The sequence below is a fragment of the Engystomops pustulosus genome, chromosome 11 (genome assembly GCF_040894005.1).
Source record: "Engystomops pustulosus chromosome 11, aEngPut4.maternal, whole genome shotgun sequence".
NCBI lineage: Eukaryota > Metazoa > Chordata > Amphibia > Anura > Leptodactylidae > Engystomops > Engystomops pustulosus.
The window spans coordinates 68067698-68211876 of NC_092421.1; positions in this window are offsets into that span (position 1 = coordinate 68067698).

Here is a 144179-nt window from a genome sequence, read left to right on the forward strand (position 1 = left end):
ACATGACAGTGTATAATCCCTTGACTGAGATAAATAAGGGTAAGAGTCTCAGGACAGTTTCTGGCTCTATAGGAATATGGAGATAAATATACACAATATGTACAAAGGACATAGTACCTGGAGAGGGCTACAGCCCTTCAGGGATTAGTCAGTATCGCTGGGTTCAGCAAAGACAGGATCCAGCTCCTGCAGGGAATCCTGTGCATCCTCAGCGGGAGTAGGTGCCGGCTGGGGACACCCGGTGGCAGCAGTGGGTACTGCAGGTGCAGCAACATCCTCCGAACCTTCAGGGGGAGGAGCGCTGTCGCCCGGGGTGTCGGCTGTTCCAGCCGGGGGCTCAACTGAGCCAGGGACCACGGAGGGGTCCAGAAAGAAATAAACAGGGCCCTGCGGCAGCGCCGCAGCCCCTTCCAGCTCCGGTTCTTCCGGGGCCGGGTCATCACCCCATTGGTAACCGGCAAGGGGGGATGTGGGCCTAGACGGAACCTCCGGACAAGGTTCGCTAGCCGGGATGTCTTCTCCCACCGAAGAGCCGCGGGACCTGGCAATGCTCCCGGCAGGGGAGCCGGTGGGGGTGGCGCCCTGTATCATGCCCGGCCCATGGATGGCAATGGGACCCGTACTCACAATTACTGTGGATGGGGCATTCACGTGGGTCACCGCCCGGGGACTTGCAGCCGAGGAGGAAGAGGTGTTCGGAGATTCCGGCCACTCGTCGTCCTCATACCAGTCGTCCTGCGGGAAGTAACGGTCCTCATCGGAGTCAGGGATCCGGATCACACCAGCCGCCCAGGGTCCTCGAGGTCCTTCCTGCAGGGAGAACTCGATGCACTCTCCCGGCTTCAGGTTGTGCAGGCTCTCTGGCAGATCAGGCCTCTTGACGGACCGGCGGGGTATAAATACTTCCCGTCCGGTATAGTCCTGGGTGGTGAAGCCATAGCCCTTCCGCTTGTCGAAGAACCGGACCATGCCGGTGGTGCGATTCTTCTCGACCCAAGCTCCCGCTGTGGATCTGCCGGCCATATACCGCTGGGCCTCCTTCTCTCGGCGTCGCTGGTCCGAGACAGCGTCTCGGAGTCGCCGGCGGGCGGCCTCACCTCGGCCTTGAGGCTGCGGAGGTTTCGGTGCCGGGGCTCGTGGCTCCGGTTCAGGCTCGGATCTCCTTGGACGACAGGTAGGTGCCGGAACAGGAGCAGGAACCACCGGAGGGTCAGGAACCACCACATCGGGGCTAGCAGGCCGCGCAGCCGGAGTAGTAGGCCTCGGAGCAGGTGGAGCGGCAACCCTAGGCCCAGGCGTTGGCTCGACAGGAGTCGGGGCCTCCCCACGTGGCACCTCCACGTGGGCCCGCGGCACCGGGATGGTAGCCGGGATAGGGACGAGGAACCGCCCGGTGTGGGATTTGGTACTGCGTCACCATCTGGTAACATGTCCTGGTGACGAAGGCCCGAGTCAATCCTCGGTGCAGCCGATGTCCAGCGGAGGGTCTTCGGACGGGCTGCGCAGAGACCACCACCATAGTCTCTAGGACCTCATAAAACTCCGGACGCTCCACAGGAGGGAAAGGCGGAGGACCCCACATGGCGTTGTCCTCTCTGTCCAAAGTCCACTCCAGTTCTGGCGCTTCTCTGAGGCAGGGCAGGAAGTCCGCCTCGAGCCAGTGGGAGGAGTCCAAGTCCTTCCCGCCAAGAGCTGTGGCGGGCTCTAATTTTTCCTGCGTCACAGGAGGCGGGGTTTGCGCCATTCGCGCGTGGGTGGAGCTTGATGCGTCATCTGGGTTTCCCGCCAGTGAAGGTTTTGGCGGGCTTGAATTATTTGCTGCGCCACAGTTTCTGAGGTAAAAATCTTCAGGCCCGGCAGCGCCGGATGTAGCAGAGCTGGTACAGTTCTTGCCAGGATTAACCTCTGGAGTGCGGGAGCGGCGCTCGACAGCACGTGGCAGCAGTATAACACAGTTCATTCCAGAAACACACAAGTCCTTGGGCCTAAACCCGGATGGCAGCAGGGTTAGGCAGCACAGTCTTTTTCCAGTAAAGGAAAGTCTTTAATGCCGTAATAAGGCACAGAAGTATCAATCCTGTTCGTGACGCCACTTGCAACATCCCCCACCGGGGCCTAGCCCTTGAGGTGAGGCCTAGAGACAGTCGGGGCCCGCGGTACCGGAGTGGCTGGCGGTTGCGGCCTAAGCACGCTATTGTCACGGTGCTTGGTACGGGGGAACCGGAGGGCTGTCCTACAGCCTGGCAGGTCTCCAGCAGGGTGGTGTTGGCAAGAAAAGATGAGGGAGAGGCTGCTATAGCGGATCTCCCTGGGGCAACCCCTTAATGTCCCGAGTGTGAGTCTCTGGGTGATGGACAGGGTGCCCGGTGATGCAGGCAGGGGTAGTAGCAGGGACCAGACGGAGGCAGAAGTTGAAGGAAACAACTTACAGTTCGTTTATTGCAACCGGCAGGAACTGCAGAAAACGTGCCTTTAACAGGTGGAGTACTGGAGAGGTATTTGGAGGGAGCCACAGGATGTAGATCACCAGCCTGGATGTAAGAGCAGGCTGGGAGGCAGCTGTGTCCTAGAGGATGCTTCAGCTTGGTCCTGGATCTCTTCAGGTATCACCCTTGAAGGTAGGATGATACCCCTTTCCTCGCTACACTCACTCTAGTCTTATTGCTCCACTTCAGGCAGGGGCTAGGCTCTTCCTGCACTGGTCTGGTATGATAGAGCTTCTAAGCTACTGCTCAGCGAACTACTCACTGCTTGTGTCCTGCAGACCCAGAGGGCCTGACTAGGACCGGTCTCTCTCCTGAGAGAGATTTCTCTCTAAGAACTCCAGAACATTCCTGGCCAGAGGTTTTATTACCTCCCTTTGGTCAGGTGGTGGCTGCTCCTCCAATTACCTCTCAGTGCACAAAGACAGGATGTAACACAGACATTGGTTGACATAATTACATCACCAATTAACATCTGCCTTGCCAGGCAGAATTAACCACTGCAATTTCCCCTTGATCCTATAAGGACCATGTAGTGTAATGTGGTGTTACCTACAGGTGGGACGTATTCGCAAGCACTACCTCGCCATTGCATCGGCGAGGGTGTTGCACATGTCATAAATCTTTCAGAGGTCATTATAACCTCATTTTATGAGACTTGGAGGAGGACCTCTCTTTAAGGTACTCAAAGGGTCACCTTGCCAAAATAATTTCATAGAAAGTTGAGGGGATCTCCATCAATAGTTCTCAGGGGGTTATGTGGTCAATGTAATCTCATCTTATAAGAGGTTTACCAGGATCTCCAGCGATTGTTCCCCCGAGGGTTCCCTGGTTTATATAACCTCATCTTGAGGCTGTGGTTGTTCTTTCTTTTTATACTTTGGGCTACAGGGCTAACCTTGACATCTTAAGCTCCATACCTTGTGCTAAAGCTGTTATAGTGATAATAAAGCCCTTGCCAGGACCCAAGGAATGATCCTGTGATACCCTGGTGGTCCAACCCAACTCTTCCTCAATCCTTGGCAGAATCCTTGACTGCTTAGAGCAGATTTGCTTCAGAAATGAGAGTCCTTTACTTAGGGTTAACAGAGCCTCAGAGGCTGTTGCATTAGATTAGGGACCATAGAAGAGTGCAAAGCAAAGAAAAAATGCATCGCTCTCCATGGTGCTGAAACCTTTCCATAGACATTCAGTAAATTCCTAATCGAAGAGCAAAGTGAGATTTATGCTTCCCTATGGGGTTATGTAATGGTCCCATCCCTTACACCCATCATACAGTATCTGTCAAGTCAAAGGAGAATAAGTTTTACTAAGATAAAATGGATTTTTACTATAGAAAAGATACTTCTCAATGCTTTAGATTGTTGGTTAAAGCTTGATGTATCTACAGACCCCAACCGCAGACATATTGGGGCAAATTTACTCACCCGGTCCACAGAGTTTCACTGAAAGTGCATTGTCTGATGATCATGCACTGTGTCGCGATTCATTAAGATCGTGCACCTGATATCCAGCATGTGTCGCTTCCCCGCTCAGGTCCGACGGAGTTCACCTTCTTCTTCCTGGTGCATGTAAGTGCATTGTCTTGTGACACAATTTGAATGCTAAATCCCGTGCTCACATGAAAGCCGGCGCCGCAGCGCCAAAATCCGATCGCGGGCAACACAATCCCTAAATACCTGTCACAGCCGTGCAATCCCCGAAAACGTCGAAATATCCAATGAAAGTGTGGCCGCGGACCCTTAGTAAAAAAGCTCCATTATATTGTAATAGTGAACATTAGACATAAAACACAAGGAGAGAGTCTAGTGACAAGACAATTATTGTGATCTTATCCGACTATACCAAGAACAACAAGGCAACCAAATTTGAAGGGGGTCCAAAAGATCTTAGACCACTTTTGATTCCCTCCTCTGTAGGACTGTAGAAAAAGCTTTGGACTTAAATTTTGGGAACCAGTCACCACCATCGGGGGGATAAATCTTGACCAAAAATAGAAGAATTGGAGGATAATGGGACGAGCATTAGTGGGTCAGTGACATATCGTTGCTTTGACCCTCTAAATGCCAAGTCCACCCTCTTTGGGGTCTGATGTATTCTGATAAGTAATGAGAGGACCAAAACTCAATAAAACTCAGCAAGAAGTTCAGGTTTAGCAGTCGTCTCTAACCAAACCTACCTGCCGTAAACACCTGTGATTGGTGTGGCACGGACCTTACCGGGTCTACTAATTCCTAATTCTGAATTGGTGGGGCTTTATCTGGATGTTAGACTTTACAATGTGCTGCATATCCTTGTAGAAGCACAACAGTCCCACATTCTCTTACATGGCTAACTTAGGCATTTTTTGATTAAAGGTAAAGATATTAAAGGGGTTGTATAGTATATGTGTCAGATAAATTAACAGCGCCACACCTGACTATGGGTGGTTTGTGGTATTACAGCTCAGCTCCACTCATTTCTATTCAGCAGAGCTGCAATACCGGCGTAGACCATGGTCAGGTGTGGCACTGCTCATGGAGGACAGAGGACATGATTGTCAAATGCAGGACAATCCCTTTAAGTGAAAAAAGGTTAATAGCACATTCATCTCTGCTCTATCAGCAGTGAATGTGAATGTAGTTGGTTGTGACCTGTGATGGGAGTAGATATATCATTTTTCTTCAGCACGGAGCACGGAGCAATCTAACAGGGCCAGGCAGGGCGCCCTACCAGGTGCTGAAATCTTCCCTCGAGCTTTCAGTAATTGCCCGGACGACTTTTTCATAAAAAAGAGCAATTGAAGAACTTCAGAAAGAAACCTCCCCGGATCCTGCATTGTGCTCCGGAATAATGAGCTCCAGAAATCCCCTACTGAAAAGATTTGGAGACCCCCATTTCCAGGCAGTAATTGCTTTTAGGCAGAGCCCCCCCTCCCACATAGCATCATGGGAAATAAAAAGTGGATTGGATGCGGAGCGCGTGTCAGCACAAATGCGGCTAAACTGCTAAAAGGATTTTCCTGGCTACTTAGCATCTGGGTTTTGCTGAGTCTGAGGTGATACATAGACCCGGCTTCCCTGACATGAAACAGAACAATCTAGATCAATGGGAAGATGATCTGACAAAACGTGGGGGGCTCCATGACTAACCCTTCATGTGCCATTACTGGCCCTGGAGACAATGGACTTCCTACAGGACATGATGTATAAGGTTCTGGTGCTAGAAGGACACAAGTATAATACATATATGTAAGAGCTGCTCAGCTGCTTCTGCAGAACCTCTTAGGTCCATCTCATTGCAGTGAGGTGGAGATACTGTATCCCACACTAATTACCCTAATTACAGAATCAAACAATCAGGGCTGATTCTAGCCCTTTTGCTGCCTGAGGTGAAAATTAAAAAAGCCCACCTCCCCCGATGCTGCCTCACACAGTAGTGGTACATCAATAACACAGACATTAGTGACATCTAATATCTAGTACCTTACAGGTGATGATCAGCTCAATCAGGAAGAGGACTTCTTTATGATTTGTCTTGGCTATGGTTGATCTGCTGCATTCACAGCAGATCTTCAACTCCACACTGTGCCCCTTAAAAAACCACAGTCACTTACAGTATAACGGTTCATGTTAATATAATAATATACATTATTTTCACAACATGACTGAACACACTATTTCCCACATAAAACATCCTTTATATAGTCCCCCGAATAAATTATAGTACATTATAGTAGAGTACAGCACCCACAATTTATAATATATACCCCCTGTTTGGCCACCAATCCGGCAATATATCCAGGTCAGGCATCCAGGTCAGGTCTGATAATCTCTAAATACAAAGCTCCTGCAGAACCTCTTTATACAATGAAATGTGAAACTTTCGGACCACTGTAGAACATCTTTGCACTATAGAATGAAACACATGAAGTACTTGTATTGCATAGAAGAGGATACAATGGGGCACATTTACATACCCTGTCACCGGAGTTCACCAAAAGTGGATTGTCTGACTCCAATGCACTGTGCCGCGATTCACTAAGATCGTGCGCCCGAGATCCTGCATGTGTCACTTCCCTGCTCAGGCCCGACAGAGTTCACATTCCTCTTCCAGGTGCATGTACATGTGCATTGTCTTGCGACACAATTTGAAAGTTAAATCCCGCGCTCAGTCCGAATCAGTCCGACGGCCTGCCCCCTAATTTGTGCCGCATGGAAGTCAGTGCAGCTGTGTCAAAAAAAGGGTTGTGTGCAACACAATCCCAGCGCACCCAGTACTTAAATACCTGTGCAAGCCATTTTCCCATTAAAAGATAGGCCACAGTCTGAAAAAAGTGCATCACAAAGCAGCACAAAGCCTAAGTAAATGTGCCCCAATGTTTCTTTGGATTAGATTAGATACTTAAGATTAGATACAGTAGAAAATAGCCTTTGATGAAAACTGGACTAGAGAGCGGGTTGGTCTGGACTCCATAACAATTTGGTGTCCCATATACTCTGAGCAGCAAGAATGGAAATAGCTCAACAATAGAAAGAAGTCAAAGGTCTCTCTTTAAAAGCTACAATAGCAAGAATAAATAAATTTTATCAATACGAACGATGGATAGCTATAGAGAAACGAAAATTTCCAATCTTTACAGAAAGATGGGAACCATGGAGTTCTAACCCAGATTTATTTAGGGGTCATGGCATATAGGGAAAATTCAGACATGAAATAATGCTTTTTCTTTTCTTTTCTTTTCTCTTTTCTTCTTTTTTTCCTTTATTTTTCTTTCTCTTCTTACCTATCCCTTTGAGGGAATACTCCTTTTTTGGCTTTTAGAGGTAGACATTGATAGTGAAATGCTACCATGGACACTGTATTAATGACGTACATGTATTTTCGGAAATAGGATATAGAAATATTTTATGTTTATTTATGTTGTATTTTTGACATGGTACTTTTCTATTTGACATGTACAAGGCTACTGCTGCTTTGTTTTTGTTTTTTTTTTCTTGTCATTCTTTGCAAGTTATTTAATTAAAAAAAAAAAAAGATTACATACAGTAGAAAAATTGCCTTTGATGAAAACTGGACCACAGTACACATGACAAAGCTCCTTCAGAACCTCTTTGCACACTAGAGAGCGGGTTGGTCTGGACTCCATAACAACAAGGGGCATTGGGGGGCATTTACTTTCTGCGTTTCTGCCAGTTTTGTGGAGCTCTCGCCGCATGTTCTTCTCTCCGACCTATTCATTAGCTGGCGGCACCAGTAAAAATTACTTTTTCCGTCTGCTCCGATTCTTCTCCGAAAAGGGGCGTGGCTTTGGCGAAGTGGAAACTCAGGCACAATTAATATGTGTTGCAGCCATTTTTGGGCGCTGTAAACTGGCGGAAAGTAGACCAAAAGAAATCTGGTCTAGCAGGGACACAAAAGGACAGAAAATGGTTTCGGCGCCAGAAATGTATCTGCACAGCTCCATAATATTAAATGTGTATCTTCTTTCCGAGAGCAGGCCGGTAACAAAGCCAATGCAGACACCGACACTTAATGTATTAGAGTAGCCATAAAGAATTACTTTATTCAATTTTCCAAGTATCACACAAAGAAGACATAAAATCCTATATCCACATATTCATGTTATACATTAGATCAAGATCAGAGATCAACTCCCAGCACTAATTTGCAAGCAGCAGCACATTATAGAATATTGGTGCACAATCTTCATTGATCTGGCACCGCTTTAACATAGAGCGTGTGACACAATTCTGTTGAGTCGCTGTAATAAATGTGGTCGTTGGCCCAAATTGCCGCTGCAAACCTCTTTAGAATTTTGCGGTGCACACAGAGCAGCAGCGACACTTAATGAATGTGGCGCAATGTTTCACATGATCATCAGCTCATTTATACTGGAGAAATATAATCTGGCTAAAACAGAACCATGAAATACAGGGCAAAGCTCCCGCAGAACCTCTTTGTCTAATAGAATGTGGTAATTTAAGTTCTCATTGCATCTAGAGAAGACACTTGACCTCATAATGCCGGGATCTTTCATTTTTTGGGCGCAGAATTGTTTCCGGATCATTTATAATGAGTTTGCGCCACAAAGAACAGATGCTTCCGACTATCCCGACTCCTCCGTCTTTTTTTGGTGCAAGTGGGCGTGGCCTAACTTTTCCACATTTATGTGTATTTTGTCTACATTTTTAGGCACAATTTTTGTCACACAATAGACCAGTAAAAAAATGGTCAGAGAGCAAAATTAAGGCGCAGTCCATGTAAGATTTTGGCGCACATCTCATTGATGTCGGCATTTTTATGGCGCCCGACTGATTATTACCGTCTGCCCATTATTTACTTACAGCCGTGCGCCACTTTAAAACATCTGTACTGAAAGCTGTAATTTCCGGAGACTGATCTCTGTTGCCAACAGTCGTGCTTGCGCCAGAATTAGTAAGTCCCAACCATAGTGAGAGGTGACCCCTTTATTAGCACAATGGTCCCCCCAGCACAGGGGGGTATCCAGACCTGCTTATGAAAACTCTTATATTCCAGCAAATAGATACTAAGTACAGAAAGTTTATAACACAAAGCAGATCCATGGAGCGAGGACCATGGGGGATCCATTAATATGGAAGAAGTTAAAATCTACAGAAAAAGCTCATTTCTTTCCTCTGTTTGAGGTCGTTTCTATAACAAGATGATAAAACATAAAGTGTCGGTATAAGACGAGTCCTGATTTTCCACATTCAGGCAATTTTCTTCTTATTGATTGGCGCTCGGCATGTCGTATCCACAGCGCGAGCCGTAATCCTTGGCGTGCAATGGTTGACTGGTGGCACTAACTAGACTTTTGTTCTGGATATCTCTCCAGCCGTCACATCTGCTTCCCTATGGCTCCTATTATCAAATGTAAAAACCCGGAGTCATATCTGCACGTTGCTGATTAACCCCTAAATGATCAATGGACATCCTATGACACTGGATGAATAATGAAAGGCTCATGAATTCCAAAAACTAAGAGCAAGTTAAGGATTTCCCTGATGTTTTCAGAATAAATTATGTATATATGTCTATTTCAACAAGGCAATGGGGCACATTTACTAAGGGACGTGCGCCAGTTCTCTGTCGGATTTTGCACGTTCTGTCAAGTGCAAACTGCAGGTATTTAAGAAGTGTCTGCACCACCTTTGTGTTGCACGTGACCCTTTTGTGGCACGCTAATACTAAACATTACAAATTAGGGAGTGCTCATTTGGACCATGTGCTAGAGTTATCATGCAAAGTCCGACAGAATTGTGTCCTGCATCACATGTTAAAGATGCATCCAAAAAAAAAGTTGGTGAACTCTGTCGGAGCAGTGCAGGGGGCGCCAGATTCATGAAGAATGGTCACCAGAAATCCTGAATCTGGCGCCCCCTGCACTATACACAGGCAACTGCACATAGTACCTGCACATAGTACAGACTGCACTGTTCTTAGTAAATGTGCCCCAATATCTTCAAAGATGTCCTACAAATGTGGCTTAAACCTGCAGAATCTTTGTGCCAATGGATGGCCCTCTTATTCTGTGGACTGTTTGTATGTCGTCGGACAATCTCCAGGTCGTTGAACGATCTCAAAGGCACAGATTTAACAAGCTGTCTAAGAGTAAGAATGTGCTTAGTTGCCCATGGCAACCAAACACAGCCCCCCTTTAAAATATTCATGAGCACTAGTAAAATAAAAAAGCTGAGCTGTGATTGGCTGCCATGGGCATTCTTACTCTTAGGCAGTTTGATAAATCTGCCCCATTAAAGTCTTTTGACTTTCTCTGTGTCTTTGATCTATTCCTTTATATTGTCTTTAGGCTATCTCAAAGTCTTAGGACAATCTCAAAGTTTTAGGATAATTTCAAAGTTTTTGGATGATCTCCAGGTCTTTGGATGATCTCCAGATTTTTGGATGATCTCTAGGTCTTTGGACGATGTCCAGGTCTATGGACGATCTCCAGGTCTTTGGACAACCTCCAGGTCTTTGCATGATTTCCCGGTCTTTGGATGATCACCAGGTCTCTGGATAATCTCAAAATCTTTGGATAATCTCAAGATTTTTGGATGATCTTTAGGTCTTTGGATGATCTCCAGATCTTTGGATGATCTTTAGGTCTTTGGACGATCTCCAGATCTTTGCACAATCTCTGGGTCTTTGGATGATGTCAAGGTCTATGGACCACCTCCAGGTCTTTGGACAACCTCCAGGTCTTTGGACAACCTCCAGGTCTTTGGACAACCTCCAGGTCTTTGCATGATCTCCCGGTCTTTGGATGATCACCAGGTATCTGGATAATCTCAAAATCTTTGGATAATCTCAAGATTTTTGGATGATCTTTAGGTCTTTGGATGATCTCCAGATCTTTGGATGATCTCTAGGCCTATGGACGATCTCTAAGTCTTTGGACGATCTCTACTTCTTAGGTTTATCTCTAAATCTTTGGAAAATATCTAGATTTTTGGATTTAGTTTCCTTTCTCCCTGCTGACCTTATAAAAAAAAACCAAATGTCCCACCTTGGAGCAGGGTAAACTGAAGAACATTTGATCCACCAGAGAGGAAACATCAAAATGTTACATATACTGTAATGGTGGCCATAAATTTATTGTAATGGGGCTTATTGTTTTAGCTGGCCCAGGATATAGTGATCTTACATATTTTTGAGTCTAAACTTGATCCCAAAGCGCTTACTTTTGAGTTGAGCCACAGAACATCTAGGTTTATCATACTTACAGTAAAAGGACCCTCTGGGTTTTGTAATTGCTTCATACAAATGAGCGCCACCTTAAACTGATGGAGCTCTTACAACGATCACCATATAATGCGTCACTCCTGAATCAATTATATAACACATACAATACAAAGATGTACAATTAGAGAAGGACCCGGTGATCTGATGAAATGCACAAACCCTCTCACCTCAACGTCTCAGTCTGGATGAGAAATACATTAATATCCCTTGTTCATCTGGATAGAGGGGGGAGGGGATGGCGCTCGGCAGCGGCTGAATATTCAGATATATGAGCAGTTAATAAATAAAACATCCTCATGGATTGCTGAGGCGGCTTTTACTAGAGAGCCTCGCCGAGGACTGGGATGTCATTAGCAACGCTGAGCTCTGTGTATGTCCCAGCGATGACCTGCAATCACTTTCCTGTTTGCTGGAGACTACGCAGAGTCCAACGAGGATAGTAAAGTCTGTTTCTCGTTCATCAAGACACATTTGGGCACATTTACTTACCCGGTCCCGTCGCGATCCCCGCTGTGTGTTGTCTGATGAGGATCCAGGTCTGCCAGGATTCACTAAGGTCATGCGCCCGATATCCAGCAGGTGTCGCTGCTGCGCTGAGGTCCGCCGGAGTTCACCTTCTTCTTCCTGTTGCCTGTAAGTGCTGATCTTGCGACACAAATCGTTTTTAAATTCCGCGTTTTTTCTGAATCCGTCAGGTTGTCCGACAGCCACGCCCCCGATTTCTGTCTCGTGAAAGCTGGCGCCGATGCGCCACAATCCGACCGCATGCGCCAAAATCCCAGAGGAATTAGACGCAAAATGTGAATATTCGGGAAACCCGAAAAAAGTGCGTCATTCGGACCCTTAGTAAAGGAGCCCCATTGTCATCTGCTGAGCAGTGTTCACACTACTATGAGTTGTATTAAAGGATCGGCACATTAAAAGATATCAGTTTAGAGCAGTTGAGGGAACAATATTCCTTACATTGTGCAATAGTAATATAGCTGATCAGTATAACGTACTCAAGGCCACTGTACATAGCTCTGTAGACACTACCTAAGGACATCCCACTGCCGACGGACATGATAGATATTATTAATTATGGAGGGCCATTATAAATTACACAATCAGTCTGCGCTCCACGCAGCAGACAAGCTGTAAACAATCAGCACTCACAAAGCACAGACCATACACTTCATGCAACTGTTTCACTGCTGGTTTCTACTACTAATTACATGGCCCATGTTTCATAATGCGATGAAAACTGCCAGATAAGTCACTATACAGATCTTGTATGTACACTATGTAGTGATCACTGGGTTTACTTATAGGAATCTTACTTTATTTGCTACCCCACAAAGAATCAGGGGCCATGAGGGCAGCTTATAATTCATTTAGTATTTGGGGAAGGCACTTAGAGTTTCCACCCACTGCACTGCATCAAAGGGAGATTTTGGACATGTAGGTTATAATAGAAAATGCCATATGATTAGAAAGAAAAAGGTGAGCAGTAAAATTTGGGCATTGCTCTGTTTATTTTAAAAAGTGGAATTTCATATGGAAATTTGGTAAGAATGATTAGGAAATGTGTTTCAGACTCAATGAAGCTTTAATGAAACTAACTGAAACCAAATGATTGAACTTAGCAGTTGACTATTGCTCAGATGTAATCTACGTATATTTTTTTTTATCCATGACTGCCTTCTTTCTATAATCAACTTTACAAATTATCCTGAGTCTGTAGGGGTTGATACTAGAGCCACTTCTTGTTGCAGATTCACAGGCTGTCAAACTGTGCAGAAGTACTTCACCCCCTTCCTGGAGAGGGGAGACAGTGTAACATTCTGTGAAGCTGCAGAAAGGAAGAGCTCTGGTAACACCTCCATGATAACTTCTGAGTCATTAGCATAATTATAAAAGTTGATTTTACAAGGAAGGAGGCCATGGATAGCAAATATAAGAAAAATACCACAGTCTCGGTGCCTGGATCCATAAGTAAGTGCCCCTGGTTTATCATGATGGATTTTGAAGGTAGATTTCATTTCAAAATGTGGTTTAGATTTGGATTCTTTAAATAGTGTTACGGTATTATGGAAATCCTTCAGGAACTTATAGGACCTATAATTAGGAAGATGGGGAAGGTTGGGACATGGTATGAGCCTGAGAGGTTTTCATTAAGGCTCTGATGAGATGGTGGAGAGGATTGCTGAGTGTGCACTGCTACCGGCACATAATACAGATCATTCTACATAAGGTTACACTTATCCTACTGCACAACGGAACCATATAGACCGGGCCGTGTTCTTGTGCTGCCCAGTTTCTCTGTGTGTCCCTCAGGTACAGAACGTGATGGCAGAAGGATCGCTGTCATTTAATGTGTCAGGGTTATTTCAGACCTGCACTTCTTCTTCATTGCCCCCGATCTCTCCGCCGGGGGGGCTCTGCCCTTTTCATATTGCTGCAATGTTCCACTTGACATGAGTTAATAAAATAACAGTTCAAAGCCGGAGGTCGTCTACTCCAAGTCACTGCCGCATCCAGCTGGAGATGAGCAACATAGAGGAAGAAATCTCTACCTGCCATGATGGGAGCAGGAAAATCACCAGGAAAGACCAACCACAGCACATACCTGCAGATATATCATATAATAGGATGGGGTATATCATAGTAATAAACATAATAGAAGGTAGTTGGCGGTATTATGGTAGTTATATTCTTATATATAGAGGGCAGTATTATAGTAGTAATATTCCTGTACATAGGGGGCAGTATTATAGTAGTTATATTCTTGTACATAGGGGGCAGTATTATAGTAGTTATATTCTTGTACATAGGGGGCAGTAATATAGTAGCAATAGTCTTGTACATAGGAGCAGTATTATGGTAGTTATATTCTTATATATAAAGGGCAGTATTATAGTAGTTATATTCTTGTATATAGGAGGCAGTATTATAGTAGTTATATTCCTGTACATAGGGGGCAGTATTATAGTAGTTATATTCTTGTACATATGGGGCAGTATTATAGTAGTAATATTCTTGTACATAGGGAGCAGTATTATAGTAGTTATATTCTTGTACATAGGGAGCAGTATTATAGTAGTTATATTCTTGTACATAGGGGCAGTATTATAGTAGTTATATTCTTGTACATAGGGAGCAGTATTATAGTAGTTATATTCTTGTACATAGGGAGCAGTATTATAGTAGTTATATTCTTGTACATAGGGGCAGTATTATAGTAGTTATATTCTTGTACATAGGGAGCAGTATTATAGTAGTTATATTCTTGTACATAGGGGCAGTATTATAGTAGTTATATTCTTGTACATAGAGGGCAGTATTATAGTAGTTATATCCCTGTACATAGGGGGCAGTATTATAGTAGTTATATTCCTGTACATACGGGGCAGTATTATAGTAGTTATATTCCTGTACATAGTGGGCAGTATTATAGTAGTTATATTCTTGTACATAGGGGGCAGTATTATAGTAGTTATATTCTTGTACATAGGGGGCAGGATTATAGTAGTTATATTCTTGTACATAGGGGGTAGTATTATAGTAGTTATATTCTTGTACATAGGGGGCAGTATTATAGTAGTTATGCTCTTGAACATAGGGGGCAGTATTATAGTAGTTATATTCTTGTACATAGGGGGGCAGTATTATAATAGTTATATTCTTGTACATAGGGGGCAGTATTATAGTAGTTATATTCCTGTACATAGGGGGCAGTATTATAGTAGTTATATAATTGTACATAGGGGCGGTATTATAGTAGTTATAATCTTGTACATAGGGGCAGTATTATAGTAGTTATATTATTGTACATAGGAGGGCAGTATTATAGTAGTTATATTCTTATACATAGGGAGCAGTATTATAGTAGTTATATTCTTGTACATAGGGGGCAGTATTATAGTAGTTATATTCTCGTACATAGGGGGCTGTATTATAGTAGTTACCTTATATACTCGAGTATAAGGTGAGTTTTTTAGCACAACTTTTGTGCTAAAAATTCAACACTCGGCTTATACTCCGGTATACAAAAATAATAAAGTTACTACTCACCATTCCGACGGCCCGGACAGCTCCTCTTCATCTTCATGCCGCAGGTCCGCGGGAGCTCCGTGGCCGCGCCTCTTCTGTTTTCATGCCGGCTCAGGGCCGCGACAGATCCGTGCGCATGGCCCGTCCGGTACTCAACTGTGATGTCAGCCGCTGTTGACGTCACAGAGTGCGCCGTGCGGGCCGTTATTATTTTTTTTACCGGCAACAGGGGGCTGGCAGGCATTAAAAACAAAGGGGCTGGCAGGCTACAAAGACAAAGGGGCTGGCAGGCTATATACTGAAGGGGGCTGGCAGCTATATACTGGGAGGCTGTGACCAATGCATTTCCCACCCTCGGCTTATACTCGAGTCAATAGGTTTTTCCAGTTTTTGGTGGTAAAACTAGGTACCTCGGCTTATACTTGGGTCGGCTTATACTCGAGTATATTCTTGTACATAGGGGGCAGTATTATGGTAGTTATATTCTTGTACATAGGGGGCAGTATTATAGTAGTTATTTTCTTGTACATAGGGGGCAGTATTATAGTAGTTATATTCCTGTACATAGAGAGCAGTATTATAGTAGTTATATTCTTGAATATAGGGGGCAGTATTATAGTAGTTGTATTCTTGTACATAGGGGGCAGTATTATAGTAGTTATATTCTTGTATATAGGGGGAAGTATTATAGTAGTTATATTCTTGTACATAGGGGGCAGTATTATAGTAGTTATATTCTTGTACATAGGGGGCAGTATTATAGTAGTTATATTCTTGTACATAGAGAGCAGTATTATAGTAGTTATATTCCTGTACATAGGGGGCAGTATTATAGTAGGTATATTCTTGTACATAGGGGGCAGTATTATAGTAGTTATATTCTTGTACATAGAGAGCAGTATTATAGTAGGTATATTCTTGTACATAGGGGGTAGTATTATAGTAGGTATATTCTTGTACATAGGGGGCAGTACTATAGTAGTTATATTCTTGTACATAGGGGGCAGTATTATAGTAGTTATATTCCTGTAGATAGGGGGCAGTATTATAGTAGTTATATTCTTGTACATAGGGGCAGTATTATAGTAGTTATATTCTTGTACATAGAGAGCAGTATTATAGTAGGTATATTCTTGTACATAGGGGGCAGTATTATAGTAGTTATATTCTTGTACATAGGGGGCAGTATTATAGTAGTTATATTCCTGTAGATAGGGGGCAGTATTATAGTAGTTATATTCTTGTACATAGGGGGCAGTATTATAGTAGGTATATTCTTGTACATAGGGGGCAGTACTATAGTAGTTATATTCTTGTACATAGGGATCAGTATTATAGTAGTTATATTCTTGTACATAGGGGGCAGTATTATAGTAGTTATATTCTTGTACATAGGGGGCAGTATTATAGTAGTTATATTCCTGTACATAGGGGCAGTATTATAGTAGTTATATTCTTGTACATAGGGGGCAGTATTATGGTAGTTATATTCTTGTACATAGGGGGCAGTATTATAGTAGTTATATTATTGTACATAGGGGGCAGCATTATAGTAGTTATATTCTTGTACATAGGAGCAGTATTATAGTAGTTATATTATTGTACATAGGAGCAGTATTATAGTAGTTATATTATTGTACATAGGGGGCAGCATTATAGTAGTTATATTCTTGTACATAGAGGGCAGTATTATAGTAGTTATATTCTTGTACATAGAGGGCAGTATTATAGTAGTTATATTATTGTACATAGGGGGCAGCATTATAGTAGTTATATTCTTGTACATAGAGGGCAGTATTATAGTAGTTATATTCCTGTACATAGGGGGCAGTATTATAGTAGTTATATTCCTGTACATAGGGGGCAGTATTATAGTAGTTATATTCTTGTACATAGGGGGCAGTATTATAGTAGTTATATTCTTGTACATAGGGGGAAGTATTACAGTAGTTATATTCTTGTACATAGGGGCAGTATTATAGTAGTTATATTCCTGTACATAGGGGGCAGTATTATAGTAGTTATATTCCTGTACATAGGGGGTAGTATTATAATAGTTATATTCTTGTACATAGGGGGCAGTATTATAGTAGTTATATTCTTGTACATAGGGGGCAGTATTATAGTAGTTATATTCCTGTACATAGGGGGCAGTATTATAGTAGTTATATTCTTGTACATAGGGGGCAGTATTATAGTAGTTATATTCTTGTACATAGGGGGCAGTATTATAGTAGTTATACATTTTTGTAAGTGTTATGGCTGGAGACACATACATTTTCAGTGGAGCTCTGTACACAAAATCAAATCGGATTTTAATCAGGAATATTTTTTTTTCCAATACTTTGCAGAATTTCCATATTTTCCTGTTGTTTTTATACCCAGTTATATTTATTTTCTCTAACTCCATTTCAATTTGTAATCCATGGCATATGGGGGAGTCCAAAATTTCCTTCCAGATCTAGTTTCTCTCCATATGATTAATTAACCTGATCTGATGACTGTGATTTTATGTCATTATGACGGTGGTGTTACCTCTTCTATGTATACGATGTGTGAGTCAGCTTAGATTACCTGTTGCTGTGGACGTTGATTACGGGAAACCTCAGGAGCAGACCCTGACCTATGACCTCCACTCACTGCCAGCATCATAGTATCAATCACATTGTCCGCTCTCTTCCCATGGTACATTGATTGGTTCTTATTCATTGGGTTATATGCACCGCTCACATTATAATTACTGCTGATGTTTGCCGTTTAGATGAATTTACAATTCTGTGTGAAGGTATAGACCATAGTATCTCTATGTATTGTAGATTCAGATAGTACTGCCACCTTGCCTCCACAAGTAATTTATATGGGCGATACTGTTCTGGCTCCTTGCATCGTCCTGTACATACAGGAAGCACAAGTAGCACCTTTATCTATGTAAATGACATAAGCAGAGACACATCTGACTCCTTGGGGGACATTTACCATATTTTTTGTTTTTGAAATGGTGTATTGTATATAGACCTTAGGCCACATGTATCACTGGTTTTTGCACCTTTTCATATTTCACCTAAACACCAAACTATCTGCACAGCAAAAATAACCATGTTTTCTTCATTTATCCTACCAATCCAGATGTTTTGCTGTGCCTAATAATCAATCCTCATTAGCAACTTGTTCATTTAGGCACAAATTAAGCACAAAGACACTCAAGCCCAAAGGTGTCGAGAACTGAGAAGCAACTCTTGTCCAGCGCTGCTTATCCCCAGCAGCAGAGCTCAGCAGACACTACAAACACTACATGCAGCCTCTGTTTACAATTCATGACCTTCTATTTACAAACAATCTGCAAAAGCAGCAGCTCAGAGCAGGACAGAAAAGAAGTCAGTGGGAGCAGCAGACACGACAGAGAAGTGTCCCACGTAGCAGGATAGAAGAGAAGTGTGTGTGAGCTGCAGACAGGACAGAGAAGTGTCACATGTAGCAGGATACAAGAGAAGTGTGTGTGAGCTGCAGACAGGACAGAGAAGTGTCACATGTAGCAGGATACAAGAGAAGTGAGTGGGAGCTGTAGACAGTACAGCGAAGTGTCCCATGTAGCAGGATAGAAGAGAAGTGTGTGGGAGCTGCAGACAGTACAGAGAAGTGTCCTGTGTAGCAAGATAGAAGAGAAGTGTGTGGGAGCTACAGACGGTACAGAGAAGTGTCCCATGTAGCAGGAGAGAAGAGAAGTGAGTGGGAGCTGCAGACACGACAGAGAAGTGTCCCATGTAACTGGATAGAAGAGAAGTGAGTGGGAGCTGCAGACACGACAGAGAAGTGTCCCATGTAGCAGGATAGAAGAGAAGTGTATGGAAGCTGGAGACAAGACAGAGAAGTGTCCCTGTGTAGCAGGATAGAAGAGAAGTGTATGGAAGCTGCAGACACGACAGAGAAGTGTCCCATGTAGCAGGATAGAAGAGAAGTGTATGGAAGCTGGAGACAAGACAGAGAAGTGTCCCTGTGTAGCAGGATAGAAGAGAAGTGTATGGAAGCTGCAGACAGGACAGAGAAGTGTCCCCTGTGTAGCAGGATATAAGAAATGTGGGTTGCAGCTGCAGATAGAAAAGAGAAGTGTCCTCCATGTAGCAGGATAGAAGAGAAGTGTGTGGGAGCTGTAGACAGGACAGAGAAGTGTCTCCCATGTAGCAGGATGACTACACTGGTGTTTGAGGAGGATACTGGTCAGAATTACAGGGGTGGAGCAGGAGACCAGCACTGGGGGATCCACTCCCGGAGAAGCCACTGCTGAGGAGGTCACTGGGTGCTGGGTGTCACCTACCTGGGCCCTGCTTTGAGGGTTGTTCTCATGCTGGGATGCGGGAGAGAAGCAGAGAGGAGCTTGTTGGAGGATCACATGTGAGAGCCCAAATCTAGCATTGAACCTAAAGTAAAGTGCAATTGCAAGAGAGGCATAAACACCGCTAAACAGCATAGAACAGATTTGAAATGATAAATGTCCCCCGTGACTCCTCATGCAGACAGTACTGCCTTCCTCTACCTACATGATGCAGTATTGGTAATGATGTGGACACAGATTGTACTGTCTCCCTGTCTCCCAATTTTAGTAAAAAATGCTCACATATTATAATATAGCCCCCCCCCCCCCCAGCCGTTCTCTCTAATTGATGGGTCCTATATGTAGAGAATGCATGAATTTTAAGTCAATGAAAGTTTTGGAAGTGGCTGAGCTCCTGGACCCCTATCCACCAAGTTCTTGCTACCGATAGGAGTATCAGTAGATGTAGCATCACATAGTTATGCCGTATTGTGTGGAAACCGGATGAGACTTGAAACGTCCCATTTCCTGACATAGGTCCCTTCCTGTACTGCCTCCCCACCTCTCCATATTATATAGGCACAGATAGTGCTGACTTCTTGTCTCTGTGTATGATTATATGTGATCATTGATAAAGATCAATGTGCAATAAGCAGAATATCTCATATAACATACTGTATGACCAGTGCTAGGTGCTCCTGTGGGTGTCCTTACTGTCTTGTAGAATCTGCAGGATACCGATGATATCGGGGAAGAAGAACGTAAATTAAGACGGTAGAAGTAATGGACGTTCAATGCGATTCAATTATTACAATCCATGAAGCTTTATTGGTAAATCAATAGGTGTCCATCACATCCACTGATATAAGTGACCACCCTGGAGGCAGGAAACCGATAACATACAACCCCCTCCCCCATCCAATTAGGTAGAAGGACCATAATGGAGCATGGGTGTCCATGATGGATGATCTACCAAGGAACATGCTGCAGGATTATGCTGGTCGTGACTTTTAATTCCTTTTCTATGTTTTTATTCCGTATTTTCAGTAATGGAGGGGGACCTGTCTTCTTCACATAGATGATCGATGAATAATCTGTATATTTCTCTGTTTTGATCATTTGCTCCTCTTCCCTTGTGTATTAATATTATCGGCAATATTTATTATGCATCTCAGATAGTATTTGAACTAAGGACCACTGGTATCAGAGGCATCATCATGGTGCGATGCGTTACGTGCTTCCCATCTCATCTGCTGATAGGAGACACAGTAGAGGCAAGAAACAGACAAAATAGCCACTCAGGACCCTTGGTATCAGACACTGCACAGTTGTTGGTGAGCCATGAAACTTACCTGTTATTGGACTAAGGTTTTATCTTATTGACTTTTTAAATGGCAAGATTCCTCCCTTGTCTTGGATGGGATATGAATTCAGGATTCTGGGAATCAAAGGTTGTAGGGATATGAATTCAGGATTCTGGGAATCAAAGGTTGTAGGGATATGAATTCAGGATTCTGGGAATAAAAGGATGTAGGCATCCAGTGGTATAACTAGAAGCTGATGGGCCCCAGTGCAATGTCTGTTCCAGGCCACCGACTATAATGTATGGTATATAGTACTAGTCTTTCTCAAGTGACACCATAAGGGCCCCCTAAACCTTTTGGACCCTGGTGCGATTGCAACCTCGGCACCCCCTCAAGTTGCACCCCTGTAGGGATCTATCGTCTCCACTGATATTAACAACTACCCTTGAGCATTGTGGATATGTTGGTGGCTTTGCTGAAGTCAGTCAAAGGGTCAGACTGGGAGGTAGTAAACATTACCCATTTAACTCCACATTAAGGCACTTTAGTAAAGATACATAATCCTACCCGTAACATTAACCCCATAAACCATTAATAACTAAACATAACTAAGAAATGATGACACGAGGCTTCCTGTTGGGCAGAAAAGGTCACAGCTATTTATTGCTGATAAACACAATTATTATTATTTATATTCTCAAAATCAACCGCAATCTCTGTTCGTTTCTTTGGAAACCATCGCTGCCGAAGTGGTTTGTTCATCCGGACTCCCGAACCACCACTTCGACTTCCGAAAAAATCCACATCAATTCTCTTTTCCGCCAGCTGTGACTTGAGATGATCACCGAAAACCATTATTACTTTAATACTCAAAATTAACCACAATCTCCGTCCGTCTCTTTGTAAACCATAGCTGCCCGAAGCGGTTTGCTCAACCGGACTCCCGGATCAGCACTTCGACTTCCAGGCAAAGTCCACATCAATTCTCATTTTCCGTCAGCTGTGACTTGAGATGATCACTGAAAACCGAAAACATCAAAACACAAAAACCAAGTAACAGTAGGGAGGGAGGGAGATACAGCTTGAAGATGGCGCGGGCAAGAGGAAGTGCAGGCCCAGTGACTGCCTTATAAAGGCTCAGCTATGGGAGGGACTGAGCAGCAGCAGCAGGGAGGAGAAAGGAAGCAAATACCACCCCTATTTAAAGTGCAAACGTCTCATGTAATAAATTGCAACACTAGGACACCCCCAGTCAGTGGGCACCCTCTTATACAGAAGGGGGCATCCTTCAGACCCACAGTTGGTTCTGGCACTAGCAGGGGTGAGCATTTGGATTAGGCTGAAGTTGACAAACCCGAACAGGTCAGCTCAGGATCTTTGCTATCAGAGGCATCAAATTTGGTTGGTTTAATAATCCACCTAAACCATTCTGTAAGTAGGAAACAGACCAAATACTCTATGGGGCTCATTTACAAGGGTCATTTACAAGGGTCACAGATCGCATTTTCGTCGGACTGTTTACCCTTTTCGTGGATTGCATGGCTTGGACAGGTATTTAACAGGTGTCTGCGCTGGGATTGTGTCGCAAGTGGTAATTTTTTGGCGCAGCTGCGCTGCTTCCATGTGACACAAATCGGGTGCGGGACTTAACTTTTAAAATTGTGCCTCAGGACAATGCACTTACATGCACCACGAAGAAGAAGGTTAACTCTGTTGGACCTGAGCGGGGAAGCGACACATGCAGGATATCGGGCGTGTGATCTTAGTGAATCGCGGCACAGGGCATTATCGTCAGACAATGACTTTCGGTGAACTCCAGTGGCCGCTTGAGTAAATGAGCCCTTATGTATCTCACATGCAGTATGAACTCAGGACCCGGGTATCTGAGGCAGCAACAGAAAGTGATGAGCCATAAGCTCCGCTATTATAGGGGGTAGGATCGATCCCATTCACTGATAATATTAGTGATTATCCCTCTATCCAATAATGTAACATTGGTGCCCGTAATGGATGATCTACCAAGCAGCGTCCTGCAGATTTATGTTGTTTGTGGCTTTGTATAATTTTCCATTAGTTTTCTATGTAGAAATTCTCAATAACAGAGGGAGACCTGTCTCCTCCACACGGGTGATAGATGCTCCAGCCGCCGACTTCTATTCACTTATCTGTCCCCTTCATTTGTTACTATGTAATAAGTGCCCTATCCATGAGCAATTTGAAGGATGATGTTTTTCCTCAAAAAATTACTTACATTTCATCATCCCCTCGGCCTCATCCATTCGCCTTTGTGTTCTGCCGTCTTCATTATGAAATAAATGAAGGTTATTGTGTATTTTTTTCCCCGCGTAAGGCGAGTGATACGCCGAGATCTCTTCATTTCCTTCCACATACGACTGTATGGAGATGGAGTTAATGTTGCGGAATAATTGGACAGATTTGTCAGGAGAGTCGCACCATATAGTAATTTTCCATTTCTAAAGAGAAGTGTGGATTCTCGGATTGCAGGGAGAACGTTGGAGGATGGGCTCGTGCAGTAAGACGCAGCTTTAGGACTCGCTCCTCGTGTCGCTTTGTCCGCGCTTTATCAGGAATTGCAGATTTCAGCTTCTTACATCTTACACAATGCTCTGGGTAAAGAACATGCTGGGTGATTTATAAGGATCCTACACAAGTAAGCCTCAGGAAGGCTTCTGCAAATGATGTAATAGGAGTCACCTCTTAGTACTATGTAGTTGTAGGTATCTCTGCATCACCTAGTGATTATAATAGAGGGCGACCACATCCAAAATTTCTTTAAAAAGATGCTTTGTTAAGATGTTTTTGAACAACAAGGCAGGATATTGTGCGGCTTTTATGCTGTGAATGTGTGGATTGTTACATTGTAAAAAGTTTAAAGTAAACACGAACCCCATACAGCAAATTCTTCAGCAAAAAAGCCCAAAAGAGGAGAGGGGACGTCATTACCACATGGGGCCGTACAACAAGTGCTGTGGACCTATTATGCCATTGCAGGAGTTTATCTTAGTGACACTCCTGAAGGATTGTTCATGTAGTCGCCAGAATATCCGATCTTTGGATCACAGGAACCAGCAGATTCCTACCTCAGTAGGACAACAGTCCTGGTGCCCTAGAGACCGAACAGGAGCACAATATCTACAGCACCTGCTATGTATGACTCCTGTACATATAGGGCAGTGATGGTGAACCTTTTAGACGTAGAGTGCCCAAACTACAACCAAAACCCACATATTTTTACGAAGTGCCAATGCAACAATTTAAGCAGTAACTTATTACTCCCTGCTCTTTCACTTGTTTAAATTGTATAGGCACCTGAGGACAACAATACAGTAGAAAGAAGGAGAAGAAGTTTGGATTATCATTGTAGCTTCCTACTAGGATCCTGGGCTGCCTGGGAATGCAAAAGGCCTTGAGTCCTGTCTGGCAAACCCTGCCCTGGGTGCCCATAGAGAGGGCTCTGAGTGGCACCTCTGGCACCTGTGCCATAGGTTCGCCACCACTGATATAGGGGCTCATTTATTAAGGGCTCCGCGGCCGCACTTTCGTCCAGTTTCCCGAATTTTTCCATTTTGCGCTAAATTCCGGCAGGAATTCGGTGCATGCGATCGGATTTTGGTGCATCGGCACCGGCTTTCACGCAAAAGAAATCGGGGGCGTGGCCATCGGACAACCAAACAGATTTGGAAAAACCCTGGAATTTAAAAAACGAAATGTATCGCAAAATCAAGCACTCACATGCACCGGAAAGAAGAAGGTCAACTCCGGGCGCACGACCTTAGTGAATCCTGGCAGAACCCAAATCCACGTCGGACAACGTGCCGTGGGATTGCAACAGGACAGGGTAAGTAAATGAGCCCCATAATATTCACAGTTCAGACCCGGTTTAGGTCGATAGCAGTGTTGGTCAGGAAGATGGTCAGTGGATAAGATGAGGTCAGGACAGTATTTTGATAATGTTACTGTAAGCCAATAATAGAACAGGTTCAGAAGTGGTGAAGACCGTCACAGGATCCTAGAAACCTTTCACAGGCACCTGTCAGTATTGCTCAGTCACCTAACCTTAGAATACAAGGGATTGGCAAGGAACAATTACTGGTCATGCATCCTAAATTTTGAATCTGAGAGATGGGCAGAGGATAAGACGAGGTCGGGACAGTATTTTGTTAGTGTTATATTAAAATCATGGCAGATAGAACAGGTTCGGGTAAAGGTAAGTGAGAGATATTGAGAGAAGCAGTGGAGACCTTAAACCAGGGTTCCCCAAACTACGGCCCGCGGGCCACATGCGGCCCGCGGACCGTTTCGATCCAGCCCCCGACACTTGGCGCGCCAGCCCCGGGCCCTCGCGGCCTGCAACAGTCGGACAGGAGCCTCCGTCCGTCCGGACAGGAAGCTCCTGCCTGTCACTGTATAGTGCTAGGTGCTCGGCCGCTTCCGCACTATTACTGGAGCGATGTGGCCGGAATACAACCCCGGCGCACATTGCTCCATGAACTAGGCTGCGCGGCCGCGCGATGACGTCATCACGCGGCCGCGCACCCCTTCCTGCCCAGGACGCGGCAAGAAGATAGAAGACTTAGGTGAGTACAGGGTTTTTATTTTTTTATTAAAGGGCAGTAAAAAGATTGTAGCGACTGGGGGCCAATAGTTAGTTATGAGGAGCAGAATAAGAAATAATTAATTATGAGGGGCAGAATAGGAAATAATTAATTATAACGGTCTGAGGGGGACAGTGAACGGCCCCCTATGTAAAAAGTTTGGGGACCCCTGCCTTAAACCGTATTGCTCAGGCACCTTTCAATATTGCTCAGTTACCTAACCTTACAACGCAGGAGATTGACAAGGAAAAACTACTGGTCATGCATCCTAAATATGTCTTCTTGAAGACTATTACAGGAGAGGAGAGACTGGAGCTGCCATGAATCCTTTTCACCAGGGACAGGTGAAATGGCAGTGTTGGTCAGGGAGATGGTCAGTGGATAAGATGAGGCCAGGACAGTATTTTATTAATGTTACAATAGGCCAAAGTCACAGCAGATGTAAAAGTTTCCGATACAGCTAACTCAGAGCTGACCAAAGAAGCGGTGGAGACCTTTATGGCATCCTAGAAACATAATTGCTCAGGCACATTTCAGTATTGCTCAGGCACCTAACCTTACAATGTAAGGGATTTGCTAGGGACACAAACTGGTAATGCAGCCTAAATTTATGTTTATTGAAGGCTGTTACAAGAGAGGCTGTGGCTCCCATGAACCCTTTTCACCAGGAACAGGTCAAATAATACCCAGGGAGATGATCAGTAGATAAAATGAGATCAGGACAGATATTAATGTTACAATAGACCAAGTTTATTCCAGATGGACCAGGTTCAGATACAGGTAAATCATAGATGATCAGAGAAGTGGTGGAGACCTTCACAGGATCCCAGGAACCTTATTGCTCAGGCACCTTTCAATATTACCTCCGACACATTACCTTACAATGTAGGCTATTTGCTAGGGACAATCACTGGTCATGAATCCAATATTGTCATTTCTTGAAGACTATTACAGCGGAGGAGAATAGACTGGAGCTGTCATTAACCCTTCTCACCAAGGATATAATATTTATCTTATTGACATCCTTAGATCATTGGGATGTTATCATTATTCTATTAACTGGCCTAGACCGTAGTATGGGACTGACTCTAAGGACTCATCCACAACTCCACTGACTCGCAGAGATGGAAGAAGAGCTCAGTTCTCATACTTCGCCAGAATCGGCTGATATTTGGTGTCCCAAGTGTCAGATTTATACTAAAAATAGGTCATCAATATGAAGCTGACCTTTAAATGGCACCGGGTCCTGATAGTGGTTTCAGAACCACCTGTCCATGCTTCTTACACCCAGCACATTAGGTGACCCTCTTGCATTTTGCATGCCATAAATGTTTTCAAGGGCATCATCTTAGCACCAGACCCCGTAGGAGGACAATATCTTCAGCACCTGCTAAAAATGAGCTGATGACCACTTTGCAAAGCAATCCAAACGTTAAGTGCATGTCGATGGAGAGCTTCATAATGAGATGTCCTCCTAATGAGGGAGCGACCTCTGACCTCCCGGACACCTTGTCTTAATAAATAATCTGCTCCTGGAGAGATGTATAGGGAGAACACGCTGAGGGTGTAAATGAGTAATAAGCTGCTGTAAGTCAGGAACGTGAGGGAAAACAAGTCATTATCTCCGCGGTCAGAGCTGACTTTGTAGCAGAAGGCGTTGTATGCAAATCATCAGGAATTCATTAGTGCACCGCAGACTCATCCGCTGGATGCCCAGGCCCACACGCCTCACAAACTTCCAGGTACAGGAGCAACGGAGGCCTCAGAATATTCCTTTTTCTGCTCATTTAAAGACGTCCACACAAGCGTGCGGTTAAATCTGCCGGAAAGTGAATTGACTTAAGCCTGGAGAGATTGGATGCGGGAGGTGAACCCTCCTGGGGGGATGTAAGAGTTAATAATAAAGGCACAGTCTACCACGCAACAATGTATTTTTTGTATCAATCTTTTGCTGCAGTTCTAATTTTTTAGCAACAAAATGATTATTAAATAAACAAACAATGAGAAATAAAAATATTTACAATATTAATAAAATGGAGGGGGGGGGGTGTTACTAATTCTGGCACAAGGACGACTGTCGGCATCGGAGATCAGTCTCCGGAAAGCAAAGCTGTAAGTAATGGGTAGACGGTAACAATCAGTCGTGCGTCATAAAAATGCTGACATCAATGAGACGAGCGCCAAAATCTTACATGGACTGCGCCTTAATTTTGCTTTCTGACCATTTTTTTCCTAAAAATGTTGACAAAATACACATAAATGTCACGGATAATGTGGAAAGTTATGCCACGCCCACTTGCGTCGAAAAAGATGGAGGAGTCGGGATAGTCGGAAACATCTGTTCTTTCTGGTGCAAACTTATTATAAATGATCTGCAACACTTTTGCGCCCAAAACAAGTGAGTTCCCGACAATTTTTTTGCGCAGATACGATAATACATCTGCCCCAATGTGTCAAATTTGAAAATTTTTAGATTTACCTCCGGCGAATCCCAAACTTAATCCTAAATTACAAGCTAATGAAATGAGGAGATTTACAATAACTTGTGATCTCCCCCCCCCCCCCCAATCCAGCACCAGGATGAAGGATTGTAAACCAAGCACACAGGCATGCAGGTGTGTGCCCCCTCTGCCAGGAACTTCTCTTCATTTAGCTTTGTATGCCCTTGTTTTGATGAAAAAAGGGATTAAAAAATTATGCAAATTATCAGCTATGGAAGTCGGAACCCCTCAATCTCATTTGCATATGTTTAAAGCCTTTTTTTTTTTTTTAAACAAGGGCATAAGAAGCTAAAAGAAGAGCAAATCCTGCCAGATGGGGCACACTGTATGTCAGTGTGTTTGGTTTACAATCCTTCATCCTGGTGGTAGATGTCCTTTAAAACATGCAATAATTTAGAAATACAATATTATGGGTCTCGTGCAACCTGCATTGGCCAATGAGTGTCCTCCGAAAGATGACAAGGTAACTTATTGAAGACCGTGCGCCAGTATTCAATAATAGTGGAGGAGAATCTTCCTCATCCTCTTGCAATCCACCTGTCGGGTACCTGCCCGGCGTGGAAGAGGCCTGTTCCACCTGGACCAAGAGACCATGAACCAGTTCAGTCCTACTCAGGTACCAGGAGAATCCAGATGCCCCCAAGACCTAAAAGGTCAGGCCCCGGTGGGGGATGTTGCATATAAACACATCTGAAAAGTTCTGTGAGTTGGCTGGACATCCCACCACTAAGAAGTCACCAGGAGCAGATATTAGTTGTGATGCAGCAAGCAGCTGGAAGAGCAGGAGAGATTCCCCATCTAGTATAGGCAGGGGGGAGGGTTCATCAATGACACATCCCACACATGGGGCCCACAGATCAGGGTGACCCTACAAACATTTGCTGCAAGATCACTTTTTGGAGACAATGAGAAATGCGATGAAGACCACCATCCAACCTGTTTGCACCATGAAGCGCAGGCCCCTTCCTGGAGTCTTGCACCTTTCGGGGCATCGTCCGCGTTACTGTATGTATTTTGGCTGGTGCATCCACTTTGGAGTGTTTTGAGGCCTTAAAGGCAAGTAGTGTGGACTGTATTGTAGTGAATTGTTTCTCTACGACTTGGAGGGATATGACCATCATGTCTGGGTAAACCGTGCTGTGAACCGATTGCTGAATGGATTCTCATCCGGTTCTTTCTTCAACATTAAAGGCGACTACTTCATCATAAGACGGGTTCTCCCTACGGGCAGGGGCGTAACTCGAGGGGGTGCAGAGTTTGCGGTCGCATCAGGGCCCAAAAGGCTTAGGGGGCCCTTATGGTGTCACTTTCCCATATGAGAAGACTATTATTATAAACCATACATTATAGTCGGGGGCCTGGCACAGACTTTGCACTGGGGCCCATCAGCTTCTAGTTACGCCACTGCCTATGGGCTCACCTTTAAGGTAAGGGGCCCCCTTTAACCACTTTGTACCTTTTGCTGGATCTGTCTGTAGCCATCTACAAAGAAGTGCAAGGAGCATTTGCCCAGGAGATCTCCACTGAGGACCAAGTGGTGTATGACCCTCTACCCAGCACAACCTCAGGTTCCGGAATATCTCACACCCGTCACCTTATGTTACATTAATCTCCCATCCTGTCTGTAGGTGATTATTTTTTCATGATAAAACTATTGAAATAGTTAATATTGTTTTTTTGCTCTCTATCCGTCTTCCTTTGTTCTGAACCTTTTGTCTCCTCGGATGTTTGTCCTTGTATTTTCCCCCATCCGTTGTCTCGGTGGTGGTTACATTACACACCGCAGATTTATTCTCTTCCTATTTGCAGAACGAGTGGAGATTCTACAACCATTATACTCATTCTTAAACTGATCGATAACAATGTGATAACCCGGGCGTCCATATTTACGGATTTACTGAGAAATTAGATTTTACTTTAAATGATTTTGTATGATTGACTTCCTGCGAAGACTTGTATCTTCATTTTCCTTCTAAAAGAGAAGCTTTCCTACAGATATTATATCAGGACTCATGATGACTGAATGGATATTCTGATATTAGCAGTTTAGTCTGTTGTGAGCGGAGAGGATCAAGAGTTTCGGAAGGGTGGATATTAATGCAGCTGTGATGGGGGGCTATATTAACCCCTTCCCATTGAAATTTCAATTCATAGTCACTACATTTAATATTTCATGTCGTGTACTGGGAAGCTGGAAAAAATTCCAAATGCAGTGAGAGTGGTAAAAAAACACATTTGCACCATTGTCTTATGGATTTGGAATTTACGGGTTTCACTGTGCGCCCCAAATGACAGGTCTACTTTATTCTTTAGGTCGGTGCGATCCCGGGGATACCAAATTCATATAGGTTTTATAATGTTTTATACATGTACAAAAAATAAAATCTTCTGTACAAAGAAAACCTCTTCATTTTCCCTTATTCTGGCGCTAAAAGCTTTCTCATCTTTCTGCGTACGAAGCTGTGAGTGGTGTAATTTTTTGCGACTTGGGATGCCGTTTTCAATGCTACCAATATGAGGACTGTACGGCCTTTTGATAACTTTTTATTACATTTTTTATATTTTGCAAAATGGCGAAAAAGTGGAATTTTGGACTTTGGGCGCAATTTTCCGTTACGGAATCAAATGCTGGGAATAACCGTTATTATATTTTGTGCGGTGATCAGTTATATGGAAAGAGGGATGATTAGAGTTTTTAGGTTTTTTAATTTTTCTTTTTTAACTCTTTTTTTTAAATTAATTTTATTACTATTTTTCAGACCCCCCCAGGGTACTTTAACCCTAGGTTAGCACTGATTGCGGCTGTTACCAGTGGGTGTTTGCTCCAATATGCAGCAAACACTCACCAGGTTTGGAGAGGGCTCTTTCCGAATACCCGCAGTCGAAGAGTGACATAACTATACGTCACAGGTCGTTCAGGGTTTAAAAGACATTGGGGGACCTGTATTATCGTATCTGTGCCTAAAAAATGCCGGGATCTTCAGTGTTTTTGGGCGCAGAATTGTTGCGGATCATTTATAATGAGTTTGCGCCAGAAAGAACAGATGTTTCCGACTATCCCGATTCCTCCGTCTTTTTTTGGCACAAGTGGACGTGGCCTACGTTTTCCACATTATCCATCACATTTATGTGTATTTTGTCGGCATTTTTAGGCACAATTTTTGGCGCACAATAGACCAGGAAAACAATGGTCAAAGAGCAAAATTAAGGCACAATCCATATAAGATTTTGGCGCACATCTCATTGATGTCAGCATTTTTATGGCGCACAACTGATTATATTATTGTGCTTTCCGGAGACTGATCTCCGATGTCGACAGTCGAACTTGCGCCAGAATTAGTAAATCCCCCCCATTGTGGGACTGGGTTAAAATTGATGAGGATTGTGGGGAAATGTTTCAAAAAGTTACAGAATTTGAAAGAAATCTGCAAAGACTGAACTTATACAATGGGAATTCACCCAAACTGTATCATTTTGTAACTTTAGTTCTACGTTATCAGCCTCTTTCAGACTTCAGGAAAGTAACTGCAACATCCATCAAAGGGATTAGCCCTGTGTGCATGGAGATAGTCTCCACAACCATCGCGGCTTTATCTTCCACATCTTCTTCCCTTGGACTTGATGCATATCGATGCAGAATGTGATTAATAGCTCTTATATGAGGCAAGAGGACGAGATTTTGGGTTTCCGACTTTGAAGCGAGCCGCCCCGGAGTAAGGGGGAGTCACATTATTCTCCTTCTCATCCGGAGCATTCCTATCGTTCCATCCTCATCTCCTTTAATCATAGACTCTTTCTTCTTGCAAATGGAGGATACTGTACATAGAGATACAACCTTTTGATCTCTCTGCGGTCTACGTGCCCAGTCTAGGGAAGAAAGTGATATCTGAAATGCAAGACGACTAGGAAATATAGAGGAGTAAACACAAAGGGACATCCGCTTTCAGGTTGATAAGACGGAGGTTCCTTTAAAGCGGGACCCAAGGTATTAGTGGATGTTATGAATCTCTCCCGCTCCAGCAATAAGGCGGATACGGAAAGCCGCCTCTTGGCATGACTAGCAGTCAGGAATGTAGAAAGCGATTCATCCAGGATAATGTTTTGCTTCCTTCCACAGCGCTTCGATGAAAGTCAAACATCAAGGCGCGCCGTGGCGGTCCACCGGGGACGTTTACAGCCGGCATTGTGCGCTGACCTTTCAAATATCGGCCAAGTCTGCCAACGACTTACTGAATGGAAGTCATGGAAGCGTTCGACACATTAATTCGCAACCTTGGTCTCTAAAGAAGCTTCTGCTTCAAAGGCTAGACTCTGGCGAAAGGTTAGCGGCACAAGGCGCCCTGAAGTGTATTGGCCTTCACATCGCAGGAACAACGGGAGATGGAAGGAACCCGACGCTTCTTTCTTCAACCTTCTCATTGGCTTGAAAGCCTCGGATACACGCTCTGTCAGCAATCTTTCTTCTCTCTCTTCTCAGATCTTCCCTCTTTCTCGAGAAATCACTTTCCTTCCAATTTTATTTCTATCTGGAAAAGGAAACATAGATTTTTATGTAAAACATTGAGACTTGTTTCTCTGTGTTTTTCATATGTTTAATGCAAAGTCTGTAGGAAAAACGAAAGCGATTGAAGCTTTGTTTCCATAGACACAGTAGAGTCATTAGTTCCATGTATAGCTGTAGGGCAAAGTATAGAAAGCACCTGAGGGGCTCTCGATCTGGGATTGCCAGACTATGAATATTAAAAACTTTACCTCTGGGGCAAATTTTGTGAGTCTACTATATAGAAGAGGTAAAAGCTTGTGTTCTCTTTGTCGGGTAGTACTAAACATGTAGCGGTTCCACAAGAGGCTCCTTATTTTTACTTGTGGTGGATTTGATTTGCCCAAATTTCTGTAATCATCTTACAGAACAACGGGGACAGAGGGAGAAATGATCTTTAGGGCAACATTGACTTAATATAGTGATGCCGTAAGGCTGCATTTGCTACTTTTTGCAACTTTGTTTTTATACATCCCATAAATATGGCAATACACATCTGTCCAACTACTCAGTATTGTGCAAAAAAAATTGTAGCAAACATTAGCAATTAGTTTGGATTCAAATATCCTATACTTCAACTATAAATTAGCAGCCATCCTGCAAAGAAATGTACACAAGTTGTAGGAATGTTGCCAGAATCCCCTAGTGGAGCATCAATGGCCATAAGTCTCCACACTCCTGCAAAGTGGCCTTAATAGGCAAAGTCTCCGTAGGAAGAACTTTACTTCCTGACTCTACACATGTTGTGGAGAGGCAAAGGCAATGACTGCAGGGTCAGACAACACTAGAGTGTTTGTAGTCTGAACTCAATGGAGACTAAGAATTATGCATTGGAGTTATATAGATAGAATTGTAAGTAGTAAGGAGCTATTACTACAGCTAATGAGTGGAGGACACAGGAGCCATTACTACAGGTAATGAGGGGAAGACAGAGGAGAGATTACTACAGGTAATGAGAGGAGGACACAGGAGCCATTACTACAGGTAATGAGAGGAGGACACAGGAGCCATTACTACAGGTAATGAGAGGAGGACACAGGAGCCATTACTACAGGTAATGAGAGGAGGACACAGGAGCCATTACTACAGGTAATGAGGGGAGGACACAGGAGCCATTACTACAGGTAATGAGAGGAGGACAGAGGAGCCATTACTACAGGTAATGAGAGGAGGACAGAGGAGCCATTACTACAGGTAATGAGAGGAGGACAGAGGAGCCATTACTACAGGTAATGAGAGGAGGACAGAGGAGCCATTACTACAGGTAATGAGAGGAGGACACAGGAGCCATTACTACAGGTAATGAGAGGAGGACACAGGAGCCATTACTACAGGTAATGAGAGGAGGACACAGGAGCCATTACTACAGGTAATGAGAGGAGGACACAGGAGCCATTACTACAGGTAATGAGAGGAGGACACAGGAGCCATTACTACAGGTAATGAGAGGAGGACAGACGAACCATTACTACAGGTAATGAGAGGAGGACACAGGAGCCATTACTACAGGTAATGAGAGGAGGACAGACGAACCATTACTACAGGTAATGAGAGGAGGACACAGGAGCCATTACTACAGGTAATGAGAGGAGGACAGAGGAGCCATTACTACAGGTAATGAGAGGAGGACACAGGAGCCATTACTACAGGTAATGAGAGGAGGACAGAGGAGCCATTACTACAGGTAATGAGAGGAGGACAGAGGAGCCATTACTACAGGTAATGAGAGGAGGACAGAGGAGCCATTACTACAGGTAATGAGAGGAGGACACAGGAGCCATTACTACAGGTAATGAGAGGGAGGACAGAGGAGCCATTACTACAGGTAATGAGGGGAGGACACAGGAGCCATTACTACAGGTAATGAGAGGGAGGACAGAGGAGCCATTACTACAGGTAATGAGGGGAGGACACAGGAGCCATTACTACAGGTAATGAGGGGAGGACAGAGGAGCCATTACTACAGGTAATGAGGGGAGGACAGAGGAGCCATTACTACAGGTAATGAGAGGAGGACACAGGAGCCATTATTACAGGTAATGAGAGGAGGACAGAGGAGCCATTACTACAGGTAATGAGAGGAGGACAGAGGAGCCATTACTACAGGTAATGAGAGGAGGACAGAGGAGCCATTACTACAGGTAATGAGAGGAGGACAGAGGAGCCATTACTACAGGTAATGAGAGGAGGACACAGAAGCCATTACTACAGGTAATGAGAGGAGGACACAGGAGCCATTACTACAGGTAATGAGAGGAGGACAGAGGAGCCATTACTACAGGTAATGAGTGGAGGACACAGGAGCCATTACTACAGGTAATGAGAGGAGGACAGAGGAGCCATTACTACAGGTAATGAGGGGAGGACACAGGAACCATTACTACAGGTAATGAGGGGAGGACACAGGAGCCATTACTACAGGTAATGAGAGGAGGACAGAGGAGCCATTACTACAGGTAATGAGAGGAGGACAGAGGAGCCATTACTACAGGTAATGAGAGGAGGACAGAGGAGCCATTACTACAGGTAATGAGAGGAGGACAGAGGAGCCACTACTACAGGTAATGAGAGGAGGACAGAGGAGCCTTTACTACAGGTAATGAGAGGAGGACAGAGGAGCCATTACTACAGGTAATGAGAGGAGGACAGAGGAGCCATTACTACAGGTAATGAGAGGAGGACACAGGAGCCATTACTACAGGTAATGAGGGGAGGACACAGGAGCCGTTACTACAGGTAATGAGAGGAGGACAGAGGAGCCATTACTACAGGTAATGAGAGGAGGACACAGGAGCCATTACTACAGGTAATGAGAGGAGGACACAGGAGCCATTACTACAGGTAATGAGAGGAGGACACAGGAGCCATTACTACAGGTAATGAGAGGAGGACACAGGAGCCATTACTACAGGTAATGAGAGGAGGACACAGGAGCCATTACTACAGGTAATGAGAGGAGGACACAGGAGCCATTACTACAGGTAATGAGGGCAGGACACAGGAGCCATTACTACAGGTAATGAGGGCAGGACACAGGAGCCATTACTACAGGTAATGAGGGGAGGACAGAGGAGCCATTACTACAGGTAATGAGAGGAGGACAGAGGAGCCATTACTACAGGTAATGAGAGGAGGACAGAGGAGCCATTACTACAGGTAATGAGAGGAGGACAGAGGAGCCATTACTACAGGTAATGAGAGGAGACACAGGAGCCATTACTACAGGTAATGAGAGGAGGACAGAGGAGCCATTACTACAGGTAATGAGAGGAGGACAGAGGAGCCATTACTACAGGTAATGAGAGGAGGACAGAGGAGCCATTACTACAGGTAATGAGAGGAGGACAGAGGAGCCTTTACTACAGGTAATGAGAGGAGGACAGAGGAGCCATTACTACAGGTAATGAGAGGAGGACAGAGGAGCCATTACTACAGGTAATGAGAGGAGGACACAGGAGCCATTACTACAGGTAATGAGGGGAGGACACAGGAGCCGTTACTACAGGTAATGAGAGGAGGACAGAGGAGCCATTACTACAGGTAATGAGAGGAGGACACAGGAGCCATTACTACAGGTAATGAGAGGAGGACACAGGAGCCATTACTACAGGTAATGAGAGGAGGACACAGGAGCCATTACTACAGGTAATGAGAGGAGGACAGAGGAGCCATTACTACAGGTAATGAGGGGAGGACAGAGGAGCCATTACTACAGGTAATGAGAGGAGGACAGAGGAGCCATTACTACAGGTAATGAGAGGAGGACAGAGGAGCCATTACTACAGGTAATGAGAGAAGGACAGAGGAGCCATTACTACAGGTAATGAGAGGAGGACAGAGGAGCCATTACTACAGGTAATGAGAGGAGGACACAGGAGCCATTACTACAGGTAATGAGAGGAGGACAGAGGAGCCATTACTACAGGTAATGAGAGGAGGACAGAGGAGCCATTACTACAGGTAATGAGAGGAGGACACAGGAGCCATTACTACAGGTAATGAGAGGAGGACACAGGAGCCATTACTACAGGTAATGAGGGCAGGACACAGGAGCCATTACTACAGGTAATGAGGGGAGGACACAGGAGCCATTACTACAGGTAATGAGAGGAGGACAGAGGAGCCATTACTACAGGTAATGAGAGGAGGACAGAGGAGCCATTACTACAGGTAATGAGAGGAGGACAGAGGAGCCATTACTACAGGTAATGAGAGGAGGACAGAGGAGCCATTACTACAGGTAATGAGAGGAGACACAGGAGCCATTACTACAGGTAATGAGAGGAGGACAGAGGAGCCATTACTACAGGTAATGAGAGGAGGACAGAGGAGCCATTACTACAGGTAATGAGAGGAGGACAGAGGAGCCATTACTACAGGTAATGAGAGGAGGACACAGGAGCCATTACTACAGGTAATGAGAGGAGGACACAGGAGCCATTACTACAGGTAATGAGAGGGAGGACAGAGGAGCCATTACTACAGGTAATGAGAGGAGGACACAGGAGCCATTACTACAGGTAATGAGAGGAGGACAGAGGAGCCATTACTACAGGTAATGAGAGGAGGACAGAGGAGCCATTACTACAGGTAATGAGAGGAGGACAGAGGAGCCATTACTACAGGTAATGAGAGGAGGACAGAGGAGCCATTACTACAGGTAATGAGGGGAGGACACAGGAACCATTACTACAGGTAATGAGGGGAGGACACAGGAGCCATTACTACAGGTAATGAGAGGAGGACAGAGGAGCCATTACTACAGGTAATGAGAGGAGGACAGAGGAGCCATTACTACAGGTAATGAGAGGAGGACAGAGGAGCCATTACTACAGGTAATGAGAGGAGGACAGAGGAGCCATTACTACAGGTAATGAGAGGAGGACAGAGGAGCCATTACTACAGGTAATGAGAGGAGGACAGAGGAGCCATTACTACAGGTAATGAGAGGAGGACAGAGGAGCCATTACTACAGGTAATGAGAGGAGGACACAGGAGCCATTACTACAGGTAATGAGGGGAGGACACAGGAGCCGTTACTACAGGTAATGAGAGGAGGACAGAGGAGCCATTACTACAGGTAATGAGAGGAGGACACAGGAGCCATTACTACAGGTAATGAGAGGAGGACACAGGAGCCATTACTACAGGTAATGAGAGGAGGACACAGGAGCCATTACTACAGGTAATGAGAGGAGGACACAGGAGCCATTACTACAGGTAATGAGAGGAGGACACAGGAGCCATTACTACAGGTAATGAGGGGAGGACAGAGGAGCCATTACTACAGGTAATGAGAAGAGGACAGAGGAGCCATTACTACAGGTAATGAGGGGAGGACAGAGGAGCCATTACTACAGGTAATGAGAGGAGGACAGAGGAGCCATTACTACAGGTAATGAGAGGAGGACAGAGGAGCCATTACTACAGGTAATGAGGGGAGGACAGAGGAGCCATTACTACAGGTAATGAGAGGAGGACAGAGGAGCCATTACTACAGGTAATGAGGGGAGGACAGAGGAGCCATTACTACAGGTAATGAGAGGAGGACAGAGGAGCCATTACTACAGGTAATGAGAGGAGGACAGAGGAGCCATTACTACAGGTAATGAGAGAAGGACAGAGGAGCCATTACTACAGGTAATGAGAGGAGGACAGAGGAGCCATTACTACAGGTAATGAGAGGAGGACACAGGAGCCATTACTACAGGTAATGAGAGGAGGACAGAGGAGCCATTACTACAGGTAATGAGAGGAGGACAGAGGAGCCATTACTACAGGTAATGAGAGGAGGACACAGGAGCCATTACTACAGGTAATGAGAGGAGGACAGAGGAGCCATTACTACAGGTAATGAGGGCAGGACACAGGAGCCATTACTACAGGTAATGAGGGGAGGACACAGGAGCCATTACTACAGGTAATGAGAGGAGGACAGAGGAGCCATTACTACAGGTAATGAGAGGAGGACAGAGGAGCCATTACTACAGGTAATGAGAGGAGGACAGAGGAGCCATTACTACAGGTAATGAGAGGAGGACAGAGGAGCCATTACTACAGGTAATGAGGGGAGGACACAGGAACCATTACTACAGGAAATGAGGGGAGGACACAGGAGCCATTACTACAGGTAATGAGAGGAGGACAGAGGAGCCATTACTACAGGTAATGAGAGGAGGACAGAGGAGCCATTACTACAGGTAATGAGAGGAGGACAGAGGAGCCATTACTACAGGTAATGAGAGGAGGACAGAGGAGCCATTACTACAGGTAATGAGAGGAGGACAGAGGAGCCATTACTACAGGTAATGAGAGGAGGACAGAGGAGCCATTACTACAGGTAATGAGAGGAGGACAGAGGAGCCATTACTACAGGTAATGAGAGGAGGACAGAGGAGCCATTACTACAGGTAATGAGGGGAGGACACAGGAGCCGTTACTACAGGTAATGAGAGGAGGACAGAGGAGCCATTACTACAGGTAATGAGAGGAGGACACAGGAGCCATTACTACAGGTAATGAGGGGAGGACAGAGGAGCCATTACTACAGGTAATGAGAAGAGGACACAGGAGCCATTACTACAGGTAATGAGAGGAGGACAGAGGAGCCATTACTACAGGTAATGAGGGGAGGACAGAGGAGCCATTACTACAGGTAATGAGAGGAGGACAGAGGAGCCATTACTACAGGTAATGAGAGGAGGACAGAGGAGCCATTACTACAGGTAATGAGAGAAGGACAGAGGAGCCATTACTACAGGTAATGAGAGGAGGACAGAGGAGCCATTACTACAGGTAATGAGAGGAGGACACAGGAGCCATTACTACAGGTAATGAGAGGAGGACAGAGGAGCCATTACTACAGGTAATGAGAGGAGGACAGAGGAGCCATTACTACAGGTAATGAGAGGAGGACACAGGAGCCATTACTACAGGTAATGAGAGGAGGACACAGGAGCCATTACTACAGGTAATGAGGGCAGGACACAGGAGCCATTACTACAGGTAATGAGGGGAGGACACAGGAGCCATTACTACAGGTAATGAGAGGAGGACAGAGGAGCCATTACTACAGGTAATGAGAGGAGGACAGAGGAGCCATTACTACAGGTAATGAGAGGAGGACAGAGGAGCCATTACTACAGGTAATGAGAGGAGGACAGAGGAGCCATTACTACAGGTAATGAGAGGAGGACAGAGGAGCCATTACTACAGGTATTGAGAGGAGGACACAGGAGCCATTACTACAGGTAATGAGAGGAGGACACAGGAGCCATTACTACAGGTAATGAGAGGAGGACACAGGAGCCATTACTACAGGTAATGAGAGGAGGACACAGGAGCCATTACTACAGGTAATGAGAGGAGGACAGAGGAGCCATTACTACAGGTAATGAGAGGAGGACAGAGGAGCCATTACTACAGGTAATGAGAGGAGGACAGAGGAGCCATTACTACAGGTAATGAGGGGAGGACAGAGGAGCCATTACTACAGGTAATGAGAGGAGGACAGAGGAGCCATTACTACAGGTAATGAGAGGAGACACAGGAGCCATTACTACAGGTAATGAGAGGAGGACAGAGGAGCCATTACTACAGGTATTGAGAGGAGGACACAGGAGCCATTACTACAGGTAATGAGAGGAGGACACAGAAGCCATTACTACAGGTAATGAGAGGAGGACACAGGAGCCATTACTACAGGTAATGAGAGGAGGACAGAGGAGCCATTACTACAGGTAATGAGAGGAGGACACAGGAGCCATTACTACAGGTAATGAGAGGAGGACAGAGGAGCCATTACTACAGGTAATGAGAGGAGGACAGAGGAGCCATTACTACAGGTAATGAGAGGAGGACAGAGGAGCCATTACTACAGGTAATGAGAGGAGGACAGAGGAGCCATTACTACAGGTAATGAGAGGAGGACAGAGGAGCCATTACTACAGGTAATGAGAGGAGACACAGGAGCCATTACTACAGGTAATGAGAGGAGGACAGAGGAGCCATTACTACAGGTATTGAGAGGAGGACACAGGAGCCATTACTACAGGTAATGAGAGGAGGACACAGAAGCCATTACTACAGGTAATGAGAGGAGGACACAGGAGCCATTACTACAGGTAATGAGAGGAGGACAGAGGAGCCATTACTACAGGTAATGAGGGGAGGACAGAGGAGCCATTACTACAGGTAATGAGAGGAGGACAGAGGAGCCATTACTACAGGTAATGAGGGGAGGACACAGGAGCCATTACTACAGGTAATGAGAGGAGGACAGAGGAGCCATTACTACAGGTAATGAGGGGAGGACACAGGAGCCATTACTACAGGTAATGAGTGGAGGACACAGGAGCCATTACTACAGGTAATGAGGGGAGGACAGAGGAGCCATTACTACAGGTAATGAGAGGAGGACACAGGAGCCATTACTACAGGTAATGAGGGGAGGACACAGGAGCCATTACTACAGGTAATGAGAGGAGGACAGAGGAGCCATTACTACAGGTAATGAGAGGAGGACACAGGAGCCATTACTACAGGTAATGAGAGGAGGACACAGGAGCCATTACTACAGGTAATGAGAGGAGGACACAGGAGCCATTACTACAGGTAATGAGAGGAGGACAGAGGAGCCATTACTACAGGTAATGAGGGGAGGACAGAGGAGCCATTACTACAGGTAATGAGAGGAGGACACAGGAGCCATTACTACAGGTAATGGGAGGAGGACACAGGAGCCATTACTACAGGTAATGAGAGGAGGACAGAGGAGCCATTACTACAGGTAATGAGAGGAGGACAGAGGAGCCATTACTACAGGTAATGAGAGGGGGACAGAGGAGCCATTACTACAGGTAATGAGAGGAGGACACAGGAGCCATTACTACAGGTAATGAGAGGAGGACAGAGGAGTCATTACTACAGGTAATGAGGGGAGGACAGAGGAGTCATTACTACAGGTAATGAGAGGAGGACAGAGGAGCCATTACTACAGGTAATGAGAGGAGGACAGAGGAGCCATTACTACAGGTAATGAGAGGAGGACAGAGGAGCCATTACTACAGGTAATGAGAGGAGGACAGAGGAGCCATTACTACAGGTAATGAGAGGGGGACAGAGGAGCCATTACTACAGGTAATGAGAGGAGGACAGAGGAGCCATTACTACAGGTAATGAGAGGAGGACAGAGGAGCCATTACTACAGGTAATGAGAGGAGGACACAGGAGCCATTACTACAGGTAATGAGAGGAGGACAGAGGAGCCATTACTACAGGTAATGAGAGGAGGACAGAGGACCCATTACTACAGGTAATGAGAGGAGGACAGAGGAGCCATTACTACAGGTAATGAGAGGAGGACAGAGGAGCCATTACTACAGGTAATGAGAGGAGGACAGAGGAGCCATTACTACAGGTAATGAGGGGAGGACACAGGAGCCATTACTACAGGTAATGAGAGGAGGACACAGGAGCCATTACTACAGGTAATGAGAGGAGGACAGAGGAGCCATTACTACAGGTAATGAGAGGAGGACACAGGAGCCATTACTACAGGTAATGAGGGGAGGACAGAGGAGCCATTACTACAGGTAATGAGAGGAGGACACAGGAGCCATTACTACAGGTAATGAGAGGAGGACACAGGAGCCATTACTACAGGTAATGAGAGGAGGACAGAGGAGCCATTACTACAGGTAATGAGAGGAGGACAGAGGAGCCATTACTACAGGTAATGAGAGGAGGACACAGGAGCCATTACTACAGGTAATGAGAGGAGGACAGAGGAGCCATTACTACAGGTAATGAGAGGAGGACAGAGGAGCCATTACTACAGGTAATGAGAGGAGGACAGAGGAGCCATTACTACAGGTAATGAGAGAAGGACAGAGGAGCCATTACTACAGGTAATGAGAGGAGGACAGAGGAGCCATTACTACAGGTAATGAGAGGAGGACAGATGAGCCATTACTACAGGTGATGAGTGGAGGACAGAGGAGCCATTACTACAGGTAATGAGAGGAGGACAGAGGAGCCATTACTACAGGTAATGAGGGGAGGACACAGGAGCCATTACTACAGGTAATGAGAGGAGGACAGAGGAGCCATTACTACAGGTAATGAGAGGAGGAAATGTGACCTATGAACCTTCCCCTTCAGTGGGGCAGATGTAAGTGCTGCTGTTTATCAAACCTTAACCTAGTCTGTGCCAGGCTCCCGACTATAATGTATGGTTTATAGTGATAGTCTTCTCATATGGGAAAGTGACATCATAAGGGCCCCCTAAACCTCTTGGGCCCGGGAGCGACCGCAACCTCTGCACCCCCTATAGTTATGCCCCTGAATCCATGGCAATGCGTCAGGTTTAAAGGGTTCAGTGACTCCTGGAAGCATCTACCTACTCCTCTTGAGCAGAAGGCTGAGGTAAGTATTATTCTTTTATTTTGAATGGTCATATTTACTAGTATAGGAGCTGTTAGTAATGAATGGGACATGAGGAGGGGGCTGTATGTAATCCATGTGGGAAAGGGGGCTTGATTATAATGTGAAATCTGATGAGGGGGCTGCATATAATGTATTGGGGGTCAGGAGGGGGCTGCATATAATGTATTGGGTGCGAGGAGGGTGCTTCATATAATATATTGGGGGTCAGGAGGGGGCTGCATATAATATATTGGGGGTCCGGAGGGGGCTGTATATAATGTATTGGGGTCATGAGGGGGCTGCATATAATGAATTGGGGGCTGCATATAATGTATTGGGGGCGAGGAGGGGGCTGCATATAATGTATTGGGGGCTGCATATAATGTATTGGGGGTCATGAGGGGGCTGCATATAATGAATTGGGGGCTGCATATAATGTATTGGGGGTCTGGAGGGGGCTGCATATAATGTATTGGGAGCGAGGAGGGGGCTGCATATAATGTATTGGGGGCTGCATATAATGTATTGGGGAGAGGAGGGGGCTGCATACACTGTATTGGGGGTCAGGATGGGGCTGCATATAATATATTGGGGGCGAGGAGGGGGCTGCATATAATGTATTGGGGGCTGCATATAATGTATTGGGGGGAGGAGGGGGCTGCATATACTGTATTGGGGATCAGGATGGGGCTGCATATAATGTATTGGGGGCGAGGAGGGGGCTGCATATAATGTATTGGGGGTGAGGAGGGGGCTGGTCTGTATATAATGAATCCATGCCGTAATGCGAATTGACTGCAAAGGGGCCCACTGAGGCTCTGTTGCCCAAGGGCCCACTGAAACCTGGAGCCGGCCCTGATCACAGGTTTTATTCGTATTGGTGTCCTAAGTTCACCAAAACAATAGAAAGATGGAGAAATTTGGATTGTAGCTTCCCTCCAGGGTCCCCTGAAAAGGAAGAATCAGGGGACCCAGAGCAGGAGCTTAAATGACAATCCATCTCTATCCACACCTTCTCGCTCCTCCTGTAGTCCTGGCAGCCAAGGATGTCACTTTAAAATAGCGCTGAGCGTGGCACGTTGTGGGCTTTATTGGACCACAGGAGAAAGCCTTGAGTCAATCTCCCAAACCCTGTGTTTGGGTGAAGCCCTGGATGCCCACAGAAAGGGTTCTGCGTGCCACCTCTGGCACCCGTGCCATAGGTTCGCCACCACTGGCCTATGGGATGTTCAGAAGAAAAACATCAGGAAGTCATCTAATGTCCATAGCCACAGTCCATGGAATCAGGACCAGCCCCCCTATCCAGGGTCCTTGAAATCTGTGCTATAGGAGGTCCATAAGATCCTGATCTTTTATCTCTGGTCCTTGATATGTAATAGGTCTCGCTGCTGTGTTGGTCAAATCCTGGAAGTCTTCAGTGAAGGGAGAACTCAAGTTCTCCAAAACCCAGAGATAATTCTTGATGTTCACACTTTAACCATCACTAGATGCGTTTGAGACATCAGGACGGATCTGTAGAACACTTACAGAAAAGGGGTCACAACTTTTGGAATCTTGGCTCGGTAAATAATGTAGAGGCAGCTTAGTCAAGAGCTCTTTCCATGAAGATAAAACTGGAATGAAGATTGTGCTGACATTTCCAGGAGAGTTTCTAAAGAATCTTGTGGCTGTCAATAAATAACAAGGAAATCTACCATCACGACCCATCAGACATTCACAGTATTTCCCATTTTTCAGTTCAATTGTAATTTGAAAGTTAACTTCTGCCTCCATTACTGTTCTCTGACGGCAAGACCTGCCTTCATCGTGACCCTAAGTTGAAGAAATTGCTTCAATATATCTTGTCAGGTCAACAGCTTCCTTTAGAAAGGCTTCACAATGGCGACAGTAAATTCTAGAAAGGCTTAAAAGTCATACTGCACATTCACTTATGCTACATACATACCATGCAGCACATGCCGAGGACCTATATACATATACAGTACACTGCCCCCATATGACTCATAGACAGCATCTATAGAATATATACACAGCAGTGACAGTATACAATACAAAGTCTAGGCACTTCACATTCCTACCATAAAGTACATATAATAATAATTCCTTTATTTATATAGCGCACACAGATTACGCAGCGCTGCACAGAGTTTGCCAAATCAGTCCCTGTCCCCAATGGGGCTCACAATCTAAGACTGCTCAAATAATAAACACTTACTAACCCGGAGCCGGATTGGCCCCTTTAATACCGCATACCCCAAATATAAATAACCACACAGAAACCATTGCTTAACCATTCTCAATCGTGGGTTGACTCGGGGTCGGCCACAGCTTTATTGAAACCATTGATAATTTAACCATTTCTTTGTTTGAATATATAGACACTTTTAACCATTCCACTTTACATAACACCAGATAACACCCTGTATGCCTGCCGTGTGTAAGGGCATGTAGGGCAGTGTTACCCCTAAAAAAACGCCACGGAGGAGGTCATGTATCCATAACTACATGACCCTCCGACCCCCAGCCAACCAAAAGCCACACCATATCCATTCCAACCTGGTGTCAGAAAGATGGACGCCAACAGGTAACAGCAAACAATCACTGGTGCCCACCAGCTGATGTGATACACCACTCTTCCTCTGGCGCAAACAAATTGCGACACCGAGGTATTGTCACATCCACTATTGCTGCATCGCTAGCCTCGTACCATACAGCCCTCATGATTATGTCCTACCACGCCAACTCCCAGTAGCAGAAGAAAGACGGGAATCGCTCCAGGTCGGGCTGGATTAGTGTAATCTGTCACCTAAGGTGAATGTAGCAGATGACGACGCTCCTTAAATGACGACTACTGAATAATGGCCGATTATCGTAGCCTCAAGCTGTTTTTTGCAAGCAGTGCAGGACCCGGAGACCTCACCCACAGATGTTGGTACTATAGGTTCCACCACCCGGACGGATATTCACTCAATAGATCTGCTCAATAGACACACAAGTGTCCTAGTACTCACATGCTGGAGTGAAAACCTGAAAAAGAGAATGCATTAGCAAAGAAGCAAAATTAAAGTGACATAACCTGCAAAACAATTAGAATGCCAGCACCTTATCCATCCCACCGCTGAAACTAAAAAGACCTTACACACTAGCTGTAAGAGCAGCGCCAATTTTAAGAGGGTTCCTTAGAAGGAGTCCAACTGCATTAAAACCCTTCATAAAACCGCAGCAAATTGTAAACAACTCGCAGGAAACTGATTTGCAGGAGCAAAACCAAGTCCCACGCACACAAACTTAGAAATACAAGGAAACCTCAATTACATGACAAGTCTCACCCCAAAAAAGGCCATAATGTCAGCCCAATACCCTTATCAAGTTACTTGACACAATGTCATCTACATAAAGCCAGGGCCAGGAACAGGCATCAGCCCCTACAACACATCTGTCCGCTATGATCAACAAAAACAGCTCTAAAAACCTCAATGGCGCTAATCATCCAAACCCTTCAATGCAGGGAGATTATACCCATTGCGGACATGGAGCCCCTAATAGCAAACCCCCCCCCCATCGTTATAACCTGACATACAGAAACCAGAAGGCCCAAGACTGACCACAGTGCAAAAGCGACGCAGACACGCACAAACAGGATGACAAGACAGCGCAAGGCATTGTAACTGCTTCCCCTCTTTTAAGCAAAATACCGCCCCCAAAATAAATTTCGAATATGACTAAAATAGGATTCGGCTGAAGATGGGACAACCTAAACACAGTGAAGGAAAGGAAAGAAAATAAGCAGGTAACTTCAATGAGGAGAGTCACAAGGACCAACAGAAAATTATAAGAGTAACCAGTAACCAGAGAAGAGGACCCCTATCCCACCAGATCCACACCAAAAATATACTAAAACCACTTAACAATGAAATGAAGCCGGTAAACGCGATCTAATAAGACATCATCCAGCTGGCAACCCAATCACTGGACACACTTCAGGAGCAGATAATAAGTATCAGGGTGCGTTCACACGTTGCAGTTAAAACTGCATTGCAATCAGCTTTGAGGTGGTTTTAGGTGCAGTTTTGTCAATTGAACAGGTGAAAGACATGAACTGAACGAGTGAATTTGATTTTGAAGGGGAAACCTGCTCCACAAATCTCATTCACCCGTTCAGTTCATGTCTTTCACCTGTTCAATTGACAAAACTGCACCTAAAACCACCTCAAAGCTGATTGCAATGCAGTTTTAACTGCAACGTGTGAACGCACCCTAAGACAGATTCAGCGTTCGATTTGCCATAAGGGCCCAGGACTCGCCTTGTAAACCCACTCAACACTCTAACAAGGGAGACATAAGACACCAATACCAGATCCTTCATAATGCTTCTAGGACCCGCACAGGTGAGGGATGGTGGATCAACCTGAACTGCTCTACAAATCCTGAGAGCAACCTTCAAAAATTCTGTAACTGAGAAATACACGAGGAACAAATGAGTCTAAGAGAAACCTGCCCTATGTATGAAATACTCTGCTTATTTGGGTAACCCACTCTGAGGGCAGGAAGGGGCAGCCAGCGGACAGGGACACTGGATGGTGCAATGATTGCCCCAACAGTTGGACTATACACAACAGACTTACAGGCACCGAAAATAGACAGTGGCCGTACAGCATGATTCAGACCTGCGCACTGTCCCCTGAGAAACCCCAAGGTGGAAAAGCAAAAGGAAGATGCCCCAACTAAGGGCATAGTGGTAATTGTGGCCCAAAGCCACACATAAGTAACCTCATAATCCAGAATAATTTACTTCAATTATGTGATCTCATTAATGAATGGCTGGTCCATTATACCAGTGCTGCCACCTCCTGTGTCCTACTCCTCATAGATTGTAAGCTCTTGTGATTCAACATGTTCAAGAGAGGCCTGGATGCCTTTCTGGAGAGCAAAAATATCACGGGTTATGGGGATAAAACATTTATTTAATTCTTAAAGGTTGGACTTGATGGACTTGCGTCTCCTTCCAGCCTTATATACTATGATACTATGATACTATGATTATTGTACCAGCCCCATCACAATCTTCATCACCCCTTCTCCTCATTGACTAAGTTCTAGGGGGGGCAGGCCCTCACTCATTGTATCACGTGGCTACGATATTTCACTGTTATGTCTTATGTTATTAGTAAGGCTACTAAATGAAGGGTAGAAAATACAATCTATGAAGTGTATTAAAAAGACTGTAAGCTCTTGTGCGCAGGGTCCTTATTCCTATTGGTCCTTCTGATCCTGCAACATCTTATTTTGTCCACGTAGGTAATGATCTGTAAGACGCTGTGGAATATGACAATGCGTTATATAAATACGTATTATTGAGAACTTGTATATAGGCACCATGAGTTGTACAGCGCTATGGAATATGATGGAACATATAAATACAGATTAATTATTAGTACTATTGACCCAACCAACACCAGGACTTTTACCTCCTCCTAAATCACATCTCAGCCAGTCACATCCCCGTGGGAAGGGGAGAAACAGATCAGGACATTCTCAGTGTAATATCGCAACCAAAATCTGGTAAAACTTGAATATAATTATGGCCATAATTACGGGTGTTTTGATTTAATTAATGACACTGCACTCAGAATGGCGCCGCTTGTAAGCACTCACCTAATCCAGAGACAACAGGACCAAAAGTCTAAGTGCTGGTTCTGTAGGATCTAGACCTGGTGTCATCAGTCAGGTGAGCGCTGAGAGGAAAAACATCACAGAAATAAGTATCACTAAACACCAGGACTGGTAGGGGTGATAATAGATGTGACGATAATATATGTGACGCTTCAGCAAATTACCTCTCCTTTGAAAGCGTTTACCCCATACCCACGAACACCATCCCCAAAGGTGAACTACAAGACACAAAATTGCTGATTAAGACAAAGACCCCCAATCCTGCAGCAGAGGAACTCACCAACAGGTGCAGGAGCTACTGGTGCTCTGATCACAGCCGTGTGGACCACGAGAGGCGCCGGAGGTATCAGAACACCGCATGACGACCTAGAGGAGCCGCTGCGAGATCGGTGGCTATGGAGGCCGAGGGAATGACAGCGGGACGGAGCGCTGCCATCGGATTTTAAAGAGCTAGATATGGAAGAGCTGCGCCAATCCCCAGATTGGCATCGCCAGTAGGAGTGGGTTGCAGTGCACTTCCAGGAAAACGCGGGAGGATATAATCGAGTCCCAGGTCTTAGGATTTTAAAGACCTGGCAACCTGCATGTGGAAGAGCTGCGCCAATCCCCAGACTGGCATTGCCAGTGGGAGAGGGTTGCAGTACACATCCTAAAATCGCAAGAGTATATAACAGTGCCCCACATCACCAGTTAGCATGGTGCATCCTGGGATGGAGGAAGTTGGGGAGCATAAGCTGCCCATAGGAGGGGGGAGCAGGTCTTCATCAGGGACCTCAAAATCTATAGGGTATGATGGGGGCGGGGGGTTACTCATAGCTGGGGCAGGGGGCTAGAGACTCCTAGCAGCAGCAGAAGCCCCCGCCCTGGGGCACCCCATGTGAGGGAAGGATCCAGCAGCCAGAGTAGGGAGCTGGGGATCCATAACTGCAGCTAAGCCTCCACCCTGCAGCACTGCAAGGGTTAAATATGCTGCCAGAAGCAGAGGTCAGTGAGGGTGGGGGCCGTGTGCTGCTCAGGGCACTGTAAGTGAAGGTGCCAGGGCAGGAGATTTACTACAGATAAGCATACCTCCCAACATTTGTGAAAGGGAAAGAGGGACAAAATGGCGGCACGCGTAGCGGCAATCCCCCTAAGCCACACCCCCAATCACTCCCTGGCCATGCCCCAATTTTTAGCCATATTATAATAATAAAAATCATCTCAATAAAAAAAATTAAATAAATAAAAAATTATCCTCATTGGGATTTGAACCCAGAACCTGCAATGTCCATGTACAATAATGTCACAGTGCCCCAACCAACTGAGCTATAACCTCTGTGATTATCTAGGTGTAGAATTTTGGTAACTAAGAACTGTTACTACTGTTACACTCTGACACAGATTTACTACCTTGGTATATAGGGAGGGATCTTCTCAGAGATTATTGTAATTATTGAGACTATTATTATTATTATGGAGATTATTATTATTGAGATGATTATTATTATTTTTATTATTAATAATAATCGTCTCCATAATAATAAAAATAATAAAATATAAAATAATAATAATAGTTTCAATAATTAACATAAATAATCTCTGATAAGATCCCTCTCTATATATCAGAGCAGTAAGTCTGTCACAGTGTAACAGTGGCAGATAACAGTTCTTAGATACCAGAAATCCTCAGCTCTGCATCCCTGGGCTTATAGCTCAGTTAATTAAGGCTCCTGTCTGCAGTGAAAAGGGTCCCAGGTTCGAATCTCAGCCTAGGCAAAACTTTATTTAATTTAATTAAATAAAGAGCTTGTGTCTGGGGAAGCCCTGGAGACCATATATGGGCAGATACTGACCTGACCTGATGACGTGGTCCCTGCTCGGATTCCCTGCCCGATGTCTGCTCTGGGGAACCCTAGGAGATGCAGTGACCATATATGGATAGAGATCTGAGCCTGATGACGTGGTCCCTGCTCCTGCTAATCCCGACACTTCTCTGAAAAGGATTCCCTCCCGATGTCTGCTCTGGGGAACCCTAGGAGATGCAGTGACCATATATGGACAGATGCTGATCTGACCTGATGACGTGGTCCCTGCTCTCTCTGCTAAGCCGACACTTCTCTGAAAAGGATTCCCTCCCGATGTCTGCTCTGGGGAACCCTAGGAGATGCAGTGACCATATATGGACAGATGCTGATCTGAAGCTGATGACGTGGTCCCTGCTCTGCGCTAAGCCCGACACTTCTCTGAAAAGGATTCCCTGCCCGATGTCTGTAGAAGCCATTCTGTACTGTGAGTTCAGGCTTTCAAAGTATTTACTATGCGGACACAGCACCGGGACACAGCGGGACCTAGGGGGAAAATCCGTGACAATCTCATAGCTGCCCGTGACGCGGGGCAAAGGTAAGAAAAACGGGACTTTCCCGGAAAAATCGGGATGGTTGGGAGCTATGGATAAGCCCTGGCAGGACTATGGGCACCATGTGGTGTGTGCATGTACAGTAGTAGAAGCAGCTGCTGGGGATCTACTAGAGCTATTCCCTGTCTGGCAGCACTATGGAGGTGATGTGGTGTGTGCATGTACAGTAGTACAAGCAGCTGCTTGGGCTGGGGATGCACTAGAGCTACTCCCTGCCTGGCAGCACTATAGGGGCCATGGGGTGAGTGCAAGCACTATAGCTATAGGGACCATGTGGTGGGTGCATGTACAGGAGTACAAGCAGCTCCTGGGGCAGGGGACAGGCTCATTACAGCTACTGCCAGACGGCCCTGATGATAGGGGAGAGGTGGCAAGAGACAGCCATACCTGGAGTGACTGAGCAGGCCATGGCTTGTACAGCAGGCAGAGGTGCAGGGGGGCCAGGCCGGAGCAGGGCTAGGGGTGCAGAGCCCGTGTGACCTGCAGGAGAGAGCAGGGTTGTAGGAGCCAGTACAGCAGGGAGAAGCAGCCATGGTGGTTTCCATCAGGAGTGACGCAGCCATGCTGAACCCTCGGCTTGCAGACGACGGCGCATCCTCAGACAGCACAGAACACGCGGGAAAACCGATGAAAAAGAGGCTGAGTCTCTGCTACTCAGAGTATTTGAGCATGTGCTCACCTCCTGTACCGCCCACATTACTAGCCACGCCCCCAGCACATCCCTCTGATGAATAAAGATGAGAGAGGGTAGAGCAACCTCCAATTAAAGGGGCCACACATCTTTTTTTGTATCCAGACTGTTAGCCACCTTTGAGCAGTCATTAGCCCAACGGCTATGCGCCTAGGGGCTATCTATCAACCTACCAGTATGTTATGGAGTGTGGGAGGAAACCGAAGGACCCTGAGGAAACCCATGCAAACACAGAGAGAACATACAAACTCTTTGCAGATGTTGACCCAGGTCCCCAGCACTGCAAAGCTCTAATGCAAACCACTAAGCCACCATGCTGCCCCAGAATGGATTCCCAGCACCCATACACATTACAGAACCCACACAGCACCTAGCACCCATGCAATATACATACTGTCCTCATACCATACATACACAGTAACAGCACCCATAACTACAGCACCCACATAGCAGTCATAGACAGTTCTCATACCATCCCACACATAGTGACAGCACCCATACAATAAGGACATGACATACCATACTCTACCTTACTGTACATAGCGCCAATATGATACATACACTGTGCATATGTACCAGTGGTACATACAGGACACATATAGTTCATATGCGGCATACAAACCTCAACATACGGAACAGTATACACAGTATACAGCAGATACAAATGTCTTGGACTTTAGTGTAATCAATTTTCTACTAGATCAATAAAGTTGTATCGTAACGGATATGTTTGCAGATATAACCCATGAACAGGGCTGCTCTTGGAAACAGTAGGATAAGATATTGTGCTCTTTGCCTTATACACAGTTTTATCACCCATGTGTGAGACTATATACATCTCCCATATCACTGGGGTTATACCCAGGGCCGGCGTTAGGGGGTGGCAAACTGGGCATTTGTCCAGGGTCCCCTTTCCTAAAGGGGCCCCCTGCATGTGGAATTTTGTAGGCAGAGGATGTGTTGCTCCTTGAATATCCCTTGGTTGAATGCCGCGGTGAAGAAGCTTCTCATCTATCTCCTGTCTATATATCTATCATCTATCTGCTATCTCCTATAATCTGTCTATTTCTTATCTATATATCTTTCTATCTAACCAGTTATCTATACAATCCAAAAATGAAGCAGCACTCCAGATCCAAGCAGGTAAAAGTGAAGAAAAGTTTATTCCAAAACTGGTGACGTTTCGGTGTGTTACCATCTTTCCCAAGCCTTTTTTTTTAACCATTTATCTTTCTAGCTCTATCTCCTATCTATTATCTTGTATCTTCTATCTACTATCATCTATCTCCCTATGTATATGTAATCGACATATCAATATATCATAATCTATATATAATCTTATTTCTGCATCTATAAACCATCTATCATATGTATCTTCTATCATCCATCTCCCTATCATCTGTTTCTCCTATAAGATTCTCCTACAGTCCCATATTACACATTGGGGCACATTTACTTACCCGTCCGCAGGAGATCCCAAAAGTGCATTGTCCGACTCCAATGCACTATGGCGCGATTCATGAAGATCGTGCGGCCCATATCCTGCATGTGTCACTGCCCCGCTCAGGTCCGCCGGGGTTCACCTTCTTCTTCCTGGTGCATATAAGTGCATTGTCCGACTCCAATGCACTATGGCGCGATTCATGAAGATCGTGCGGCCCATATCCTGCATGTGTCGCTGCCCCGCTCAGGTCCGCCGGAGTTCACATTCCTCTTCCTGGTGCATGTAAGTGCATTGGATGCAACACAATTTGAAAGTTAAATCCCGCACTCAGTCCGAATCACGGCCAAGCCCCTCGATTTGTGTCTCATGAAAGCCGGCGCCACTGCTCCAAAATCCGATGACATGCAACACAATTGCCTTCTAAATACTTGTCCCAGCGCGCAATCCCCGAAAACGTCGGAAAGCCCTACGGAAATGCATTGTTATTATTGTGCAGGGCTAAAGGAGCCTCTTACTAACTGTGACTGTTCTTAAATAGTTTTAATTTGATGTCCCACTTTTAGTTTTGCCCAGGACTCCCGGTTACACCCATCAACAACAAATCTGACAGATCGCCCCTGTATTAAAAATCCTCTCTCTGCATGTACCACCTGTGGCAGGTAGGGGGAGCTGTGTATACAGAATACTAGTGAGAACACAGTGAGGGGATACAGAACATTAAAAAGTAATGAAAAGTGTCATGTTTTAGCAGGGTTTGTCCTGTCAGGCTGCATTTCAGTGCATATTACGCTGGCGTTCAGTCTGGATTTGGTGAAGCATGTGCTTCTTATTGATTGTTCGACTGTCAAACGAAAGCATAACAGTTACATAAGAATAATAAGAGGCATTGTGTTAGCTACAGAACAATGTGTAATAAAAGTGACTTATAATATATAATAACTTGCGGACTTAGTTAGAAAGAAAGTAGTGGAATAGAAAAGAAACTCTGAGGAGATGTTACATTGTAACAAAGATCCAGATCTGACTGTTCTTCCCTTGATTTCAGCTCCATTGATATCTCAATTAAGTAAAAAGTATTTTAAGTTTTCATAAAGTTTAAGTTCTGAGAGTCATAACATTCCTTATTACAGCAATGAAAACATAGACCCCTTAAAAATAACATTTCACAAAAATATTTGCTTGTAATACCACTCCAGGCCACATGGAGCGCAATAAAAATGAAGCCCAATCAGAGAGAAGTGCAGGCTTAATAAAATTTTGGTCGTGAAAGTATAAATATTATACAGAATCAGCCAAAATTTGACACAAAAGAAAACATAGTTTGTATAGTAAAGGAACCTAAAATAGTAGCATATTTTTCTACATGTAATTCCACTTCAGGCCACATGGAGCGCTATAAAGATGAAGCCCAATCAGAGAGAAGTGCAGGCTTGATAAAATTTGGGTCCTGATAGTAGAAATACTACTCTTGTAAACTGTTCTGAGTAATTGGAAAGTCCCCCTGAATTTCCCAAGTGAATAAAGGGTGATTCTTCGGGATTCCGCAAGATCCCTATAACAGAAGTCCCATAGAAGAGAATGGAGTGTTGATCACTTATGCACATTAGTGCTCCAATGATTGATATTGGACAACCCCTTTAAGAGAGACTTTTAAAGAGAACCCGTCATGCAAAATAACCCCCCTAAACTAAATATATTTTCATAAACTGCCATTAGAGAGCATTGCCTCTATCCCTTCATTGTCCCTCTACATGCCTGTAAACCTAAGCAATGAGGTCCTAAAGCTGTATGCAAATGACCTGTGAAATGTCCAATGAAGCATTAGCATATTCAAGCTGTCCACTCTATTCATGAGTGGGAGGCACAGCCACACCCCCAGTGCATGACTGACAGCCTGTATAATGATGTGAGGCTGTATAATGATGTGAGGCTGTATAATGATGTGCTTGCTGGTGGCCACGCCCCCTGCAGCCTGTGTGTGCATGTGTGTGTTTAGGAGAGATACAGCAGCTCCAGGCAGCCATGTTACAGCAGAACATGTCAGATTCATGTGTAGCTGATGTCTGTGTCTCTCACCTGTATATTAGGAGGATGCAGCATGTCAGCAGATGCAGCACACACACTAGCCATGCTTTACTATACATTACACACAGACATGAGCAGGGGGAGGAGAGGGGAGGGGTAACAGGGGTGACATCACTGCCTCTGACCATGTGACCAGCCTCATTTACATGATAAAGAATAGATGATTTTACAATGAATAATGTATGAAATAACTAGATAAAGGCTGGGATGGGATCCTTGTGAGCTGCTCCAACAGGTAGAGGTGACAGGACAAGTGACACAGACCTGATGACTGGTGTCCTTTAAAGGCCCTACTCTCTCAATCTTTAGGGGTCCAAGGAGTCAGATGTCCACATGGATTATGTGATAAGTGTTTTTTTTAAGACAATCCCTTTAAGAACCCCAAGTAGACACAAATGAAGTTTCTTGGTTACATCCCCTTTCATAAAGTGAATCTTTTTCTTATAGATATTGATATATTCCTCCTACGCCTCTATGAGCCTCCAGTAGCTCCTGGTGGTCCCCTCCTCATACCCCATGTGTTTTTCATGTTGGTAAATTATAATTTGTGGAGAAGGAGGGTCACGATTCTCATGCTAAAAGTTAAGTCAATTCTGACAAGCGGCACCAGCAAACAAAAGACATTTCATGCTCCCCGTGTGCCCTGGTGGAATTTCCACAGACTGAACATCTCCATATATTTGGTGGGTGAGGCTTTGTGCGCCTCGGGTCCGGCCAGGGCGGATATTCATCAGTTTGCTCCTGTATCTGTCAGATCGGACTCCGCTCCACTGGGCCGGAACCATTCACACTTCTCCAGAATTGAGGTGTTGATTACACTAGAGCTGACCATGAAATAACCAATTTGTGCTCCCCTCGGATGTCCTGCCGGGTGGAGGAGGGTGGAGGAGCATTTATGACATTTTGGAGAACACGTTCCCGTTCAGCTGGATGCACAATATCCTGACGCTCCGCTCTCTGCCATGTATTTATCTGCCCCCGAGCTCGGAAATAACCTGGAATCACACTGCGCTTTGTCTATGGGACTCTTCTTTGTAATAAAATCTGAAGGAACATCTCTAAGGACACACGTTTTAGGGCCGACATAGTCTACTTTTTGCCTGTAGACTCTTGAGTTTTCTATCTATACATTTGGATTTGTTTGATATCTGTCAGGCTTGCGGGTTGTGGATCCACTGGACCACTGCAGACGATGACTCAAGCCACTACCTGGGACCGGAGTCTAAGTGGTACCCGGTTTTCACCAGAGCCCGCCGCAAAGCGGGTTAGACAAGCTGCGGCGTGGTACCACCAGGTCGTTCCTCAGGCGTGACTTGTCTGCAGTGGCGGCCAAGGTTGAGGTACAAGAACGGCAATCAATCTCGTGGTCAAAGTCCAGGCTCAGGGTCAAGGCAGGCGGCAGAGATGCAACGTCAGGGTTCAATCCGAGGTCAGCAACAGGAGGTCCAAGCAGGGGGTACGGGAACACAGAACAGCAGCACGGAGGAACACAGGTATACGGAAACACAGAGGAGCTCAGGTAACACAGGAACACGGAGGGACACAGGAAAGCAGGAGACACAGGAACGCAGGAGACTCAGGAACGCAGGCTAATTGCAGTAAAGCTTTCTCTCAGGCTGTGAGGCACAAAGATCCTGCAGGGCTTGCAGGAAGAGGCAGGCTTACATAGATTTGCAATATGGCCAGCGCCAATTAATGGCGCGCTGGCCCTTTAAATCTTGAGAAGGAGCCGCGCGCGCGCCCTAGCAGTCGGGGACGCGCGCGGACCGCGGAGAGAAGCGAGCCGGGAGCCGGGCCAGATGAGACGCGCTGGCGGCGCGCTGGCGGGGGCTGGGCAGCACGGGTGAGCCCGCGACCCGCGATATGGGTCGCGGGACCACCCGTGACAGTACCCCCCCCTTCGGCCTCCCCCTCCTTCTGGGCTGGAGAAATTTCTGCAGGAGATCACGATCCAAAATATTGTCCTCAGGCTCCCACGACCTCTCTTCTGGCCCAAATCCCTTCCAGTCAACCAAGAAGAACCGCTTCCCCCTTACCATCTTCATGTCCAGGATCTCCTTTACCTCATAGGTGTTGGTGGAGTCCGCCACTGGAGTGGGGGGAGGAACGTGTCGGGAGAAGCGATTCAGAATGACAGGTTTCAGCAGAGATACGTGGAAAGAATTTGGGATGCGCATAGTAGGAGGAAGGCGGAGTTTATACGCCACTGGATTAATGCGCTGTAACACCTCGAACGGTCCCAAAAAACGTGGACCCAGCTTGTAACTGGGAATCTTCAAACGGACATACTTGGATGACAGCCACACTTTGTCACCTGGAGAGAATATGGGAGGAGACCTGCGTTTCTTGTCCGCTTGAGTTTTTGAACGGGCGGATGCCAGAAGTAAAGACTGACGAGTCTGTTCCCAGATAGTTTTGAGGTCTTCTACCAACTCTTCCACAGCAGGAACGTCAGCAGACACGGAGAGAGGAAGAGGTGGTCGTGGATGTCTCCCATAGACAATGAAGAAAGGAGTGGCACCGGCAGACTCAGGGAGTTGAAGGAGAACTCAGCCCATGGGAGCAGAGTGGACCAGTCATCCTGTCTGGCGGAGACAAAATGACGGAGATAACAACCTAAGGTCTGATTAACCCTCTCGACTTGTCCATTCGACTGAGGGTGATACGCTGAGGAAAAGTCCAATTTCACCTGGAGTTGACTGCACAGAGAACGCCAGAACCGGGAAACAAACTGAACTCCACGGTCAGATACTATGTGCCGGGGAAGACCATGAAGCCGGAAGATGTGAGTGAAGAACAGACTGGCAAGGCGAGGAGCAGACGGTAGACCTGGCAGCGGAACAAAATGAGACATTTTGGAGAACCGATCAGTTACCACCCAGATTACAGTATTCCCAGAGGAACAGGGAAGGTCCGTGACAAAGTCCATGGCCACGTGAGACCATGGGCAACTGGGTATCGGCAACGGCATCAGGAGACCGGCAGGTTTGAGGCGTGATGGTTTATTACGAGCACAAGAGATGCAGGAAGCCACAAAATCCCGTACGTCCAATAATAACGAGAAATGAGGGCTAAGGAGCGCTGCACCCCAGGATGCCCGGCCACACGAGAACAATGTCCCCAGGTCAAGATCTTCTTCCGAAGAGCAGGTCGGACATACGTCTTGCCAGGAGGGAGCTGCCGAAGGTCTACTGGAGCAGCCACAACCAGCCGTTCCGAAGGGATGATATGCCGAGGAGCCGGTTCTTCCCCAATAACATCAGAGGCACGTGAGAGGGCATCTGCCTTGATGTTCTTCTCAGCTGGACGAAAATGGATCAAGAAAAATTAAAACGTGAAAAGAAAAGGGACCAGCGGGCTTGTCTTGGATTGAGACGTTGAGCATTCTGGAGGTACAGGAGGTTCTTGTGGTCAGAATATACACTGACCGGGTGACGAGCTCCTTCCAGAAGATAGCGCCACTCTTCCAAGGCGAGTTTAATAGCCAGGAGTTCCCGATCTCCTATGGAGTAGTTCCTCTCAGCCGCAGAGAAGGTTCTGGAAAAGAAGCCACAGGTAAGTGTTCGGCCTTTGGGCCCTTTCTGAGTGAGCACAGCTCCAGCACCCACGGAGGAGGCGTCAACCTCAAGTTGAAAGGGTTTCTCTAAATCTGAACAGGAGCAGAGGCGAAGGCAGACTTCAGTCTAGAGAATGCTTCCTCCGCAACTGGAGACCAGTGTCTGGGATCAGCACCTTTTTTAGTTAGAGCCACAATGGGAGATATGAGGGAAGAGAAGTGAGGAATGAATTGCCGGTAATAATTAGCAAAACCAAGGAATCTCTGTATGGCACGAAGTCCCACTGGGCGAGGCCACTGAAGTACCGCAGACAACTTGGTTGGATCCATCTGTAGGCCTTTATCGGAGATTATGTATCCTAGAAATGGAAGGCTCTTCTGATGGAATTGGCACTTCTCCAGTTTAGCATAGAGGCGATTGGCTCTTAGGCGCCTAAGAACTTGCCGTACATGCATTTGATGAGACTCCAGATCAGGAGAGAAGACCAAGATGTCATCTAAGTAAACAACGACACAGGTGTATAGCAGGTCTCTGAAAATGTCGTTCACGAATTCCTGAAAGACTGCAGGCGCATTACACAGTCCAAAGGGCATGACCAGGTACTCAAAGTGCCCGTCTCGGGTGTTAAAGGCGGTCTTCCATTCATCGCCCTCCCGGATGCGGATAAGATTATAGGCCCCTCTCAGGTCCAATTTAGAGAAGATTTTAGCTCCACGAAGGCGGTCAAAGAGTTCCGTGATTAACGGCAAGGGATACCGGTTCTTTATTGTCACCTTATTGAGACCCCGATAGTCGATGCAGGGACGAAGAGAACCATCTTTCTTGGCCACAAAGAAGAAGCCGGCACCGGCAGGAGAAGAGGACTTGCGGATGAACCCCTTCTGTAGATTCTCCTTGATGTAGGCCGACATGGCCGCAGTTTCAGGCACGGACAGCGGGTAAACTCGACCTCGTGGCGGAGAAGTTCCTGGCAGTAGTTCAATAGGGCAATCATATGGATGATGCGGTGGCAAGGTCTCCGCTTGCTATTCAGAAAAGACATCAGCATAGTCCAGGTAAGCAGCGGGAAGACCCTTCATCGACTTGAGAGACAAGGAGGAAGGTATAGTAGCAACTGGACGAAGAGCCCTGAGACAACGGGACTGGCACTTGACATTGATCTTTGGTGAAGTTTTGGTGGTTAAACACCAAAACATCTCCAGTTATCACATTGTCATGGCTCCTAATTTGATACTCACAACCTGTTGAGTTTGGCTGAACCTCAATGATAAAGTCCAGGTTAAGTACCTCAAGAACTCAGGCACCTGCTGGTAACACCTGTGGTGGACACAAGGGTTTCCAACGGACTACTAACTTGTACAGTCCAGTTACATATAGATCTTACAACTGGCGGCCTGGAATGAGTTACTGCACTTGGTGATGGAGAGATAGATGGTTTATCACTATGGGTGGGAAGCTGGTCAGCCCCGTAATAATGTTATCACGGCTTTCAAAATGGTGTACAAGTCTCTTTCCTCCCTGTAAGAGGGGGAGCTTTCTGTCAAGCAAAAAGTTACTTCTTGCGGTTCCTAGAATAATCCAAAGGTCCTTGTACAATTTCCCTTTGAATCCCAGAAACATCTGGTTCAGAGAACTACGCAGCTTACTTTTCCACCCAGTATACTCAGGTCCCTTTGGGATGAGGATTTCCCACTAACAGTAGAGGTAGAGTAGAGGTAAGCACCTGGTGAATTTTTTCTCAGCTCTCCCTCTTGATCTCCTTTTTCCCCTTGTCAGCAGTAGACAAACATGTCCTCACAAAGATGGTTTTAACTGATTTACCAACTGAACACTAGTCCCTCTCCTGTTACATAATCATAAAGTTTACATAAGAAGAACATGTAACTTCATGAAACACATAAAATACAACTTGTGCACAGGTGCCATCCCAGGTCTAGCCTCAGGAACTGTGTTCTGGTACATTACAAATGCACCTTTGTTTGTGGCCGAAATTGTTACAGATCCACTCGATATTATTTAGCACCGGCGATCAGAGCAGGTACAAATCACAGGTGTTAACCCTAAGAAAGCTGCTTGTGCCAGAATTTTCTGTAGGATTGTCCCTCCCTGTGATGTCATCGACAGCACCAATTATAGGCATTACCACTTGGGGTTAGCCGAAACTCCAAACCTGAACTCTGGATGCAGTTTGGTTCCGCTTATCTCTACTCACGATGTTTTGTATGCCATCCACGCATATAGAAGACTGTCCTGATTGCCACTCTCCTGCCCCTGGCTCCAGGGTCCTAAAGCACATGAAAATTTAAATTTTTCTGCATGGGAATTGAGGCTCCAATTGTCCTGGGAAAAGTTTTGCTTTCCCCATTTTGGCCACAATTCTGAATTATGCTCTGGTTACCTCAGATTGACTTGACCCTGATCTATATCTGCCTATCCTGCCCTGACACTGCTTGCCCTGATCCTGGACTGTATTTGTCCTCTGACCCACTCATCAGCTACATCCTGTGCTTCCCGGCTCAATGTCCCCCTCACAGAGAAGCCCAAATCCATATATGTAGTAAAAACTAACAGGGTCTTGGAGCCAAATGTTTTGGGTTCCACAGTGGATCCAAGTTTCATTTGCCTTTCACTTGCTTTTCATGTGTTTTTTTTTTTTTTGGAGCTCTGCTGTTCCTTCTTATAAGAACTCAGATCATCGGTCGCCACCTTCCTGCCTATAACCACCCAACCAAAACCCACTCCATCCCGCCTCCTGCAGTTATGTAGATTTATTTTTACACTTTTTGGTGTTGCTGTGTTTAAGCGGCGAGACGCAGAACGTTCCCCTCGTCTCCCGCTGAGCTTCATTTTCCACGGACTGAAATTTTCGGCATTTATCATGCTCCATTGTCCTGAAAAATAAATACTGCGAGGAGATTGTGAGAGGGTCATTTCTGAATATTTAAGTTCCCGCTCGCCTGATGCTGGAGCAGCTCCGCAACGAGACGATTAACATATGTTCTTGGCAAGAAAACAGCAATCACATTCACCCAGGGACATCGGCTGTTTGTTAAAAGACCACATGGAGATTTTCAAGGCGGCCAAGCAAAACCGCGGATGTGCTCATTGCCCACATATGATGAGGACAGTGTGAATCTCAGTCTGAACAGGCAGAGGGTCACACCTCATGGGGAATGCACAGGGGGACTAATGTTCTGATGCCAAAACACCTTAAAAAAGATAAGAGACCTCTCCTACAACAGATTTTGCGTGAAAACTGAACAATTTTTTGCTAGCTCTGCTGTGCCAATGATGTTGTATCCATTGCTACTCACACATAAAAGTTCTAGAGAGGCTGTTTACTACAACCTCCATAATACCTTGCATGTGTGTCCTACAGATTGGTCCTCGCTGCTGCTTTCCTCGGAGACCAACAAAATAAATGGTCCGGCTGAGATAAGATCTGATGTATTTCCAGCTTTATTCCAGGTTCTTGTGAAACATCCACAGGTTACTGGTTTTCTTTGTTTCATATTTCCTCAGAGAGCAAAGAGCACAGCAGTGCAAGGACCAACCCCGAGTCCAGTTAGATAAGCTACAATTCTGGAATATGAATAGGAGTCTTGCTGCTACTAACAACATGCACAAAGGTATGATTACACAACTCTCCAGGGATTATACCAAACACTGGCTGCAGAGAGAACAGAGCACAGCAGTGTGAGGATACCCTCCTGTACTTGGAGAAGCTACAATCCTGGAATATAAATAAGTATATCACAGTGTTGCACATCTTTCCAGGGACTATACCAAACAATGTTTGCAGAGAGTACAGAGTACAGCAGTGTGAGGATACCCCCTTGTACTTAGACAAGCTACAATCCTGGAATATAAATAAATCACAATACCGCTGCTACTAACAACATTGGAACACAGTGGTCTAATTACACATCTCTCCAGGGACAATACATAACACTGGCTGCAGTCTGTATGGTCACATCTGCTGACAGGTTCCCTTTAATATGGTGCATTTAGCAGATTGATACATAAAAATTAAAAAAAAACTTTTACAGTTGTAGTTATATAGTGAGTGCTCTGTGCATCTGATGCTTCCCCCTACACAGAGCAAATATCATAATTAGCATTGAGCGGACCAGAACTTCAAAGTTTGTGTTTGTAGTAAATTTATGCAGCATGTCAGGAACAGTGACTGTGCTAATAATCTTCTTATAATTGTTATCCATGACCTCCTTCCTTCTAAAATCAACTCTTAAAATTCTGTTAAAGAGCCAGAAGGGCTTACTAGGGTGTTACCAGAGCCCCTTCATGCTGTAGCTTCACAAGTTGCTACATTATCTGACCCTCCCTCTACTCAACAACACTCTGCCAGATGTAGTTTACCCTGTGTGAGGAGGGGCAAGTGGTCTTACATAGTGTAACAACCAGTGAAGTTACAGCACAGAGGGGCTCTAGTAACAGAGCATAATTAGTAAAGTTTATATTAAAAGGAAGGTGATAATGAATTACCCCAGTCATGGTGCTTGGATCTATGAGTAAGTGCGCCCGGTTTATCATAATGGATTCTTTTTGGCCATATTCCCTTGTATTATACTCATAGTGTCATAGTTTATACAGTTGAAAAAAGACACATGTCCATCAAGTTCAACCAAGGAAGGGAAGGGATTGGATGAGGAAGGGATTTAGGGGAAACAATTCTATACAACATAACCATCAATGTTATTTAGGTATAAAAAGGCACCTAGACCCTTCTTGAAGCTCTCTGCTGTCCCTGCTGTGACCAGCGCCTGAGGCAGGCTATTCCACAGATTGACAGTTCTCATAGCAAAAAAGCCCTGTCGCCTCTGGTGATTAAACCTTGTTTTCTCCAGACGGAGACAATGCCCCCTTATAATACTTTAGAACTAAAACAGATTCTTCAACCAAATTTTTGCAATTTTATTTTGTTAAATTCTTCAACAACTGTGAACCTGTGAAGCTTCAAAATATTGAAACTATTTCTAGAGTAAATGCTCGGGGATGTATAACGTACATTATTCTCCATCAAAACCACCTAGGCAGAAAATTTCCATTGTTAATATTAAATTACGAAGACGATCGCCTCATTTCCCTCCCCTCTATATTCTGCTCGGACCCCCTTCTAGGGGCGACGCTTCTCTTCATTATTTTCACTATGCCTTTTATCACAGTAGATTTTTAATATATGCCCAGAGCGGTGTATTAATCATAATATTAATATTATTTTTTTTAAAACATGTTTAAGTTGCGCAATAAAACATTATAAAACGCACAATTCAGGAGAGACGCCTCTTTGTAATTTCTGTTGTCAATTTTCCACCAATTTGATGCTACGCACTCTACAGCACCGTGTGGGATTGGAACGCAGAGAACAAAGAAAGACCCTCACACAACAAAATATTTATTTAAAAAATTTAACAATAAATTACTAAATTATAAAAATAATAAAGAATTAAACTATAAAAAAATATCTAAAAAAGGAAAAATACGTCTCTGAGAACAATTCGCTTTCGACAATTCATTTCGAACTCATTAGACTGAATTAGTCGCCGCGCGGAATGTTTAAAGCGCTGTTTGTTCACAGTCTGTCACCGTACATTGATTATTTCAATGGGTTCACACACAATTAGAGGAAGATGAATGAACAGTAACCAAATGATTGATTCCAACCTTCTTCAAACACAAATGTGCCGGTGTCGCTTATACTAAATGGATATTTATAGAACTCCCTTTGAAGGCGAAATTAAATTTCCCTTAAAAAGGTTACAATAAAAGAGATGAGGATTTTTTTAAAATATTTTTCTATGTTTTTTTTTTTTTCGGCCAGGGTACCGTTACGTTAATAAATCCGAGCGAGAGAAAAAAAAAATTCAAAAACTTTCTGAAGTGCTTTTAAAGTGATTGATGGACTTCTAAGCGGCAATTACTAAATGTGCTTATCTAGATCCCCCTTCTTTCCTATTGATCCCTCCGCCGTCTTTGATGAAAAGCTCATAATTCATGGCTTTCTTGATGTTTAGCGAAGGATTGGAATTATTTATAACTGAAATCTAAATGATCCTCCGGTCTACAGCTCGGGAACACGACCTGCAGTGGAGAAAGTTATTCTTTAAAGTCTTGGCAGAGTCACCGGTTCGGTTTGGGCGCGTGCGGCATGGTACCCACATGAAGGATCACGTGACACTTTTTACACCTGACACTATCCCAAAATTTAAAAAAAAAATCCTCCAACAGGAGAAAAAAAACCTTCAATGCGCTGACCGAGTAGGTTCCTTGTCAAAATTAGAGGTTCAGACACTTCATCTTTTCTTAGAAGATGCTATCACCTTTATAGATCAGTTTCTAGATGTTGTGGCTTTGCATTTACTTTTGTTGGGTTTTTGGAGGAATAGGCTTGTAGACTGTACTCATCGATCACATTCACTTCTACGGAAGCTGCAGTAACATCCCTTTGGATCTCACCTCGGTCTCTATTTATGCCAAGCTAAGCATCTGATTGGTGTAAAGGACAAGTGTGAGTCCTGATGGATTTAAAGTATTTGAGAGTGTTGAAGATTTTTTTTCTTCTAGAATTCTTAACCAAAATCTAACACTCTACACTCTCTCTTGATTACTAACAATGAAATCCATGGACGCTATTGAAATAAAGTCAAGTTTAAGTTTGCTGCAATGGGGGTTTTTTTAAGTCTCCAGTTTGGGTTTACACATGTGCCACAAAGAAGTCAATGGGGCACATTTACTTACTCGGTCCTGTCGTGATCCCAGAGGTGCGTTGTCCGACGAGGATGAAGTCTGGCGGTATTCACTAAGATCGCGTGTCCAATATCCTGCATGTGTCGCTTCCCCGCTGAGGTCCGCCGGAGTTCACCTGCGTTTAGTCCGAATCAGTCGGGTTGTCCAACGGCCACGCCCCCCGATTTGTGTCGCATGAAAGTCAAAAACCCCAGTTGAATGCTGCGCAAATTGGAAATAGTCGGGAAACCCGAAGGAAATGCGGTGTGCGGACCCTTAGTAAATGTTCCCCAATGTGCACAAATGTGGTGGTTGATATCTCAACAAATTATTCTGATGTCTCTGTGATTTGATCCACCTTCAGCTGTGGTCTACCCAGTCCATTAGTCTAAAAGGTTACTACAGAACTTTATAGCAAAACTTCCATCTTAACAATTTTTGCCTCCCTTCTCCTTTGACCTTCAGGCAGTGGAGTTGTCTCAGTCAATCTTGTTGCAGATCTCTAGATTCGAGGCTGACATACTTGGTCATCTGGTTGTTCTTCAGACTTCATCCATTGGCCTGGACACTTTTTAATTACCTGCAGAATAAGGAAACTTTTTGTCTGGTTTATTATTTCTTCATATTTACCCTGTTAATGACATTGACCCCCACCTTGTCATGTCCTTGGTTCATGAATTTGTCTAGTTCTTGGCTTTATCCCCGGACTTATTGGGTTTCAACCTTCGATTTTGCCTTTTTTCTTACTACAGATGCAACCCATTAGTGGCCCTTGAGTAGGTTTTCTGACTTTTTTACAAGTTCAGTTCCCAATACTGCGCAGCCACTTTACAACTGGTGACTGTTGTGGAGATCATGGACCTGGGTTTACCGTCCCTCAATGTAGGGGAAGAACAAGGATTAGACCCTTCATTTGAGTGTAGCCAACTCTAAACCTAATAAAGCTTATAAGAGCCTCTGGGGGTCATTTATTTTGACCTTTCAAATATAAAACAGGTAGTGATTTTTTTTCCTTTCTGTGCCTCTTGCTCCTGAATTTATGAAGTGTTGGTGCCACACTCTCGACTTTTTCTATTTGGCACTAATTAGGGATGGTTTTCTGGTGCTTCTATTTTTCCGACTTTGACTTCCCATTTCTGGCACAAAAAGAAAGCAGTTAAAAGCTGGTATAGGGAGAACAAAACCTTTCAATCTGTGCGCCAATTCATTAATCCCTTAGTGCCACAAACTTATATCCCACTGAAAAGTCTGGAGCCACCCTGCACCAAAATTAATACATGCCCCTCTCTAGTGAGAAGAAGAATCCATAGACTTCCTCTCAGAACCCTTGATGCATGCAGTATGTCGACCATATTATTAAAGGACATCTACCACCAGGATGAAGGATTGTAAACCAAGCACACTGACATACTGGTGTGCGCCCCTTCTGTCAGGATCTGCTCTTCTTTAAGCCTCCTATGCCCTGGTTTGTAAGAAAAAAAAAGACTTTTAAAATTACACTAATGTGTCTGAGAACCACTCATGCTTCATTAACACCTATAGAGCACGAAGCCCCTCAGACGACTCATTTGCATAATTTTAAAAGCCTTTTTGTAAAAACCAGGGCATAAGAAGCTAAAAGAAGAGCAGATCCTGTCAGAGGGGTCACACGCCAGTATGTCAGTGTGCTTGGTTACCAATCCTTCATCCTGGTGGTAGATGTCCTTTAAATGTGTTTTCTGGGGAGACATTGGAGGTTTGCAATAAAAAAAAGCATACTTGTCTCTCTCCTGGGCTCTCATTTCCAGAGGTACAAGCCCTCAACTTCTGGTCCTAGACACGGAATATGACCACATGTCTGAGCACTGAGGACAATCAGCAGTCACATGTGGGAAAATAGTGATTTCACTTCTAATATATTCCTTAAGGACCTTGATTGCCGATGTGATGTGTGATGCTTCATCACTTCAGAATCATTCAAAAATCTTTTTTAGTATAAAAGTATAAAAAGTATATTTTGAAGATACTCGCCTTGGGTCCAGACCAGGAGATTTTTTGCATCCAGCACGGCCGAATTGTGAGCACATAACTTTTCCTTTGTGCTTTGTGTGACACTTCTGGTTCAGCTGGGAGTAGACGCATACATTTTTAAAATATATTTTTATTTTATTTTTTTAAATTCTACTCCTCCCCCAGTACGAGGAGTCTCTAGTTAACCTAGAAAATCCCTTTAACTCGGTCAATACTCTCTCCCGCATGATGCTCCACACACTTGACTCGAAGGTCTGAACGTATGGCCTGCGGTTTGCCGATCACCTACCCGAAGAACATCACAATAATTGTTATGGAAATCTGCCGAAACTCATTGTCCATCGGCGACACTTTCTGACGACAAATAATCCATAGCAATAAAATTCCCCAGCGAACATCCTACTAATCCCGAATATGATTATGGATCCATCGCTCACTTTCCTTATTACAAAAAATTAAAACCAAAACGTGAAGGCTAATTCTTTACCGATACCGATTCATAAACCATTTCTCATTTATTTATTTATTCCTTGGTGACGTCTTCGCTGCTTTCTCCCAGTAAGGGGCGGATACGTCCCTGAGATCTCTATCGATGAGGGATGGAGGAGATTGTGTGCAGCTGCTATACGTCTTGAGCTGACACCGCTGACAGCTAATCTAGCCCCGAGCCGCCCGAGTTTTACTAAGACCACAATTCATTAGGTTTCCATATTACAATAAAGTCGGTGAGAATGTTATATGCAGATGATTTATGCGGAGCGGGGTCAGATATTAATGTATTCAGCCCCCCGCTATATCACATGCATCCGAGGGCCTCATTACAGCTAATACATTGACGTATAAGGTTTCACCCAGTGATAGCGAACTCACCGGGGGCCGGGCTCACCCCATGTGATTGTGTGTCCAGGAAATACAATGGGGAATTATTATCCTGCTGGATGTGTGTTTTTTAAGATTAACTGCTTAACCCTTTACTACCAGGCTATTTTTGGTTTTCGTTCATTGTTGCCTCCCAAAAGCCATGTTTTGTTTCTTTTTTTTAATCCAATGTTGCCATATAGAGGTTCTTTTTTTTTTTTTTTTGCGTGGGACAAATACAACTGGAGATGTGAATCCTGTAATATGTTTGCACTGGTTAGATTGTTGTATGGAGTATACCCTGCTCTGCTTCCTTAAAGGAAACCTACCACCACGGATCTGGCTATTAAGGTAGATCCGGTTGAAGGTTCCTGTAATGTGTAGTAGTATTGCCCCTTTTAGGGCTAATTCTTTAATGGCCCATAACTTTTAAAATTTTAATTCCTCAATATTCAAATTTTCTAAAGAGGCTACTGGGGCGTGGAGTAGCCAAAACTGAGGCTACACGGCACGGCTACACCACCCCCAGTAGCCTCTGGCATTCCGCCTACCCTGACATCTTCAGGGAACAGCTCCTGGTAGCTACGCGAAAATCATCTGCAGAAAGCAGGCCACCAGAGCACTGTCTCTACTCTGAAGCCGGAGCTACTGCACATGCTCAGAACCAGGCTTCGCAGATGAGTGCACACAAATATCAGGAGCTGCATGCTGAAGATCCATTGGTAGGCGACATGCAAGAGGCTACTGAGGAGTAGTAGCCTCAGCTCCCAGTCGCATCTTTAGGAAATTTAAATATTTATAAAAGTTATGGGCCACGAAAGAATTAGCCCTAAAAAGGGCAATGCTACTACACATTAGAGGAACCTGCCACCGGAGCTACCTTAATAGGTAGATCTGTGGTGGTAGGTTTCCTTTAATCTGACGATGCAATCCCAAGAATATCCACAGACAGGAGTCAGTGGCACTCAACAAATTCTACAATCATTACAGCAAAAAGTCATCGCTGGGAGAGAAGTCAAAATACAACAAGCCTGATGTGATATGGATTTAGAGGCAGGAATAAATCAATCAGGAACAAAATAAGACCCAATTCACATCTCATTTCTGGTACACTCTCAGGGTTTCTGCTATACTCTGGTTTTAGAAAACTAATAACGGAAGGTGGACGGGAAGTCTTCCATTCACTTTTTTTATCCATTGACTTGAATTGATTTGCATTGCTATGTTATTTTTTCCTCTGGATGTTATGATCCACTATGGATCATGCATTTCAAAGAATGACTCCTAAGGGGTGGAGCCCCAGCTCACATAAGCTTTCTAAACTATGAAACACCAATTTGCATGAGGACACACCCCTGAGGATTAGGTCTTTCTTCTATTTCCTTGTATTCAGTGCTATATGCTCCTGCCCCACAGTTGGGAATGTGTGGTGACCATTAATACTTATTTTTTATAAGGTTCCCTCTCGTTAAAGTTTTTTTGACTGTTGTGAGACCATTTTATTATAGACAATTATCGTAGTGAGACCCTCTGAGCGTCAGCACCCGTTATCGGGGGTGGATTATGACTGCCATGAGCCGATAGCTGAATGAATATTACAGCCCCTACAAGTCTGGAATCATTTCCTACATCTGGTACTAGAATCAGCTTCTTGGGGAATGGAGGGTGCTTCCTTTGTGCCTGCTTTGGAGGACCTTCAAAGGCTTTTGTATACATGTGTATTGAGAGCATGAACAGATGTTCAAGGATTTCATGGCTGTAGCTCCTTCTCAGTGTCAAGTTTGGTAGGTGGTTTGGGTGGCCACGGGCCCCCTAGAAGACTTGGGTCCTGGGCTACCTCCCAAACTGCCCATATTAAAATCCACTACTGCTAGTTATCCATGGTTTGAGGGCACTTGTGAACCCATCTTCTTGAGTACTCCAACACTAAATATCATAAGATTTTATTTTATCCAGCCTTGTCCTCACAAAACTCTCAAAGTATCGAAAAAACCCCACAATTTACTTTCTGTTTCCTCCACGTAAATTGAGCAACGTAATTTGCTGGAATAAGATTTGTTATTTCCTTTTCTTGTTAGCAGGACCCGATGTTTATCCCATACAGTAATTCTGCCGGATTCTGTCTCGTCTGTTTCCATGAGTTACTGATGGTTTCATTAAGGCTTAAATACTGCAGTAACCACTCTGCAGTGACTCAATGTAGATGGGTCCACGAGAGAGGAAGAAGCCACGAGGGATGAAATGTCATCAGTAAAAACAGAAAATCAGCTGGATGGTCAGTGATCAAGAAAGTATAAAAGTATAAATTTTACTATTAAAGGGAACCTGTCACCAGGAATGTGATTTTTAGCTGGTGTCAGGTTCCACTAGCCTATTATATGATTATTTTAAGAATACTGCCACTACTTATTAAAAATTTTTTTCACATTATCTGCCAGCAGCGTCTGGTGATTCCAGAGATGGTAGGGTAACTGCATCAGCCTGTGTGCCTATTTCTTAGTCTCCTTGATGCATTCTTCCTCCCCTTCACACTCATCCAACTCCTTCCCTACTTCCTTTCATGTGTGTGAGGGTGATGATGTGAAGTAGCAAGGGCCAGGCAATGTGAAATAAAGTTTTATTAAGTAGTGTTAGTATTCAGAATGCTGACAAAGGCATTTTTAAAATCAGTATGGCATAGGTTATTGGAACCTTTCTCCAGCTAAAGGTTAACTTTAAGTCCTACCTAGAAGGTGATTTCTCACTCATAATCTGTTTGACCAAAGTTATGTCAAAGGAATCCTTTGACCTTGAAATACTGGACTTAAAGGAGGATATCAAGAATAGTTCTTCAGAATAGTCTTGGACTAGCAGTGGACAAGCACTGTGGGAATAGTGGAATGGTCAGGAATGGATTTGAAGGTTGAATGTGGTTGATCATAGGCAAGATGCAAATTCCAGAAATGGTTATCCTTCTTTTAGGTACATAACATTTTCAACAGTTATGGCAAACCAACAATTTGTCCTTAATTTAGTCTGATAAACTTTCATAGAATGTCATCAGCAAAGCTGCATCTTTTAATGGCGGTGCAAGTAACGGCATATGTTCTTGCACCCCATGGAGACTCCTTCTACATGGTATGCTACGTAAATTGAAAAAATTCTGAAGTGAAGACATAGAAGGTGATCACTGATCACAATAAGATCATCTCGATATCCTGGTGGTCACACCTAAGCTGGATAATCTGGTGCCAATACTAGAAGCCTAAGGTCCACCAGAAGGCAGCCCAATTTAAGAGTTCTTGAAGGGGTTGATGGATGGGGGACACTCTGAATCCTTTCAAATTCCTAGTCTTAATTATGTGCAGTAAATGAATTTAAAACGATCCGACCTCTTACCAAATAAGAGGTCGGATCGTGTATCCTGCGCGCTGGCAGTCGGCGTTATTCATTAGGGGGCGTGCCAACACACCCCCATCACGCCCCCGCCAGCAGACACATTGTAGAAGAAGCCGGCAGCATCGCATCGCTGCTGGCTCTCCGTGCCGTTTTAAAGAAGCCCGGCCACAGCCGTTGACAGTGTGGCCGGCCTGCAATGTGAATAAGCCAGGTTGTGGCCGCACCTAAGCCAGGTTGTGGCCACACCGCGGAGAGCCGGCAGCAGCGCATCTCGTACAATGTGTCCGAGCGCCAGCGCGCCAGATACACGATCTGACCTCTTATTTGGTAAGAGGTCGGATCGTGTTTAATCCATTTACTGCACATAAATTTTAAAAAAAAACAGCTAGGGAGAAAGGGGCTGAGGGGAGGATTATGGGGGGCACATTTGCTCTGTGGGTTTTCCGCGGTGACAGGTCCTCTTTAAGGACTACTATGTTCTATTTACTAGTTGTTGATGGATGCTAAGCCCCCCTGGAATCATCTCATGTAGTTAGGTCAAGGAGTCTTTTTTTTAGCATTACCTAGGTACATGTGTAGATAGAAATAGAGACATAGGGGCTCATTTACTAAGGGTCCCGCGGACCGCACTTTCACCGGACATCCCGACGATTTCCATTTTGTGCCGCTGGGACAGGAATTTAAAAGGTTTTGGCGGGCGCGATAGGATTATGGTGCAATAGCGCCGGCTTTCATGAGGCACAAATCAGGGGGCGGGGCGTCGGACGATCCTACAGATTCGGACAAACTGCAGGATTTAACTTCAAAATTGTGTCGCAAGCCATGCACTTACATATACCGGGAGGAAGAAGGTGAACTCCGGCGGACCTGAGTGGGGAAGCGACAAATGCAGGAAATCGGTAGCAGGATCTATGTGAATCGCGGTGAGTGCATTCTGGACGGACAATGCACTTTCGTGAACTCCAAGGGACTGGGTAAGTAAATGTGCCCCATAGAATGACCAAGTTCAGGGGGAGGTGAGATAATTTGAAGAAGGATGATCTCTTGTCTTCAGGCCCACCTCAGCGTGGTAGAAAGTTCTGTAGTTCCTGAATTAGATTGTCCCACCAGAGTACCAGAGGATCATCTGGTGGGCCTAAACTGTAACCCAATGCTGGACCTTAGAGGACTAGTGGAAGACAACCCAATATTAAGACTACTAGTGTCTACTTCATACAAGCTCATGAAAGTTTGATCAAAACCAGTCCTTCAACATTGTGATATCTGTGGATGCAAATGAGCAATCTACCTCAGTACGTTCTCAGCTTTGCCATATCGTCCTAGACAGCACCTTATGTGATGACTTCATCTTCTGGATTGATCCATGGACAGAATGGTGTCATCTCCTATGATACGTAAGTTACGGCGTGCCTTCTGATTTTTATCTCCTTACACTTTTGGAACCTCATGTAGTTTGTCACCGCTGACAAGCCCGCCGCCGAATATTACTTATCTGCAGAATTTCGCGGTCGGGATAATCATCTCTGAGCTCGTATATTTCTCCTGAAATTGACTCTTTATTTATTTTTGCATCTGTTTTGTGGCCTAAATGAATAAGGGGGAGGGACGGAACCTTCCAGAAACCTTTGGTGGCCGTAAATCTTTCTTTCTTTATGTAAATCCAGGTAAAATTCATCCGCAATTTATTTTACCCCTCAAACTTTGTATTTCGCTGAAATAATCTTTTATGCAATTTATTTGGAGTCGTAGAAAGGCCCCGCTGTTCAGATTTAAAGGCAGGGCCGTAAATAATATTCTCCTGTAAAGCCAACACAGAAATACTAAAACTTCAGCAAATTTCCTTGTTTGGTTATTAAGACTTTTTGGTCCACATTTATTATTAAGTGATGCAGTGTTACCTCGCTGATGTGCAGAGTGCGCCACTTTCATGCCCGGTCTTCATGAATGTGGCGCACACTGCACATGCCCAAAGTGCATAAACTGATTGCACAACTGATTTTTTGGGGGGCATGCACCACATTTCTGACGGACTTCCGGGCGGTGCGAATGTGCACCGGAACGCTCCTTTTACTCATGTATTTATGTGCAGTTTGTGACAATATTCTGGCACAGACTGATTAAGAAATATGGACCTTTATGTGAGTTTTTGCAGTATATAGATGTAATGAGGATTATTTTAAGTATCTGGACCTGGCTTGAGGTTTCTGGTCCTTCAAGTGAAACACATTGGGGCACATTTACTAAGGGTCCGCACACCGCATTTCCGTCGGGTTTCCCGATTATTTCCACCGCATTTAACAGGGGTTTTTTGGTGCACGTGATCGCATTTTGGTGCAATCGCACCAACTTTCATGCAACACAAATCGGGGGGCGTGGCCGGACAACCCGACTGATTCGGACTGAGCACGGGATTTAACATTCAAGTTGTGTCGCAAGACAATGCACTCACATACACCGGGAAGAAGAAGGTGAACTCCGGTGGACCTCAGCGGGGAAGCGACACATGCAGGATATCGGACGCACGATCTTGGTGAATCATGCCGGACTTCATCCTCGTCGGACAGTGCGGATCGGGGATCGCGACAGGACCGGGTAATTAAATGTGCCCCCATTGCATTGTAGTTGAAGGTAAATTGTTTGACATCTTAGCACTCCTGAGCTTGGTGGTTGCACTTCCACTAAGGGCACAGGGATTGGTGATTGCAGTTCTCTGGACATTATAGTAGGCACACAGCCTTCTGGTTACAGTCTCTGGAGAACATGTATCTCAGTAGTTACAATCTCAAGTAGGAGCTTAACCCATTAACAACACCTTTCGTTTTTATGTTTTCATTTTTCACTCCCCACCTTCAAATATCTGTAACTTTTGTATTTTTACATATAAAGCTCTGTGTGATGGCTTGTTTTCTGTGGAACACATTGCACTTCATAGTGACGGTATTTAACATTCCATGTCGTGGAAAGCCGGAAAAAAATTTCAAACGCAATTAAATTGGTGGAAAAACATTTGGTTGTGGCTTGGAAACACATGCGTTTCCATAGAAATGCATTTATACGATTGGACTGAGGTCCGTACGCTTGCACTGTGTGTGTAAACGCAGCCCCAGCGGTACATGTGACTACACCCTTACAGCGATCTCCTGGATTCCCCCTTGTAGCAAAAGACTGATTCCCAGACAAGGATTTTCTTGGATTAAATGAAATCTACCATCAAAATCCATCATGAACCAGGGACACTTACTCATAGATCCAGACTGTGGTACTCTTCTTATTCATTCAACTTTCTAAATTATGCAATTGGACCTGATGGCTTTGGAAGGCATTATCAGAGCCCCTCCGTGCTGCAGTTTCACAGGCTGTTACACTTTTTCACCCTCATCTTCTGCTCACTGAGCACTTCCCCTCCCACTGTGTGAGATTACAGGAGGCAGAGGGAGGGGGAGGTACTCAGTGAGCAGAAGATGAGGGTGAAAAGTGTAACAGCCTGTGAAGCTGCAGCACGGTGGGGCTCTGATAATGCCTCCCAAAGCCGTTAGGTCCATTCGCATAATTTAGAAAGTCGAATTTTAGAAGAAAGCAGGCAATGGATAAAAAATCTAAGAAGATACCACAGTGGCATTGCCTGGATATGTATTAGGAAGTGTTTCAGGTTGGATTTTAATAAATTTCCCTTAAAGTGGGTAATTTGCATAAAGACCAATATTAAAACAATGGGAAGCTTAAAAAAAATGGAACAAATAGATATTCCAGAGACGCCTTCAGTGCCTGGAGCAGTTTCCCTAAACAGAAAACTGTGGAGAAGAAGGGGAAAGCGTCAAGGTGAATGGCGGAGCGCGGCTGAGGATGAGACTCGGTAAACGCTCTTTCATACTGAGCGACGTGTAATCCATATTGTACCACAGCTGGAAATTCTCCTGTTAATCTAACCTTCCAGAGCCGCGGTCTGTCCCCCTCGCCGTGCAGACGCAGGAGTCGCATCTTTACAACATCTGCACAACCAGATGGAAGCCGCTGCCGGAATATAATGACAATCGATCAGCTGCTCGCGTCGCTATAATCATCACGCCCCACGTTCTGGATGTTAAACAGCGTCCATGTCGTCTCAGTGTAACAGTCAATTTTCAGTTTAACCTTTCCGCAGGACAAGATATTATGCTTTCTCTTTCTGCTTTTTGTAAACACATCGGCCCAAATTTATTAAAAACCCTGCGCCAGTTTTCTGCTTGTTCTTTTCAGCGCAAAATGCGTGCACAGGTAATTATAAAGTGTCCTAGGCACATTTGTGGCGCCGCTGCGCTATACCCGAAACAACACAAAATTCTGCACTGAAATGGTGCTCAATTGGACCGTGCGCCACATTTCATAGTACCATGGTTTATACGGTTGAAAAAAGACACATGTTCATCAAGTTCAACCAAGGAAGGGAAGGGATTGGATGAGGAAGAGATTTCGGGGAAACAATTCTATATAACATAACCATCAATGTTATTTAGGTGTAAAAAGGCATCTAGACCCTTCTTGAAGCTCTCTGCTGTCCCTGCTGTGAGCAGCGCCTGAGGCAGGCTATTCCACAGATTGACAGTTCTCATAGTAAAAAAGCCCTGTCATTGGTCGGACAGAAGTTTGTCGCAATCCCCATGGTAAAGGTGCGCCAAAAAATAGTTGGTGTACTCTGTCGAGGCAGTGCAGGGGGGCGCATTATTAATAAAGAATGTGCACCAGAATTCCTGAATCTGACGCCCCCTGCACACTACACAGGAAACTGCTCCTAATGCAGACTGCACTGTTTTTGATATATGTGGCCCATTGGCCCAAAGATATGAAAATTGGGACTATCTGCCTTCGTGCACAATGTACATTGTGCAGCTGATAATCCTAAAGTGTCGGACGCTCTTAGGAAATCTGCTCTGTTTTCAGGATGTGCCACAGTTGCACCTTTTTTTTCTTGGTACTTTGCTTCATAATGTTGCAACACAATTGTGGCTCGTCTAAGCATCAGCAGCTCCTTTAGGTGCACAGTGTTTTAAAGTGTCGGACACAAAAGTGGTGAAGAAACTTCACAAATACTGTACATGTGCAAGATCCAAAGACACTTTTCTGGTGCAAAAAACTGCCGCCATATACAACAACGGGGCTTATTTACTAAGGGTCCGCGGATCGCATTTCTGCGGACTTCCTGACATTTTCGGGTGACAGAGATTTAGAAGGGGATTGTGTTGCATGGGATCGGATTCTGGCGCAGCGGCGGGCCGTCGAAATATTTGGCTGATTCGGACTGAGCACGGGATTTAACATTCAATTTGTGTTGCATCTAATGCACTTACATGCACCAGGAAGAAGATGGTGATTTCTGGTGGACCTGAGCGGGGAAGTGACACATGCAGGATATCGGGCGCACGATCTTAGTGAGTTGCAGCACAGGGCATTCTGGTCACTTCGGGGGAACTCCGTCGGCCTGTTAAGTAAATGTGCCCCAATGTATCTGGACCATAGAATGCCGAGAGTGATGTTGTAAAAGATAATTATATGTAATTGTACTTGATCATCATTGGCTTCTTAATTACTGGAGTAGGTTGATTAGAAAAATTCACTAGGGGTAATATACAGACCACAACTCTTCCTGGACCTGGACGTCCAGCCAAACCAAGCAATGGTGGGAGAAGATCCCTGGTGAGAGAGGTAAAGAAGATCCCCAAGATCCCTGTGGCTGAGCTCCAGAGATGGAGGAGGGAGATGGGAGTCATCTGTCACTGTTCGGAGTTCGGAAGCTTACAGGGACAAATTTACTTACCCGATCCTGTTGCGATCCCGCGGTGCGTTGTCCGACGAGGATTCGGGTCTGACGCGATTCACTAAGATGGTGCATCTGAGTTCCTGCATCCGTCGCTTCTGCGCCAAGGTCTGCTGTAGTTCACCTTCTTCTTCCCGGTGCTTGTAAGTGTGTGTCTTACGCCACATTTCTAAATGTTAAATCCTGCACGTTGTCTGAATCCGGCGGGTTGTCCAATGACCCGCCCCCCGATTTCTGCCTCTTGCAAGCCGGCGCAAAAACCCGACGAAAATGTGCAAAACACATAAAGGATCCCAGACTATGAGAAATAGGATTCTCTGATCTGATGAGAGAAACCAGATAGCTTCCTCGGATACGACCACATCACATTTTGGCAGCAGTGGCCAGACTTGCGCTATAGAGTCCTGCCTGACATCCTGGATTCAGCGATCATCACCACAGGACGGCTGTAGTATATGCAGTAACTCCTGGACATTTTATACAAAAACTATTTGTTTCTTTGTGCAATCACTCCAGTAGAGGTGGCCGTATTCAGGGACACAGTCTTGTTTCTAAGGGACCAGATGGCTACATTTATGAGAAATTATCTTCTCACAGGAACATTTTTTTTAATAACATCTAATTGAAGAAATGTTTATACATGGCAGATTAATGAAACTGAATGTGAGTCCCCAGACGAGAAGACCCCTCCCATCACCTCCCAAATACAATCCCAGCAGTGACACATGGTGGGGCAGCATCAGACTATAGGGACAGGCCTACTGGGTGTAATGGAAGGAAAGATGAATGTGGCCATGTACATAGATAACCTGGATGAGAACCACTTCAAGATGATCTGGACCTCAGACTGGGCCGAACCTTCCAACAACACAATGACCTTACCAATTGGCTGCAATGAAACAAAAAGTGAAAATGTAAAGGGGTCTGAATAATTTCTTTACCCATTGCATGGACATGGCACAGTACTACTACTCAAATTCTGTATATATGGGCACAGCACAGTACTAATACTCCTATCCTGTATATACGGGCACAGCACAGCACTACTACTCCTATCCTGTATATATGGGTACAGCACAGTACTACTACTCATATCCTGTATATGTGGGTACAGCACAGTACTACTACTCCTATCCTGTATATATGGGCACAGCACAGTACTACTACTCAAATTCTGTATATATGGGCACAGCACAGTACTAATACTCCTATCCTGTATATACGGGCACAGCACAGCACTACTACTCCTATCCTGTATATATGGGTACAGCACAGTACTACTACTCATATCCTGTATATGTGGGTACAGCACAGTACTACTACTCCTATCCTGTATATATGGGTACATCACAGTACTACTACTCCTATCCTGTATATATGGGCACAGCACAGCACTACTACTCCTATGCTGTATATATGGGTACAGCACAGTACTACTACTCAAATTCTGTATATATGGGCACAGCACAGTACTACTACTCCTATCCTGTATATATGGACACAGCACAGTACTACTACTCCTATCCTGTATATATGGGCACAGCACAGCACTACTACTCCTATCCTGTATATATGGGCAGAGCACAGCACTACTACTCCTATGCTGTATATATGGGTACAGCACAGTACTACTACTCCTATCCTGTATATATGGGTACAGCACAGTACTACTACTCCTATCCTGTATATATGGGTACAGCACAGTACTACTACTCCTATCCTGTATATATGGGCACAACACTACTACTCAAATTCTGTATATATGGGCACAGCACAGTACTACTACTCCTATGCTGTATATATGGGTACAGCACAGTACTACTACTCCTATCCTGAATATATGGGCACAGCACAGTACTACTACTCCTATCCTGTATATATGAGCACAGCTCAGTACTACTACTCCTATCCTGTATATATGTACAGAACACAGTACTACTACTCCTATGCTGTGTATATGGGCACAGCACAGTACTACTACTCCTATCCTGTAAATATGGGTAGAGCACAGTACTACTACTCCTATCCTGTATATAAGGGGACAGCACAGTACTACTACTCATATTCTGTATATTTGAGCACAGTGCAACTACTCCTATGCTTAATATATGGACACAGCACAGTACTACTACTCCTATTCTGTATATATGGGCACAGCACAGTACTACTACTCCTATCCTGTATATATGGACACAGCACAGTACTACTACTCCTATCCTGTATATATGGGCACAGCACAGCACTACTACTCCTATCCTGTATATATGGGCAGAGCACAGCACTACTACTCCTATGCTGTATATATGGGTACAGCACAGTACTACTACTCCTATCCTGTATATATGGGTACAGCACAGTACTAATACTCCTATCCTGTATATGTGGGCACAGCACTACTACTCAAATTCTGTATATATGGGCACAGCACAGTACTACTACTCCTATGCTGTATATATGGGTACAGCACAGTACTACTACTCCTATCCTGAATATATGGGCACAGCACAGTACTACTACTCCTATCCTGTATATATGAGCACAGCTCAGTACTACTACTCCTATCCTGTATATATGTACAGAACACAGTACTACTACTCCTATGCTGTGTATATGGGCACAGCACAGTACTACTACTCCTATCCTGTAAATATGGGTAGAGCACAGTACTACTACTCCTATCCTGTATATAAGGGGACAGCACAGTACTACTACTCATATTCTGTATATTTGAGCACAGTGCAACTACTCCTATGCTTAATATATGGACACAGCACAGTACTACTACTCCTATCCTGTATATATGGGCACAACACAGTACTACTACTTCTATCCTGTATATATAGGCACAACACAGTTCTACTACTCCTATCCTGTATATATGGTCACAGCACAGTACTACTACTCCTATCCTGTATATATGGTCACAGCACAGTACTACTACTCCTATCCTGTATATATGGACACAGCACAGTACTACTTCTCCTATCCTGTATATATGGTCACAGCACAGTACTACTACTCCTATCCTGTATATATGGTCACAGCACAGTACTACTACTCCTATCCTGCATATATGGACAAAGCACAGTACTACTACTCCTATCCTGTATATATGGGCACAGGAGAGTACTATTACTCCCTATCCTGTATATATGGACGTAGCACAGTACTACTACTCCTATCCTGTATATATGGCCACAGTACAGTACTACTACTCTTATCCTGTATATATGAGCACAACACAGCACTACTACTCCTATCCTGTATATATGGTCACAGCACAGTACTACTACTCCTATCCTGTATATATGGTCACTGCACAGTACTACTAATCCTAATCTGTGTATATTGGCCAAGCACACATTACTAATACTCCTATCCTGTGTAGATCTAGGCAGCACAGTACTACTCCTCCTAATTTGTGTATATAGGCACAGTGCACAGTACTACTGCTCCTATTCTGTGTATATCTGGATAGCACAGTACTACTACTCCTATCCTGTTTTTTTCTAAACATTACATTGCACTACTACCACTTTTGCATCTATTCTCCTTAACAGCAATGTTAAAGTCTGGCATTTTGTGAGGCAATCTGCTGCACATTCTGGTAGACCCTGCTTTAGCAGGGGTTGCCTGTAGGTGTGAACTCAGAATCTTGCTAAATCCTGTGTATTTGCTGGATGTATATGAGCAAGGACTCTAACACACTGGATTGTTCCAGATCATAAGAGAGTTTGTTCCTTCCAGGAGGCGACACTCTGGAGCCATATGGCGGCTGTATCTATAGATAAATCACACTTGCAGGCGATGGCGGGGACATTACTCGCAGCTAATGACTCCCATTTGTTTATTGAATGTGCCCCGTCCGTATATTTATATGAGCTGTAATAAGATGTCTGTACTGATTAATCGCCAATTCCCGGTGACTCCGTCCATAGCTGCGGAGCGCGCACCATAATGCACTCCTTCATGTTACCCATAATGCACTGCACCAATGTAGCAAAGTTTATCTTGACACTTAACTATTTTGATACGATTTTGCAGCCAATGATAACTTGACTTCTTCAACGGCTTTTGTCGTGGGAAATCTCCTGCAACAGTGTAGTACACCAGGTAATAGGCAAGTTGAACTTGGCTTCATCTGTATACACGGAAAAGATATGTATATAAAAAATTCAACATGAGGGCGAGGGCGAACATGATTTGTAACAAAATCCTAAGGGAAAAACGAGAAAACTTATTTTCCAATTAAGGATCAACATTGTAATTTGTCTGTCACTGAAACTAATCCACACTAACTAACATATTTTTTAAAACTATCCCTATATTGTTATGCTCCATGCCTGAACAGTTCCACTGTCTATTTGTAAAGCTGACTCCCCATCTATGCGAATGACCAAATGTGAGACGCATCATTGTTTTTTCTCTGAGCTGTTACCTGCATATTTGTGTCCTTCCTGCTCCCCCGCACCTCCAGTTCCCCTCTGCACTGCACCCCATGTGAAGAGAAGAGAATTGAAGAGAAAGCCTAGGGGCATTAAAGAGAATTCCTAGGGGAGGGGTGAACTTCTTTCTCTTCAGTAGAGCTGAAAATGATCTATGTTCAAGTTCAGGTTTGGGGTTCAGTCATGCAACCCGCAGATATATTGCCAGATTGCCAGCCAAACAGTCAATCCAGAATATTCACACCCCTAGCATATAATAATGGCTCATTAACTCCTCCCTCATGAATTCTTTCCAGCCACTCACACCGCCAGCATGTGAATATTGTAGCAGAGCTGAGTTTACTCAGCTGAAGAGAAAGAAGGCCTCTGGTCAATCAGGAAGCTGGAGGCACCGCTGAGCTAGAAGAACTTGAACATGTATAGAAGAGTCAACTTTACAAACGGACTATGGAACTTTTCAGGCATAGAGAGGAGTTATATAGGGATAGTTGTACTGTTGTATAATAGTTTTTAAAGATACATTTAGTGAGTGTAGGTTGGTTTAACTGACTGGTTGTTTTTTGAAGGACATCTACCACCAGGACGAACAATACCTTAAACTGGCAGCAGAGAGCACAGAGCACAGCAGTGTGAGCTATGCTTACACATCTCCCCAGGGACAATATCTAAAACTGACAGCAGAGAGCACAGAGCACAGCAGTGTGAGCTACGATTACACATCTCTCCAGGGACAATATCTAAAGCTGGCAGCAAAGAGCACAGAGCACAGCAGTGTGAGGTATGATTACACATCTCTTCAGGGACAATACCTTAAACTGGCAGCAGAGAGCACAGCAGTGTGAGGTATGATTACACATCTCTTCAGGGAAAATACCTTAAATTGGCAGCAGAGAGCACAGAGCACAGCAGTGTGAGCTACGATTACACATCTCTCCAGGGACAATATCTAAAACTGGCAGCACAGAGCACAGAGCACAGCGGTGTGAAGTATGATTACACATCTCTTCAGGGACAATACCTTAAACTGGCAGCAGAGAGCACAGAGCACAGCAGTGTGAGCTACGATTACACATCTCTCCAGGGTCAATATCTAAAACTGGCAGCACAGAGCACAGCAGTGTGAGGTATGATTACACATCTCTTTAGGGACAATACCTTAAACTGGCAGCAGAGAGCACAGAGCACAGCAGTGTGAGGTATGATTACACATCTCCCCAGGGACAATATCTAAAACTGGCAGCGGAGAGCACAGAGCACAACAGTGTAACAACACACCATCAGTGTGTTTAGACAAGGTACAACCCTGGAATATAAATCCATATTTCACAGTCCTGCTGCTAGCAATAATGTACTCAGCAGTCTGATTACACATCTCTCCAGGGATAAAACATAAAACTCGCTGCATCTTTACATGGTTAAAATTGCAGACAGTTTACCTTTAAATCATCCACCAACAATGTATTATTTAGTATATATTATGCTAATTAGACTCTATATTGTCAGGTGGGTGGTCCTGGGTTGCCTACTCCACCTAACTGATAGTACCATTTTCAGGTTTGAGACTATTGGCACTGATGGATCAGGAATGGTTTAGGCTTTATGAGATATTCCAATGTGGGAATCAGTCCAGTGACAATAATTGGCATTGGTTGAGTTGGTCAAAATCCCCTTTAAGAAATCATCCTAAAGTATTTCTATTCTAGTATTTTTAAGTTGAGCAGAATATTCCAGATGAGGTCACACCAATGCTTAGCACCATAGAAAATCCTTAAAATCCAAGTCTCCTTTAATACACAACAAAATCCTGCTGGCTTTAGAAGCAGCTGATTGACACTGGCTGCTGTGCAATTGTCTATGAATTAGGGCTGAAGTCTTTTGAGATTTAGAAAATGTAACTCCATGGCCTCGTTCCCGCTCATTATCCTATAGAATTCTCATTATCTTGTCGCCATGGATTCCGATCTGTGAATGTATGAGGTGCTCATGGGTTTTTTTTGTTTACTTTTTTCTTTGCAGTAAAATAACCCAATGCACTTTATATGTTTATTTTAGTTCTCTTTTATTTCTTGTTTTGCTCCTCTAAGTGAACAGCCTGAAAAATCAGAGCCAATTTCTCCCCCGCGGAGAACCATCTGTAGAATGTTCTACCTGTTCCCTGCGAGGTGAGAAGGAGTCTGTACGGAACCATAAGGAAATGGAAAGAGCCTTGACAAGGGTTAATTACTGCACTTAGGGGAAAAAAGTAACAAGTCTTAATTGAAATAAATCAATTGCAAGAGCGATCCCGGGAGATCGGTGCCGGGGACGGAAAACACGTCCATGTACGGGAATCTGGTCGAAGGAAAGTAACTTTTATACAGGGAGAGCAAATAGATGTTATTTCATACATATCATTTTGCAACATTTAAATAACCACGTTGACAATTATATTTTAAAATTTTTTAAATACCATATATAGCCGAGTATAAGCCGAGACCCCTAATTTTACCACCAAAAACTGGGAAAACCTATTGACTTGAGTATAAGCAGAGAGTGGGAAATGCATTGGTCACAGTCTCCCAGTATATAGCCAGCCAGCCCCCAGTAGTATATAGCTAGCCCCCTGTAGTATATAGCCAGCCCCCTGTAGTATATAGCCAGCCAGCTCCCAGTAGTATACAGCCAGCCCCCCTGTAGTATACAGCCAGCCTGCCCCCTGTAGTATATAGCCAGCCTCCAGTAGTATACAGCCAGCCCCCCGTAGTATACAGTCAGCACCATGTCACATATAGCCAGCGCCCAGTAGTATATAGCCAGCCAGCCCCATGTAGTATACAGCCAGCCCCCATATAGTATACAGCCATCCCCATGTAGTATACAGCCAGCGAGCCCCTGTAGTATACAGCCAGCCAGCCCCCATGTAGTATACAGCCAGCCCCCATGTAGTATACAGCCTGCCAACCAACAAGCCCACATGTAGTATACAGCCAGCCAGCCCCGTGTAGTATACAGCCTGCCAGCCCACAGCTTGCCAAGCACATTAAAAAAAACTTACATACTCACCCTCTGTCGCCACAATGCTCGTTGCAACTCCCAATCCTTGTTGTGGCTCCTGTCGCCACCTCTTCGGTCTTCTCTCTGCTGCATTAGCCGGCAGAGATGCGTCCATGCGTGGGCGGCTAATACAGCAAAAAGAAGAAAGAAGAGGAGCCGTGCCGAGCATCGGGACGCCGTAGGATGAGTATGTAAGTTTCTTTTTTTATTGACTCATGTATAAGCCGAGGTGAGGTTTTTCAGCACATATTTGACCTGAAAAACTCAGCTTATACACGAGTATATACGGTATAAATATACAAAATGTCTCAGTGAGCAAAAGCATTTAACACCTTTTGAAGATTTTCTGGCTATATACTACGGTAATCTAAATCCACGGGCGAGAACATTTACAAAGTTGAATATAAATATAAAACCAAATGACGAAGCCTGAAATCTCTGCCTTTGTGTTTGTTCTGTAGTGGTAAAGATTGTCAGAACACGACTACATCATTGTACATTGTAATTACATGTTATTAAAAATAATCAAGTGTTCTCCAGGTCTAAATTGTATCTTTTTGTACTGACCTTCCCTGATGTATTGAATCATTTCTAAGGAAACGACCAGTGTCCGGATTCCCATTTAATGTTGCGCATACACGGTGATCAGCATCTCCCCCAGGTCACTGGTGCGCCAGCTCGTAGCTGTGCTCCCTGTGTACACTGAATGTTCGAAGGATGCTGCTTGTGGTCATAGAAGAGGCGCACAGCCACATGCCAGTGTGTACTATGAATGAGGCATCCTGAAATGTGTAGTATAAGAACATAGCCCGGTGGTCATCGTCAAGAGTGACACTGACAAATAACTTTTAAAAACGCATCTCACAAATAGCAAATTTACTAAGAACAGTGCAGTGCGTACTATGTGCAGTGTCCTGTGTAATGCGCAGGGGGCACCAGATTCAAGATTTCTGGCACCTGTTCTACATGAATGTGGCCTTCCCTGCACTGCTCTAATAGAGTGCACCACTTTTTTTGGTGCATCTTTTAACATAGGGATGCAACACATTTGTGTCGGACTTTACATGTTAAATCTGGCACAAGGTCCGACCGAGCACCGGAACGCCCCCTTCAATGTAGAAATCTTTATTGCATAAAGAATAAGGCAGTCATATGCAACAAAAATGTGGTACAGACAGTTCTGAAATACCAGTAGAAGCAGTTTGCACTGAAATGAACGTGCAAAGTCCGTCAGAAAACTGGCACAAGCACGTTGGTAAATGTGCCCGATAGTGTACAGATTATGAAGTTAGATAACATTGAAAAAATAGTAATTGGTGGCCAGTCATGCTCTACAATGTAAATCTCCTCCACACTTCTCTAATCATGCCTTTATTGACCAATCAACAGCCCCCAAACATGTATTAATTGACCATTGAACATTTTAAGGTAACATGTCTTCATTGAACACTTAACATTCCCCTAAACATGCCATTATCGACCACTTAACAGTCCCCTAAACATTCCTGTATTGACCACTCAACACTTGACAATCATGCCTTCTTTGGCCTCTTAACTCTCCCCCAAATATGTCTTCATTGCCTTCTCAACACTCCGACAAACATGTCTTCATGAAACACTCAAAACTTGACTACTCAACGCTCCCCCAAACATTCCTGCATTGACCACTCAACAAGCCCAAAGCTTTTATTGACCACAACACATTTGCCCCATATTCATTTTACCTTCACTGGAACAAAGGCGCAATCCCATTCCCATTAAAATCTCCTTAAACCGTCACCCCTTTCCACCCATATTGCAGTCACGCAGGTGATGTTCTCCTCGCATTTACCAACAAAGAAAAACAAACAGCTGGAAGGTAAAGATGGGGTCACTTTGCCCCTGTTATAACATATTACATTATATGTATGTAATTAATGCTATGCAGAAATAAAGTATAATATTGGGAGCTAACACTTCCCCAAACATGCCTTCTTTCCCTGCTCAATAGTCCCCCAAACTTGACTTCATTGACCGCTCAACACTCTTCCAAACATGACTGTATTGACTGCTCAAAAATCTTTCTTAGTTGACCGATTAACACTCCCCAAAATATGCCTATGTTAACCACAAACCATATCCCTAACAATCCTTCATTGACCACAGTATACTCCTCCAAACCTGTCTATTAGCAACCCAATACACCTTGAAATGCTAAAGCATTTAGTTTTACCTGGAACAGAGGGGCCGTGGTCGACCCATGAAAATCTCCATCTACCAAAGAAGAAAAAAAATTGCCTCTACTTTGCATTGATATGAGGTTGGGGTATAAAGTGAGACCTTTGTCCCCCCAATGCACACACTTTACAACTTCTATTCCTGATAAGTTCCAGAATCCTCCTCGTCCTATTACTCGTTGAAGCAGAATCACTAATGTTTGTAGCACCATGGAAGCTGAGGGTAATTACCGCTATCCCTCCAGTAATAAATATTAATCCTTAATGTGAGTCCCCGGCCACAGACTGTGAGCGCTGCCGACATGAGGGGCCACTAATGAGGCTGAGATCTTTACCTATGTAACCATACAGCGGGAGGTGCAGCGCCAAGCTCCGGGGAATCCTCCTGTAATTAATAGATGATTACATTCTTTAAAGCCAAGTTATTGAGGATGAGTTAACATTTACATTGGGCGTCAAGAAGTACGATTATACTTCCTCATGGGATCCCATCTCCTATATCGAGAATACAACTCCTACATACAGAAGGGACGAGAGGTAAAGGGGCCTTAACACATTGGTGGGATAAACCTGGAGAACGGGATGGCCGTCCCCTCGCAGAGCTATGGCAGAGCAGGGGGCAGAAGACTTCCCTGACCCGCCATTTAGAGGGGCCATTAAGACATAACCCCAGTGCTGACTTCAGATCCTTCAGATACTTCCTCATGGTATCTCATCTCTTAAAGCTATAATGCAACCCATGCAAGTGCAAGAGCCTCCAGAAATTGGGTGGGATGTAGCTGAATTATCACAAACTATATCAAGTAATCAGATAAAGTAAGATGCCGACACCTAATAATGTCAATGCTAAAGTACAGAAGAGAGCAATAGACTTCTTTGAACCGTCTCTGACTTTAGCTTTGACTCCAGCCAGGGGTGTAACTACAGCAGTAGCAGCCATAGCAGCTGCTATGGGGCCTGCAGTGTCAGGGGGGCCAGGCATCTGAACTAAGAATTAAGGATGTGTACATTGTAGAGAATAATATGTAAATAACACTGCACATCTTCTATAGTACACAGCAAGACATTTTGGGAGAGAGGGAGGGGACAGCAGAAGGACAGGACTAGTGATCTCTCATCACTAATTTCTGCTGTGTACTTCCCCCAAGTGGTCAGCAGCTACAGGGACAGATCTGTGTAACTGTATAAAAGTATATATCAGTGCATATATGTGTGTGCATGTCTATATCAATGTGTGTAAGAGTGTACACATGTGTGATTATACAAGGTGAGGGAGTAGTTCTGACTCTAGAGACAAATTAAGCTACCACCCCGGTCATCTTCAGCTCCAAATCAATCTCCAGCAGTTACTTCAGGTTGGACTCCAGCTCCTACAACAAATTTGACTCCAGTCCTGATTGTAGCCCTTTCTCCAGCTGTGACTCCAAGTCTGACTCAAGCTCCGTATCCACATCTGACTGCAGGTCTTACTCTACCTCCGTCTCCAGCTATGACTCCATGTCTGACTTTTATCCTGTCTCCAGCTATGACTCCATGTCTGACTCTTATCCTGTCTCCAGCTATGACTCCATGTCTGACTCTTGTCATGTCTCCAGCACTGACTCCATGTCTGACTCTTGTCCTGTCTCCAGCACTGACTCCATGTCTGACTCTTGTCCTGTCTTAAGCTCTGACCCCAGCTCTGACTCTAGTCCTGTCTCCACCTATGACTCCAGATCTGAATCTGGTCCTATTTCCAGCTCTGACTCCAAATCTGACCTCACCCTGTTTCCAGCTCTGACCATAGTCATGTCTCCACCTACCACACTAGCCATGTCTCTAGCTGTAACTTCAGCTCTGACTCAAATTTTGTCTCCAGGTCTGACTCTAGTCCTGACTCCAGCTCTGACTCCCGGTCTGACTATAGTCTTGTCTCCAGCTCTGACTCTAGTCCTGACTCCAAGTCTGACTCCCGTCTTGACTCCATCCATGACTCTAATCTTGTCTCCAATTCTGACTCAAGCTCTGACTTAAGCCTCATCTCCTGCTTTTGTTTGATTTATTCTGAGCATTCCTTATATTTGGCTCCTTGGTACTTATTGCACATGACAAGATCCGGAACCTCCGACAACGTGCCCCATCACGAGATCTTCTCATGTAATTACAGGCCATATCTCCCTTGTTCTAACTTTACAAAACGCCTGGTGTTTGATCAGTTTGTAAAAGCAAATATCCGCCGTGCATCTGTTTAAGGAGATGTGATTGCCGCCGCACAATGATATCGGTTCCTTCCTCCCCCACGTTGTGTTTTGTACTTTGTCATTCAATTCTCCGCTGGATTCTCCGCAATTAAATTGTTCATTACTTAAGGAATAACAATGTAACAATGTCGGGGTATTATGAGGCGGATCAGCATTAAACGAGATTCTGATTCCAGCCATTAATTACTGAATAATTCATGAGAGATTTCACCGGTCGCTGAAGTGATGTCACTAATTGTTCCAGAAAACTTTCCCAAGTCTGTTGAACCCTTATATCAAAAACTGTTGCCAGTAGATATAGATCTTTTCTTCACTTAACTTCACAACATAAGAGATCAATATTTAAATGGATTGGGAGCACAGAACATGCTGAAAGCTGGGAGGAGTGCAGTCAAGACAGGTTGGGGGGCTGGAGGTGGGTAAGAAAAATGGGTTTGGATTGAGGGTGGTTGGAAATTAAGTACAAGGTGCTATGGGGAATCGAATTGGAGGGGGAAGTTATAGAGGGTTTGTATAAGGGGGTTAAGGAGGGAACGCCATTTTTTGGGAGAAAGATTTGCCCCTCCCACCCTCCCTTGTAACATTAGTTCAAGTTGGTATTAGATCTCACGCACGTAAGTAGTGGGGAGGAGGGATACACGTAGATTATGATTTTCTGTATTAGGTTGGGGTAGTGTTGAGGCACTTAGATTTCAATTGGCGGGTTGTTGGCAACTAAGGGAGATGTCACACATGGCGTTTTTAGGCCGTTTGTAATTGCTCAAATTCAGAAAACCGGACAAAAACGCATGCATTTTTTACAATCTGAAAAGGCACTAACTAAAAATGGCCCCAAAAATGGCCTAAAAACGCTATGTGTGACATGACCCTAAGAAGTGCAGCTGATGGAGAAGGTGGCGGTAAATTTATGCAATAGATGGTGGTTACGGTTCAGCCTCGCCAGGAGGGGGGGGGGGGGGGCAGCCCTTGGAGGAAAGGTAGATGGATGATGTTTTTAGCACGCATGGTTTTCGACACTTAGCTGGTTTGGTTCTGCGGCTGGTGGATCTAGAGGCGTGACTAAGATTATACAAGATGTGAATCATATACAGAATGTGAATAATTGGATGATGAAGGTGCCACCGCAAAATATGGGTTGCCAAGGGCCTTGCCATAATAAATGTTATATTTTTTGGTTTGATATGTTATTCATTATTTTGTCTTTTCAGAATGTATTAAAACTTTTAATAAAGCTGTGACCATCACCATTCCAACGAATATGAAGTGTTTGGTGTTTTTCCTTTAGTTAGATGGTGGTAGGCAGTTTTTTCTTCTCACCAGCTCAATCGAGTCATGTGTCAGGACTCGCTGATTTCTCCTGCAGTGGCATAATTGGGATTAGATAGCAGGCTTCTGCGCTTGTAACCACGCACACACGCACATTGACATCAACCTTTCAGAGTCAGTTACCTCAGCTGAGCTGGGTGTGTATTCCTCTGGAAAGCTGGGTGGTATCAGTAGTTCTGATTGCAAGTCCCTGATTATTGTAGTCCTTTTCCTCTTGTCTATTGCTATTGCTTTGTTATTCCGTGTATCCGACCTCTGCTTTGTTTATTCCTTTCTTATACGATTTTGTTCTTCATCGTCATCTTGGATTTGACATTGCTTGTCTGTCTATTATGTGTAGTTATTATTATATTTACTGTATACACTTGAGTATAACAAGTGTATACTTGACGTCATCCACTTGCTGACATCATAGTGTTTGCCATATACTAGGGGGCATTTGTTGGCAGGTCATGGCTATATACTAGGGAGCATGGGCAGGATGGATATATACTAGGGGGGTATGGGCTAGCTATATACTAGGGGGCATGGGCTGGCAGGTTATATACTAGGAGGTATGGGCTGGAAGGCTATATACTGAGGGGCAGGGGTTGCCTGGCTATATACTAGGGGGCATAGGCAAGCTGGATATATACTAGGGGGTATGGACTGGCTGGCTATATACTGGGGGAATGCTGGGTGGCTATATACTGTGGGGTATGGGCTGGCTGGCTTTATACTGGGTGGAGGCTGTGACCAATGCATTTCCCACCCTAGGCTTATACTCAAGTCAATAGGTTTTCCCAGTTAAAATAAGGTACCTCGGCTTATATTCGAGTATATATGGTACTTATAATATTTTTACAAATAGCCTCCATATTATGGCTTTTATTTATCACCTTGGTCCCAGGTTGGTCGTTCCAGTGATTGGTCACAAGTCGTTTGTCTGTCAGAGGAGACCCCCTGATGTTCACATCGTACTTACAGACCTGTCATCCAAATGTTACCCATGAAACAGCGCGACATCCACTCATCTACTGCCAAGATGCAAATTGCACCAAATTTATTCCTCCAGCTCCCATCTGGATGTGGAATTTAACTTTTTCTGCTCTCACTGATTTTTTGCTGTATTTAAAAGATTCTGAAAATGTATTTAACAGTATCATAATCTCTTATATCCACAGGAACTACTGACATCCCCCTAGAGGCTGTAGTACCTAATTGAGTGCCTAAAAGAGCCATGAAGCTGTAGGGGGAACTTCCATATATGGACCAGTGCATCATTTACATCATTAGAACTATGGGTGAAAGTCGTTCTGGATGTGGAGTACCTGAGGGCACCTGCCAATAGGACCTCCATGCTCACAGGCTTCCTGTGCCTGATGTATCTCAGTGGGAGGGAGGAGTGTTCCTGCACAGTGTAACAGTCCGTGAAGCTACAGCATGGAGGGGCTGTAAGAGCATGGCCCAAAGCATAATTGTGAAAGTTGATTTTAGAAGGAAGGAGGTCATGGATAACACATATAAAAAGATACCACAGTCACTGTGCCTGGATCGATGAGTAATGTCCCTGGTTTATCATGATGGATTTTCATGGTAGATTTCCTTTAAAGACCCACATTCTCTTAATGACTTGAATGCAGCCACATAAGCAGTTGTGTAACCAGATAGGATTGGGCCTTGTAGGAAACTCCTGGCTATTCTGGCTCATGGGGGAAGTTATGTTTCTGCCCTATCCTTAGCCTCGGTTATCAATGTCAGATTTATGGAAGTTTCCCCGACATCTGAAACCCATCCCCTTTAATACAGATGGCTATGAAGTACTATGGTCTTGTATGTCTAGCACTCTTTCTCTCTCTCTGGTATCGGCTGTAGGGTAAATTTAAAGGGCCACAGGGCACATTTAGACCAAGTTCTACAAGTTCTATGCAAATATTCCAGAAGGAAATCGAGAGGAGAGGGGCAGCACGAGAGAAGTCTTGTATAAGGAGACTGTCTATGAGCCACTTTACCTTTATGTTCATCTCATTGCACTGAGTTCAAGACATAATCACATTCATAATCACATCAGCATCTTCAAAGACAAACAAATGTTTCATTGACTTCCTCATTGTTGCAGGGAATGTTGCAGCTTTTCAATAAACAGGTCACAGATGAGCGATTTCCACCGAATACTGACTTAATTACCCAACATTCAGGAGCTTCATTTCTTATTGTTAAGTGCCTCCGCTCCTCCAGCTTCACATTGTTCTCATCGTACAATAATACACGTCTGTATTACCAAGAATTACAAGAAATCACATCATCTATGGAAATATGCAGCTTCGTCAGGGTTTGGAGTAGAACAAGGTCCTACAGAGAAGATCTCTGTTGATATAATGTAACACGTATACTATGATATTGTTTACATGCTGTAATTATGTTACATGATGTTATTATGGATCAGTATTATTATAATGCTCTGTAGAATTTGATTTCTTTAATATTAAATATTGAATATTTAATATTCTGTACTCATTGCCTTGGGTTAAATGGATTCATTTTGTGTTGTTTTCAGAAACAAGTTTTTTTTCTATTCAAAACAAATACAAAGACAGGAACTTGACTTCTTGGGTTTAGGTTTATATAATCTTAACAGGATGAACACTTTGTGGCTTTTCTTAAAGGGGTAATTTGGGTTTTACTAAGAGAATGGCATCTGATGAGGATTGCTCCAGCATGGCCACAAGTAAGATGATGGAGCCTTCTGTCTGTCTATGTGTAGGGTTAGCTGTTAGCTGTTAGGGCTGGGGCCAAACCAATCTGACATTAATGACCTATCCAGAGAATAATTAATCGTTATTACCCCCCTCCCCCTTTTAATGTATGACCAGCTCCTTTAATATATGAAAAATAGTAATGAAGCAGCCCTACAGTTATATGTATAAAGCTATTCCTTGCAAGTCCGTCTCCATGGTAACAGACTACATACAAGTTTTGTGTAGTCTGCAGTGATATATAAGACTGGATTCATAGGTGATGTATTACTACACTAAGGGCAAATCCACCATAACATCTTCATATATGACATGAATTTTTCGGTGCAGATATGTCACAGAATTACACAATGGGGGGGATTACTAATTCTGGCGCAAGGATGCCTGTCCGCATCGGAGATCAGTCTCCGGAAAGCACAGCCCGATGTATTAAAGTGGCGCACGGCTGTAAGTAATTAATGGGTAGACGGTAATAATCAGTCGTGCGCCATAAAAATGCCGACATCAATGAGATATGCGCGCCTTAATTTTGCTCTCTGACCATTTTTTTCCTCATCTATTGTGCGCCAAAAATTGTGCCTAAAAATGGCGACAAAATAGACATAAATGTGACGGATAATGTGGGAAAGTTAGGCCACGCCCAAATAAATGGAGGCGTCAGGATAGTCGGAAACATCTGTTCTTTCTGGAGCAAACTCATTATAAATGATCCGCAACAATTCTGCGACCAAAAACGAAAGATCCCGGCATTTTTTAGGCGCAGATACGATAATACATCTGCTCTAAAGAGTCAAACCCACAAATATGATGAGGCTGCAGAGAGCAAATAGAGACAAAGGGGCTCATTTACTAATTGCCTGAATCGCTCATTTTCGTCGGGTTTCCAGAAAATTACCGGTTTGCGACGCTTTGCCCCGGGTTTTTGGCCACGCGATCGGATTGTGTTGCAGAAATGGGGGGCGTGGCCGTCATAAAAAACGTTGGATTCGGAAAAACCGCAGTATGTATATAAAAAAAAATGTGTTGCTTGACCCACACTTACATGCACCAGGAAGAGGATGGTGAACTCCGGCGGACCTCGGCGCAGCAGCGACACCTAGTGGATATCGGGCGCACGACATTAGTGAATCCCGGCAAGCTCCGAATCAACGTCGGACAACGTGCCGCTGGATTGCGAATGGACCGGGTAAGTAAATGAGCCCCATTAACTTTGAACAAACCTCAAAATGAGCGTCTGTTACAGTTCTATCGAGATTAGACAATTCTCTGGGAGCTAAACAAACCCGACCCCTGACTGATACATGTTTTCTGCGCTGATACATTGTAACAACTATAAAGAAAGGAGAGAGATTTGTGCTGCTGATGTTTCCCTCCTAGAATGAAGGTGCATGTGGGTCCTCCATTGTAAGAGCTGTACCCCAGGGGTTCCCATTATGGGGCATTCTGAGTTACTCTACACTGAATGTTTACTGCATCCCCTTTCGCCCACCCAAACACAACATCACATAGCTTGGTGCCGGACCCTCGTCACCCCTCTCCATATCTATCTATGAGCAGCAGATCCCCGGACGCTCCGTCCTCTCATTAGAGACAAAATATTGTGCAGTTTATGGCCAATTACATTAATAGGCGACACAACATTGAGACATGAGAGATGCACCGGACGCACGTCCTCAGTAACATGCAGTATACAGCCAAGCTACAAATGAAGAGATAGAACAACACGTAATAATTATCATCAGTGTAACAGAACTGGCGCCTGCATATTTACTTATCTCTGTCCCCGACCTGTGTTATTTTCTTGGAAGGGCAAGAGGACAAACTGATTACTGAGAAATACTGGGAAACAAGTACAGTACACATACATTATACTACTTATCCTGTACAATCCAGAGCTGCACTCACTATTCTGCTGCTGGTGCAGTCACTGTGTACATACATGACATTACTTATCCTGTACTGATCCTGAGTTACATTCTGTATTATACCCCAGAGCTGCACTCACTATTCTGCTGCTGTTGCAGTCACTGTGCAGATACATGACATTACTTACCCTGTACTGATCCTGAGTTACATCCTGTATTATACTGCAGAGCTGCTCTCACTATTCTGCTGCTGGTGGAGTCACTGTGTACATACATGACATTACTTGTCCTGTACTGATCCTGAGTTATGTCCTGTATTATACTCCAGAGCTGCACTCACTATTCTGCTGCTGGTGCAGTCACTGTGCAGATACATGACATTACTTACCCTGTACTGATCCTGAGTTACATCCTGTATTATACTCCAGAGCTGCTCTCACTATTCTGCTGCTGGTGGAGTCACTGTGTACATACATGACATTACTTATCCTGTACTGATCCTGAGTTACATCCTGTATTATACTCCAGAGCTGCACTCACTGTTCTGCTGCTGGTGCAGTCACTGTGTACATACATGACATTACTTATCCTGTACTGATCCTGAGTTACATCCTGTATTATACCCCAGGGCTGCACTCACTATTCTGCTGCTGGTGCAGTCACTGTGTACATACATGACATTACTTATCCTGTACTGATCCTGAGTTACATCCTGTATTATACCCCAGAGCTGCACTCACTATTCTGCTGCTGGTGTAGTCACTGTGTACATACATGACATTACTTATCCTGTACTGATCCTGAGTTACATTCTGTATTATACTCCAGAGCTGCACTCACTATTCTGCTGCTGGTGCAGTCACTGTGCAGATACATGACATTACTTACCCTGTACTGATCCTGAGTTACATCCTGTATTATACTGCAGAGCACTATGGTTGGTGTTTGCTGCATTATGTAGCAAACACACAGGGGGTCATTTACTAAGGCCCTGATTCGCGTTTTCCCGACGTGTTACCCGAATATTTCCTATTTGCGCCGATTTCCCCTGAATTACCCCGGGATTTTGGCGCACGCGATCGGATTGTGGCGCATCGGCGCTGGCATGCACGCGACGGAAATCGGGGGGCATGGCTGAACGAAAACCCGACGGATTCAGAAAAACCGCTGCATTTTTTTAAAAAAATGTGTCGCGGAGCTTGCACTTAAGTGCGTTCCGATGCTCTTCAGCGCAGCAGCACCACCTGGTGGACGTCAGAGGAACTACCTTAATGAATCCCGGTCGGACCCGAATCCACCGCACAGAACGTGCCACTGGATCGCGAATGGACCGGGTACGTAAATCTGCCCCAGAGTGTTTATAAAGAGAGCTCAGCCTGCGTGGCCCCCTCATACACCTCTGCTGCACCAGAATGTAGCTTCTAGTGTAGTAGGGGGTTAAGCCATCTACTGTATCACGTTAAACAAAAATGTCATCGAGACATTGACGGATGTTACTTGTAAAACAACATTACCTTAGGGACAGAACCTTAGACCTTGCTCCTTGCTCGGTGCTCCGACACATTAATGTACAGAAAGATCCGGTATATCACCATGTGATCCATATATAACAGTCTTATTTATTTGTGATTTAGCTCAAACACTTTACAAAAACATACAAACCATTGACGCGTTTCGGCGTTGGCTTTTGTCTTGATAAACGCGTCGATGGTTTGTATGTTTTATATCCGATGTCTGAGCTACACCACTAATAAATCTGCTGTGTGTACATACATGACATTACTTATCCTGTACTGATCCTGAGTTACATCCTGTATTATACCCCAGGGCTGCACTCACTATTCTGCTGCTGGTGCAGTCACTGTGTACATACATGACATTACTTATCCTGTACTGATCCTGAGTTACATCCTGTATTATACCCCAGAGCTGCACTCACTATTCTGCTGCTGGTGTAGTCACTGTGTACATACATGACATTACTTATCCTGTACTGATCCTGAGTTACATTCTGTATTATACTCCAGAGCTGCACTCACTATTCTGCTGCTGGTGCAGTCACTGTGTACATACATGACATTACTTATCCTGTACTGATCCTGAGTTACATCCTGTATTATACCCCAGGGCTGCACTCACTATTCTGCTGCTGGTGTAGTCACTGTGTACATACATGACATTACTTATCCTGTACTGATCCTGAGTTACATTCTGTATTATACTCCAGAGCTGCACTCACTATTCTGCTGCTGGTGCAGTCACTGTGTACATACATGACATTACTTATCCTGTACTGATCCTGAGTTACATCCTGTATTATACCCCAGAGCTGCACTCACTATTCTGCTGCTGGTGTAGTCACTGTGTACATACATGACATTACTTATCCTGTACTGATCCTGAGTTACATTCTGTATTATACTCCAGAGCTGCACTCACTATTCTGCTGCTGGTGCAGTCACTGTGCAGATACATGACATTACTTACCCTGTACTGATCCTGAGTTACATCCTGTATTATACTGCAGAGCTGCTCTCACTATTCTGCTGCTGGTGGAGTCACTGTGTACATACATGACATTACTTGTCCTGTACTGATCCTGAGTTATGTCCTGTATTATACTCCAGAGCTGCACTCACTATTCTGCTGCTGGTGCAGTCACTGTGCAGATACATGACATTACTTACCCTGTACTGATCCTGAGTTACATCCTGTATTATACCCCGGGGCTGCACTCACTATTCTGCCGCTGGTGCAGTCACTGTGTACATACATGACATTACTTATCCTGTACTGATCCTGAGTTACATCCTGTATTATACCCCAGAGCTGCACTCACTATTCTGCTGCTGGTGTAGTCACTGTGTACATACATGACATTACTTATCCTGTACTGATCCTGAGTTACATCCTGTATTATACTCCAGAGCTGCACTCACTATTCTGCTGCTGGTGCAGTCACTGTGTACATACATGACATTACTTATCCTGTACTGATCCTGAGTTACATCCTGTATTATACTCCAGAGCTGCACTCACTATTCTGCTGCTGGTATAGTCACTGTGTACATACATGACATTACTTATCCTGTACTGATCCTGAGTTACATCCCCTATTATACCCCAGAGCTGCACTCACTATTTTGCTGGTGCAGTCACTGTGTACATACATGACATTACTTATCCTGTACTGATCCTGAGTTACATCCTGTATTATACCCCAAAGCTGCACTCACTATTCTGCTGCTGGTGCAGTCACTGTGTACATACATAACATCACTTATCCTGTACTGATCCTGAGTTACATCCTGTATTATACTCCAGAGCTGCACTCACTATTCTGCTGCTGGTGCAGTCACTGTGTACATACATGACATTACTTATCCTGTACTGATCCTGAGTTACATCCTGTATTATACCCCAGAGCTGCACTCACTATTCTGCTGCTACTGCAATCACTATTCTTCTTGTGCAGTCAGTGTACATACGTGACATTACTTATCCTGTACTGAGTTATACAGATATTAATCTATCATCTTACATCTTCATGATGCCACAGTCAGTGATATATGGAGATATAGTAGCTCAGTCATTAGCTGTAGTATAAATGACATTATGTCGCTCGATGTACATTATTGATACTCCTTCTGATAACATTGACGTCGGACTTCTGGCAACATGACTGCGTGCGGCTCGTATTGATGGCAGCATGACAACCTAATTAATCCTGACTGATTAGAGTACAAGCCCTTACTGCGCAAGGGGTCAGGGGCTCTTAAAGTAATAGTTCATGTTATACCAAGTCCTTGATCTACAACTGGAATCCATCTCATCAATAATTTGGGTGATAGGGAGAAGCTGTTACAGATAATGGATATATATTCATACATAGTGCAGAAAGTTCCTTATACATAAAGTTTTTTTTTTTTTTAAAGTTCCTGTGCGCTGCCCCTGGTGCTCTGCCCTTAGCATTGCATCCATGAAGTCATTGTGACCGGACGTCTTCAGCTGCGGATGGATCCTTAATTATTATCCATCACGATTACATTGTCTTATTTCAGCATCTATGGTACCGGAGTTTTGGAGACATCCATTGTCCAAGAATATCCCAGAAAATTAATTGGTTTCTGAATTATTTATCACAGGGCTGCCTGAGTTTAGAAGGGATGATTAGAGCAGATGATGTGTTTGGAAAAAGTTTTGGAAAAGTTGGAGAAACTTTTTAATGTTGCCCTCTAGTTGTGAAACTTTTTGTCCCTTACCTAGTAGAATTCTAACATGACGATCACAATATATACTAAGGATGTGTCCTCTCTGTGGAGGAGGGAGTACTGGGGGTCCATCGCCATATGGTGCACAGTAATACTCCCTACAGTGTTTAACCCTTTAAGGACACAACCTTTTTGGTTCTTTTGCATTTCCATTTTTCACTGCAACATTCCAAAATCCATAACTTTATTTTCCAGACCTGTACGAGGTTTTGTTTTCTGCGTAAAAAAAAATCGGACTTCCTAGTGATGGTATTTAATATTCGATATACTGGAATTTTAAATGCAGTGAAATTGCCGGAAAAACACATTTTTGCCATATTCTTGTGGGTCCTGTTTTTCACGACTCGGCTCTATTCTGTGGGTCGGTTCAATCACAGAGCTACCAAATTTAAATTGGTTTTATTATGTTTTAGTAGATTTTAAAAAATTTTTAAAATTCTTCATTTTGCCATATTCCAAAGCCAATCATTTTTTCATACTTGAGGTAGCTGTTTAAGGTGTTGTTGTTTTCTTTGATACCCGTTTGGGGACTGCACAAGCTTTTGATCATTTTTTTGAAAAAAATTTTTCGTGTTGCAAAATGGTGGAAAAAGAGTGTCAGTTTGGACATGTGGGTGCTATTTTCTGCTAACCCCTTATTTACGGAAAGGGGCTTTTAGGTTTTAATTAAAAAATTTTATTTTTTTACTGTATAATCAGACCCCCCCTAGGATCTTTGAACTCTTGAGGTCCGATCGATCGTAATATATACTGCAAAATAACAGTGTATGGGGATTTTCCCACTGTGTGTGCCACTGGCACACTGTTATAGATTGTTCAACATGACATGTCTAGGATTCTTACACAGACTCCTGGCTGTCACAGCAATGGATCATCACTCGCCCCCCCAATCTGGTGGTGCCCTCACCTCACCCCATCTAAAAGCCACCAGCATGGCGATCGGCTTGTGGCGAATCGGCGCTGGCATGCACGCGACGGAAATCGGGGGGCATGGCTGAACGAAAACCCGACGGATTCAGAAAAACCGCTGCATTTTTTTAAAAAAATGTGTCGCGGAGCTTGCACTTACCTTCACTAGGAATAGGCCGGTGAACTTGAGTGCCTTCCGATGCTCTTCAGCGCAGCAGCGCCACCTGGTGGACGTCAGAGGAACTACCTTAATGAATCCCGGTCGGACCCGAATCCACCGCACAGAACGTGCCACTGGATTGCGAATGGACCGGGTACGTAAATCTGCCCCAGAGTGTTTATAAAGGCCCCCTCATACACCTCTGCTGCACCAGAATGTAGCTTCTAGTGTAGTAGGGGGTTAAGCCATCTACTGTATCACGTTAAACAAAAATGTCATCGAGACATTGAAGGATGTTACTTGTAAAACAACATTACCTTAGGGACAGAACCTTAGACCTTGCTCCTTGTTCGGTGCTCCGACACATTAATGTAAGCACAAAGGATGTACAGAAAGATCCGGTATGTCACCATGTGATCCATATATAACAGACTTATTTATTTGTGATTTAGCTCAAACACTTTACAAAAACATACAAACCATTGACGCGTTTCGGCGTTGGCTTTTGTCTTGATAAACGGGTCGATGGTTTGTATGTTTTATATCCGATGTCTGAGTTACACCACTAATAAATCTGCTGTATATGGAGGGGGACGCCGCCCTGGATTTCTGTGTGTATCATATAAAATACATAGTTATACGTCATACATGATCTTTTTACATGATTTATGCACCACCCAATGAGTAACCAGGCAGCGCTACACGTGTGATACATGACATACGTGACCCATCCATGTTTTATGATACCCAGATGATATCCTGACACTACACGCATCTTGTTATCCATCCACAAATGAAGGTTGTACACAAGTCACTTCCTACAGGACGTTAAGGGTCTCGGAGACCCCCAGGGATTCTGGAGAAGGAAGAGAATGATGGATGAGTGAGCGGCTCGTATAGATCGGATCTGTTGAAAGTTTGGGAAGCGGCTTGTAAATAATAAAGTCTTTACATCAGACTACACATCGTCAATATTTGTGAAACAATAAACCAGTGTTCCCAAGATCTATACGACCACAACGCGGCTCCTCCGGGGACCGGCAGCCATCCAGAGCGCGGCCCTGAAAGCACTAAGAGGGCCTGAATTATTCACCTCCCCATTACTGGAAGTAGCAATCTCCAGGAGAAATCACGTGACCGCGTGACGGACATTCTAAAATTATACTTCTCATTGCCCGCGACATGGAAAAGTCATTTACAACTAGAAGAAGACACAATCTCTACAAAAATACCTAATTGCCTCCCCTGTAACCGCTTAGGCCCCAGGTTCTGTACAACAGCAATGACTGTTTTAGAAAATTTTGCTTGACATTGCCCCAGGATTTTTTGGGAGCTTTGTCCTGCTGGGAACTCTACTTTGCAGTATGCTTTAAGTTTTAACTGCAATGCCCCTGCAGGAGGAAATAGGCATTACACTTAGGTAAAATGATTAATCCAAGGCTGGTCCTCCAATACCACATACAGCCAGACGTGGAGCTGTTTGTGTGATAAAAGTTTTGTATCCATAATAATATACAGTCTCTTTATATAAAACCTTCCATAAAGCTGGGTCAGCTCCAGGTTTCAGTGGGCCCCTGGGCGACAGAACCTCAGAGGGCCCCTTTGCAGTAAACTAATGTGTGAAACTAAAACAGTCTTCTGTTCCCTAGTTTATCATATCAAACATCCCCCTTGTGGTTATTTTATATAAAGCCCCCTCAAACCCTATTGATTCATTAGATACAGCCCCCTCACCCCCATGAATTCCTTTTGTACACCACTATATGCCCCCCAGCAACTGTGGGCCCCGGCACAGGTATGCCCAGTGCTGGTATCACCCCTGCCATACAGACCGCAGCCAGTGTTATGTATTGTCCCTGGAGAGATGTGTAATCAAACCTTTGTTTATGTTGTTAGTAGCAGCAGGACTGTGAAATATGTCCTGTCTACAGCCAGTCTCAGGTATTGTACCTGAAGAGATGTGTTATCAAACCTTTGGGTGTGCTGTTAGTAGAACCGTGAGATATGGATTTCGCTTCTCCAAGTGCTTTGGGAGGATGTTGCAGTCCCTGAATAGCACCTTGCCTTTGTTGGGAATGAGATCTGTAGCAGGCAAAGTCCGACAGAATATTGGCGCACGGACCTCAGTAAATGTGCCCCATTGAGTTGTGCCGCATGACATACTCATCCCTTTTACACACTGACAGACTCTGCTCTGCTACATCTCCGTGAGCCGATACAATATGTTAGAATCATAAAGGGAAGGAGGGTCCGTAGGCAGCAGCTCGGGATTGTGAAGGGGCTGGATCTCCAAGGACTGCGGATTATGACTGTAAATGTTTGATTTATGGCGGCGGATATCCCATAAAACCTTCTCATCTTATAGAGCGCAGGAGGACGCCAGATCCAGCAGGACGGGGGACGTCTGAGCATTACATGAAGAATATACAAAAATGTGCAATAGATTTTATTTATACGGTGAGAGGCGCGTTGTGCTGTGCGCCGTCCGCTGTGTACGATAAACAGATAACTACCCGAGCGGCTCCTTACAAGCTGCAGGAAAATGAAGCCCAGATGCCTCGTTCCCGCCGTCCAGACTTACAAGGCTTTTTAGCTCAAAGATTCTCATCAAATGTGTAATAAAACTCGTCCCCGTCCGGCACAAAGCAACCGCAGAGTCGTTCAAAGCGCAGCCGGCCGCAGTGAGGCTTTCATCGCAAATTAAATCAACCTTCCCGGACCGGACTGTATCAGTGGCTTCAGAAGGATTAAAGGAAGGCAACAAATAAGCACAATAGATCATAGACGCAGCATTAGAATTAATTAAAAAAAAATGTATTAAAAAAATGATTTAACCCTTTGAAGGGGCAGACTCGAATTACAGAAACAACATGGCCGATTTCTTCCAAAAACAATGGGACACTTTTATTAAAGCGTTTTCACCCATTTTCTCTCTGACTTTACGCTGAAAAGAACATGCAAACCGCTTGTACATGTATTTATAAAGTGTCTGCGCCAGTTTTGTGTCGCGGCTGCTCTGTGTCCGACAAGACAGAAAAAAATGTGAAAGCTGCGTATTACTGCTTAGCCGGAGTTTGTGCCACATTTATTACTGACGTGCGGCACAATTCTGCAGCATGAACAAAATGCACCAAAAAAAATGGTGCACATTTTCGGAGCATTGCAGGGGGCGCCAGATTCTTGAAGACCGGACGCCAGTTTTGATGAATCTGCCGCCTCGTGCACACTCCATAGGGCACTGCACATAGTACAGACTGCACTAGTTCTCAGAAATGTGGGACAGTGTGTGTGTAATTAACTTCAATAGAGCTGAACTGCAGTACCAGATACAACCACTGGACAGGGATAGCACAGATGCTTGACTGACCGTCCCATTCATTATGGGGAAAAGGACGGCCATTCATATGATCCCTATTTCAATGAGCCAGAGCTACAGGACTCTGGCACCACCACTATCCACCACTGATATCAGACCCCACTCAGGGGCATTTCTCATTTCTAATTTCAGGGGCAATTCTACTTAAAAAAAAAAGTGGCTTGAAAAATCTATCAAATATGACTGATTGATTAAACGCTCGCCCCCCACCAGTAACACCCATGAATGGTATTGGCGCTGATCATGCGTATTACTCTTTAAAAACCATTGTTGGCATTCAAACAGTTAATACCAGTGATTGTTATTTGCTTTGGGTGTTACTGGCAGGGGGTGAATGTGAGCTTGAATTTGTGGTTTCACTAATGTTAAGACCATTTCTGTATAGAAATTATTATGTCTGTTCCTATAATCGCAGCACACACTGGGGCACATTTACTAAGGGTCCGCAGACACGAATCCGTCGGGGTTTTCCCGAATATTTCTGATTTGCGCCGATTTGCCTTGGTTTTTGGCGAACGCAACCAGATTGTGGCGGGGGCGTGGCCGTCAGACAACCCGACGGATTCGGAAAAACCGTGGAATTTAAAAAACCAAGTGTGTCGCAAAATCAAGAACTCACATGCACCAGGAAGAAGATGGTGAACTCCGGCGGACCTCGGCGCAGAAGCAACACATGCAGGAAGTTGGACGCACGAGCTTGCTGAATTGCCGGAAGACCCGAATCCTCGCCGGAAAACGTGCCACTGGATCGCGCCAGGACTGGGTAAGTAAATGAGCCCCACTGTTTACCTCCGGCATTTTTGTCTACCATTCCCATGAAGCCTTGCACAGCAGGCCATGAGTACTAGGCTCTTCGTCCTCCCTGTCAGCTTTTGCAGTGCAGAATCTCCAGCACACCCAGCAAACCTGATTATAGTACAGTACTTTCCTCTCTACATCTCTCATCCTTGGTTTTCCTCCTTGTCTGCTAGCACAGCATCATTACAGTACTCCACTGCACCACCAGGAGCTGCTCATCCTCCCTTCTCACCTCTGTCTTTAGCCCCTTTGCTGATCCTTTTTCTCCTTTTCCCACTGCAGGTCTTCTGACTTCTCAAGTGCACACAATGGGGCACATTCACTTACCCGGTCGGAGGAGTTCACAGAAAGTGCATTGTCCGATGATAATGCACTGTGCGCAAATTCACTAAGATCGTGCGCCCGATATCCTGCATCCCTGCTCAGGTCCACCGGAGTTCACCTTCTTCTTCCTGGTGCATGTAAGTGCATTGTCTTGCAACACAATCCTGTACTCAGTCCGAATCTATTGTCCGACGGCCCGCCCCCCCTATTCCTGTTGTATGCAAGCCATCGCAGCTGTGCCAAAATACGATCGCATGTGGCACAGTCTCAGCGCAAACACCTGTTAAATACCTGTCAAAGCTGCGCAAATCCCGAAAATGGTGCAAAGTCTGACAAAAGTGCGATCCATGACCCTTAGAAAATAAGCCCCAATATCGATAGAAACCTAATGGTGGAGCAGGTAGGTGATTACTCCCTGCTTCCCCAGTGCTTTCAATGTCCGGAGCACACTTGGGACATACCTCTAGCCAATAAGGTAGTGTCCAGCTGAATTTGGAAATATTGGAGGTCTTTGAAGTGTCCTTTGTGTTATAACTCAATTTAGATTTTTGCCGAAATTGTATAAACTCATTTGGGCCCAGGATTTTCAGTGGGGGCCCATGAGGTATTCTCCATTAAATGGTTGTATTGTACAAATCATGGCACCGATTTGATAAGCTAGATCCGTAAAACCCCTTTAAAGCAATGATTCACTGTATAATCCTGGGCAGCTCAGGTTTCCCGCGATCTCCATGTCCGTGCCTCCCTCCCCGCTGACATTCATTATCCCTTCATTGAATGTTTCTTTTCTTGTGGCTTCTCCTAAAAACTTCTCCACCTCCAAAAAAAAAAAAAATCTAAATATATCTTAATCCGCCACCTTTAATTTAGTATCAGTGCCAGGCCCTGACTAAGGCGCCATCCATCAGCCTCGGCTTGACCTTGATGCGGCATCCTCTGCTCATCTCGCATCCGCCATTGTCATCCCCGGGATTTTGTTTCCCGTTTTGTCACCGCCGCTGTTTACAAAGTATTCGAGCGCAGCCGATGTTTTAGTTTTTAAATAAACTATCGATCCGGACGCCGCGGAGAAGATCAGTTTCATAAAAAATAATTTGGCAGCAGAAGGTGTCCAAATGGCCGCGCCATAAATCATAGTGAGAGCTGGGAACTTTCCACAGCGATTCATCCTCACCGCTGCTGTCACCCGGAGGGGAGTGAGCGCGGTATATGTCACATACAGCCACCGCTACCCTAATGCTGCACATATACATCAGGACACCTATACATAGTGCTGGGGATTCCAGGGAGAACAATGGGCTAATAGCAAAAATAAGTCAGAATAATCTAATGTGTCATTGATATGAATCATAACCCTCCTGCAGGGGGAGCCGGTGAGTCTGAGCACCACTATAGCGGTATTTCCATATAAGATATACTGTAGCTTTCTTATCTTGGTATGAACCTCGTGTGGTATTATTTTTAGCACTGTGTGGTAGTATTAGAAGCAATCCTAGCACTGGATGGAGGGTTCATGTTTCGCCATTTTTTGTGATATAATTCAAGCACCGGGTGGTGATATTATGAAGTGCACCGTATGGCAGTGTTACTACTAGCCCTGTATGGTGGAACTATTTTTAAGACTGTGCTGGTTTCATTTCGGAACTGTATGGTAGTATTATTTTAGCACTACATGGTGGTATTACATTGAGCACTATAGGATGATATCCTCTGAGCAATATATGGTGGGTGGACTTTTAGCACTTGTTAGTAAGATCATTTTTGCACTATATGGGTATTATATTAGCAGTGTGTGATGGTATTATTTCAGCACGTTTGGCAGTATTTCTTTTAGTCCTGTAAGATTATATTGTTCTAGTACTACATGGTGGTATTATTGTTAGCTCTATATAGTAGGACTTTTTTGGGACATAGTCAAGGTATTTTAGAGACCGATATTGTGATATTATTTAAGATGGGGTATTGTTTTCAGGCCGCATGGTGGTTTTATATTTAGCACTGTATGATGGAATTATCTTTAACACTATATAGTGGTATTTCCATTCAGCACTGTATGGGGGTATTATTTAAGTACTGTATAATGGCATTATTTCAAAAATTTAGCAGTGCATGGAGGTAATTTATCTAGCACCGTATGGTGGAATTATTATAGAACCCGTGGTGGTATTATTTCACATTTTATGATATTGTATTGTTAGTTTTGCTCTGTCAGGTGTTATTATTTTTAGCACTGTATTGTGCTATTGTTACAGTACTATAAGATGGTATTATTTCGGCACTGTATGGTGGTATTATTTCAGTACTATTTGATGGCGTTATTTCTGCCCTGTGTGGTGGAATTATTTTTACCACTGTAGTGTGGTATTGTTTCAGTACTATATGATGGTATTATTTCATCGCTGTATTATGGTGTTATTTCTGCCCTGTGCGGTGGTATTATTTTTGGCTCTATATTGTGGTATTGTTTCAGTACTATATGATGGTATTATTTCAGTACTGTTTGCTGGTATTTTATTAACCACTGTCTGGTAATGCAATGTATAATATTTTTGCCTCATGTGTTGCTAATTGTTTAACATGTAAGGACTGGTAAAGGCAGCAAATCCAAAAATCTTATTTAGTTTCCTCTAGGGGGCGGTTTGGGAGAATTTTCTCCTCTTCTCACCAAATGAGTGATTCCACACTGATCCCTGGTGCCCTAAGCATGGGTTGCACTGTGAGTAGATCCAACCCTTGCTGTATGCAATAGTCTGCAGACCTATCCTTCTATCTCCAGAAGACCCTGGTGTGACGGATCAGACATGTTCTCCCTTGATGGGGTGAAGTCATCTTCATGTACAGAGAACTATTCTCAACTCTTCAAGTCACAGTTTAGTTCGAACTCTGACTCTCATTGAGATGCAAGTCGGGAGTCGCGTCCTCGTTACCGGATGGGGTTGCCAATATTGTGATGAATGTAGCTGTTTTTTTCCTAATATGTTTCCCTGCCTGGAACTCTTCATCCAGTTTCCCTGTTATTAATGTGTTGTTGCTGTGGAGTTAAATAGATTGAGCAAGTGAAGGAACGGAAAGAAAATTAATTGTGTAAATACGAGCTGCTCGCAGCAAGAACCGAGGAAAAAATTGCATTGTAGGAAAAGCTGGAAAACTGATGGTGTTTCATCAGTTCAAGAAACCTTTACTTAATGTGAACAGAAACTTGAGTGGAATTAAAGAGCAAGAGCTTAGCCTACTGAACCCTCCACATCTGTGTCATAGGATGAGTCATGGACACCTGACACACGGTGGTATTTCTACTGGAGCTCCTCATGGGCGGAGCATAAGACAATGCAGAGCACCTCCCCTGCAGACCTTGCATTATGTAAAATACAATGCATAGGATTTGTCTGGAGTGTTCTGACCTGGCCCTGAGTTTATGTGGTAATTGCTGAGATCTCATTACTTGCTATGGAAACCCTGTACTCATTTACAAGCACATTTCCCCCACCTCCACATTTAATCCTCCGTAGTATGATTGTTACATAACCCTGTATATAAGGGGGTGGGGGTACAGAAAGATTCAGGCACATTTCTCGTCTATAATTTCAACTAAGTTGCTATTTATCTGATTCAAGGACTTGTTCATCCATTTGTAGGTTTTCCCACTGACTTTTATGGAAAGCAGATGGTCCTTTCGACAGGCACACAATTGGAATAGAACATAACTCAAATATCGCCCCTCGACTGTACAGTCTTAGGTTGGGCCTCAAGGACCTGCATCAACTCTATTCTTTACTATGTTACTATTATACTTTTCACCTCATTTAAGAAGGGAAGGCTCATGTGTCATAAGTCAGCTTCGGCCCCCGCCACATGGATATTGTGCACAATGAAGACAAAGGGACTCATTCACTTTTGGCGGACATCCTGTCGGTTTCCGTTTTGTGCCACTGGGACATGGATTTAAAAAGGTTTTTGCCGCACGTGATTGGATTTTGGCGCACTCGCGCAGGATTTCATGCAACAAAAATCAGGGGGCTCCGGTGGACCTGAGCGGGGCAGCGACAGATGCAGGATATCGGGCGCACGATCTTAGTGAATTGCGCCAGAGTGCATTTTGGACGGACAATGCACTTTCGGGAAATCCGAGGGACCGGGTAAGTAAATGTGCCCCACATCTCATTTCACTAGGCTGCACAAGATTTTAAAGGAGTTACCGGGTGCATTCGGTGGGAGTCCAAGTGGACTCTTGTCACCAGATCTGGTGAACTTTACCCACCTACATCTTAGGAATGGAGTAATGGAAAGCCTAATAGGGACGATAAACTCCAGCTGCATGGAGGCATCATATGAACGTAGGGAACTCAAATCTACTGACAGGAAACAAATATAAAATATACTTATCCGTCTCCCGCTTCCAGCATTGGAGTTCCTGACTTTTTGTCAACGTTCTTGGCTGAACTTAAATTATCTACAGTCTCAGCCTCACAACAACCAGTTTAGTTTGCAAACTTTTTGGTGATTAAAAGTTGTATCGTATCCTGGATACCGGCTTCCTGCTTCACCCTGTAGAGTCATATTTTGGGTCTTCCCTCCCGTTAAGCAATTAATTACAAATTATAAATCAGCCATTAATATAGAAACCCTCTTGACCTGACGGAAGCCCTGGCACTTTCCATCTGATTACAGAGATGAGGGAATAAAACTAAGTGACCTGCATATTATGTTAATCACCATTTCTCAATACTCCTGTTGACGGCCGCTATCACTTAATGATCTGAGGAGCTTCCGCTATAATGAGATTCCATATTTAAAGTAAATTAATATTTATAAACAGAATCGGAATCAAAGAGATTATGGGAGGAAATGTAATTAACTCGAGACTAGATTTTTTTTTTCTTCCCAAGGAATATTTGGACAAGTCGTCAAGTGAGATTTCTAGAGTGGAACTGAAAGAAAAAAAAATTAAATTAAACATTAAATTCCTTGTAGATAATTGTATTGTGGGTTAATTGGAAAATGGGAATTCATGTTTTTTTTTGCAGTTGCTCATGAAATATTTAACAATTCTTATCAATTCACTTGAGAAATTAACAAGATTTAACCTTCAGAACAGGAGATTCCACCTTTACAACAATAATTATGAAAAGTTTGTGATTCCATTAATATTAACATAAAAACAAGATATAATTAGTGATGAGCAGACCTGAACCATACTGATCGAGTCTGAGGCGAACATTGCGGGTTTGTCTCCTCAAGCCTGAACCTGGACTTCAGCTAGAAGCTTGGATTGGGGTCTGCCCAACCACTGGTAACATCCACAATCTGTGATGGCACCGATCGCTGGTGTTAACCCTTTAAATGTCATTGTCAAAGCCACAGTGAGTGCGGATCCCGGGGAAAATGGCGGCACGGCACACCCATGATCAGTACCAGCCCGGCCAGAAGAGATTGGTGCAAAGTACCAGGGGTCAGAGAAAGTGGAGTCTTAAATAGGGATGAGTGGACCAAATCAGGTTTGACAATTCAGTATGAAAAGAGTGTTATCAGCAGGGATGAGACAAATCCTTAACCAAACTTCTGGCAGAAGTCCAGGTTCGGACGCAGAGATCGGAACCAAACGTTGCATTTCTAGTCTTCTCATCCATGGTCATAGAAAGATTGAGGTTAGGGAAGTCAGAAGTCAACCGCAGAGTCCAAAGTACAAGCTCCAAATTACTAGAATCTGCTCCATAGCTCTCTTTCTCCCTCTTTCTTTGTCTCTCGATCATTATATAGAACATTATAGAGAAGTACCTACCTAGACTGAGGGGCATTTGGGACAGGAAAAATTTACTATTATCCCAAGAAGAGTTTGTCTGTGTATCTTGTCATAGTTTCAAGAATAGGCAGGACCATATAGGACATTGTAGGGAAGTACTGTGATGTACTGATGGCATTAAAGCACTTGGGGTGAGATAGAATCTCCAGCAGCTTTTGGAGAAAATAATCTGTGCCCAGGGCTGATTATGGTCTTTTTGTTGCCTGAAGCAAAAATGTAAAGGCTGATTTTCTGCTATATTCCATTTACTTAATTAAATGAACCCCCCCCCCCCCCTCCCCTGCCGGTGGCTCTCTGACACCTGTGACTGACACTACACGTGCTGATACTGTCTCACACACTAGGGGGTTAGTCACTGGCGTTGGAGGCATCTGGAACCTTACAGGTGATGATCTGCTTCATCAGCAGGATGACTTTGTTACAACTTCTCCCGGCCATGGTTTTTCCGCTGTTGAACTCACCGCTAGATGTCTTCAGATCCTACACACTGTGCTTCTAAATAATATATACCCATCAAATATCAAATATCCTATATGAATGTATTATAATAGCCTTCTCACTCAGTTTTATTATATACAGCCACCTCTCCCCAGTTTCAGTATATATAGTCCCCCCCTAATAGTAGATACAGCCACCTCCCTCTACCAGTAGATATGGCCTCACCTCCCAGATGCTTGCGTCTGTGCAGGAGGACACAGGTGGAATATGATGTTGCCATGCTGCTGGTGCCCACTAGAGTGTGCAGAGTATTGCAGAGAAAATACTGCAGAACAACTCTGTGCCGCTCTGTACACCCACACAGATGCTATTGATTCTCAGGTGGGCAGTTTGGGAAGCCATGGGCACCCGTATCATCTACATAGTAATTGCCTATTCTGCCGCCCCTTTCAAGGCTCTAGCATCTTCCGCCTGATCCGGGATCATTGTCCCACCGCATTCCCCTGTCTGTGCCTAACCTCTCTTAGAAGCATCAGCAGGATCAACTAGGACATTAGGGAATAACTGCCATTACTGCAGCATCAGGTTGGCCTCATCCTTCCCCCTCTCCTCTTCATAGACTTCCATGCATTCGGATCCATCTCCTTTGCTCTAGCAATATGGATACAGCTGAAGTTTAGTGAAGAAGAAACAGTCTTTACACAATAAAGGGATCTTGCCTTTAACTGATGATGGTCCTGGTGTGAACATCAGCAGGCCCAGTGGTCATGGAGACAACTTAATATCAGGCAAAAGAATGGTCAAGGGCTAGCTGAGGTCAGTTCAGGAGCTTTAAATTCTGGAAACAGAGTAAAGAGAAGAGTCAGGGAACAAGCCAAGAGTCAAACACAGAGAGTCAGGGGCCATGAAGCATGACTAGGCTAGGCTTCAGCACTGGAGGTCAAGGGCATGCTGGACTACCTATCCCTGAGTGAGTGTAAGTAGGCTGGGGACACAGTAGCTGGGGAGCATGCACAGAGGTGGAGTTGGCGTTATGAATATGAGGTTGGTGTCAGGATGCAGCTAGGCACATAAGCGACAAATAACCTGGTGGCAGGGTCTAGGACAAGAACCAAATCCACTGCCAAGGTTACACTAGGTGGACCACTACTGGTGTAGTATGGGTCTACTGCAGATTAGGGGGCACTGCGTTACAAATTCATGGACAAAGGTGCAGGTAAGTCGTTTATTCATTAAATTGCTGTTGATGTGATAATGAAATTTTCCCCCATGTCCCGAGCCGCATCTTCCAATTCACCCCATCATCTTCCAATCACAATATTTGCTCATTCAGTCTAAGAGGAACCTTAAAGTTCTCTCCAGTTTCTGTAGAATTTTACTTAACAAAGTAACAGAACATCCAATTTCCAAACACAAATATAAAACCCCAATTCCAGCAAAATATGTGGGATATTTGAGGCTGTTGAATCTGGAAATATATTTTCTTCATTGCTGTATCTATATTTGTGCTCATTTCTTCTGGAACATCCATCATTCTTCCAAGACTCTTATAAAACACAATGTGAGATGAAGACTATATGGATTGTCAAGGAGAAGATTGTAGCTCATTTTTACTCCCCTCTGCAGTGATAGGATATTATTTAGTACGTGTTCCGGATTCACAATTCACAGACTTTTCCATCACAGTTTAGTGGCAAATATTTAAAGATTCACCGTAAACTTCTGCTGCCCTGTATATGGAAACATCCACAGAAGATACAGAATTTACTAATCACTATTCTCTTTATAAGGGATTTCTGTCCCCCAAGACTCGTAAAGAGAACTCATATTTCTCTGGGATATTCTCATCTGTCATCTCCTTCCGGGTAATTGTACATTGTAAAAGTGTCAAGGACAAGTGAGGGAACAGAAGGAATAAAACCCTAAGCTTAACCTTACACAAAGTCTACAGTATAATACTGTATGGAATGACAGAGGAATATCTACCAGAGTACGAATATATGTAATACAGGCGGTATTAAGAACACCCGACTTACAGACGACCCCTAGTTACAAACGGACCTCTGGATGTTAGTAATTTCCCATACTTTAGCCTAAGGCTACAATAAACAGCTATAACAGTTATTAAAGGCATCTGCAATGAAGCCTAATTCTTAATCCTGGTTCTGATGACAACCCAACATTTTTAAAGGGCACCTACCACCCCGATTCTACCTATAAAGGTAGAAGGGGTGGTAGGTGGATGGATGGGATGTGAGGATAGCCCTTTTTTGGGCTAATCCTCACGTCCCGGGTGTCTTTTACAAAACTTTATTACATATATATGCAAATTTTTTTATGCGGCTACTGGGGCGTGGAGTAGCCGGACATGAGGCTACTAGTCGCGGCTACTCCACGCCCCAGTAGCCGCGTTACTCCGCTTACCAGATAATCTTCGGCGCGCAGCTCCTGGTAGCTGCACGCCCTCGTCCAGGTCCCCTGCGCTCTGCGCATGCGCAGAGCGCAGGCCTTCGGCTGCGGGGCCGTGGCTCCGGGGCCAGAACTACTGCGCATGCGCAGAACGCAGGGGACCTGGACAAAGGCGTGCAGCTACCAGGAGCTGCGCGCCGAAGATTTCCTGGTAGGCGGAGTAACGCGGCTACTGGGGCGTGGAGTAGCCGCGACTAGTAGCCTCATGTCCGGCTACTCCACGCCCCAGTAGCCGCATAAAAAAATTTGCATATAGATGTAATAAAGTTTTGTAAAAGACACCCGGGACGTGAGGATTAGCCCAAAAAAGGGCTATCCTCACATTCCATCCATCCACCTACCACCCAACCTACCTTTATAGGTAGAATCGGGGTGGTAGGTTCCCTTTTAAATCCAATTGTCACAGAGACCCAAAAAATTTTGTCTGGGGTTACAGTTATAAAATATACAGTTTCGACTTACATACAAATTCAACTTAAGAACAAACCTGCAGAACCTATCTTGTACGTAACCCAGGGACTGCCTGTACAGGAATATAACTACTATAATACTGCCCCTATGTACAAGAATATAACTACTATAATACTGCCCCCTATGTACAAGAATATAACTACTATAATACTGCTCCCTATGTACAAGAATATAACTACTATAATACTGCCCCCTATGTACAAGAATATAACTACTATAATACTGCCCCCTATGTACAAGAATATAACTACTATAATACTGCCCTCTATGTACAAGAATATACCTACTATAATACTGCCCCCTATGTACAAAAATATAACTACTACAATACTGCCCCCTATGTACAGGAATATAACTACTGTAATACTGCCCCCTATGTACAAGAATATAACTACTATAATACTGCCCCCTATGTACAAGAATATAACTGCTATAATACTGCCCCCTATGTACAAGAATATATTTACTATAATACTGCCCCATATGTACAAGAATATAACTACTATAATACTGCCCCCTATGTACAGGAATATAACTACTATAATACTGCCCCTATGTACAAGAATATATCTACTATAACACTGCCCCTATGTACAAGAATATAACTACAATAATACTGCCCCCTATGTACAGGAGAATAACTACTATAATACTGCCCCCTATGTACAACAATATAACTACTATAATACTGCCCCTATGTACAACAATATAACTACTATAATACTGCCCCCTATGTACAACAATATAACTACTATAATACTGCCCCCTATGTACAAGAATATAACTGCTATAATACTGCCCCTATGTACAAAAATATAACTACTATAATACTGCCCCCTATGTACAACAATATAACTACTATAATACTGCCCCCTATGTACAGGAATATAACTACTATAATACTGCCCCCTATGTACAAGAATATAACTGCTATAATACTGCCCCCTATGTACATGAATATAACTACTATAATACTGCCCCCTATGTACAAGAATATAACTACTATAAAACTGCCCCCTATGTACAAGAATATAACTACTATAATACTGCCCCCTATGTACAAGAATATAACTACTATAATAATGCCCCCTATGTACAAGAATATAACTACTATAATACTGCCCCCTATGTACAAGAATATAACTGCTATAATACTGCCCCCTATGTACAAGAATATAACTACTATAATACTGCCCCCTATGTACAAGAATATAACTGCTATAATACTGCCCCCTATGTACAAGAATATAACTACGATAATACTGCCCCCTATGTACAAGAATATAACTACTATAATACTACCCCCTATGTACAGGAATATAACTACTATAATACTGCCCCCTATGTACAGGAATATAACTACTATAATACTGCCCCCTATGTACAGGAATATAACTACTATAATACTGCCCCCTATGTACAAGAATATAACTACTATAATACTGCCCCCTATGTACAAGAATATAACTACTATAATACTGCCCCCTATGTACAAGAATATAACTACTATAATACTGCCCCCTATGTACAAGAATATAACTACTATAATACTGCCCCTATGTACAAGAATATAACTACTATAATACTGCCCCCTATGTACAACAATATAACTACTATAATACTGCCCCCTATGTACAAAAATATAACTACTATAATACTGCCCCCTATGTACAACAATATAACTACTATAATACTGCCCCTATGTACAAAAATATAACTACTATAATACTGCCCCCTATGTACAGGAATATAACTACTATAATACTGCCCCCTATGTACAAGAATATAACTACTATAATACTGCCCCTATGTACAAGAATATAACTACTATAATACTGCCCCCTATGTACAAGAATATAACTACTATAATACTGCCCCCTATGTACAAGAATATAACTACTATAATACTACCCCTATGTACAGGAATATAACTACTATAATACTGCCCCCTGTGTACAAGAATATAACTACTATAATACTGCCCCCTATGTACAAGACTATAACTACTATAATACTGCCCCTATGTACAAGAATATAACTACTATAATACTGCCCCCTGTGTACAAGAATATAACTACTATAATACTGCCCCCTATGTACAAGAATATAACTACTATAACACTGCCCCCTTGCTGAGAGGTTGTGTGCAGTGTGAGCTCCTGAGGTCTCCTCATGTCTGGAGCTAGCCCAGGGCGGGGCCACCCTGGGTGGGGAAGTTCCCCATGCAAGGCCCAGGCTTCCAGGCCTTCTCTGGGAAATAATTCTCAGCCACCAAATCCCATGGATGAAAATCCTAAAGTGAGCAGTGCAGTGAGTTCTGTGCAGAGTGTCAGCAGTTCTGGTGTAGTCAGAGTTTGTGAAGAGAAGAACATGAATGCGGTGAAGAAAGCAGCAGTAGCAGCAGTAAGTACCTCTATGGTGAATCCATCTACCAGTGTGAGTGTGAAGCAGGAACCTGTGAGTGAGACCAGAGCGCTGGGTCAGGCAGCAGGGAAAGGTGTGCAGGAGCAGAGACAGCCTCCATTACAGGCCTCAGCTGTGCCCTCTACACCTCCATCATCCAGGCACAGGAGAACATCCCTGGAGCGCCAGACCATCCTGGAGAACCTGCAGAAGCCTGTCCTGATCCGGACTGAGAGAACCAGGTCTGGGAGTGGAGGAAACAGGACTGTAAGATCTGTGGAGACCGAGGTGAGACCAGCAAGGAGGCCTCAAGCTGCTACCAGCGCTGTCACTGGCCGGAAAGTGGGACCCAGTCCCCATGATGGACATTGTACCCCCCCAGTAGTGACAGTCGCAGCGCGCCAGAGCCCACCAGCGGCACAGAGGCCCGGACCCAGCAGAATACAACATGCAGCCTCTCCCAGTCCTGCGGCTGAGCGTGCACCTGAGCTCCAGCTGGCTGATAAGATCCCAGCACTCGTAAAATCACTGGAGAAGCTAAAAGACCAGAAACTGCTGCTACAGAAAAAAATAGACTGTGCATATAAAATGAAGACCGCGAACCCCGAAAGACACGAGCTGCTTGACAAAAAACTGGCTTCATTGGCCAAAGAACTTGCTGACAACATCGCCAAGACGGAGGCCGTACTGGAGCAGATGGGACCTCTCGCTGAGACGTACAGGAACCAGGAGCGGTTCCAGGCTCAAAAACATCATGGAGGATCATCATATCCTGTACCGGAGACCTGCGCTAATGTCGTCCAGCAGACCTATGCAAAACCTGTACTGCAGCCGGCGACTTTCCCCTATCAGGAAGGAGATCTCTACAGGAAAGACATTGCCAGGAATCAGCAGCCACTTACAGAAGTACCACAAGTCCCAGCATCCTGCAAGCTGCAGAACGATTGCAGCCATCCCGTTGATGTAAATGGTGAATCCGTGGCACCACAAGTTCCAGCGCCCAGCATGCAGCAAGGACAGGAACATCTCCTTGATGGTAATGGTGCAGTGCAGGCACCACAAGTCCCAGCATACAGCATGCAACAAGGACAAGGACACTTGCCTGATGTTAGTGGTGCAGATGACATCTCCTTGCAGAAGGACTGTGGACACAATCCAGGAGGTAACACTGAAGCAGCACAGCAGAGCTCCCAGGTGACGCCTGAGCAGGACAATCAGGACTCTGCTGACTCTGCTGATATCTCTGTGACTGATACTGCTGATATATCTGTCTCTGATACTGCTGATATATCTGTCTCTGATACTGCTATGTCTGTGGTTATTGCTGATTCTAATGTTGATATTTCTGTGTGTGATAATTTTCCAGTAGAAGGGGCTTCACCATCTGTCTGGGATGCTGTTGTAGAGCAGTCAGAGCAGTGTATGGAGCCTGGAGTCATGGAGGCTAATGGTGAGGAGGCGTTAGCGCAGTCCAATGCTCAGGACTTCCCCCCTTTAGTCCCTGATGTTAGTGTGGACCCTCCTAGTTCAGGTGCTCAGCAGCCTCCACAGCGCCCCCAGTCACACCGTGGTACAGGTTCTGACCAGACCTCCTCTGGCAATGCCTGGAGCCGGGGTGCACCATCCTTTACGTCCGGCTCACATTACACCGGTCAGGCGTTTAAGAGGAGGAATGTGGTGAGATTTAAGCACAGAGGGGCCAAGGAAGACCTACCTGACCGGAGATTTGTTGTGAGATCTCTGCTATGTGACCAGATGGGTTTCTCGCCAAGTGACATCCTGGCAGTGATAAACCTCCCCGATCGCCAGGGATATGATGTCAGTTTTAAGTTGATGTGCAACCTGGACCGGTTTTGGGCAAATTTCTCCAGGTATAGGGATGCTGAGGGGTGGAATAAATTCAGCTTCATCCCCATCTCTAAGCTTGGTCAGGTTACTGTCACCATTATCTTCTGGAATGAAGCTGTGCCCCCGCAGGATATTGTGCTCTGGCTCAGGAGGCACTGTGACCTTATGTCAGAGCTCACTAAGACCCGGGATGAAGACGGGATCTGGACAGGAGGGTGGAAGGTCCTGGTGAGGTTACGCCAGTTTCATAACATAACCCAACATCTGCCCAATTCTTTCTTCATAGGCCGTGAGAAGGGGGTATGTTTCTATCCAGGTCAGCCCCGCAGATGTTTCAAGTGTGGTAGAGTCGGTCACGTGGCCAGTAATTGCACCATGATAAAGTGCAGCCTGTGTGGGGACATTGGTCATGTGAGTGCGGACTGCCAGAACATCCGTTGTAATCTGTGTGGAGAGATGGGGCATGCCCACAGGGATTGTCCTAATGCATGGCATAACATCTGCAAGACCTTCCCTGATGAAGATGTACTGGCAGGGGCAGATGACCTGGGGGAGGAGGAGGCTTTGTTGTCAGGGTCAGCTCAAGCTGGGCCAGAACCTCAGCGGATGGAAAGTGACACCATACTAGTACTAGAGCAGCCTCAAATAAACACAACGCCGGTACCAGACCAGCCTCAGATTAAAACCATACCAGTACAAGACCATTCCCGACCACAAAGCATTGAGGGGAACAAGCAGGTTGTCCCTCAGGTTGTATCACCCTCAGTGCCCATTCCTTCTCCAGCACCAACTTCTACTAAGAGAAGGAAGAAAGATACATCCACCCGTAAGCCAGAGGGTGAGTGGACCACTGTCCAAAAATCATCCAGGATGAAGGTGGACAGAACGGCAGATGTGACAATGACTGTCAACAGGTTTAGTGTGTTGTCAGAGTCAGATGTAGAGGAAGAACTAGAGAGGGAACTTGAGAAAATGGTGGCAGAATATGAGGATGAGCCAGATGCAGATCCCCCTTCCAAACGGAGACCTCAGGCAGTAGGGCCAGAATCTGAATCCGATATGGAGACAGGTGGTCAGCAGGAGGGCTCGGACTCAGACTTATGATGATGGGGTTACTCTCTCTGCTTCTTCTTATGGCTCTAATGGCGGATTTTCACCTTAAAGTCATCTCGACTAATGTAAACAGCATTAGGGCAAGGAAGAAAAGACATGCGGTGTATGAACATCTCCAATATCTGGACGCCGATGTCTTTTTCTTACAGGAGACTCATCTCAATAGTCTTAGTCTCTTACGAGAAGCAGAGAGGGAATGGCGCTCAGGTCCATCCTTCTGGTCACTGTCTGTGGAGCCTTGTGCCGGGGTCTCTATACTATTTAATACACACGATGTCACCATACATAGACTTACCGAGGTGTCGATGGGAAGATGTTTGATGCTGGAGGTTACCATCCGAGGTAGGAGGCTCCGACTTACTAATATCTATGGTCCGCAGACAGTGACTGAAAGGGTAAATCTGTTTAATGAGGTAAAACCCTATCTCTTTACATCTGTGCCTGTAATCATGACGGGTGACTTTAACGCCACCAGAGCATCTAGTGATCGATCCAGTGGTAGACCTCTCACCAGGGACTCCAAGGTCTTGAATGCTATAATCTCGCAGTCAGGTCTATCTGATGTGTTTGTGCAGGGTGGTAGGAAACCCAAATTTACCTACTCCTGTGCTGGAAGATCTAGCCGGATAGACTTGGCGCTGGTGAGTCCTATGGAGGTCATAGGTGAGAGAAGCGAAAAGTGTGTTCCCTATTCAGATCACCTTGCCTTATTTTTTTGCTTAGGTGCTAGTGAGCAGCCTGATATGGGAAGAGGGTTATGGAGACTTAACTCTAGTCTCTTGGAAGAGGGTTTTGTCCAGGAACATGTCCATTCTCTTATACAGGGTGAAATGGAGAGAGTGTATTTCTATAATCATGCATCTGACTGGTGGGAGGATGTCAAGGAGGAGATCCGGTCCCTCTTAAAGAGACTGTCAGTAAAGAAGGGGAAGAGTAAGTACAGCCAGTATCTCAAGCTGCGGAAATAATTGGAGTCACTCTATTCGGCGGGTGGGGATGAAAAACAAAAAATCGACCGACTGAAATCTGAAATAAAGCAGTATCAGTACAGCCGCTACACGTCCCTGGTTGTGGAGCGAGACTATGGAAACTTAGTCACGCCTGATCCATATGAGAGTTGCCGGGAACGTGTGGCTAAGAAAACGATCACAGGTCTCACTGACTCCCAGGGAGTTTTACAGGAATCTCGGGAGGGTATCCTGGGGGTGGTGAGATCCTACTATGCTGAGTTATTTCAGAAGAAGGTTTTGGATAGAGGAAAAATGGCTCAATTCTTGGAGGCAACTCCAGGTCCTGACACTAAAGATTTGGATTTTTCTCCTTTGACAGCAGGAATAACAGAGGAGGAGGTTAAAGAGGCCATTGATAAGTTACATCTGAAGAAGGCACCAGGTCCTGATGGGATAACATGTGAATTTTATAAGAAATTTAGAGACCTTTTAGCCCCGATCCTTGTGGATGTATTTACAAATTGTCTAGAAAATCACCTGATGCCTCCATCCATGAGAGTGTCCTCCCTTATTCTGCTCTCCAAAGGTAAGGAGCCTAGTGACATCAAGAACTGGAGGCCGATCGCCCTCTTGAATGTCGACAGGAAAATTCTGGCAAAAATTCTGTTTTCTAGGTTAGTCTGTTTGTCCCCGGCACTGTTGGCAGGCTCTCAGTACGGCACAGTAAGAGGGCGGAACATCTCTGGAGCAGTCCTCTCGATAAGGGAGATGTTTGAGAGATGTAAAGCTCTGAGGTGTGGGAGATATGTTGTAGGTCTGGACCAGGCTAAAGCCTTTGACATGGTTGATCATGAGTATCTATGGGCCACTTTGTCAAAGTACGGTATTCCGGGACAATTTATAGATTGGCTGAGAACTTTGTATAGAGAGGCTGAGAGCTTTCCTCTGATCAATGGTTGGCAGGGGGACACTTTTGAAGTAGAGGCGGGGGTGAGACAGGGCTGCCCCCTGAGTCCACTGCTGTATGTGTTTGCCATAGACTTGTTTCTGCGATCACTGCAGCGGTGTGATTTTCAGGGGGTGCCGGTCCCCCATTGCTTGCCTTTGAAGGTAGTCGCCTACGCGGATGATGTGACTGTGGTGATATCTGAGCCTCATGAGGTGGAGATGTTATCTGCAGCCATCAGAAGTTACTCAGAGGCCTCCGGGTCTCTGGTCAACCTCGAGAAGAGTCAGGCTTTCTGGACATTGGATACTGCTCCTGACTTTGATCTGCCACAGTTCGCCAAGGCCTCCACCCATATTAAGATCCTTGGGGTTAAATTCGGGAGGGAAGATAATGCCAAACTAAATTGGGAGGATAAGTTGGAAACCGGAAATGCAAAGGTTCAGCGATGGAAGAACTGGAGGCTGACCTATAGAGAAAGGGTTACTCTGATGAAGACTTACCTGGTCCCTGTCTTCCTCTACGTCTCTGTCGTCTTTCCTTTGCCAGAATCTTTCTCCGCTAGACTCTTTAGCCTGTTCTTCCAGCTTTTATGGGGGAACAGGTTGAACCCAGTAAAAAGAGGGATCACCTACCTGCAGAGGAGAGAGGGTGGGCTGGATATGTTAAATCCAAGGGTTTTCTTTGACTCCATGTTTCTGAAAGTCAATTTCGGTTGCCTGGACTCAAATGATGGTTTCCTGTGGGTAAGTAGTGTCAGGGACTGGATATTGCCTTTTGCAGAGTCTTGGGTGCGAGGCGGCAGTCTCAAGAGGGGCCGATGGACTCCTGGCTTCCTCCCCCAGTATCTGGTGTATGGTCTGAAGTGTGTCAGGATGTGGAAGCTGGAGAAGTCCTACATTGTCAGTAACACCAGGAGGGATCTCTATACTAGGATATGTCGGGCTTTCTACCACTCACCACTTGCTCTAAGAGACTGTGTGACCACCACCTTACAGAAGAGTCTCAGGTTCCTCAATGCGAAACGACTTCCCCCCAAGTTGTTTGATATCTCTTGGTTGTCACTACATGGGAGGTTATTTGTTAGAGGGAACCTAAAGTTTGTGAGTGTGGCAGATAGGAAGTGTCCCCTGGGGTGTCAGCAGGAGGAGACGATGGAGCATTTCATCTCTGAGTGCTGGGGAGGGAGGAAGATCTGGAAGGAAGTATCTGACCTGCTGAACATCCCGAGGCTACAATTCCTCCAGTACCCGGACATCATCTATGGCGTCCCATCTCCAGATGGTATTATAGATCCAGGAACCATGTATCTCATTATAACAGTGATAAAGTATTACCACTGGCATGCCAGAACCCGGGTGTCCCTACACAGCGAGGACTATAACTACATGGCTGTGGTATCCCAAATATTGTCTGAGCTAAGGTGGATAAAATCACTGGAAGTCAGAAAAGACCAGAGAAATAGGAAATTATGGGGGAATATATCTGGTGTTTAATTTCTATATATATTGATTTTGCATTTTTCTTTTTCCTTTCCAGCAGCAGCAGCTATGGACTCTAAGTTACATTTACTCTGAGTTTATATTTGTTTGATTCCTATTTGTGTATACAGAAGAATGTATTTATGATTTTGTATTTTGCCTAATTGTATTTTTGTTGGTTTTTTTACAATAAAAATTGCCCCTATGTACAAGAATATAACTACTATAATACTGCCCCCTATGTATACGAATATAACTACTATAATACTGCCCCTATGTACAAGTATATAACTACTATAATACTGCCCCCTATGTACAAGAATATAACTACTATAATAATGCCCCCTATGTACAAGAATATAACTACTATAATACTGCCTCCTATGTACAAGACTATAACTACTATAATACTGCCCCCTATGTACAAGAATATAACTACTATAATACTGCCCTCTATGTACAAGAATATAACTACTATAATACTGCCCCTATGTACAAGAATATAACTACTATAATACTGCCCCCTATGTACAGGAATATAACTACTATAATACTGCCCCCTATGTACAGGAATATAACTACTATAATACTGCCCCTATGTACAAAAATATAACTACTATAATACTGCCACCTATGTACAAGAATATAACTACTATAATACTGCTCCTATGTACAGGAATATATCTACTATAATACTGCCCCCTATGTACAACAATATAACTACTATAATAGTTTATATAGTTTATAATAGTAGATCTGAATTTTCCCTAGTTGCAGGTTGTTGATACTAGTAGGAATATTTACTATAAAAGATTTGGTAAACATATAAATATTGTATAAACAATGATATAATAGTTGCTATTTTTCTCTATATTCAGTTGCTCTTTCCTTTGTTTCTGATACTTTGCACAGTTTTCCTCCCGCAGAGAATCTTTATGTGTCCAACAGATCATTAGCAACCTAATAACATGCTGGACCCCAAGGCCAGTCACATTCCCTCCGTCCAGCTGTCACTTGTACCTGGAGAGGCGGCTGTCACGGGTAGAGACTTCGCTGGATGAGAGAGCTGGAAGCTGACAGTGAGGCTGAAGGAAGCAACACACAACAAGCCGCAGAGCGGGGGAGGGGCAGGCCCGGGGGGCGCATTGTATTGGCTCTGCCTTCATCTTCTTCCAGGGTATTTTTGATTTTTTTTTAGATCTCCTCATGTTTTATTATTAGATTCTATGTTGATACTTATGAGCACTTTAACTGCGCTGCCAAATTTTTAACCCTAAACCTATTCGGATGTGAATGGGACGTCTCGGATTCTGATCCTGGGATGTATCATCTCCTACCAGATTCCCTACTAGCTGATTTTTGAACTTGGAGAGCGGAGATGATGACTTTGTAATCTAATTGTGTTTTTTTTTTTTTTTTAATTTTAAAAAAAATAAGATAAAAACCCATTTGTAGTTTTCTTTGGTACCATTTTGGATATTCTGTGTCCCACAGAATACAAGCGCAAACAGATGAAAACATAATTCTGTAGACAATATAATAAAGCAGTCTTGAAATAAAAAAGTGTTTTTATTGTGCAAAATTAAAAAAAAAAAAAAAAAAAATCAGAATCCAGCATGGATAAATCCTCTATGCTGTAGCTTCACATGCTGTTACACTGTCTCTCTGCTCCCTCAGAATTTCGCTCTGCCTGATTTTTTAATTTCATAAAGTGTGCGGGAGGAAGAGCTCCTGCACAGTGTAACAGCCTGTGAAGCTGACATTTTACAGCTAATAGTGCTTGGACAATTTGGACTAAAACAAGCTGGTTAGTAAGGGGTTAATGAGCCAACATTAAGATTGGATTTTTATTGGGATTTTTTTTTTTCATTTTTGTGCATGAGGTTCATGCTACAAAAAAGATTTTGAGGGATTATGGGGGCAATTTTTTTTTTTACTAGATTTATATATTGTTTTATTTGTATGATTTTTGGTTAAGTCACATGCCCCGTGGTTCTCACTTCATCTTTATATTCTTTTATTTTATGTGTTTTTTTTTTTTTTTCAAGTCTTCCATTCTACCTGGAGCCCTTATAGTGGAAGGGGCCATCAGCAGAACTGTAGGGGGACTGATAACACCCAGGAACTCTACATGCCAAAGGTCACCCAGTAATTACATGATCACCGATTCTAAAAGAGGACCCTCAGTCACAGTCGATTCCATAATTTATTGTAACCCCCCCATTAGTGTGACCCAACAGAACATCAATTACTATAATTCATAAAAATTCTTAGAGATCTAATGATTCTTACACAATCTAATGAATGAGACTGCAGGATCAGACTACGCAAGGTTTGTAGTCTGTTACCATGGAGACTCATACCTCTGCATATTCGCTGATTATTTAAATTTAAATGTTTCACTTTTGAATTGTAAACAGATTAGAAAAAGTAAACATATTTTTGGGAAAGTTTACAGCCCTGTAAATAGTCTCCTACCTCTCTATGTCAGCGTCTGCTGCTGCTCGGCAGCCTCTCCCCCTCCCCCGCGTGTTTGCCAATGTCAGATAGAATTTATGGCGAATGTTTCCAAAGCGCCGTCCATACCCCCTGAAAATTCATAGTGCGCCCTGATACGCTGTTACTTTACAGTTTATGATCATTATCTTCCTTTACGGCCGTATTTCATCCCGGCTGCTTCCTCCACTTTGAAATACAACAACCTGTACAGGAACAATATGTGGACTGTGGGGTTTTTCACTAGTGGGACGGAACCTGTAAATCCAATGCCAGTCTATTGATTTAGCTTCCTGGGGAGCGATCCTGCTGTATTTCCTGTAAAATCGACCTTTGTGCTCCTCTCACAGATACATAACGGATAGACACCCGAGGAATGCCGCCTGGACTGCATCTATGGGGCGGAATATCGAGATTTATGGCCAAAATTCTTTTATAAGGATCTCGAGAATTATCAAAAAGTAGAAGATGAAAGGAGGGGAGATTGTCCTATGTATCCCCTGGACACAGGATTGGTAGGAATTTAATCACGATTGGCCCTTGTACACTCAAAAAATGGATTACCTTATATACTCGAGTATAAGCCTAGTTTTTCAGCACAAAAATATGTGCTGAAAACCCAAACTCGGCTTATACTCGAGTAAACAAAATATAGGTTTTACCAGGTTTTTGTGGTAAAATTAGGGGCCTCGGCTTATACTTGGGTCGGCTTATACTCGAGTATATACGGTAGTCAAGAGCACATGTGGAGCTACTCCAGTGTTGGACTGGTCCATCTGAGCTTTCTGAGGTTTAGAGGTTACTAGGAGTAAATGGAGGATCTTTGGTCTCGTTAGTTGATCCATTTCCTTCTCAATGTCCTTTATTCTCAAAGTGCAGTCCCTAGGAAGAGGAGCGACTTCCATATGGTCCAGCCGAGTCCATGGGACCACTCTCACAGATATCTCAAATGAGAACATGATAGATACCTCTAGCACACTTAAGTTTACCAAAAAACTCATTGGTAACTCAATTAAAAAAAAAAAGAAACACCTTAAAGGAAATCTACCATCAAAATCCACCAAGAAAAACCAGGGGCACTTACTTATAGATCCCACCGTGTAAAATTACATCAGGCAGAGGGAGGGGGGAAGTGCTGAGGGAGCAGACAAACTGTAAGACAATGTAACAGCCTGCAGCATGGAGGGGCTCTGATACCAACCCCAGAATCCCCTATGACTCATTAGCATAATTATAAAAGTTGATTTTAGAAGGAAGGGGGCAATCGATAAGAAATATAAGAAGATACCACAGTCTCGGTGCCTGGATCTATGAGTAATGTCCCTGGTATAGCATGATGGATTCTGATGGTAGATTTCCTTTAAGGGGGTTGGCCACTTTTCAATAAATCTCTCCCACTAGACATGCGTCTGCATGTATATGTACCTGTACCTTTGCCTCCTTGAGAGCTTCAGCATTTCCCTGTTCTCTTCATGCTGCCCTCTCCACAGCTTCTTCTCTCCCTGCTCCAGCCGTCCTTACACTGTGCCTCTTTCTCTCACAGTCTGTCCTCACTGGCAGAGACTGGAAGAGGGGGGGAGCAGGATGTGGCATGATCTCCTCCTACTCATCAGTGTTCAGACATGTAAACAAAGATACACGGAGAGTCTGCAGACAGTACTAAAGTAAGTAGCAGGACTGCTGAATCACTTGATGAACATTAAAGAGGTCACCCATAATTTCGGCACTAGGAGCTCCTAGTGCTTGAACAAATGCTGCAGTGTTAGAAAGATAGCGTTACTGGAAACCTAACACTGCGGCGGAGTACAATGTAATTGTCAGACCGCTCGCAAAGCAGTCTGACATATTCATGAGGGGACGGGGTTGGGTCGTGGTTAGGGGCGGTCACTGCTGCATTGGACCGCCCCCTCATGAATACATCAGACCACTTTGTGAGCGGTCCGACGATTACACTGTACCCCCCGCAGGTTTCCGATAACGCTATCCGTCTAACACTGCAGCGTTTGTTCAAGCACTAGGAGCTGCTTACTTTAGTAAGCAGCTCCTAGTGTCGAAATTATGGGTGACAGGTCCTCTTTAAGGGATTATTGTTAAGGAAACTTATGTAAAAGAGTCGCCAATTGTAATGTCCTGCGCTGCATGTCCTTTTCTGGTCCATTTGTGGGACTGGGATGAATCCATAACTAATTTTTGAATGGGAATTTGGAGTTGTAATGTTTGAGACATCAGCCAGAAGTTGGGATTTGATGTAAGAGCTTATCTTCCACTGCTTTTGGTCCTGTGGGTGTTAACTCTATAAATGCTGTTACATCATTGGAGAGTGACAATCCTCGACAAAATGGCACCGCATGTTGGCTGCATTTAAAGGGTTACACCCATTATTGTGTCAACAGCAATTGCGGGTGTTACAAGTAGGGGTGAGTTTTCTCGGCTGTAACCAAACCAAATTTTTGCCTCGAAATTTGCAAGATGGAATGGAGCAGTGAAAAGCAGAGGAAGAAGGGAGGATGATAAGGGACAAAGTAAGGAAAGGAGGAAGCGTCAATTCTGTTAAGATTTATTTTACAGTTTCTTGGAGTCACTTTTGATTTATGTAAAGTTTGTTAAAGATATTCATTTAAAATGTCCCTTTCCTGTGCCAGAAAACCATAGCGAGCCCCCTGTAAATATATGGAGAGCAGTGAATGAGGGGGAGTCCGGACCTCAACGACTCAACCCACAGAGGAGACCGGCGTCAGCTGCAAACCCACAATGGTTAAACTATGAGTAAAATTTATGTTATTTTTTGTCTATTTTAGCCATTAACAGCGATTTGTTGTGATCCCGGATTCAGCAGGTTTTTTCCAGGAAACTTTTAGTCCCGTGTTGTCTGGTAAATGAATATCTCTTCGTATCGTTGCATCTTCCACTTGCTTTGTGAATTGATACACTTTAATCTTCATTGAATTTGCTTTATTATGCTGCTTTTCTCTCCTTCTGTTCCCATGCACTTGTTGCTAGGCTACTGTTATGTCACAGGGTTTCGCTACATTGAAACGGTACAGAACTGAGCTTGAAGAAGGTGATGTTCTGCACAGTTTTTCATTATTGCTAATGAATTTTCTTCTATATTACATCATCATTGGAGAGCGTCAATCCTTGGAAAAATGGCACCGCATGTGATCATACACCTACTGGTGGGAGCTGTAATCTGACCAGGCAGCACAGTCAGCAGGCAGTCAGTGGCAGCGGTTCTACACAGCGTCCCTTCAGCCTGGTGACCCCTCCTTCTATAGATAGACACAGAGCCAGGACATGCTGCGATCATAGTTAATTTAAGGCAGCATGTCCTGGTTTACCAAGCTCATACAGTGTCCGACACCTCTATGATTCTTCCACCCTCTATCGTCTTACAGGGGGCGCCGCCCGAGGTAAGATTCTCACCTTGCCTCATGGGTGGTGCGCCCGCTTACTTACAGCCTCTCTTCCCCTGGTTGTGCAGCTCCTCATTAAATTGCATGTCTTTCCTCATGGTAGCCGTGGATATCTTTTTCTTCTGTTGTCCTAGACTCTATTGATGACTTCTCCCAACTACTGAAAAGTTTGTTCTCTCACTTCCCTGACCTCTACATAAGAACATAAAAGCAAAACATTTAAATGAATTCTGGCCTCACACTTGCCAACTTTATACAGTCTGACACCAGATGAGATCCTACAAATCAGTGCAGGACCCATATTAGATGCCCAAATTAATTCAAAACTTAGACCCAAAAATATGCCTAGAACCTAGACTATTCCTCTAAATCAATTCAGACCAAAGATCAGTCCTAAAATAATTCACATACCAGACCAGATCTATGAATAAATTCACACCTAATAAATTCAGGTCTCAGATTTAATTCTTTAAAGAAAATTTACCGTAAAAATCCATTGTGATAAACTAGGGACACTTATTTTTAGATCCAGGCATTGAGAAGGTTACCATTTCTTATCTATGGCCTCCTACCTTCTGAAATCAACTTTAATAATTATGCTACTTAGCCAGAAAGGCTTCTGGGGGCATAACTAAAGCTTTGAACCTGAGAGGGGAAGCGACACATGCAGAATATAGGGTGCATGATCTTAGTGAATAGTGGTACAGTGCATTATCGTCAGAAGGAGGGAAGTATCACTATCATCATAGACAGGAGGCATCCTCTACACCTAGAGGAAAGACGTATCACCATCATCATAGACATGGGGCATCCTCTACACCTAGAGGAGAGATGTATCACCATCATCATAGACAGGGGGTGTCCTCTACACCTAGAGGAGAGACGTATCACCATCACCATAGACAGGGGGCGTCCTCTACACCTAGAGGAGAGACGTATCACCATCATCATAGACAGGGGGCATCCTCTACACCTAGAGGAGAGACGTATCACCATTATCATAGACATGGGGCATCCTCTACACCTAGAGGAAAGACGTATCACCATCATCATAGACATGGGGCATCCTCTACACCTAGAGGAGAGAAATATCACCATCATCATAGACAGGGGGCGTCCTCTACACCTAGAGGAGAGACGTATCACCATCATCATAGACAGGGGGCATCCTCTACACCTAGAGGAGAGATGTATCACCATCATCATAGACAGGGGGCATCCTCTACACCTAGAGGAAAGACGTATCACCATCATCATAGACATGGGGCATCCTCTACACCTAGAGGAGAGAAATATCACCATCATCATAGACAGGGGGCGTCCTCTACACCTAGAGGAGAGACGTATCACCATCATCATAGACAGGGGGCATCCTCTACACCTAGAGGAGAGATGTATCACCATCATCATAGACAGGGGGCATCCTCTACACCTAGAGGAGAGATGTATCACCATCATCATAGACAGGGGGCATCCTCTACACCTAGAGGAGAGACGTATCACCATCATCATAGACAGGGGGCATCCTCTACGCCTAGAGGAAAGACGTATCACCATCATCATAGACAGGGGGCATCCTCTACACCTAGAGGAGAGATGTATCACAATCATCATAGACAGGGGGCATCCTCTACACCTAGAGGAGAGACGTATCACCATCATCATAGACAGGGGGCGTCCTCTACACCTAGAGGAGTGACGTATCACCGTCATCATAGACAGGGGGCATCCTCTACACCTAGAGGAGAGACGTATCCCCGTCATCATAGACAGGGGGCGTCCTCTACACCTAGAGGAGAGACGTATCACCGTCACCATAGACAGGGGGATCCTCTACACCTAGAGGAGAGACGTATCACCATAATCATAGACAGGGGGCATCCTCTACACCTAGAGGAGAGATATATCACCATCATCATAGACAGGGGGCATCCTCTACACCTAGAGGAGAGACGTATCACCATCATCATAGACAGGGGCATCCTCTACACCTAGAGGAGAGACGTATCACCATCATCATAGACAGGGGGCATCCTCTACACCTAGAGGAGAGACGAATCACCATCATCATAGACAGGGGGCATCCTCTACACCTAGAGGAGTGATGTATCACCATCACCATAGACAGGGGGCATCCTCTACACCTAGAGGAGAGACGAATCACCATCATCATAGACAGGGGGCGTCCTCTACACCTAGAGGAGAGACGTATCACCATCATCATAGACAGGGGGCATCCTCTACACCTAGAGGAGTGACGTATCACCGTCATCATAGACAGGGGGCATCCTCTACACCTAGAGGAGAGACGTATCCCCATCATCATAGACAGGGGGCGTCCTCTACACCTAGAGTAGAGACGTATCACCATCATCATAGACAGGGGGATCCTCTACACCTAGAGGAGAGACGTATCACCATAATCATAGACAGGGGGCATCCTCTACACCTAGAGGAGAGACGTATCACCATCATCATAGACAGGGGGCATCCTCTACACCTAGAGGAGAGACGTATCATCATAGACAGGGGGCATCCTCTACACCTAGAGGAGAGACGTATCATCATAGACAGGGGGCATCCTCTACACCTAGAGGAGAGATGTATCACCATCATCATAGACAGGGGGCATCCTCTACACCTAGAGGAGAGACGTATCACCATCATCATAGACAGGGGCGTCCTCTACACCTAGAGGAGAGACATATCACCATCATCATAGACAGGGGACATCCTCTACACCTAGAGGAGAGACGTATCACCATCATCATAGACAGGGGACATCCTCTACACCTAGAGGAGAGACGTATCACCATCATCATAGACAGGGGGCATCCTCTACACCTAGAGGAGATATGTATCACCATCATCATAGACAGGGGCGTCCTCTACACCTAGAGGAGAGACGTATCACCATCATCATAGACAGGGGACATCCCCTACACCTAGAGGAGAGAAGTATCACCATCATCATAGACAGGGGGCATCCTCTACACCTAGAGGAGAGACGTATCACCATTATCATAGACAGGGGGCATCCTCTACACCTAGAGGAGAGACGTATCACCATCATCATAGACAGGGGGATCCTCTACACCTAGAGGAGAGACGTATCACCATCATCATAGACAGGGGGCATCCTCTACACCTAGAGGAGAGACGTATCATCATAGACAGGGGGCATCCTCTACACCTAGAGGAGAGATGTATCACCATCATCATAGACAGGGGGCATCCTCTACACCTAGAGGAGAGACGTATCACCATCATCATAGACAGGGGCGTCCTCTACACCTAGAGGAGAGACGTATCACCATCATCATAGACAGGGGGCATCCTCTACACCTAGAGGAGAGACGTATCACCATTATCATAGACAGGGGGCATCCTTTACACCTAGAGGAGAGACGTATCACCCTCATCATAGACAGGGGGATCCTCTACACCTAGAGGAGAGACGTATCACCATCATCATAGACAGGGGCATCCTCTACACCTAGAGGAGAGACGTATCACCATCATCATAGACAGGGACATCCTCTACACCTAGAGGAGAGACGTATCACCATCATCATAGACAGGGGACATCCTCTACACCTAGAGGAGAGACATATCACCATTATCATAGACAGGGGGCATCCTCTACACCTAGAGAAGAGACGTATCACCATCATCATAGACAGGGGGCGTCCTCTACACCTAGAGGAGAGACGTTTCACCATCATCATAGACAGGGGGCATCCTCTACACCTAGAGGAGAGACGTATCACCATCATCATAGACAGGGGGCGTCCTCTACACCTAGAGTAGAGGCATATCACCATCATCATAGACAGGGGGCATCCTCTACACCTAGAGGAGAGATGTATCACCATAGACAGGGGGCATCCTCTACACCTAGAGGAGAGACATATCACCATCACCATAGACAGGGGGCATCATCTACACCTAGAGGAGAGATGTATCACCATCATCATAGACAGGGGGCATCCTCTACACCTAGAGGAGAGACGTATCACCATCATATTAGACAGGGGACATCCTCTACACCTAGAGGAGAGATGTATCACCATCATTATAGACAGGGGGCATCCTCTACACCTAGCGGAGAGGCAGTTCTACCATCACCATAGGCAGGGGGCAGCATCTACACCTAGAGGAGAGATGTATCACCATCATCATAGACAGGGGGCATCCTCTACACCTAGAGGAGAGGAGGTACTACCATCACCATAGACAGGGGGCATCCTCTACACCTAGAGGAGAGGTGGGTCTACCATCACCATAGACAGGGGCATCCTCTACACCTAGAGGAGAGGCGATTCCACCATCACCATAGACAGGGGGCAGCCTCTACACCTAGAGGAGAGGAGGTTCTACCATCACCATAGACAGGGGGCATCCTCTACACCTAGAGGAGAGGAGTTTCACCATCATCATAGACAGGGGGCGTCCTCTACACCTAGAGGAGAGACGTATCACCATCATCATAGACAGGGGGCATCCTCTACACCTAGAGGAGAGATGTATCACCATCATCATAGACAGGGGGCGTCCTCTACACCAGTGATGGCGAACCTTTTAGCGATCGAGTGCCCAAACTGCAAGCCAAAACCCACTTATCTACCACAAAGTGCCAACATGGTAATTTAGAGCAATATTACCTACATAAGGGCCAAATAATACTGCCACATGTTTACCACCACTATTAGTATGCATAACACAGACATATACAGTGCACACGTGTATACAGTATGCATAACACAGACATATACAGTGCACACGTATATACAGTATGCATAACACAGACATATACAGTATGCATAACACAGACATATACAGTACACAGACATATACAGTACACACATATATACAGTATGCATAACACAGACATATACAGTACACACATATATACAGTATGCATAACACAGACATATACAGTACACAGACATATACAGTGCACACATATATACAGTATGCATAACACAGACATATACAGTACACAGACATATACAGTGCACACATATATACAGTATGCATAACACAGACATATACAGTACACAGACATATACAGTGCACACATATATACAGTATGCATAACACAGACATATACAGTACACAGACATATACAGTGCACACATATATACAGTATGCATAACACAGACATATACAGTACACACATATATACAGTATGCATAACACAGACATACAGTACACACATATATACAGCATGCATAACACAGACATATACAGTATGCATAACAAAGACATATACAGTACACACATATATACAGTATGCATAACACAGACATACAGTACACACATATGTACAGTATGCATGGCACATATATATATACACATATACACACAAATATGCACAGCACAGATACAGACACATACATATACTTATATACACATAACACAGACATAAACACACACAAGTGCATAACAAAGACATATTATATATCTGTGTTATACATATGTGTGTAAATGTCACATATACACACACATATATGCATAGCACAGGTATATATGTATGTGAACTGTATAAACAAATTTTAGACACTGTACAACTTACAGTTATCTATGAGGAAGGCACACAGCAGCCTCTGGATGTTCCGGGTCACAGCTTCCCCCTCCCCCTCTCTCTCTGTCCCGGCTCCACTTCACGTCTCCTAGTAGGAGGGGGAGGTACAAGCTCTCCATGCTGCTTCCTGCTCCCAGCGCTGCACAGGGATCTTCTTATAGAGCAGCGCTCCTCTGACAGGAGCACAGGCATCCTGCACCCGGCTGTGGGCTGCATCTGAGGGGCCCGCAGGTTCTCAGTTTAGAAGAACTGCATCTACCCTGTGCAGTGTGACCTGCCTGCTCTGTATCTGAGCGCAAGGTGCAGATGCTGTTCTTCTAAACTGTGGACCTGCGGGCCTCTGCACACGGTGGAGGATGATGGCATGCGTGCCAGCAGAGAGGGCTCTGCGTGCCCTGTCTGGCACGCGTGCCATAGGTTCGCCACCACTGCTCTACACCTAGAGGAGAGATGTATCACCATCATCATAGACAGGGGGCGTCCCCTACACCTAGAGGAGAGATGTATCACCATCATCATAGACAGGGGGCATCCTCTACACCTAGAGGAGAGACGTATCACCATCATCATAGACAGGGGGCATCCTCTACACCTAGAGGAGAGACGTATCACCATCATCATAGACAGGGGGCATCCTCTACGCCTAGAGGAGAGACGTATCACCATCATCATAGACAGGGGGCATCCTCTACACCTAGAGGAGAGACGTATCACCATCATCATAGACAGGGGGCATCCTCTACACCTAGAGGAGAGACGTATCACCATCATCATAGACAGGGGGCGTCCTCTACACCTATAGGAGAGACGTATCACCATCATCATAGACAGGGGGCATCCTCTACACCTAGAGGAGAGACGTATCACCATCATCATAGACAGGGGGTGTCCTCTACACCTAGAGGAGAGACGTATCAACATCATCATAGACAGGGGGAATCCTCTACACCTAGAGGAGAGATGTATCACCATCACCATAGACAGGGGGCATCCTCTACACCTAGAGGAGAGACGTATCACCATCATCATAGACAGGGGACATCCTCTACACCTAGAGGAGAGACGTATCACCATCATCATAGACATGGGACGTCCTCTACACCTAGGGGAGAGACATATCACCATCACCATAGACAGGGGGCATCCTGTACACCTAGAGGAGAGACGTATCACCATCATCATAGACAGGGGGCATCCTCTACACCTAGAGGAGAGACGTATCACCATCATCATAGACAGGGGGCATCCTCTACGCCTAGAGGAGAGACGTATCACCATCATCATAGACAGGGGGCATCCTCTACACCTAGAGGAGAGACGTATCACCATCATCATAGACAGGGGGCATCCTCTACACCTAGAGGAGAGACGTATCACCATCATCATAGACAGGGGGCGTCCTCTACACCTATAGGAGAGACGTATCACCATCATCATAGACAGGGGGCATCCTCTACACCTAGAGGAGAGATGTATCACCATCATCATAGACAGGGGGTGTCCTCTACACCTAGAGGAGAGACATATCACCATCATCATAGACAGGGGGCATCCTCTACACCTAGAGGAGAGACGTATCACCATCATCATAGACAGGGGGAATCCTCTACACCTAGAGGAGAGATGTATCACCATCACCATAGACAGGGGGCATCCTCTACACCTAGAGGAGAGACGTATCAACATCATCATAGACAGGGGGAATCCTCTACACCTAGAGGAGAGATGTATCACCATCACCATAGACAGGGGGCATCCTCTACACCTAGAGGAGAGACGTATCACCATCATCATAGACATGGGACGTCCTCTACACCTAGAGGAGAGACGTATCACCATCACCATAGACAGGGGGCATCCTCTACACCTAGAGGAGAGACGTATCACCATCATCACAGACAGGGGGCATCCTCTACACCTAGAGGAGAGATGTATCACCATCATCATAGACAGGGGGCATCCTCTCCACCTAGAGGAGAGACGTATCACCATCATCATAGACAGGGGACGTCCTCTACACCTAGAGGAGAGACATATCACTATCACCATAGACAGGGGGCATCCTCTACACCTAGAGGAGAGACGTATCACCATCATCATAGACAGGGGACATCCTCTACACCTAGAGGAGAGACGTATCACCATCATCATAGACATGGGACGTCCTCTACACCTAGAGGAGAGACGTATCACCATCACCATAGACAGGGGGCATCCTCTACACCTAGAGGAGAGACGTATCACCATCATCACAGACAGGGGGCATCCTCTACACCTAGAGGAGAGATGTATCACCATCATCATAGACAGGGGGCGTCCTCTACACCTATAGGAGAGACGTATCACCATCATCATAGACAGGGGACGTCCTCTACACCTATAGGAGAGACGTATCACCATCACCATAGACAATATTCTGTACCGTTAGAGCAGAGATAGCAGGGATCTCACAGCCACAGGGTGATCGGAACTTGTGGACCTTATATTTTATTTATTATTTTGTCTTCCTTTGGATTGTTGGTTGTACTTTATGTACTTGGTGTTTACACAAGTTAAGCTAGTCTTATACAATGAAGTCCACTAATTTTAGTTTTAAAACTTGATTAATTTGGATCAATGAAAAGCTCAAACAATTTGTAGAAGTTTTCCCATCTTCCATGACCTTACGGCCTATATGTTGCTCGTTCATGCGGTGGTGAGATTCGTCTTATTTAACCCCATGTAATGATGATGAATATTTGTTCTCCTGCACATATGAAATCAATGGGGTAAGTGAGCACAGAAAACAGCGGTGGACACTGAACGTCACTTGTATTGATCGCTGTCAATGAGGATATTAGTCAAATAATAAACAAGTCGGCGATCATGGGGGCGTCATGGAAGAGGCAATGTTCTTCAAGAAACTGTTCATCATGGTGGAGCTTCTTCTCGGTTTGTATTGCTTATTCTACAGATGTCATCAGATGATTCCCTTCTCCATTTTTTGGATTTTTGGTCTACAATTTAAAGGGGTTCTATCAAGCTGGACATCAATCAAGGGAATAGGGGATCAGTGTATGATCATGTGAGATCCCACAGAGTTTGTCAAGTCGTATTAAGTAGTTGATGCATCTTAGTGCTTTTCCCTTTAGAAGATTACTATGCAGTTGGAGGATGATTCACAGAATGGGGGCTGCATAGATATACAGAACATTAGATAGATATGAGATAGATAGACTCACATCTTCTCGATCCGGAGGACAGATCAGCTTGGAGCACATGGATTACATTGAACAAGGCCAGATTATAGGGGGGCGTGCGGGGCATGCGCCCCTGGGCCCCCACCACTTTGCGTTTAAAGGGGCCACCACCAGATGTGGCCGATTCAGGCGGGAAGGTGTATATAGGGGTTGCTGAGGAATCTGTGTGTAGTGGTTGCTGGTGGATGTATATAGTGATTGCTGGGGGCTGTATATAGTGGTTGCTGGGGGAGCTGTATATAGTGATTGTCTTAGGAAACTATATATAGTGATTGCTAGGGGGGCTGTGTATAGTGGTTGCTGGAAGAGCTGTATATAGTGGTTGCTGGGAGTTGTATATAGTGACTGTTGGGGGCTGTATATAGTGATTTCTGTGGGGCTATATATAGTGATTACTGAGGGGCCATATATAGTGAATACTAGCGGCTGTATATAGTGATTACTGTAGAGGCTGTATAAAGTTATTGTTGGGGAGCAGTATATAGCGATTGTTGTTCCCTGTCTGGACTACATTCAATGGGGGTCCACACCAGGTTTTGCGCCCAGGGGCCCCACCAACCTTAAGCCAACCCTGATAATGAAGCTTCTCCCACATGTTAATATCAGAATCCTGAACTATCAGTCTTGGATCTGAAGCTTTCATCTTCTGGGTCACAGCCAAACATAAGTATTCAGACTCCTTTATCCAAAGAAGTTTTGTTATTTGATCCGGGGCTCTCCTGCGGGGCTCAGTGGGTAAAGATCTTATTTTAAGCCTCGGCCAAGAAGCTTCCAACAGAACTTCTTCCACGTAATTAAACCATCAGCGGAGAAATCTTCTACTTTACTAAACTTTCTGTTCAGCAGCCGCTGGGTACTGTGCACACAGAGATAATTGTAATAGCACCATCCCCAGGCATTGTACTGGCACCGGATTTATCTGGACCTGGACCAATTCTAATTTATAACGTTTCCTTCCAGAACAGAAAGAATAAACTGAAAAAGTTACATATAATTCCAAGCCATCATATTACTTTGCTGGTGCAACCCCATTACCTCTGAGGAAAGACCATCTATACAGTATAGGAGTAGTAGTACTGTGCTGTGTCCATATATACAGGATAGGAGTAGTAGTACTGTGCTGTGCCCATATATACAGGATAGGAGTAGTAGTACTGTGCTGTGCCCATATATACAGTATAGGAGTAGTAGTACTGTGCTGTGTCCATATATACAGGATAGGAGTAGTAGTACTGTGCTGTGCCCATATATACAGGATAGGAGTAGTAGTACTGTGCTGTGCCCATATATACAGGATAGGAGTAGTAGTACTGTGCTGTGCCCATATATACAGTATAGGAGTAGTAGTACTGTGCTGTGCCCATATATACAGTATAGGAGTAGTAGTACTGTGCTGTGCCCATATATACAGGATAGGAGTAGTAGTACTGTGCTGTACCCATAAATACAGGACAGGAGTAGTAGTACTGTGTTGTGCCCAAATATACAGGATAGGAGTAGTAGTACTGTGCTGTGGCCATATATACAGGATAGGGGTAGTAGTACTGTGCTGTGTCCATATATACAGGATAGGAGTAGTAGTACTGTGCTGTGCCCATATATACTGGATAGGGGAAGTAGTACTGTGCTGTCCCCATAAATACAGGACAGGAGCAGTAGTACTGTGTTGTGCCCAAATATACAGGATAGGAGTAGTAGTACTGTGCTGTGGCCATATATACAGAATAGGGGTAGTAGTACTGTTCTGTGCCCATATATACAGGATAGGAGTAGTAGTACTGTGCTGTCCCCATAAATACAGGATAGGAGTAGTACTACTGTGATGTGCTCATATATACAGCATAGGAGTAGTAGTACTGTGCTGTGTCCTTATATACAGGATAGGAGTAGTAGTACTGTGCTGTGCCCATCTATACAGTATAGCAGTAGTAGTACTGTGCTGTGCCCATATATACAGGATAGGAGTAGTAGTACGGTACTATTCCCATATATACAGGATAGGAGTAGTAGTACTGTGCTGTGCCCATATATACAGGATAGGAGTAGTAGTACTGTGGTGTCCCCATAAATACAGGACAGGAGTAGTAGTACTGTGCTGTCCCCATATATACAGGATAGGAATAGTAGTACTGTGCTGTACCCATATATACAGGATAGGAGTAGTAGTACTGTGCTGTGCCAATTATACAGGATAGGAGTAGTAGTACTGTGCTGTGCCCATCTATACAGGATAGGAGTAGTAGTACTGTGCTGTGCCCATCTATACAGGATAGGAGTAGTAGTACTGTGCTGTGCCCATATATACAGGATAGGAGTAGTAGTACTGTGCTGTGACCATATATACAGGATAGGAGTAGTAGTACTGTGCTGTGCCCATCTATACAGGATAGGAGTAGTAGTACTGTGCTGTGCCCATATATACAGGATAGGAGTAGTAGTACTGTGCTGTGCTCATATATACAGCATAGGAGTAGTAGTACTGTGCTGTGTCCATATATACAGGATAGGAGTAGTAGTACTGTGCCCATATATACAGGATAGGAGTAGTAGTACTGTGCTGTCCCCATAAATACAGGACAGGAGTAGTAGTACTGTGCTGTCCCCATATATACAGGATAGGAGTAGTATGACTGTGCTTTACCCATATATACAGGATAGGAGTAGTAGTACTGTGCTGTGACCATATATACAGGATAGGAGTAGTAGTACTGTGCTGTGCCCATCTATACAGGATAGGAGTAGTAGTACTGTGCTGTGCCCATCTATACAGGATAGGAGTGGTAGAACTCTGCCAATATATACATGATAGGAGTAGTAGTACTGTGCCCATATATACAGGATAGGAGTAGTAGTACTGTGCTGTGCCCAATTATACAGGATAGGAGTAGTAGTACTGTACTATTCCCATATATACAGGATAGGAGTAGTAGTACTGTGCTGTGCCCATATATACAGGATAGGAGTAGTAGTACTGTGCTGTGCCCAATTATACAGGATAGGAGTAGTAGTACTGTGCTGTGCCCATCTATACAGGATAGGAGTAGTAGTACTGTGCTGTGCCCATCTATACAGGATAGGAGTAGTAGTACTGTGCTGTGCCCATATATACAGGATAGGAGTAGTAGTACTGTGCTGTGACCATATATACAGGATAGGAGTAGTAGTACTGTGCTGTGCCCATCTATACAGGATAGGAGTAGTAGTACTGTGCGGTGCCCATATATACAGGATAGGAGTAGTAGTACTGTGCTGTGCTCATATATACAGCATAGGAGTAGTAGTACTGTGCTGTGTCCATATATACAGGATAGGAGTAGTAGTACTGTGCCCATATATACAGGATAGGAGTAGTAGTACTGTGCTGTCCCCATAAATACAGGACAGGAGTAGTAGTACTGTGCTGTCCCCATATATACAGGATAGGAGTAGTAGTACTGTGCTTTACCCATATATACAGGATAGGAGTAGTAGTACTGTGCTGTGACCATATATACAGGATAGGAGTAGTAGTACTGTGCTGTGCCCATCTATACAGGATAGGAGTAGTAGAACTCTGCCAATATATACATGATAGGAGTAGTTATGCTGTGCCCATATATACAGGATAGGAGTAGTAGTACTGTGCTGTGCCCATATATACAGGATAGGAGTAGTAGTACTGTACTATTCCCATATATACAGGATAGGAGTAGTAGTACTGTGCTGTGCCCATATATACAGGATAGGAGTAGTAGTACTGTGCTGTGCCCAATTATACAGGATAGGAGTAGTAGTACTGTGCTGTGCCCATCTATACAGGATAGGAGTAGTAGTACTGTGCTGTGCCCATCTATACAGGATAGGAGTAGTAGTACTGTGCTGTGCCCATATATACAGGATAGGAGTAGTAGTACTGTGCTGTGCCCATCTATACAGGATAGGAGTAGTAGTACTGTGCGGTGCCCATATATACAGGATAGGAGTAGTAGTACTGTGCTGTGCTCATATATACAGCATAGGAGTAGTAGTACTGTGCTGTGTCCATATATACAGGATAGGAGTAGTAGTACTGTGCCCATATATACAGGATAGGAGTAGTAGTACTGTGCTGTCCCCATAAATACAGGACAGGAGTAGTAGTACTGTGCTGTCCCCATATATACAGGATAGGAGTAGTAGTACTGTGCTTTACCCATATATACAGGATAGGAGTAGTAGTACTGTGCTGTGACCATATATACAGGATAGGAGTAGTAGTACTGTGCTGTGCCCATCTATACAGGATAGGAGTAGTAGAACTCTGCCAATATATACATGATAGGAGTAGTAGTACTGTGTCCATATATACAGGATAAGAGTAGTAGTACTGTGCTGTGCCCATATATACAGGATAGGAGTAGTAGTACTGTACTATTCCCATATATACAGGATAGGAGTAGTAGTACTGTGCTGTGCCCATCTATACAGGATAGGAGTAGTAGTACTGTGCTGTGCCCATCTATACAGGATAGGAGTAGTAGAACTCTGCCAATATATACATGATAGGATTAGTAGTACTGTGCCCATATATACAGGATAGGAGTAGTAGTACTGTGCTGTGCCCATATATACAGGATAGGAGTAGTAGTACTGTACTATTCCCATATATACAGGATAGGAGTAGTAGTACTGTGCTGTGCCCATATATACAGGATAGGAGTAGTAGTACTGTGCTGTGCCCATATATACAGGATAGGAGTAGTAGTACTGTGCTGTGACCATATATACAGGATAGGAGTAGTAGTACTGTGCTGTGCCCATCTATACAGGATAGGAGTAGTAGTACTGTGCTGTGCCCATATATACAGGATAGGAGAAGTAGTACTGTGCTGTGCTCATATATACAGCATAGGAGTAGTAGTACTATGCTGTGTCCATATATACAGGATAGGAGTAGTAGTACTGTGCCCATATATACAGGATAGGAGTAGTAGTACTGTGCTGTCCCCATAAATACAGGACAGGAGTAGTAGTACTGTGCTGCCCCCATATATACAGGATAGGAGTAGTAGTACTGTGCTTTACCCATATATACAGGATAGGAGTAGTAGTACTGTGCTGTGACCATATATACAGGATAGGAGTAGTAGTACTGTGCTGTGCCCATCTATACAGGATAGGAGTAGTAGTACTGTGCTGTGCCCATCTATACAGGAGAGGAGTAGTAGTACTGTGCCCATATATACAGGATAGGAGTAGTAGTACTGTGCTGTGCCCATATATACAGGATAGGAGTAGTAGTACTGTACTATTCCCACATATACAGGATAGGAGTAGTAGTACTGTGCTGTGCCCATATATACAGGATAGGAGTAGTAGTACTGTGCTGTGCCCATTTATACAGGATAGGAGTAGTAGTACTGTGCTGTGCCCATCTATATAGGATAGGAGTAGTAGTACTGTGCTGTGCCCATCTATACAGGATAGGAGTTGCAGTACTGTGCTGTGCCCATATATACAGGATAGGAGTAGTAGTACTGTGCTGTGCCCATATATACAGGATAGGAGTAGTAGTACTGTGCTGTGCCCATCTATACAGGATAGGAGTAGTAGTACTGTGCTGTGCCCATATATACAGGATAGGAGTAGTAGTACTGTGCTGTGCTCATATATACAGCATAGGAGTAGTAGTACTGTGCTGTGTCCATATATACAGGATAGGAGTAGTAGTACTGTGCCCATATATATACAGGATAGGAGTAGTAGTACTGTGCTGTCCCCATAAATACAGGGCAGGAGTAGTAGTACTGTGCTTTACCCATATATACAGGATAGGAGTAGTAGTACTGTGCAGTGACCATATATACAGGATAGGAGTAGTAGTACTGTGCTGTGCCCATCTACACAGGATAGGAGTAGTAGTACTGTGCTGTGCCCATCTATACAGGATAGGAGTAGTAGAACTCTGCCAATATATACATGATAGGAGTAGTATTACTGTGCCCATATATACAGGATAAGAGTAGTAGTACTGTGCTGTGCCCATATATACAGGATAGGAGTAGTAGTACTGTACTATTCCCATATATACAGGATAGGAGTAGTAGTACTGTGCTGTGCCCATATATACAGGATAGGAGTAGTAGTACTGTGCTGTGCCCATATATACAGGATAGGAGTAGTAGTACTGTGCTGTGCTCATATATACAGCATAGGAGTAGTAGTACTGTGCTGTGTCCATAAATACAGGATAGGAGTAGTAGTACTGTGCCCATATATACAGGA